This window comes from Schistocerca nitens, chromosome 6 (genome assembly GCF_023898315.1).
Source record: "Schistocerca nitens isolate TAMUIC-IGC-003100 chromosome 6, iqSchNite1.1, whole genome shotgun sequence".
Taxonomy (NCBI): Eukaryota; Metazoa; Arthropoda; class Insecta; order Orthoptera; family Acrididae; genus Schistocerca; species Schistocerca nitens.
This window is the reverse complement of record NC_064619.1, coordinates 344,733,241-344,877,419: the sequence shown is the minus strand read 5'-3', so window position 1 is coordinate 344,877,419 and position 144,179 is coordinate 344,733,241.

Here is a 144,179-nt window from a genome sequence, read left to right as displayed (position 1 = left end):
GTAGTAGAACTAAATAGACAGTGTTTTGAAAGGAGGCTATAAGATGAACATCAACAAAAGCAAAACGAGGATAATGGAATGTAGTCGAATTAAATCCGGTGATGCTGAGGGGATTAGATTAGGAAATGAGACGCTTAAAATAGTAAACGAGGTTTGCTATTTAGGGAGTAAAATAACTGATGATGGTCGAAGTAGAGAGGATATACAGTGTAGACTGGCAATGACAAGTAAAGCGTTTATGAAGAAGAGATATTTGTTAACATCGAATATAGATTTAAGTGTCAGGAAGCCTTTTCTCAAAGTATTTGTATGGAGTGTAGCCATGTATCGATGTGCAACGTGGACGATTAATAGTTTAGTCAAGAAGAGAATAGAAGCTTTCGAAATGTGGTGCTACAGAAGAATGCTGAAGATTAGATGGGTAGATCATTTAATTAATGAGGAGATATTGAATAGAATTGGGGAGAAGAGGAGTTTGTGGCACAAGTTAACTAGAAGAAGGGATCGGTTGGTAGGACATGTTCTGAGGCATCAAGGGATCACCAATATAGGATTGGAGGGCAACGTGGAGGGTAAAAATTGTAGAGGGGGACCAAGAGATGAATACACTAAGCAGATTCAGAAGGATGTAGGCTGCAGTAGGTACTGGAGATGAAGCAGTTTGCACGGGATAGAGTAGCATGGAGAGCTGCATCAAACCTGTCTCTGGACTGAGGCCCAGAACAACAACAACAACAAGGCACGCACGTCATCTCTACAGAGCTTAGTTGGTTTGTTGATTGGGTGTTCTCGCTACAGAGCAGCTGATTATGAATTGTCATTATCTTTGAAACTTGTCTATCAGTCTCGCTAGAAACAGAATAAAGATGTACTGAAGTGTGTTACTTTATTCTTCAATTGGTCTTAAAACTGCTTTCATAATCGTGATTGTTTGGTTCAAACTGTAACTTTGGTCAAATGTTTAAAATATTGTTTTATCTAATTGATGTTTGATTTAGAGTGTTTCGCTTAAATTGTATTAAATTAACTTGAATATATTTCTTCAAAGATTGCGCGATATTTCGTTTGTGTGACTTCTGAAAAATAAAATTTGTTATTGTGTTAAACCCTTACTCTACTGGCGCCCATTATCTATCGCTCTCCTGCTCCATGCAGTTGCTACCACGGTAAATATCCTTCACCATATCAATGCTAACAGAACAGTTGTGTCTAATAGGAAATACAAAGGAAATCTGACCAACTAAGGGTATTAGGTAACTTAAGTTTTATTGCTTGACACTGTTCCTAGTCTGGCCTTACAGATTATTCTTCTGTCAAGCATGGCTACGCGAAAAGTGATTGGCATCTCTCATTTAAAAAAAAAAAGAGTTCCTCCAATACGGACAACGAATAAGAGGAAAATCACTGAGGGAAGCTTGACGAAACTAGCACAGAAATTTCAGGATGTTTTTGGCTGCCCGTTATAGCTGAGTAAACGGGATGTAAATGAGGTAGGTGGAGCTGCCAACCTGCACTCCGAATACCTCTCTGTAGTACAAACCAATGTTGAGCTTTCATAGGTCAACTGCCCTCCCCTTAAGCAAGTACTTCATATTCAAGCTCAGTCAAACCACTTAGCTAATAGTGTACAAGATTTGTTTCATATTAATAGAGGTAGGGAACAAGTTCCAATTCTAGAAAAATTTCGGGGCAAACTGATGGAACTTCAGATGTAGATCGTAGGCTTGCATTTGCAGGGAAGGTTGGAAGACGATGTTAGTGTAAATGTAGAGCGCTGGGCTATGAGCGGATGCGAGCCGGAGGGGGGGGGGGGGGGGGGGGGAAGAACGTGGTGATGTGGGAGTGTGGTGGCGACGCTTTAATAAGTCTCTCAAGCCAATTGCTAGGTTACTACAGGCTAGGTTACTATAGGGAGTAGAAGTTTTATCAGTTGAGTCGAGTGTGGAAATGATGCACTTTTTGTGGTTAATGGTTAGTTCACAGCATCACCTTCTGATGTTTCAGGTGATTTCTCTTCTCGCCAGGGGTAGATTGAGTGGACATGTTGCTCAAAGTATCCGCGTGCAGGTTTCCCTGGAGGGACTGCGTAGGATAACTGTTCATCAAAACCTCTCAAGCAGGTGTAAGAATAGGTTCACAAATAAGTATTTTTGTAGCGTTGAAGGAAGGAACGGCAGTTTTTTTTTCCATTACATGGAGGACATACCAGCAGCTAGGCTTTAGCTATGTTTAGAAACTACAGATAATGACACAGTTAAAAATATTTGGAAGGCATGCGGCCTGAGAACCGCTCACGGTGATTTTCACGGGAAAGCCCAAGAGTATTGCGGAACTTGTTCAGTCGTAGCCATCCTGGAAAGCTGTCGTTTTAATGATGGAAATTCCAGCTAATTTGCTCTGCTACCATTCATGATTGGGTCTGTATAATTGGATTCAGGTGTGGTTGTTCCTTTAAGGATTATCATTGGTACCAAAAGTATTAGTCTATTTACATTTCGTTAGTCAAATATGTCATACTGAATGGGGAAAGTTGGCCGTTGCTAGCCAAGTTATCGGTTCAAGTAAAAATTCAGGATTTCTTTTGGACATTAGAGCTCCTGGTAGCGAGGGTTCCGTCTACAGTTGCTTTTGTCAGGCCTGATTTTATAGTCAATACGCAATGTGTTTTGGATTATGTTGGAAAAAAATTTATCGTTAAATTTTGGCCAGAGGAAATGTATAGGTTGTGCGAACATAAGCAGGTCAATAGTACTAACACAGTGGAAGACATTGGGAAAAAATTTCAGTTCCACTATCTTAAGCCACAGAAAGCTCAAGAAATATTAAATTGATTGGATCAGTTCTCTAATGTACTGACAGACCGGTTGGGCATCACTAACAAGAACGAATATGACATTCAGTTAATGGATCAGATGATAGTACGGCAGTCGCTGTACTCTCTGTTTCCGCCCAATATACCGGCTTTGAAGCGGATTATCAATCAGCTGCTAGAGGATGTTCGCTGACCTCGTTAAGAAGACACCAGGATCATCAGTGTGTGAAGAAGTGTTTAAGGGAAGCCGTGCGTGGTTCGACAAGCTTAAGAGAAGAACCGGCATTCACAGAGTTGTGAGGCACGGCGAAGCAGCCGGCTCCGACAGAAAGGCAGCAGAAAACTTCATTAGAAACTTCAAGCCGCTTCTAGTTTCTGAGGGTTATCTGCCGCAACAGGTTTCTAACTGTGACGAAACGTGTCTGTTCTGTAAAGAGATGCCGAAGCGTACCTTTATAACATCAGAGGGGAATGCGTTGCCGGTCACAAGCTATTCAGTGTCAGTGCAAGCGGCGATTAGGAAATTAAACCGCTGCCTGTTCACCATTCAGAAATTCCACGAGCCTTCAATAAGTGTAAAGTCCAGGAGAGCATTTTAAATGTGATGTGGAGGTCCAACAACAAGGCTTGGGTGATACGTGATCTTTTTGTGATTGGATCAATGAAGGTTTTGGTCCTTTGGTGAAAATTTTTCGCTTGAGATGAATCTGCCATTCCATGTCTTGCTTTTTAGGGACAACGCACCCGCCCATTCTCCAGGCCTACAAGACCACCTCCTTGAAGAATTTCAGTTCATCAAGATCCAATTTCTGCCTCCCAATAAAACTCCGTTATTCCAGCCATAGGATCAGCAGATTATTTCTAACTTTAAGAAACCCTACACTTAAGCACTCTTCGAGCATTGATTTGACTTGACTGAAGCTATCAATCTTACTCACAGAGAGTTTTGGAAATATCACTTCAACATCGTTGCCTGCGTGAAGATGATAGAAAAGGCGTGGAAAGGCGTTACCAAGAGAACTTTCACTTCGGCGTGGAAGAAGATTTGGCCGGAGTGCGTTGTCGAATGTGACTCTGAGGCATTTGAGTCAGCACCTGTGGAACCTCTAGCCAACGAGATCGTGTCTTCGGCCAAGAGGATGGAACTAGAAGTGGATAATAATGATATCGATAAGCCTGTGGAATATGACATCCAAGAAATGTGGAGTTGCAGTGCGTTTCACAGCAGGAAGCTGTGGAGAGGAGTTCTTCACATGATTAGGATGAGGAGGAGCAGGCGGTAACAGTAAAGCAGCGATATTCTGGCGCGATTAAGAGAAATGTTGAAAGCATGGGAATCGGTTGTATCGTACATTGAAAATCATCACCCAAATATACGGGCTACAAATTGGACAATAGTGCTGTATCGCATTTTCGCCAAGTGTTGAAGCGTCAGCAGTAACAAATGACTATACATAGCGTCCTACTAAGAAAGAATTTGTTATGTATCGTGAATACTGTAGGTACAATTTTGTTAGAATAAATGGCATGAATAAGATAAAACGTTTAGTACTTTTTCTGCATGGAATGCATTATCGTATTTTACACACATTTATATGGGAGAAATTGTTTCGCTTAGCGAGTGTTTCGTATTACGAGTAAGATTCGGAAACGAATTATGCTAACTATGCGATGTTCCGCTGTACTGGGAACTGGAGAAAAAGTTTTATTAAATGATATGATTCTAACGGAGATCCCCTCCTTGTTCGAAAATTTACAGGAAAAAGCAGGATGAGGATGAAATCTTAGGGGTATTAAGCTGGAGATGGTGGAAGGCAACTCAGTATGTGGATACCATCTCATAACAAGATTCTTGTGCTACTGTACCCACCATGAGGGGAAGGCAAAGATTCGTTCACTCAAACAACTGGTACTACCAGACTACCAGTATTCCCAACGGTCATTGCGTGGGGAACACCATGGGATGTACAAAATCATTCAAAAAATTATGGTGGATCTGGATATCGATATGAGAAAATTAGTTACTCAATGCTCAGAATGTATGGAGGCGAAGCCGAATCTGTATATCCAAAGAGGTTTGTTGAGTCCTAATCGAGAATATAAACCGTTATTCGTCGACTATTTGAGAAAGTTTCCCTGGAGCAGAAGCGGAAGTTGATTTATCTTGATCATGGTAGACGCTTTTAGCCACTTCTCTGGTTGTTCCCTAGCATTGGAATGACCTGCGGTATTACGATTAAACTCCTGCATCTATTTTCCTTTTTTGGCCCGCCGTAGGTGCTGGTGATTGATAACGGCACTACATTTACATCTGGGGAGTTTTGCAAGTTTTATTTTGGAAATATATCCCACGTCACCACAGTTCCATATTATCCACAACCCTTGTTTTTGGAGAGGATCAACCGTAAATTTAAAAACTGCACTGATCATGGCAAATCGCGAACTACGTGAGACAGATCTATGGGGTTGGACAACTTTGCCGTGAATTGGGCGGCCCATGAGGCGCATAAGAACAAGCCGGTAAGGTTAATGTTTAAGTATACTCTTAATTCATCCTTAGCAAATTCGTGGGATAACAATGATTTGTTGGCAGAGCAAATTTACGCCGATGTTAAAAACAATTGGTCCAGGGCACTCAGAACTATTCGGCATGCGCACCGGTGGGCCGCTCGGTGCTATAACCATGGAGGCGCCTTGCCTAGGTTAGGGCTATGGATTTATTTTTGGTAAAAAATTTCATGTTCGAAATAAGGCTGCCGAAAAAATTCTGGGAAACAATTGCCACATTTCGTGAGTCCCTGTGATGTTGTGGAATTTCTAGAGCCAGTCACCTTTCAGGTAGAAAGCACGGGCATGAGCAAGATAACAAGGGTTCATATAAGCCAGATTCAAGATAGAAGCAGCTGAGACTGAAAAGGAACCATTATTGATGTCCTCCCCAGCCATCAGATTAACTGGGAGTTTGAACCGTGCGCCGCCCGCTATCGATCGTGATGAGAGCGATGGCAGACAGTGTTGCTCCACTGCGTCGCGGTGCTCTTTGCCTTGACCCAATAGGAGGCGCGTAAAAGGAGAGAAAATGTAAGGATTTTACGCCGCAGACAGAGAGTTAGAGAGAGAGAGAAAGAGAGAGAGAGAGAGAGAGAGAGAGAGAGAGAGCCTCGCTCGCTGGATCTCGCGCTAACTCTTTCTTGTTTGGTACACTGCCTGGTGTGAAAGAGGGCAGAGGCAGTGGGCGGGTTGAACCAGCTTTTAAGCTGGTATGGTGTGGTGCACCGTGAGGCTACTGTGTTATCGAGCACTGTCGTCCAGCAGCGTGTTGCATCTTTTGCACTGAAGATTTTTTCCAGGCAAGGTTTAAATTTCGCTGCAGGTTTCTGGGGCCTGATCACCGGTGATTTTCAGCCATATCATTTGTTCAGTAACATTGTGTTGAATGTGGTGAGGATGCCGCGCGGGACAGCCGTGCGGTCTGAGGCGCCTGGCAACGGTTTGCGCGGCTCCCCCCGTCGGAGATTCGAGTCCTCCCTTGGTCATAGGCGTGTGTGTTGTTTTAGTGTAAGTTAGTTTAAGTTAGACTAAGTAGTGTGTAACCCTAGGGACCGATGACCTCTGCAATTTGGTCCCATAGAACTTACCACAAATTTCCAATGTGGTGAGGCTTTATTTATTAATCTGAGCCAGTGCGTCTTATTCTGTGGGAGACTCGTTTCAATTGTACTGCACCTGGCAGCGCTTCGGCAACGTTAGAAGTTTTTCTGTTGAACATTGTTTATTGTTTTAAGTGGCCTTTCTTGTGGTGAAACCAGTTTGTACTCTGTTTAGTTTTCAGAACCCTATTAACGTAAAGTACGAGTCAGCTAGGCACTGATGTATCATAAATTAATTAAATTTGTGCCTTCGGATTACTGAGTGCAGTGTACGCCAAGCACAACTTAACTAGTAATTACGCTTGCCACTCATTTCACGTTTTAATATCCATTGACTGCTTATATTTCTTACGAATTCAAGGTTATCATATGGGTGCTGTTGTCAAGTGGCCCACTGGTGCTAACGGTAATCGTAAATTCGTGGGGTACACACGCCACCTGTGCAGAACCAAGCTTCATCGATGTGTAGATTGGGTGACCTTGCTACAGAAGAGCTGATTATGACTTGTTATTGCTTTTGAAACCTGACTGTCCATCAGTCTTCTAATAACCAGTATTTGAAGCTGTAATTGAAGTGTGCTACGTCACTGCTTACCTAAAAATTGTAACCTTAATGGTCAAGATGTTTAATGTAGTTTTCGTAATTTCAGTTGATGTTTGCTCAATATGCGTGGTTTAAACTGTATAAAATTTGCTGGAATATGTATTTTAAAAGATTATGCCAAATTTCCTTTGTGGAGAGTTACTAAAAATAAAAACAATTGTTGTGTTAAAACTTCTTTCCGCTGCAGCGCAGTACATATCTCTTCACGAAGTTGCTATCACGGTAAATGTCCTTCACCATAGCAATATGGACACACCAGCAGCTTGCAGTATTCGCGTGTGCCCATTATGTTCATTTTGTTCTGCAATTTAATGTATCTCATGTCTAAGATCTTAATTTGATGAAGTGTAATATCTAGCATACACATACTTTGTACTTAGTTCAATATTTGTTACCGTAAAACGAAGTGCACCTAAATACTGTGGGTACTTACGTGCAAACTGGCTAAAATGTGCGTTATGGACATGAATTCATTTTCCAGGATGTAATGCATGTGAGTTTCCAAAAACCTATCTTTTCTTTTCGTACGCAATTTGTTAAGTTTAGCCTAAATTTCCACTGTTTTCACCAGCATCACTATCGTGGCGTCTAGCTGCACATGGGTCACGTTTTCTAAAGCCTGTTATTGTCTTCCACTGCTATAGTCAAAGGAACGTTCCTCTGTGGATGTCCGAAAGCCTAGCGCTCAGCAGTGCCAGCCTCGGGCTCGGCGATGCTTTAACCAGCAACACGAAAGAAAGGCCAGAACTCAGATATTCATACACCTACACCTACATCATACTCTGCAAGCCACCTAGTGGTGTGTGACGGAGGGTACCTTCGGTACCACTATCTGATCCCTCCAACCCAGTTCCACTCATTAATAGTGTGTGGGAAGAATGATTGTCAGTAAGCGTCTCTATTGACCCTAAATTCTCGAATTTTCCACTCGTGGTCAATACGCGAGATGTATGTGGGGGGAAGTAATATGTCTGACTCCTCCTGAAAAGTGCTGTCCCGAAATTTTAACAGTAAATCTCTCCGTGATGCACAACGCCTCTCTTGTAACGTCTGCCAGTGGAGTTTGTTTAGCATCTCCATAATGCTCTTTCGCCAGCAAACCATCCCGTAAAGAAACGCGCCGCTCTTCGTTGGATCTTCTCTATCAGTCCTACCTGATAGGGATCCCAGATAGATGAACAGTACTCAGCAATCGGGCGAACAAGCGCCTTATAAGCCACTTCTTTCGCAGATGAGTTACATTTCCTTAAGATTCTTCCGATGAATCTGAGTCTGGTTTCTGCTTTTCGCACTATCTGTTTTACATGGTCATTCCACTTAAGGTTGCTCTGGACAGTTACGGCAGTCGCTGTCTCCAGCTATTTGTCATCAGTAGTGTAGCTGTACTGTATTAGATTTCTTTCCATATGTATGCGCAATATGGTACATTTATTTACGTTCAGGGTCAACTACCAGAGACTGCATCACTCATCAATTGTCTGCAGGGCGTTCTGACAATTCTTACATGCTTCTGGCGTTGCTACTTTGATATAAACAACACCATCATCTGCGAATAGCCTTAAAGAGCATCCAATTCTTTCCACTAGATCATTTATGTATGTACTACCACACTTCCCTGTGGTGCTCCGGATATTACGTTTACATCTGTCGATCTAGTTCCGTTAAGAGCGACTTGCTGAGTTCTATCTGCAAGAAAGTCTTGAATGCAATCGTAGGTCTGCTCCGATACTCCGTAAACTCGTTTTTTTTTCATTAAACGGCAATGTGGGACGGTGGCAAACGCCTTACTGAAATCAAGGAACACGGCATCAACCTGAGCGCCGTTGTCCACTGCGCTTTGGATCTCATGGAGGAACAGGGCGAGCTGGGTTTCGCAGAATCTATGTTTGCAGAACCATGTTGATTTTTATAGAGGAGATGTTCAATTTCCAAGAACGTCGTAATTCTTGAGCATAAAGCATGTTCCATAATTCTACAACAGATTCACGTCAACGATATAGGTCTATAATTGTGAGAGGATCTGCCTTACGGCCTTTCTTAAAAACGAGAATGACCTGCGCTTTTTCCAAGACGTCAAGTACCTTTCGTTACTCAAGCGATCTACGATAAATTACTGCTAGAAGGAGAGCAAATTCTTCCGCATAATCCTTATAGAATCTTATAGGTATCTCATCCGGTCCTGACACCTTTCCACTACTAAGCGATTGTAGCTGCTTTTCATTTTTGCGATCGGTTATCTCAGTATCAGTCATTTCGACGTTCGCACGACGATTGAAACAAGGGACAGTGTTACGATCTTCCGCGGTGAAACAACTTCGGATGATCGCATTCAGTATATCGGCCGTCTCTCTGTTAACTTCCGTTTCGGTGCCGGTGTGGTCGCTGAATGAACGGATGATTTTGATCCACTTACTGATTTTACATGCGACCAAAATCTCTTAGGGTTTTTACTCAGGTCGGTTGACAACATCTTACTTTCAGAATCACTAAACGCTTCTCTCATTGCTCTCCTTACGCTCATTTTCGCTTCGTTCAGCTTTTGTTTGTCAGCTACGTTTTTATTTATTTTGAATCTGAGATGAAGTGCTCTTTGTTTACGGAGCGCTTTTCTAACGCGGCTATTAAACCTTGGTGGATCTTTCCCATCCACTAAAATCTTACTCGGAACATACTTGTCTAGGGCATATTGAACGATGTCTTTGAAATTTTTCCATTTGTTCTACACATCTTCGTCTTCATCACCGAATATTTGATGCTGTCTGCTAAGATATACTGAAATTTTGTATCATGGATATGTATATCCTGTATATGTTATCCTGTGGAAGAAATGTAAGGTGAAATAATTATGTCACACTTTTGTGACCGGAGAAAACTTTAATTTTTAAAAAAATTGTTCAAATGGCTCTGAGCACTATGGGACTTAACATCTGTGGTCATGAGTCCCCTGGAACTTAGAACTACTTAAACCTAACTAACCTAAGGACATCACACACATCCATAACCGAGGCAGGATTCGAACCTGCGACCGTAGCGGTCACGCGGTTCCAGACTGAAGCGCCTAGAACCGCACGGCCACATCGGCCAGCGCTTTAATTTTTTTTTTTTAATTCTTGCTTTTTTGACCATAATAAGAGTCCAGGCTCCATAGGCAAACAGCCAGCCGACATTAAGAAATAGTCCACCAGGACATAGGAAAAAGATAAGCAGCGGAAGCTGCCAAGTATGGCTTGTTGATCAAATAACTTAGTGTTTGACTTCCTGCCAGAGGAAGCAGCATGAATCAAACTTGCGCAATGGAAGACGCAAACACCAGGGCGATAATACAGCAAGGGAGAGTGTCAGTCACGTGCGGAAAAGACTCGTGTGGAACCAAATTTAGTTGTGTGCAGCTAGAAACGAAAGTGTCGTGTGGAACCGAAGGCATTCTTGCGCAAGCCGACCAATTAGAAACGAGAGTATCGTGTGGAACCATAGGCATTCTAGTGCAATCCGATCACTTAGAAATGAAAGGGTCGTGTGAAACAAATTAACTCGTGTGCATCCAACGACATGAGAAACGAAATAAAAGGCCAGGCAGCGGAATAGCTAGAAAAAGAGATTCAGATACAGATTCAGAACCTGTGGCGGCAGTTTGGAGGTTCCGCAGCGAGACGCCAGCGGGGCCGAGTAGGCCCATAGCAGCCGATACATCTGATAGACTTTAACGACCAGAAGACGGCGATAGACTTTGGTGGACACTCAGGAACTGCAGGTCAAGTAGGATTTTTAGAGTTTCATTGGAATAGTGTTGAACAGAGGCTGTCAGTCTTTGTCTCAATTACTTAGAGAGATTTCAGTTCTAACCAAGAACAAATGATTGCTTTGTACTTGTTTTTTATATGTACCGGCAATTAACTTTGAAGTAGCAAGTCCGAATAAATAGACTGAATCTTACTAAGGGGTTTATGGTGCAACACATAGGTATATGTGACAATAAACTTGTTAGAAACTAACCAATTTTTTCTGCCTATTGCAATTCTGTAATCTATGTTCAGGAAACTTATTTGCTTCAAACCAAGGAGATTCTCTCCCTCTCATCTCCGATATAAAGGTTGACAGCGCTTTATAACCAACCCATTGTCGTTAACGTCCCGATTGCGCTACGCAGTTCGCACTTACTTCATTCTGGTGTAGTGAGGCTGTGCCGGGACGCCACAACACTGGTACGAGATTTACGACAATTCTGCCCAAAGCCAGCGTGGACGTGTCACACGATGGGAAGGCCGTCACACCTGCGCTTACTCACACCTCACGCCTTCGGTTGACGCCTCTGCGATGGAAGTCAGAACCAGGTCGTGCAGCATTCAAATCGCCCCGTTTTCATATGGGTAACACAAGAAAACATTTCAGACACACCGCCACTTAGAATTGACACGAAAAGGCCTCAGGGGCGCACAAAAGGGGTCAATGAAACCAGTTCTTCCGTTGGTGCATTTATTCCCACACATATCGTAGTCATAAACAACATCACCATGCGATGAGCAAAAGGACGACATTGTCGACAACCGCTGGCACTGCTCACATCCTCCCGACCATTCAACTCTAAGTACACCGTGGGCCTGCACCCTCACTGAATGTGATCGCACTCTTTACGGGTGCTGAGCGACATCAATTCTTGCTCTAATGTACAGCTCGGAACCACTAGTAACCGTTCAAAAATCATTCCACGAAATTTGTACGTCATCCGAAGCATCAAATAATGTATGTGCCTTTCCAGCCGTCCTTTTTCGCGCCGTCCTTTGGTGTGATCACAGGGGAGAGGGAGGAGGATGCGACATTGACACACGTGTAAAGAAACGGCTAACGGTCCCTCTAAGACATCGTCCGTCCGCCCCCCCCCCCCCCCCCAATTCAGCAACACTCTCTGTGACATCCGGGCACCTTTGTTGAACACTTTAAAAAGATCCCTGAACAGAGACAGCCTGCAGGCACAAGCAGTGAATGACAGCCTCTGTGAAGGGACTTTTTAAAGTGGCCAACATAGATACACAGTTGATACAGAGGGTGTTGCCGAATTGGGGTGTCATAGAGGGAACCTTCGCCATCCTATTCACACACCTGTTAGTGTCCGACAGCGGTCCCCACTCCCCTCACACGGTGATCACACCTCAGGTGGGGGAAACAGGAGGGCTGAGAAAGGATAAACACGCTCTGCCGGCACGGATCACGTTCAAATTTCGTCGAATAGTTTTGAATGGTCTCTAGTGCTGGCACCCTGCAAACCAGAGCAAAAACTGCTATCGCACTACACTTCAAAGGGATGCGATCTTGTCAATGGGTCTGCAAGCGAACGATTTCCTTAGAGAAGGATTAATTCGTCCGGAGGGAGGCTGCGAGGGGGGGGGAAGGGGGGGGGGGGAGAGAAGGGTCAGCAATGTTCAAGGTATTTTTGTGGCTATCAACACCACAAGGGAAGAAATGGTGTCATTGACCCACTACGCCCCTCCTTCTGGCCTCTTCTTGCTGATTCTGAGCGGCGGTATATGTCAGATGTTTGCCTCTGAAACCCGTAAGAAAACAGAACGATATCAACGCTGGGCGACGCGGTTGTGTCTTCAATCGCTTAAGTGTTAACAGAAGGGAAGGAATGTGGTTAAAAGCGCGCGTGACGACCTTCCTAGAGCGTGTCACATCTACGTTGGCGTTAGACAAAATTGAGCAGGAATTTGGTGCCAACGTGCCGACATTAAACCACCTTACACCTCACATGAACTTCTGAGCTTTGGACCGTTTTTCTCGTGTGTCGACGACACGTTGCTGTTTGAAGCGTCAACGAGCCCTAGGGTGACATCGCAGTGCGCCACACTTTTAATTATCGTTACAGACGAAGGTTGTAGGCATATTTGAGCCAAATTTCAAACTTTTGCGCCGAAATCGGAGACAATTACTGGACCAAAAATTGACTCTTTAATTGTGTATCGCAATGTAGATCAACGCAAAGGGTACGGTACGAAGAAAGAATTACTGAACAATGATCATTTTTGCTTCCTCAAAGGGATAGGTACCACACAGAAGCTGTTGCAGTCCAGCGTTTAGTATAGAACTAAGGAGTAAGAGAAGCAGGTTAGCTCCATGGCATTTATGGAGCCAGAGAGTGTTTCTTACGGGATGAAGTGGTGTAATACGAAATCATCAGAAACATTCCTGAGAGGTTCAGAAAATTACAAGTTCACTACATTGTAGACCAGATACGCAAAACCACTACTACCGAAACAACTCAATATCATAGTGGGCACAAATTTTTAATTTGATCTTTCTATCGATGCGACTTGCCACCAGATATATTTTGGACAAAATGCCCTCCTCCAAGCCAACAAGCATGGATTTCGAAAACATGTGAAACCCAACTGGCTCTTGTTTCACCCAGAAAGCCACATGCCAAGAGAGTCAGATAAATGGAATATTTCTTAACCTCAAACAGCATGTGTCTCAGTTCGCACTTACGACGGTTGACTGAAAAGTAATGCCTCCACTTTCGTAACTTATCAACAGTTGGCAGCATTGGTATGCGGCAAGTACTCGCTTGTTCCGTAGCCTCTTCTCTACAGCTCCAGTTGCTGGGAAGCCTCAGCATTGAACGGTTGTGTTGTTACAGTGTAAAGTATGAAACCCTGCGCAGACGGTCGGTCAGTGCGATTTCAGCAATGTGCGGTCATTGAATTCCTAACAGCAGAAGGTGTCACCCCAAAGGAGATTCATCAGAGGATGAAAGCAGTTTATGGTGATTGTGTTGACGTGACTACTCTGCGTCGTTGGGCGAGTGAGTTTAAAGATGTTGAGGCTGGACCATCTGACCTACGGGACAGCAACAACCGAATTTCACAAGCAAAATGTTGATAGATTGATTCAGAATGATCGTCGTATCACTCAGAGAGAAATTTGCAACCACAATCGGCATTTCACAAGAACGTGTGTGTCACCTTATTGCTTTGCTTGGCTATCGGAAGATCTATGCACGATGGGTACCCCGGATGCTGACTCCTGAAATGAAAGTGCACGGACTTAAAATTTGTCAGGAAGTCCTCTCACATTACGAGAATGAAGGTGATGCCTTTCTCCATTCAATTGTGACAGGAGACGAAACGTCAGTCTATGGGCTATCGACACAAAGACTCGCAACAGAAAAAGAAATTCAAGACGCATCCCTCAGTTGGAAAAATCATGGCCACAGTGTACTGGGATGCAGATGGTGTTATCCATGTTGATTTCCTTGATCGTGAACAACATTAAATTCAGAGCGTTACATCGCAACGCTGCGAAATCTGAAACGACGGCTAACAAGGGTCAGAAAGGAAATGGAAATGTTTTCCTGCAACATGACAATGCCAAATCACACACTTCATGTGCCACCACAGCAGAACTTCAGAGACTGAATCTCACCATCTACGGCATCCTCCAAACAGTCCAGATTTAGCACCGTCTAACTTCCATCTGTTCACGATAATGAAAGACGCTCTGCAGGAATATCATTATGCTTCTGATAAAGACATTGAGAGAACTGTGAGATTGTGGTTGGGGAAACAGAGTGTCGAGTTCTTCCTGACAGCTTCAGAAAACTTGTTCATCGCTGGCAGCAATATATCCAAATGCCTGGTATTTATGTGGAAAAGTGAATATTGGTAATTAAAGATCTCATTCTAAGGATTATTTCTGCGTTTGATTTATTAAAATATTCTCATCCGTACTCAATTATCGAAGGTAGAGGCATTACTTTTCATTCAACCCTCATATTAACGAAATTAGATCTTATGTGGTGTCAAACGAAATTTCTGGCCAGATTGAGAATTTCTTGGTAGGGAGGATGCAGCATGATATGTTGGTTGGAGAGTCATCGAAAGATGTAGGCCGGCCGAAGTGGCCGCGCGGTTCTGGCGCTGCAGTCTGGAACCGCGAGACCGCTACGGTCGCAGGTTCGAATCCTGCCTCGGGCATGGATGTGTGTGATGTCCTTAGGTTAGTTAGGTTTAACTAGTTCTAAGTTCTAGGGGACTAATGACCTCAGCAGTTGAGTCCCATAGTGCTCAGAGCCATTTGAACCATTTGAAAGATGTAGAAATAGCTTCAGCTGTGGTCAGGGGAATTTTGTTGGAATGTTTGTTGCTCATGTAGCATGTCAATGACCTGGCACACAATATTAAGCGTAACCTCATACTTTTTGCAGATGATGCTGTTATCTATAATCACACACTATCTGATCCGAACGGCACCAAGATCCAATTAGTTTTTGATAATAGTTATAAGTGACGCAGACTCTGACAAATTGTTTATATGTTCGTAAAAGTATAATGGTGCACATTAGGAGAAGCAAAAATGTAGCATCCTGTGACTACAGTATTCGTGAATCACAACTTGAATCAGTCAACTCATAAAAATAAATAGGAGTAATACTTTATGGGGATATGAAATGGAATGATCACATAAGCCCAGTCGCAGGTCAAGCAGGTGTCAGCTTTGCTTCATTGGTAAGTCACTGAGTAAATTACTGTGTGTCTACAAAGGGCCTACTTACAGAAAAATCGTGTGACGGGTCTTAGAATATAACAGTTGGAACGTGTCAGTTTAACGAAAGGTTTCTTTACATGACATACTTCAGTTTGCTTTTAATTATTGTAAAATTACTAATTTATATCTATAAACTCATCTGTTGAGTGGAAGGAATTCTCATTCAGAAACCCTTTTAATCTGTTTTTAAATGCTGGTGGGCTACCCGTCAGAGTTTTGAGGCTTTGTTAAGTGATCAAAGACTTTTGTGGCAGCATATTTCACTCCTTTCTGCGGAAGAGTTAGATTTAACCCAGAATAGAGAAAATCAGCCTTTCTCCTAGTGTTGCTGCTATGCACATTGCTATTCGTTTGGGAACGGGATGGGTTATTAATAACAAATTTTAAAAGTGAATAATGTATATTATGGAAGTACTGTAAATATTCCTAATTCCTTACACAAATATCTGCAAGATTATCTTCGGTGGACTCCAGCTGTTATTCTGACGACTTGCTTTTGTGCAATGAAAGCTTTCATCCTTAACAATGAATTATCCAAAGATATGATGTCGTATCAAAGTGGTGAATGAAAATAGGTGCAGTAAGCTAACTTACTAATATGTTTGTCGCCAAAACTGACAATAGCCCAAATAACGTAAGTAGCTGAACTCAAACGATTCAGCAGATATTCAACGTGTTACAGTCTCTCATCGACGCACACACCCAAAAATTGTTACTATTCTTATGGTTTTGGCGCATACTGACAAAAGAACTAAACTAGCGAACGTCAACCATCGCACGAAAGCCTACATACCAAGCTTGAAGGAAGAATATTAAGGTTTGCAAGTGCTACTCTAAGATGAAGAGGTTGGCACGGAAAAGGAATTCGTGGCGGGCCGCATCAAACCAGTCAGGAGACCGATGAGTCAAAAAAGAAATAAATAAATAAATAAAAATAAACATTATGCTATAGTTTTCGCACTTGTTAGCTCTTGCAATCTCCAGGATTGCCTGGATGGTATTTTTCTGAATGTCTGATGGTATGTCACCATTTCATTAGTTCTACATACCAGTCTGAATAGTCGTTTCGTTGACTCTTCCCCCAATGAATTTGGAAAATCCGAAAGAATGTTATCTATCTCTTCTGCCTTATTTGATCACAGGTCTTCCAAAGCTCTGTTAAACTGTGACTCCAATATTAGATTCACTAAGTCTTCCGTATCGACTCATTTTTCCTTCTCTCACGACCCCAGACGGTTCCATACACTTTCTATTTATTTCAACCGTTAGTGGACTATACTGCTGAATTCCTGTCTCACTCTGAACATATGTGCACTTTCTTCTTCCGTCTATTCTGTTTGTCCGCCTAAAGTCCATGGTTGCATTTTTAGAGACTTTTATTCTTTTTTAGCTATAGCATCTACTGTGATATTCGATATTGCGGTATCTACACTCTTAGAAATCTTCAAATGTATCTCATCATTCCTCAGTAGTTTAGTATTCAATTTCTTTCCATATAGATCTCCAGGAGGCGTCTCTTAAACTTCAATCTACTCTTCATCGTTGCTGAAATGTGATCAGAGTATGTTCCTGGGGACGCCTTCCATCCCAATATCTGATTTCGGAATCTTTGACTGAACGTAATGTAGTCCACCGGGAACCTTCCCGTGTCTCCTGGTCCTTTACTCCTCCTGTGATGTTTAATCAGTGTATTCGCTATTACCATCTGAAATTTATTGCAGAACCCAACTCCTTTCATGTTCCTTCTGTCAAGCCCATATTATAGTGTAGTTCTGTTTTCTGTTCATTCACCTACTACTGCAGTCCACTTCCCCTTAAGTGTTAGTTCATCATCTCCCTTCACATACCGAATTACACTTTCAGGAACCCCACAGAGATTTCGTTCTACTGATCTTCCTCTGCTTGTGACATCGATATGTGTAGCTAAACTGTTGCTGTTGGTATCAATTCGCTGCAGATGCTATGAAAAGTAATCCATCACGGAACTCTTGACAGTAACTCACTCTCTGCCTCACCTTCCTATTCATGACGAATCCTTTTATAACCTTTTCTGCTGGTGTTGATATTGCCCTATATTCTGACCAGAAATTGTTGCCTTCTTTCCACTTCAATGACACCTCCCCTCCTCCCCCCACCGTCCCCATATCTAGACTGAGATTTTGAACTTCTCTGCCAGTTTTCTAGCTTCACTAAAGTGTTGAAATTTGTGACTTTCCATGCTCCAACTCGTAGAAGTAATCCAATCTTTGGTAAGTCAATTGTTTTCTCATGATTACCTCCCACAAGGCATTTCCTGGATATCCTGTAGATCCGAATAAGGGCTAGTCCAGAACCCTTTGCCAACAGAAAGATCATCATGAAACTTTTTTAATTACAAGCCACATGTACTGTGGATACACATTGTGTGTCTTAAATTTACTAATTTGGATTGTCTTCTTTATTCTCACGGCGTGATCACTGAGCAGTCTTCCACCTTTTAGTAGTAGTTTCTACCTCAGAGCAAGGTTGCCCCGAAACTCTGCCCCACTTTGACGAGGATATTGGCAAAACGAGACGGACTCTGTACATCGAACGTGTTCGGCCATGACTACTGATGAATTGTATCCGAAATTTAAGCATTTACCGGGTTCTGACCCAGAAACCACTACGTGTTGATTAATAGTCAAAGTTGCTGCCCATAGGTCGTGGGCCACTGTTACTGCTCAGTAACTAAAGATGTTTATTTCATACTTGTCTCAGTGCTGTGTATGCAACGGCACATTGATCTACGAGTTCTATCACAGTCTCGAAGTCCAAGATACATGGAACCAAATGAGACTTGGCAACAGGTTTAAAGACCCACTTGTAATCTTACCCTCAAACACATCACCTTTAAAATTCTCTGTCCCTAAAAGTTTCGAAATCTTCAAGAGGTGTAAGATATACAAAAGAAAACTTTCCACTTACCTTCATTTTCACTTCCTGCTGATGGCTCCAGTTTCTAAGTCTAGGGGTACATTCTTGCGGCTGAAATTTTGATTTAACATTGTGGGTTCCTGATGACCAAATAACTGATGATGATTTCCCTGTATATTTCTTTTATTTTATCCCATTCTTCTATATCACATTGACTTCACAATCTCCATTTTCATACAGCCATCAATTACATTGTTGTAGACAAAATTAAAAAAAAAAAAAAAAAGAAAAAAACACGTGCGTTTCCCTCAGAGGCATGCCCATTACTACTCACATTCTGCGGTACTCACAGTATTCCAAGGAGTTTACAAAGCGAAAGAGTTTAAATACTTTCTTGACAAAAGAAGAATCATCAAGCTATAACATTATTTTATAAATGAATCCAGGAATTAATTTAATAATTAACGTTAGATTGTGCAATTAATAATATGTATTTTAAGTATGCCAGATATTTCGTAATTTCAAATATTTCTACAAGAAGAATAATTTTAGCTATATCGATTGCAACAACTTAACTTCTTTTTATATGTTTTAGCCTGAAATATAATACATCGTACACAAAATCATGAAATTCTTTTAGTTAAATAACAGAGATAAAGTTCACCTATACAAGAATCGATGGTATAAATGGTATCGGTTATTTGTATAAAAAAATTTAATGTTAGAGGAGGGCGTCCCATTAGACATTCTCCGTATGGAAAGTAAGCTAGATGAAGTCGACAGGAGATGTAGGTGTGCCTTTTCTCTCTGAAACTTAATAATTTCGAAATAGCTTCAGCAATGTACACAAAGAAAGGGTCCGCTGGTAGCGTTAGAAGAGCGCTATCGAAAGATTATTACATTCCATATCCACAGTTTAAATTATGAGCAGGAATGTTGATTCTGTTGATTGAACAATAATAAGTATAGTGGCTGTATTCGAATAAATTTGGAATGGGCAAACATAACTAATCCCATGTGAGAGAAATGCGACTCTGACACTCATTGGAAGAATCTTCAGGAAGGTTAGTTCACCCATAATAGAGGTAGCTTAGCTGAATCTTGTTCGACCTATACTTGAATACTGCTCGTCAGTCTGGGATTTGTGCAAAAACCGATCATACTTTTTATGAAGCCCTTTCTAAGTGTAGAAAGAGAGAGAGAGGGTGAGGCTGCATGCTGGCGAGTTATTGGAGGGATAGTAATTACTTCCTTTCAAAAAAAAACTTAGAGAAGGTACGGTAGAAGGAGCAAAATACTGATAATTCTGCAGTTTGAGACACTACGTTTAACGAACTGTTAAGGTCAGGACGTATGAAAGAAACACTGTCTTTAATAAGAGAGCTCAATCAGTATCAACTATTGATACAAAATTAAGCAAGAATTTTCTGAAACTACGTTCGGTCTACAAAGTTTTCTGTATGAAACCATTGACACGTGAAAAGGCATACTATTTCGGCATCTACAATGCATTTGTAAATAGTTCATTTGGCAATGAATGGAGCAGCAAAAAACGTGAGAGTAGGGAAAGATGGGTGGGATGTATAGGATGCCGGATGTAATAATTACGTAGCTATGAGAAGATTATCAAACAGATATAGCTATAAGACAAGTCATTCTTTGACCGGAGAATAGGACAGAGCCAGGCGGCCCCACACTGGCGACAGCAGGTAATTGGCGGTGATCAGGCTATCTATGGAGCGGGGCAGCCACAAACCAGTGTCAGGGGACGGTTCCTCTACTGTCCGTCAAGCGACCGCCTTTTCAGGAGTCCGCGCCTGTCGCGCACAGCCGCTCGCCGTGAGCTACTTCGGCATTTCATTTAATGACACTCACACGAGCGCCACTCCCGTAATGGCCGCGGCAGAGAAATATCACTGCCTAAATGGCGTCGCGCTATGCGCAATGCACACCTGCAGTCCGAGGCCGACAGTATTTCATCCAGCTAAATATTCGCGAGCTGTTCACTAATAATGTTTTCAGCAGTCGGTAATTCGAGAAACACCGCGAAGCGGTGACAGTGGCCGTCGACATGGGCAGTAAACTAGTGAAGATAAATTTGTCTCCACACACGGAGAGACAGCAACAAGCCTGCCCCGTCAGAGATATCCCTCTTTATTTCACAACCTACTTGCGCTGGTGCATTTTTTGATAGCCTTACCGGGTTCCCGAACGGAACATTAAGTGAGCATTAAGGAAGAGGTGAGACACTTGTTTCTGGAACAGCGCGAAATAAATAATACTGATATGGAAACGAAAAGTAAGAAATGACGCATGTTCCAGTTAAAAGCAGATATAGTGGTACCTGTTCTGTCATTAGTCTGTGCCCACAAATAATTAACAAACTATAATTGAACCACAGACTTTCACGGTCTATACTAGAGGATGTACAATAGCTTTAATTTTCTAAAAATAACTTCGTTCTCCATGTTCTATAACGATTTTTATATGTCCAATACTCGATTTCCGGCTTCTTCTGCTCTTGTCAAGTAACAGTTGACGGTCACAGTCTCGTATCGAAAGAGATATTGCGAACTTCATTATTTTAAACATGGTTATGCATAAAAATAAATTGACATATTTATACAAATAAAATTGATGTTTCTATAGCGAATTTGCTCATAAGCTCATAAAAGAAATAGAATTAAATAGAGTGCAAAAGGAAACTATACATGTTATAACACTCGCTTACTGGGACACAAACCAGTGTCACCCTCTGCGACGATTTTTAATTTTGAGCGCGTGTTTGTCTAATGGATCGAACAGTAATTTTGAATACATTGTAATTAATAGAAAAACTAAACAGGCTTCAACTTTGGGGTTCCTTGAAAGTAGAAAAGTTCATTCGGATGAAACAATAAACGATCGCCAGCCTAATTAGGCACATTAATTTGAAATATTATGTTCCAGATAATTGAATACTAGTTGTTGTAGTGACTTCCATTAAGACTCCCTTTGAATAGCACACTGGATACACATGAAAACAGGGCAATCTAAGTTGTGGGTAGCAGTAGTTACCATTAATGCACAAACCAGTAATCATAGAAAGCAAAATTATACCCAACTCACAATAATAACAGTTACAATCTCGATTATTACGTGATTCAGTAATGTTACTGCAGGAAGCACCGAACTAAAGTTGGACATAGAGGGGCTTCTGACTTAACTGACATATAAATATCACAAATAAAATTAAATAATGCCACAATTATACTGTTTATACTCCCAATTCTAGAAATTTATTAGATTTCTATGGTATCAATAATATTCCAATTATCTTTCTAATATGAGAAAAATATGGTGGAGACTCATAAACATACTGTATCACTAGTCAAACTCTATGATTATTTCAGTAGTAAAATTCCATTCAACTAAATTTAATTCCTAGCCTCACTTGGAATAGTTTGTGTATTCATTCTTCAAAGCAAATTACTCAACACAGAGCTCCATTAACGCCCCAAAATTCGTTCATGATAGCAATCAAGGCTAAATTATGTTTCAAATAAGGTTAACTATGTGCCTTTTTCATCACCTGTGAAGCAGGTATTTTATACAGTAACATTTACACAGTCTGGCACTGAATTTTAGAACTTCTAATACACAGAGTTAAAGCACTAATCCGTTAGAAACAAGATACTCCCATTTCTGAACACTTAGGAGGGGATCCTGCATAGCTTCATGATTAGGATAAAAGTTATCGTTCTAAACACAGGTTTATAGCACTTAGATTATTACTGAAAACACTCGCAGAAATTAACTGGTCCATGCTGTGTCACATATCTGTGTTCATGTAGATGGTGGAACAGTGGCGACGTAGTGGTGGCAAACGACGTGGCGGCTAACTGTACTCACGGCTCTTGATGTTTGAATGCTCTTTACAACTTCTTCTTGGCGACGGATTTTTAACGTGTTGGAGCCATTCCTTATCGTCGAGAGTACCATGCAACAGCCAAATCCACATCCGAGGCAAAATTCCTTCCAAACGGCTTCGAATTGGCTCCCTTGGCACCCTCGAAGTGCACCGTGCAACGGCTAGCCGCTGACTGTGTACCGATCTCAACAAGGAGCCGCCCAGTTTGACCGCCAAAACCACCTTTTACATCTCTCCAAGCAACTTCCGCATGGTGGGACTTCCCTACATCTTTTACGTTATACAATACAAGTGTCCTAAACATGAACCAGCATCCAATATACCATGTTTTCTTTATAAACATACATGTATTATAAATTTCCTTATTTTAAACATTATTTAGTTTTTCCCATACAATCATTACAAACTTTAAATTTCCTGTCACAGGTCAATGACTTTAAGTAACAAAGAACAAACACTTCATTACCACAGATACACAGTTACAGAGTGTAAACCTACTTTTAATCGATATAAGTGGTACAATGTCCATCCGAGACTTGGCTTGATTCCTAAAATTTTGCTGTCATTCTGTGCTATTAGTTTCTTGTTTCTTGTATTCTAGTATTTCTTGTAGTTTCATCTTTCGTAGAAGTATAAAAACATCACACTGTATATCATACTAATGGCTTTCCATGGGAACAGGCTAGAAAAGATTTACAGTTTTTCAGTATTCTGCAGTTGCATATATGTATACCTACACATACGACAGTACTTTCAAATATAAGCAAACAAAACTAATTTGAATCTGTGCGGCACTGTATTCTAGGAATGGTTTCCAATTAGAAATTTGTGTTCCAATTTTGACGTTAGGTTTAGGTGCATTTTTGTGAGTCTTAAGGGTAGGCTATGCCCCACAGTAGATATCATTATTCCCTTCTTTACACTCATAACAACACGAGCACATAATTCCATTTCAAAAACCTGTTCGATTTAAGAACCAAATTAGATTGTACGACCATATTTCAAACCCTTCTTCCAGTATATGACCACAAATACCCAGATATTATTAAGGACATTTGCCATTTATGACTGCTTGAACTCGGCTGACGACACCTCCATTGAGATGTGTGAATGTCTGCGGAGGAATAATGACAGCTCATTCTTCCTCAAGAGCCGAACCAGAAAACTCGGGGATGCTGAGCGCTGGAATCTGGAGCGAAGTGGATTTCTACCTCATCTCGAAGGTGTTCCAATGGGATCAGGTCGGACTCTGGGCAGACCAATCCATTTCGGGAAAGTTATCATACACAAACCATAGCCTCACAGACACTTCGTTATTATAGGATGCATTGTCATACGGAAACAAATCATCGTCTCCAAACTGCTCTACTGTAAGCAGTATACTTTGCTGTAAAATATGTTGATATCCACGCGTCGTACTAAGCGCAAAGGGGACCATACCCTAACCACGAAAAACACCCCCATACTGTAACGCCACCTTCTCCGCACTACACTGATGGCAGTACACATGACAGCAGGTAATGTCTTCCAGCCGGCCGAAGTGGCCGCGCGGTTCTGGCGCTGCAGTCTGGAACCGCGAGACCACTACGGTCACAGGTTCGAATCCTGCCTCGGGCATGGATGTGTGTGATGTCCTTAGGTTAGTTAGGTTTAAGTAGTTCTAAGTTCTAGGGGACTGATGACCATAGATGTTAAGTCCCATAGTGCTCAGAGCCATTTGAACCATAATGTCTTCCAGGCATTCGCCAAACTCATACCCGTCCATATGACTGTGACAGAGTACAGCGTCATTCATCACTCCAAATCATTTGTCTCCAATTATTCACTGCCCAGCGCCGTCGCTGTTTAGATTACCCCAAGGATAGCTTGGCACTGACTATACAATTGTACAGCTCAGTACGAGCTGCTCTGCCACTGTACCGCAACTCCCCAAACATGGTCAGGGTGCTCAATGAATTGCCGGTAACAGGGGTGATTCCTTCCGTTAATTTCATACGATTATTTACAACAACACTGCGCAATCTTCGACGGACCCTGTTCGTCAGTACATGAGCTTCGCCTGTAGCTGGTTTAGCTACGGTTGTTCTTTTGCGTTTCTACTGCACAATCGCAACAGTCGACTTGAGCAGCTTTAAAGGGTTGAAATATCCCTAACCGATTTCTCACGTGACGTTCGAAGTCGCGCAGCTCTCATGACCGACTACTCTGCTGTTACTGGTTCTCTGATGACAACACAATACTACCCGTCTCCCGACTTGCTGGTTTCTTAGTGAAATTGTTGTTGAAAATTCTGGTTGTTGCTCTCAAACTGTTGGTACTGTTGTTGGTTTTGTGATTATTGGTTATTAAAATTTTGACGCCTGTGAAAATCATTCTGAAACTTGTTGCCACACCTAAATCTCGTATTACTTCTCTCATTAAAATTCCCTCCTTAGTGTTGATGTCCACACGTGTTATTATTGTTGGTGTTTTGGGAGAAATTTTTATTGACAAGGGAATAGGGAGAACGTTGTACTTCCAAAAGTTGTAAAACATCGCGAAATGCAGGAATGCTTTCCTGTTATTGCCCCGTTAACATGGAGATTCGTAATGATCGCGGTAATTTAGAGATGCGTAGCTGTATTAATGCAGATTCACTATCTGGCTCGGTAAGGTACTGATTTTGTGTATTAGTTGGGAAGTCAGAATTTTCAAAGGACGGTAAGCTGATTAACTGATCTTTAATTCCTCGTTGTTTCCGACCAATAAGCTGACAAATATGCGTTTTGAAATTTTTCTAATGAATAGCATTGTCTTGTGCTGGGGTGCATCCTGGTGACGGACTCTCACTCCAAAAAACTGCAAATGAATTCCAATTTATGGGTAATAGGCCAGTTAGGTGGTAATGAGAATGAAAACTGTTGTATCCAATGTAAAGGATGGGGTTCTGCTTTGTTATTGCGGAATACTTTGTACTTATATCCTGACAAGAAATGCTTTTAATCGAAACCATCGTATGCGGAATTCTGTGTCGGTTCATTACTGTTAAAAAATGTCTTTTGCGGACGTTGCTCTGCAGCTAATTCTCTCACACGTCGTAATCTGACAAGCCTGTGCTCTGGCGGTTAGTGTGAAATTGTGCTGCCTGATTGTATTGGAGGTTACTACGTACTTGATTGTATGATATCTGATCTTTTAACTTGGCAGTTTCATGGTGCAAACTCTTAACTTTACGATTCAGTGTATTGTTATGTGAGTTCAGCTCATTAATAGCACGGATCATAGACTGAAATTGTTCAGGCTGAATGAAAGGGCAATGCAAAGTGTCATCAGATTCAGTATCGGTATCACTTTCTAAAATTTCTATTCTGTTCTAAAAGACATCAAGTTTTTCTGTAAGTTATGAAATTTGAACAGTATTGGGAACTTTACAGCAAACATAAACATAGCCAAAGCCTTGCAGACAAACAAAAATTACGCGAAGCGAAATGTAGTGTGATCAGAGCTATGCGAGAGGCGTTCAGTGAATTCGAAAGTAAAGTTCTATGTACTGACTTGGCAGAAAATCCTAAGAAATTTTGGTCTTATGTCAAAGCGGTAGGTGGATCAAAACAAAATCTCCAGACACTCTGTGACGAAAATGGTACTGAAACAGAGGATGACAGACTACAGGCCGAAATACTAAATGTCTTTTTCCAAAGCTGTTTCACAGAGGAAGACTGCACTGTAGTTCCTTCTCTAGATTGTCGTACATATGACAAAATGGTAGATATCGAAATAGACGACAGAGGGATAGAGAAACAATTAAAATCGCTCAAAAGAGGAAAGGCCGCTGGACCTGATGGGATACCAGTTCGATTTTACACAGAGTACGAGAAGGAACTTGCCCCCCTTCTTGCAGCGGTGTACCGTAGGCCTCTAGAAGAGCGTAGCGTTCCAAAGGAAAAGGGCACAGGTCATCCTCGTTTTCAAGACTGGACGTCGAACAGATGTGCAGAACTATAGACCTATATCTCTAACGTAGATCAGTTGTAGAATTTTGGAACACGTATTATGTTCGAGTATAATGACTTTATTGGAGACTAGAAATCTACACTGTAGGAATCAGCATGGGCTTCGAAAAAGACGGTCGTGTGAAATCCAGCTCGCGCTATTCGTCCACGAGACTCAGAGGGCCATAGACACGGGTTCACAGGTAGATACCGTGTTTCTTGACTTCCGCAAGGCATTCGATACAGTTCCCCACAGTCGTTCAATGAACAAAGTAAGAGCATATGGACTATCAGACAAATTGTGTGATTGGATTGAAGAGTTCCTAGATAACAGAACGCAGCATGTCTTTCTCAATGGAGAGAAGTCTTCCGAAGTAAGAGTGATTTCAGGTGTGCCGCAGGGGAGTGACATAGGACCGTTGATATTCACAATATACATAAATGACCTTGTGGATGACATCGGAAGTTCACTGAGGCTTTTTGCAGATGATGCTGTGGTGTATCGAGAAGTTGTAACAATTGAAAATTGTACTGAAATGCAGGAGGATCTGCAGCGAATTGACACATGGTGCAGGGAATGGCAATTGAATCTCAATGTAGACAAGTGTAATGTGCTGCGAATACATAGAAAGATAGATCCCTTATCACTTAGCTACAAAATAGCAGGTCAGCAACTGGAAGCAGTTAATTTCATAAATTATCTGGGAGTACGCATTAGGAGTGATTTAAAATGGAATGATCATATAAAGTTGATCGTTGGTAAAGCAGATACCAGACTGAGATTCAGTGGAAGAATAATAAGGAAATGCAATCCTAAAACATAGGAAGTAGGTTACAATACGCTTGTTCGCCCACTGCTTGAATACTGCTCAGCAGTGTGGGATCCGTACCAGATAGGGTTGATAGAAGAGATAGAGAAGGTCCAACGGAGAGCAGCGCGCTTCGTTGCAGGATCATTTGGTAATCGCGAAAGCGTTACAGAGATGATGGATAAAATCTGCAGGAGAGACGCTCAGTAGCTCGGTACGGGCTTTTGTTAAAGTTTCGAGAACATACCTTCACCGAAGAGTCAAGCAGTATATTGCTCCCTCCTACGTATATCTCGCGAAGAGACCAAGAGGATAAAATCGAGAGATTAGGGCCCACACAGAAGCATACCGACAATCATTCTTTCCCCGAACAATACGAGACTGGAATAGAAGGGAGAACCGATAGAGGTACTAAAAAGTACCCTCCGCCACACACCGTCAGGTGTCTTGCGGAGTATGGATGTAGATGTAGATGTAGATTGTTGGTGTTATTTTCGTCGATCTATTTCTGCAGTTTCTTTGTACACTTGTTAAGCGTGCGTATATCAGATTTGACCTCGGTACAATCAGTTGTTGTTGTTGTGGTCTTCAGTCCTGAGACTGGTTTGATGCAGCTCTCCATGCTACCCTATCCTGTGCAAGCTTCTTCATCTCCCAGTACTTACTGCAACCCACATCCTTCTGAATCTGCTTAGTGTATTCATCTCTTGGTCTCCCTCTACGATTTTTACCCTCCACGCTGCCCTCCAATGCTAAAGTTGTGATCCCTTGATGCCTCAGAACAGTCCTACTAACCGGTCCCTTCTTTTTGTCAAGTTGTGCCACATACTCCTCTTCTCCCCAATTCTATTCAATACTTCATCATTAGTTATGTGATCTACCCATCTAATTTTCAGCATTCTTCTGTAGCAACACATTTCGAAAGCTTCGATTCTCTTCTTGTCCAAACTATTTATCGTCCATGTTTCACTTCCATACATGGCTACACTCCATACAAATACATTCAGAAACGACTTCCTGACACTTAAATCTATACTCGGGTACAATCGGTATCAAGGTCTAATTGTTCAAGTCTACTGGTGACAATTTGTATGTCGTCTTGGTTATTTCGTGTTGTTGACTCAAATGAGTTTCTACTTGTGTTTTATGCTCTGTGAAATCGCTTTAAAGCTGTGTGTTCGTGTTTTATACGGTTTTAAGATAACCGAAAACTTATGCTGTAGCGATTTTCTATGTATTTTTATAAGTAAGCTATTATATTTCGAGAACGAGGGTTTGCGTATCTGTTCAATCTCTTTGTTTTGTTGGTGACTGGTCTCACTTTGCGCTCACTAACTAAGCAACAAAGAGCAGAGCGTATGCTGACTGTATTATTTCAAAAGATTCAAAAACAGTTTCGATCTGCACAAGATTGTCGCCAAGTGAAACATGTACGTTTAAAATGTGTAAAACAGAAACTTTTGAAATATGGTTGAAATTACGTAACTGACAGTAGTCTCAAACACAAGTGTTAGAAAGGGAATGGCATGTGAACGTGTAATTTTCCACGTCGCTTATGCCACTTGCCCTGTATTTAACTTTTCTGACTGCGAGAGTTTAAATTTAATTTAGCTGCGTGAATGTAAACTGTCAATAACTTTAAACTAAATGAAAACTGCATGAATTTACGTAACACAAAAACTGAATATGATGCTACACTATTGATTTGAAATTGGCCCTGGTAATAAAACAAAACTCAGTCAATTTGAAAATAATAGTCCCTGTTGTTAATGAATGCTATACCTGAAATAATAAAATTTCTTATCTTTATCTGCGCAATGGGAACGCTCTTCGCATTGCTCTCTGTTAATACTTCAAATTGTATAGTTAGCAAACAGCTATTGTGCAATGCTGTGCTTAGCGTACATTTCAATTAAACCGAATATGACTGAGAAAATAACTTCTTGAGAAAAATAGTTAATGCAAAATGATATGAATCTGGGAATTGGTAATGACTTGGGATAAGTAACAATATGGAACTCACTTTAAAACTTGTATTTTGTCTCTCTGAAAAATAATAATGCTCTCTATTAACGCACTCAATAAACTGATTATACATGAACAATTAGCTTTACAAAATCATTGTATGTGAGTGCTAGACAGTGTCTCAATCAGCAATTATGATTAAACGCCTTGCTTTAGTAACAAAACAGTTTTCTTTACCTTAATTATTTCTAACTTCTGTTGAGATTCCTTTTACAGATAACAAGCATTGCAGTATCTTGCAAATAAAAAAATCATTACTGCCCATAGCGAGTAAGTATATATTCAGCACACATCAGATACAACACATCTTTACGCTCTAGAGTCTTCCATACATCTCTCGATCTAATGTTACTCTAGCACATTACCCATAACACCATGAATCAGCGTTCGCTGTTGAACAGCGACGCTACTACACAACAAATACTACATTTTATCATCTCTGGTTCAATAGAATAGTTTCTTACAAAACTTGAATTAATTTACCCTGTGTATATACGTTTCAAGGGGTTTCCGGGTGTTTTGATCAGGTAGTGTGTATTTAACTCGAAAACTGGAGAGGCCAGCTATGTCTGTTAGGACATTGTGTAAGAGGTTCAAATGGTTCAAATGGCTCTGAGCACTATGGGACTTAACATCTTAGGTCATCAGTCCCCTAGAACTTAGAACTACTTAAACCTAACTAACCTAAGGACATCACACACATCCATGCCCGAGGCAGGATTCGAACCTGCGACTGTAGCAGTCGCGCGGTTCCGGACTGAGCGCCTAGAACCGCGAGACCACCGCGGCCGGCTTGTGTAAGAGTATTGCAGGCGTTGCCATATGGTTACCAGATTCAGTACTCGACTATATGGATTATTTTTTGAAGACAAACAACAACATAGAAGTAACTACAGAGAAGGTCTCTGACTTTTCTGTCAAAGAATGTTCCGCTGGGAGCCATACTAGTTGAAATTTAAGTGTTAAATGAAGGGGAGGTAGTTTAAAGACCCACAAGAAAGCAAGTCCGAATGGTTTTAGCTCTCCTGCATACGGACAAATTTGATTACTTCTTGGAATGACGTGGATACATCATCTCTCAAGAAAATTGTGGAACAACGAAATTACATTGGGAATTAATTACCGTTTTCCGGCTTCAGCTTCTGTCCGCAAGTGGCATAAAATAAAATGTTTGTCTACGTTGCCATCTTCTGCAGCAGCTGTTAAACTCAGTTATTACTGGTTTCTCATTCTTAAGCCACCTGCAGATTACTTAAAGAGAATTTTTACAACAGACGCTTTCCGCTTCTGTTTATAAAGCATCTTCTGTGATCATCGGCGTTTCTGCCTCTTGTTTACACATTCTCCAAAACACTGATAATCATTCACCAGAAGAGTAGTCTATGACAGTTTTATGCACAAAGCCTGGGCAATAAAAGAACAATGCATATGTAAGAAGTGGACCTCCACGCAGTCTTGAAGAAGTAGTGTTATCTTCCCAACGGAAACCCAGCGCTGACTCTTGACATGAGGATTGGTAATGGGCCACAACAGAGCAAAGCCACAGCAGAGTCAGTCGAAGACATGCAGAATATTGGTAGAATTGGTAGGTCACCAGAGAGCATACCCACAGTATTTCCTGTAGAGATTATGGTAGCAATGGGCCACCAAAGGTCAAACCCACTGTAGTCCTTGTGGAGATTATGGTAGTAGTGGGCCGCGTGCAGACCCACTGTACATTTTTTAGAGATGGCCAGTAGCCATCTGTTGCGACTGTGCGGGTGTACAATCACAAATGAAGAGTCTGGACGACATTATACCAAGTCAATAAACCAACACTTGTGCATTCACTAATGTCACTTTTTTTTGCACTATCCTTAGAAAAAGAAATGCTGTTAACCAGTTCTTCGCTGAATTATCAACACACGTGCAAGCACTAACACAGTCATATAATCTCTGACATTTTATACATATAGTATGACCAACAGAAGTGTTCAGTGAAATGAATCCCTACTATTAACTTAACTTGAAAAACTGGTGTCTATACAATTACAATTTTACAGCAAAAGAATAAAATTACAAAGGTACAGAAAACATCATTACAGTAAAGAACATGATAATAAAGATAACATTTTTAGTAATACAGCCGGCCTTTATGGCCGAGGGGTTCTAGGCGCTACAGTCTGGAACCGCGCGACCGCTACGGTCGCAGGTTCGCATCCTGCCTCGGGCATGGATATGTGTGATGTTCTTAGGTTAGTTAGGTTTAAGTAGTTCTAAGTTCTAGGGGACTGATGACCTCAGCAGTTAAGTCCCATAGTTCTCAGAGCCATTTGAACCATTTGTAGTAATACAGGATTTACAAAAGAATAGAAATAAGTATATACATCAGTATTACAGGAATTGTGATATAAGTAAATAAATAATTGAAAAATGAGAATATCAACTGAAACGTTAACTTGACACATGAGCATTAAAAGAAAACAGAATAGAATAAATAATGTCTGGACATCTTTCCAAAGTAAGGAATATATTGCAAAACAAAATTAGATTTGAGGATAACAGTATTCCTCATTATACTGAATGCAGCTTAGTGTTAGAATAAAAAAATCTACCAAATTTATCTGATCAGGTCAATAGACAGAGACAGGAAGAACACAAACACACAGGTTACACATAAACGCTTAGCGGAATAACACGAAAGAAACGGACAGGGTCTGTTTTCAGTATGACATTTGATGATAATAATATGCCTCTATAACTTTCAGCCAAAACTACTTCATTTTCAACCAAAAATTCAGTCATCTCTCTTACTTCAACGTTTGTTCCAAAAAAAAATCCTATTTATCTGTGTCTATACATTCGTATCTTTCTTACCTCATTAGTTGTTTCCAAGAAAATCATACCTTTCTTAATTACGTTTTTACTTACTTGGACTGAAATACCTGGGAAAGTGAAACTTCTAAATTTAATTCTGAAACTGCTGACTGAAACTGAACTTGCTGAACCTACTTTCTCTTTACTTTTTTTTATTTTATTATTATTGTTCCGTGGGACCACATTTAGGAGAAGTCTCCATGGTCATGGAACGAGTCAATACATGAAATTATAACACGATTGTAGAAACAGATAAAATGAAATATAAGAAACATATTCAGGCGACAAGTCGTTAGTTTAAATAAAGAAAATCAAGAATGTAACACTGGAATTTGCTTAATTTTTTAGCTCTTCCAGGAGCTCCTCGACAGAATAGGAGTGAGCCATGAGGAAACTCTTCAGTTTGGACTTAAAAGTGTTTGGGCTACTGCTAAGATTCTTGAGTTCTTGTGGTAGCTTATTGAAAATGGATGCAGCAGAATACTGCACTCCTTTCTGCACAAGAGTCAAGGAAGTGCATTCCACATGCAGATTTGATTTCTGCCTAGTATTAACTGAGTGAAAGCTGCTAACTCTTGGGAATAAGCTAATGTTGCTAACAACAAACGACATTAAAGAAAATACATACTGTGAGGGCAATGTCAAAATTCCCAGACTATTGAATAGGGGTCGACAAGAGGTTTCCGAACTTACACCATACATAGCTCGAACAGCCCGTTTTTGAGCCAAAAATACCCTTTTTGAATCAGAAGAATTACCCCAAAAAATAATACCATATGACATAAGCGTATGAAAATATGCGAAGTATACTACTTTTCGTGTTGAAATGTCACTTATTTCAGATACTGTTCCAATGGTAAATAAAGCGGCATTTAGTTTCTGAACAAGATCCTGAACATGGGCTTTCCACAACAGCTTACTATCTATCCGTACGCCTAGGAACTTGAACTGTTCCGTCTCGCTTATAACATGCCCATTCTGTCTGATTAAAATGTCAGTTCTTGTTGAATTGTGAGTTATAAACTGTAAAAACTGAGTCTTACTGTGATTTAGCAGTTTATTCTTATCATCTCAAAACTGACCCACAGTATCCTGGCGCAAAGAAATTGACTGCTCAAAAATGCTAACCTGACTTCAAATAATTAATCCAAAAGAATGGCCCTGAATTAGAAGAAATCCTAACAATAACCCATACACTTTATAAGTCACTTATTTCACAGAAAATCTTCATTACACGAGCTACAGCAATGCAGCGAGCACCAATACTGCCATGTGACTTCGTAGGCTTTCCTGGCGTAATAAGTCTTGAAAGTCTCTTCGGGTTTGCTGCCTGAGTTATCAGCGGGACTCATCAGCAGAAGCAGCAGTCTCATTGAAGATGGCGACCAGCCGGATCGCCGAAACATCGAGTCAAGTTGATTTTATGATCCGTCAGCAAACTCGAAGAGACTTTCAAGACCAATACTGCCAGCTAAATAAAAGATTCTAACTACTGAAGGCTCTAACTACTAATAAGCTTGTGGTTAGCAAAGGAAATATTTTATTGCAGAGCAAACAATGTATTTACCATATTTTACCTTAATCAAGTGACAACCAGTTCAAAAAAATTATGTAATCATCAGTAATAAATCTCCATGACGGAAACACATTCAGACCGTCCACTCGCGCTAATACTGCAAAGCTCCAACACTGCTAATCATTAACTTCTAACCTCCATCACTGCTGACTACTCACTCCCAACTTCCATCACCTCCAAGTGCTAGTCCGACCAGCCACAGAGTCTCCTACAGAGTGCTCACAGCGCTGTCAGATTTATTAATGCAGAGCACTACATAGCGCTGTCAACATACAAACACATAAACAGGCTACTTTCAGTATTCACCATGCCAGAGACAAAGGCCAACTGTTGAAAAGTACGAGCTTAAGCGATAAGGAAAAACTGGGATACATGCGCCTAAGCACTGTGTCTCGCCGTTTTAAGCAACAAAATTTTACATTAAAGCAAAATCAAAATCTTTTATGAAGGTCAGTAATAAATGCAATAATTTTAGCTCTATACATTAAATATAAAATTATCTGTAAACCATGTATGTAGCATTTGGATACTGCACGTAAATTAAGCGTGCAGAAGATTACAAAAATTACTTCAGTTAAAAAGAGGTGGAGGAAAGCGTGAAATGGATAAAGTTGTATGACAACATAAAAAATGAAAACCTTCTGCTTAACTGTACAGATGCTTCAGAAAATCTCTTTTTAGAAAATACAATATTTTTGGACTACCAACTGTAGGAACACAGGTGGGAAGTGGAACCGAAATGTTCTGGATGGACTATACCAGCCGCCGCCAGAGGCTGGGAAATGCATTGGAGGATTGAAGATGACAGGACCTTCGTCATGATATTTAAAATGCTAATGGTCCTGTTGTTGATATCGTGAAACTGGCGAAGCTCTTGTCTCAGGGGATAGAATCTGATTGGCTGGATTACGTCATGGTGACACCACGGAAATTGTGCTTACTGAGGTGGTGCCCTCTACGTCCATAGATTATGTTAGCGCTCTCTGCCCGGCGTCACTTGCAACGCCACCACTGTCATTTGAAGATAAGTTACGAGAAGCCTCCCTATGAGCCCCTTTTTTTTATCAGATGCACGCTTTTATGCACTGCGAAGTTCATGGCCAGAGTATCTATTAAAGCTGTTTTTGTGCAGTCTAATCAAAACTGCATCCTTGATCACAGAGTCCTAATGGTTCGGTGGTTCAGCAAGAACTGTCGTTTCTTCAAACAAAATCTTGTGTTTAACTGTCTCTCCTTGGCTATCGCTTAGTCCTCGAGGTCCCTGTCTTGAAGGTGTCACCGGTGCTCGATACAGTGACAGGTAACCGTGTGCAAACAGTGACTTGACACACACGGAGGAATTACCATAAACTACAAGGACGTTTCATTTGTGGATACTTCATTTGAGTCAAATCATACGTATCGTCACATGAGGACTGCAGTATTAAAAACTTTGGATATGTTTAACAGAAAATCGTGAATAATTACATACTGAAATGCGAAAACGCTTGAGTACCTTATATGCAAACATAGATTTAGAACGAAACTATAGACCATTTTTCAAAATGACATTGTTTAGCATCTCGAAATATAGAAATAAGTCATTATGAAGGCAGAGGAACATCTCATTTTCAGATGAGTCGGGTGCGTGTTGTAACTGTTCATCCTGCGATAATAGAAATAAGACTGATGTAACTAAATTCAGGTCAGCAAGACGAGAGCATATAAAATCTATAGCATCGTAAATGCAGCAGCGGGGATAGTTTATGTACTTACAGAAGCTAAATACAGTTATAAATTTTAGGCGTATATATGCAAAGAAATTGCACGCCTTATTGTACCTTCACCTTTGGGAGTAGCAGTAAAAGTCTGGCGTGTGTTTTTGACGGCATAGCGGGTTCCTGCAGTGGTTTTCTGTGCCATAGCATCTAGTCACGGATATCTTGTCTCGATTATAGTTATTCACTGCCTCTTGCAGGCCATAATTCAGTCATTTAAGGACCGCAAAACGCTTCTTGTGGCTCTGGTTTTGCACGAACGTGGTAGGTTAACTCACCGCGAATACCGCAGCAGCGATGAGGAGCGAGAACTGGCTACCGGGTACTCGTGTCCCACAACTCACGACAACCACCACGATTCCTCCTCCGGGTTTTCCTTAGTGAGGTAGTAACAGGACAGTGTCGCAGGATGGGATAATCTTCAAAACGGAATACCACTGCACAATGTCGTCCTGTAGCTCTAAGAGCAGTGAATGTGGTTGCGCAGGCAGAGAGTTGAAGTTCTTCACCTCTGATACTGAATGATACGTAAAGAATGATTCTGTATAGTTATTCGGGACGTTATTCACAATGATCGCCAGCCTAATGTCAGAAACACTCCATTACGTGTAAAAAAAAGGTTGAAATATGAAATAAGGGTACTGCTTCAACGCAAGAAATGTTGTTCAGAGTAGTATTGTGGCCGCTTAAGCTGTTCTAAGCCTAAAGGATACCAGTGATCCATTGATGGATCATCTTCCTCCATTCATTTCCGCTAGGTAACCTATCAAACGTAATTTAATATCCCAGCCGGAAAGAGAGGGTGAAAACATGGAATTATTTCCAGAACTGGTTGACAACAACAGAAGCCTTACAGATGAACTACTGTCACGAGATACTACCACTGCCGGATGGCCACGACACGCGAGGATCACGTCGCCCGTGACTTATGCACTATACAGGATGCCTCCGTCACTTTTCCTAGAAAACCGTGTGTATGGTGTTTATCGGTTGAAATGCATTCTAGGTAAACCGCTAAGGGGGCATAGAATGCACAACATTTCTTTTGCAGGAAGCAGCTAGAAAATGAAGAAAACGAGCTCAACTTGAATTTCAGATTGTAATATGGGAAAAAAACTGTAACGTAGGGTAGAATTTCAAGTACTGATTTATTTGTGTAAAATGTTTATTTCGGTGCTTCGTTCCTCTTTCGTAATATCAAATTACTCTTCCTGATAACGCACCGTACCACTCAACGGAAGCAAATCTGAACTATTGACGCTAGATGGTGTAACTTGCACTTCCGAGTTACAGTACCACTATTCGCGTCTAGCAAGACGGGTTTTAGCGGCACATTTTGAGAGATTGCTGCGGGGTTCTTCAGTTTATGTTGTTCATCCAGTAACTGCACGTTCTCACGAAAAATCACTTTATTTGCTTACAGTGCCCGGTGAATCGCCCCTGAGTTAGCTGTTAATAGAATAAGCTTATACGGGGAGACATCAAGGAGCTCCATGCTGATCACGACATGCCTTTCTAGATTGGAGGCACGCGGGTTCGCCGTAATGGTAAGGTACAATAGACCATCAGCTGTAACAAATAAGCCAGAAAAAGTATTAGAAGTTATGTAAGTGCAGATATTCTTGCTTTAAAAAACTTTGTACTGCATCTTTCTACACAAAAAATAGAACTGAATTTTGGTAAGCGGAACTACTGTTTGGAGAATTACGCATGATAGTAGTCTACGTCCGTATTATACCTACGTTTCACGAAATATTTGAAAACGATTTCCAACTAAGAATCACCTTCTGCACTTGGTTTTTAAATAAAATTCAAAACTGCATGAGTGTTGCACTGTTGACTTTTAAATATAATGGCAACACAGAAATTTACAATGCTCACTGCTGGTCAGAAGAAACCTATCGTTGGTTACATCAGCAAGACAACCACCATGTCTTGTTATGAGACAAGGAGTAGTGTAGCTACCTTCGTTTCAACGCATTTTGTTAGTGTTGGTTGCCTAAATCAGGGGCAGGGATGCACTCAAGGGCAAACCTATTGTTCTCCTTTGATTCACAGGTACTTAGCCTATAGTTCTGCTAAAGGGATCCTTCCTTTTCATCGATAGGCACTTACCCTAATGCTCTCCTGTACCCTGCCACTCCTCTCTCCCCTCAGGAAACCTCCCCCTCGTTGCTACAGGTACAATTTCACGTCTGAGTTATTGGGCAGCCCCTCACACTCTTATCAATTTTATCGACTACTTAATTAAATTGATCAATTAATTAACCTCTCCCTCTCTGGTAAAACCCCACCCCCTCCCACCTTCCCTCCCAGAAATTGCTGAGAAAAAAGACTCAGTTGATAGTTCATTTGGAGAGAAATCGATTGCTGTGTATGGAACATTGTTTAAGCAATCTAGACAATGTAAGGAATATTGTTTATTTCAACAATTATTTCAAGGCAACGAATGGAATATATGGAAATTTTTGGCTCTTTGTTGGAGAAGATGGCTCTCAAAACAGGAAATTCAAGGGTATATTGTTTATTTATAAAAAATCCAGTTTGTGGGGGTTGGATTTCTCTTGCTCATCATTCTCTGCTGTTTGGAAATATGTAGGTCTTTACATGGGACAAACATGTTGCATAACCTATTGTTTAGCACTGTACACTCGGTGTCTTCGCCTAACGTTCAGCCCGTTGTCGATAATTAACCTATTGTTCTGTTAAGTGGTTCTCCATGTCACCCACATTTGCTTAAACTATTGTACCGCCTTTGATAGAAAATTAAGTAATTAGTTATGTCCTCCCAATATTTTCTGGCACACTTTTCGAATTTCACGTGCTTTTAAAGGTCATTTCTGGCTCATTTTTCTTTGTCATCAACCCCCTTAAACTATTGTACTACGTTTTACAAACTAACCTATTGTAACTCTTCAGGCTTTCCCGGCGATCTAATGACATCTTGGGTTGTCGGGTGTTCTGCCGGATATCAGCGTCGTACTTGCACGATATTTCGGTCACGTAGCTCGTAACCTTCATCAGGTGCGACCTGATGAAGGTTACGAGCTACGTGACCGAAATATCGTGCAACTACGACGCTGATATCCGGCAGAACACCCGACAACCCAAGATGTCAACTAACCTATTGTTCTGCACATAACCTGCTGTTCTGCTCAATGTCACCCACTCACGCACACCCTCCCCCTATCTATTGCACTGCTAACAGAACGTTGATATAAAAAAATTGTGCAAATTAATTAAATCGATCTTCTTCACATGTATGGGGTAATTCTTTTTAATTTGCAACATCCTATTGGTCTGTGAAATCGATGGAATATAGTTTAAACAAAAGGTCGCTAATAGAAAACACACCCTGCCACCTGATGCCTGGCGCCAACGATGGGGTTGGGGTGAAACGGAAGCCCCCGCGATGTGACGACGCGGTCGTCAGCTGCCAAGCAATGCACAGGTGTCTGTTCAGGTCCCGTAAGCATGAGGTGGCGGCATCCCTTTCATACGTGACACCAGAGAAATTCCTGTCGAAATACATGTTCACCAAGGCACCGTTGCTGGCGCGATACCTCTCCACTTGTGGATACGGACGTCACAGATTGCGCTCTAGAAATCTGTTTGACCACTTTCTCTCCAACGCGATCCTAACGAGACATGCGAGACGCTTCAGCCGCGCGCTTGTTTACCTGCCCAGCAAGGCTGATACGTTGTCACGAGATATGTGCGTAGTGTGGCTGGAACTTTTGGGGTCCTACTTGGCTGATTTTGGTTTGGAGAAACATCAGGTCAGTGTCCTACCTGACAGCGTGGAAAAATACGTTTCATTCTCTTAACAAATGACTCCAAGAATTACGCTCCGCTTCTTTGAAACGCTACTTTTTATGCAGGCGCCACTCCAGAAACTCGCTGAAACTTTTCCTCGTCAGGAAATGCAGCTCGTGTGATATTCATTTCCCCCATTCACTCAAGGGATGGGAGAGAGAACTGCCACTAGCCATAGGATCTTCTCTATTACTAATACTATAACTGCAACTAGTCGATGGAGTTGGCCAGGGGGACGCGGTTATGTGCTGTACCTCATATGATCGGCGAGGACGTGACGGCGGTGGAGGAGGAAGAGAAGCTGCGGAATCGGCAGTTGGTTGCTGCATCCGTGATCTGCTAGCCTGTGGGAGGACGGTCCATGGACGCCAGAGCGATCCTGTGGCGGCGGCGGCGGCGGCGGGGCAGCGACGGCGGCGGCGGTGACGGGAGCGGTGGCGGTGGCAGGGCGTTGCGGGGGTGGTGGTGGTTGCTTCCCGCGCAGTGATTAGTGGCGATCTTCTAGCGAAGCACGCCTTACAGGACCTCACTTAGATGTTATAGCCCCCCCCCCCCCCCCCAGTACCCGAGCCACAGTGTATGACGGGGATTGCTCCCCTGATGCAATCGCTGCAGAATAATGGAAAAAAATTAAGTACAACGTTTTAGACATCGCCTGCTGTCACTGCTACTGCAAGAAAAGAAAGGATACTGATTATTTGTCAGCATAGTGGGTATAAATATTACCTATTTCGCTCTGCCACCTTGATATCTCCCTTATCTCCTCACGACAATGAAGGGCTGTCTTCATCTCCTCCAACCACTGTGGGATTTCGCCCTCACCTGAATTGGGGAGAGCCCATCGATTCATTTCCCCTACATCACCTGCAACATAATGATCTAATAATAACAAAACATACACGCACAGAAACTATGGTACACAATATATATATATATATATATATATATATATATATATATATATATATATATATATATATATGAGATCTGCGATGGTTCCTGGATATCTCCAGCACATACCCCTTCCTGTCCCCCTTCTTCATATATCAGGAAATCATCTACAACAACAAACAATATCCACCATATTACGTATATAATGCAGTTTAATTACCTATACACAGTACTATACGAAATTCCTAGTGAAAAGAAAAGAAGAACGTTTTATGGTTTTTGATGCTCGAAATCATCTACAACAACAACAACAACAGCTACAACATATTACGTAAATGATGAATTTTTTTTTGAAAGAAACTACATATACACTGCATATAGTGATCGAATACGAAATTATTAGTGAAAAAGTAATATTTATCGATTTTGGTGCCTCTAAATCATTTACAACAATCTCAGACTCCTTGGTCACAATACATTACACTTATAACGAAATACATATATACTGCTTACGATGATATTTCTGCTGCTGCTGCACTGTTGCTGTCGTTGCAATTGTTGCTGTTGCTGCTGGCGCAGCTGAGGCCACTGATGTGCTGCTACTGCAGCCACTGTTGTTGTTGCAATTGCTGCTGCTGCAGCTGAAACCACTGTTGTTGCTGCCATTGCTGTTGCTGTTGCCTCTCAGCTTCTTCAATTACCCGCTTGATATATGCTGAAACAATAAGACAAGTATTCAATACGAAATTCTTGGTGACAAAAAAGGTTACCGTTATCGTATTTGATCTCTCTCGAAATCATCTATGGACTCGCTGGTCACACCAGTTGTGTAAAGATGAAATATATAATGCTGCCGATGTTGCTGCTGCTGATGGAACAGATGGTGTCACTGTGTCTGCTGTTGCACGATAAGGTTCATATCATCGACGCTTTGGTGTTGGTGAATATGCACTGAAACAATAAGACGAAGAAATGGATCCAATACTATGTAATTCTTAGTGGAAGAGAAAAGACACAGTTACCGATTTGAATCTATACTTACCAGGTAATTTCCCATCACGCTCTAACGATCTCTGCCGTTTTCGGCCACTGGCTCTACCGATGGTACTTGATTCTGCTGCTGAACGTCTCATTTTTTGTACCTATACTGGTAACACGCACGCAAAAAAGGAGCAAATCGACGCTCACGGGCGAGAACTAGACGATCGACTTAACACTATGGTGGTTGACGAAAGAATGAGGACGACTGGGAGGAAGAATGGTCTTTATATGCCCTCTGCCCCATCAACCCAGCACTTCCCTCAGGGAGCCAATAGGAATGCAGCATTCTACCCAACCAGCACGCGAGTGCTTGTCTGAGTGCTCTGGAGAGCTCGGTGCCAGTCTGACCACGCTGGACAAGTCTGTGCCGGTCTGCGAGCACTGCCTGTGTCCAGCTGGTTGTGGAATTTTTCATGTTCGACAAAACCGAACGTAAGATTTCGCGATAACTTTACGTTCAGCTTCCTATGTTTCTAGAGTTGGCGCAATTGCTGTCTGGCAAACCGGAACATTTCTCTCAAGTTGAAAATCGTGGAAAGCGGCCGACTTCTTGTTGTGTACACAGTTCCTCGTAGTCTGCGCGTACACAACTTTCCCATTAGAGCGCGCCCCGCTAAGCACAACAGCGCAGGCGCAGCGCTCGTCCGTCTCCGCACTACGAGATGGTGCTGCCATAGAGACGGACCAAATACTGCTTTCGCCGATCCGCGTATTAACATGTAACGCAGCCAATGAGATTGCTGCTAACGTCGAAACTTTTCTCCTCGCAGATCACACTCGCGCAGTGATACATGAATGTGCGAAATACACCCCTGGAAATGGAAAAAAGAACACATTGACACCGGTGTGTCAGACCCACCATACTTGCTCCGGACACTGCGAGAGGGCTGTACAAGCAATGATCACACGCACGGCACAGCGGACACACCAGGAACCGCGGTGTTGGCCGTCGAATGGCGCTAGCTGCGCAGCATTTATGCACCGCCGCCGTCAGTGTCAGCCAGTTTGCCGTGGCATACGGAGCTCCATCGCAGTCTTTAACACGGGTAGCATGCCGCGACAGCGTGGACGTGAACCGTATGTGCAGTTGACGGACTTTAAGCGAGGGCGTATAGTGGGCATGCGGGAGGCCGGGTGGACGTACCGCCGAATTGCTCAACACGTGGGGCGTGAGGTCTCCACAGTACATCGATGTTGTCGCCAGTGGTCGGCGGAAAGTGAACGTGCCCGTCGACCTGGGACCGGACCGCAGCGACGCACGGATGCACGCCAAGACCGTAGGATCCTACGCAGTGCCGTAGGGGACCGCACCGCCACTTCCCAGCAAATTAGGGACACTGTTGCTCCTGGGGTATCGGCGAGGACCATTCGCAACCGTCTCCATGAAGCTGGGCTACGGTCCCGCACATCGTTAGGCCGTCTTCTGCTCACGCCCCAACATCGTGCAGCCCGCCTCCAGTGGTGTCGTGACAGGCGTGAATGGAGGGACGAATGGAGACGTGTCGTCTTCAGCGATGAGAGTCGCTTCTGCCTTGGTGCCAATGATGGTCGTATGCGTGTTTGGCGCCGTGCAGGTGAGCGCCACAATCAGGACTGCATACGACCGAGGCACACAGGGCCAACACCCGGCATCATGGTGTGGGGAGCGATCTCCTACACTGGCCGTACACCACTGGTGATCGTCCAGGGGACACTGAATAGTGCACGGTACATCCAAACCGTCATCGGACCCATCGTTCTACCATTCCTAGACCGGCAAGGGAACTTGCTGTTCCAACAGGACAATGCACGTCCGCATGTATCCCGTGCCACCCAACGTGCTCTAGAAGGTGTAAGTCAACTACCCTGGCCAGCAAGATCTCCGGATCTGTCCCCCATTGAGCATGTTTGGGACTGGATGAAGCGTCGTCTCACGCGGTCTGCACGTCCAGCACGAACGCTGGTCCAACTGAGGCGCCAGGTGGAAATGGCATGGCAAGCCGTTCCACAGGACTACATCCCGCATCTCTACGATCGTCTCCATGGGAGAATAGCTGCCTGCATTGCTGCGAAAGGTGGATATACACTGTACTAGTGCCGACATTGTGCATGCTCTGTTGCCTGTGCCTATGTGCCTGTGGTTCTGTCAGTGTGGTCATGTGATGTATCTGACCCCAGGAATGTGTCAATAAAGTTTCCCCTTCCTGGGACAATGAATTCACGGTGTTCTTATTTCAATTTCCAGGAGTGTACTATAACGAGTGTACAGACCTCCGATTTGTCAGTCTGCACCAGTCTGTTTGAGTTCTACATTTGTCTGTACCAGTCTATAGTCGAGTTTCAGTCTGCGCCTAATAAGATTACCATATCCTGTACATAGCCATGAAGATAAATGTATAGGCACTTTTGTCAAGTATCAGAGATATACGAGGGCTATTCCGAAAGTAAGGTCCGATAGGTCGCGAAATGGAAACCACGGTAAAAATCAAAAATGCTTTATTTGCAACAGTTAGATACACCTTGCAGCTACTTATCTCCATAGTCGCCGACCCGACTTAGACGTGTATCGTAGCGTTGTACCCTCGCTATAGAAGGCAGCCGCCAGTGCTCTCCGCCAATTCTCTACGCTGGCCTACGGCTCGTTGTCTTGTGCCGAAATGTTGTCTTCATAACCAGCGGTTCATGTGACCAGAGCTGAAACTCAGAGGGAGACAATTACGGGCTGTATTGTGGGTACTCTCACATTTCCATTTGAAAACGATGCAGGAGCATCTTCATTGCCCCTGCAGAATGCGGCTGAGAATTGTCTTGAAGACGAAACAGCACGACAGTTATGTAATGTTAGCTGCATAGCTTCAGGGGAAATTGCTCACCAGGCCCCCGTACTTGGCGGCAGACACTATTTTCTAGACATCTTTACGCACTCACTGCGAGCTCAGAAATGAGAAGAGCGACGTGATGCTAACTGGGGTTATACTAGAGACACTACCCAACACATCTGTGCAAAGCTTTATCGGATTTTCATAGTCGTTTCCATTTCGTGACCGATCGGACCTTACTTTCGGAATAGCCCTCGTATGTGAGAATAAGATTAACGTACCTACACCAAAGGAACTTCAGATTGTCAATTGTAAATAGCATCCAGAACCAAGTTAAGTAATTTTTATGCTTGTTATTATTTTAATAAATGTGTGTGAAAATTAATCAAGTTCTGTTTAAAGTTGGTCACTGTCAATCTGCTACTCTAAGCGTGCAAGTGGCATTTCTATCGTCTGACCTAACGGCAGAAGATAAACACGCCACGATAAGACCACGAGACATATTTCTGACGCTCGCCTACTTCGTTAGAGCGACAGGTCAAATAATCTGATGGTGTGTGTACTGAAGATCTTACAGTACGCACACCACACTTCTCTTAAGCTTAAAAAGGTTGGAAGAAGTGCTGCATTTGTTTGACAAATCGGGCGTTAAGAATTATTTGACAATTGCTGTCGATTTTGTTATGCGTAACGTCACTCTTTTTTGTGGCTTCGCAAACATAAAACAGTTTGGAGCTTAGTGTGGAAGTATAGTTCACTGATTTCAAGGATATGATGATGTTAAACGGTATGACAGCACATTGCTAATAATGAATTCTAAACAAAGTAACTGTCCAATTCTTTAAGTGCTTTCAGAGTGAATGTTTGATTTGTGCCTTACGTCAGCTAAATGATCCTTAATATCTGATCTTCCACCATCCACAATATAATCTCGTAACACTTTAAAATTAGACTTTGTGCTTCATAGTCACACCTCCCTCGTTTTACGAAGAACCACACATCTGAATATTTTTCTTGGAATGAACACTTCCTCTTCGGCACTTTGAGATCACTTGGAGCACAAAACACCTTGTTAACAAATTAACCGGTACACTTCTCATACAGACAGAGAATCATGTTGCTCTAAAACTTAAACTAGAGTGACACAGGGGACAGAGGTAGTGGTACATCAGTGTGACATCGCGCTTTCGAGTCATAGAGCTTTAAGCGGGGCTCATACTTTGAAAATACGTCAGGTGGCAAATAAAAAATGTATCACATAGTAGTGGTACCAGTTGTGTAGGAAACATGTTGGTAATAATCAAAAGCGTTCACCTGGCGACGACTCTTTATCAGTTTCATATAAATATCCAAGAGCACATTACACACATTTCTTGATTTCACCCGCTCAAACACGCTGTACGTAGTAACATTCTCTTTTCCCTTGAATCCGTAGTCCTCAAGGTTAATTGTCGTAACATATTAAGGAAGTAAGCGCTACGGAATATTTTTTCTAATGTGTGGCTACAGCTCTGTAGTTTAACAAGCAGAGTCGCGCAGTCACTATCCCCCTTTAATAGCGATATCTAAAGCATGACCATACTTTGCACTCTACACTCGCTACCACACCTCAGAACTACAGCATTACCTTATTCACAGACATCAGCACACTCTTGAAGTTGAATAACTGAATGACAATGGATTCATAGTGATTATTCAGTTACATAAAGCTGATGCGCTGAAAGAGACAAACAAAAGTCTATTGCACGCTTGTAATAAAGCAGTCTTTGCATTCAGGCCTATAGGAGGTTTCTACATAACATGATATTCTTTTTTGAAAATTTAGCTCCCGCAAACACACATGTTATACGATCTAAACAGGGCTGTATCACTCAGTCACCGTTTCTCACACATGAAACAAACAAAATCTTTGTATGACGCTCTAACAGCCTCTTTTGTTTTTTCGTAACAAACTCAATTTTGCCACCTGCTCCAAACTGTTAAACGGGTACGTTGCTTAGCAACATGGACTTAAAAATGCGCTTAGACTACAACAGTTTTGCGGTTTCTCCACCCACCTGCTCCGCCGTGAAAATTAACTCCGAATGAACGTACTCGAATATCTTTTGCACTCACAATGATTTCTTAGTTAGGGGAAAATTGTATGAGCTGGGTGGTGGGAGGTATACATGGAATGCACTGACACAAACCCCGACTTGGTGGTCTGAATATATATATATATATATATATATATATATATATATATATATATATATATATATATATATATATATATAAAAGACGCCACTGTGTATTGGCTGGATTTACAAGTATCGAAAATACCAAAAGGTTTCGTGGAAGTGGTGAAATCGATAAAACGAAAAGATTCTAGGGCTTTTTTAAATTGTAATTACAACCTTTATTTATCGAGAAATACGTAATGGCGGGAGGCTCTTTCGCAGTGCGAAAACGACACCCCAGCTGGCTCAAGTGTGGACTTATCCTAATCTTTTTTGTACACCTATAATTGATAGAAATGTTATGCTGCTGCTTGAACGTAAAGGTACCGTGGTTTATGTTACGACATACGTTTGTGGGAAGTAATCAAACTACTTTTCACGTAAAAACAAGAAAATTACGTATGTCTAGTCGTAATGGAAGGATAGATTGGACATGGTGAATTGTGATTTGAACGCACTGAGGAGTATATCCTAACGTAAGTGGTGATAGATTCATTTCATATAAAGCTGCATAATATAGGAAGGCAAGTGTTCAACTGGACCTGCTATAGTGTACAAACGGGACGGGCGATACGGCTGTAACAATACGTCCCCTCATCGGCACCCCTAAGCGTACCTTACGCATTTTCCTTGTTGTTATATCAATAGTGATGTTGAGTGCACTACATCAATCCATGTGTCTTTCCAAGCATTACGTCCGCGGATGCGGTATTTATCATCACATAGTACCGACACCTGTTCTTCATAGCACTTATTTGAGAGAATCTTGGCAGGATGCAGCACCTTCCAGAAGCGTTGATTCGAAGACTTTGTCAGATAGTGTCCTAGGACTGAGGATAAACGAGACATATAGCCAGTGTAAGTGTGTAGGCATACCATGAATTTTTCGGGCGCTGTACAGTTATGAAAGATAACTACACTGCTTCTGTAAAATGTGCATATATTGCTATGTAATGTTACTGTGGCTTATGTTGTGGCATGACCAGAGAAAATGAGTGTGTGCCCTATCGCGAGGGAAGTATAGATTCAGCGCATTGATTACTACGAGGGTATGAGAGAGATTTTTAAGTGGAAAATTATGTGTGCTATAGATACTGAGATTCGTTCCAGAACCACAGCCGTCAAGAGGAGACATTACCTGTTCATCGATCTGTGGGGACTGCAGCAGCAATCGTAATGTCTAATTGTAGTTACACTGATAAATATGTTCCTTTTTCCCAATATTATTGTGAGTCTTGTATGTATTTGATGATCTGTAGACAACTTTTGCGGGGTTTATCTGTGGAAACTTCTGAGTCTAAGGTGATGTATTCTTTGTTCATGTGTTCAAAGATAAGTTGAAGCAGACCATCCATCTGTGGCGTGATGCTGTCTCATCCTACATTGTGGTATTAGGACCTATCCAGACCAGTACCTGTAGGACACCGAAAATTCCAGCCATGCTACGCACACATCTCTTGGCGATGCGTCAGCCTCTCTGGGTAGGTAAACACATGCAAGCGGCCGACGCATCTCACGTGTCTGTTAGGATTGCGATGGAGAGAAAGTAGTCGAACAGATTTCTACAGCGCGATCTGTGACGTCCGTATCCACAGGTGAGAGGCGTCACATGTGAAAGGGGTGCCGCCGCCTCATGATTGCGGGACCCAGACACCTGTGCTTCGCTTGGCAGCTGACGGCCGCGTCGTCACTTTGCGGGGGCCGTCGGTGCACCCCGACCCCGGCGTTGGCGTCGGGTGGCGGATAAGTTTTCTATTAGGGATCTTTGGTTTAAACTATATTCCATCGATTTCACCGACCAATAGGATGCTGCAAATAAAAAAAAAAAATTACCCCATACATGTGAAGAATATCGATTTAATTAATTTGCGTAATTTTTTATATAAATGTGGTTTTATCGATACAAGAGTTAAGGGGAGAGTTTCCGTGAGTGGGTGACATGGAGCAGAACAGCAGGTTAAATGCAGAACAATAGGTGAAGTTGAATAATTTTTATGTAAAACGTAGTAGAATAGTTTAAGGGGGAGGGTGACAAAGAAGAATGCGCCCGAAATGGCGTTCGGAAGCATGTGAAATTCGAAAAGTGTACCAGAAAATGGTGGTAGGACATAACCAATTACTTAATTTGCTATCATAGGCGGTACAATAGTTTAAGGAAATGTAGGGGATATAGAAAACTACTTAACAGAACAATAAGTTATGTGCCAACCAAGGGCTGAACATTAAGTTAAGACACCCAGAGTACAGTGCTGAACATTAGGTTCTGCAACATTTTTGTCCCATGTAATTACTTTTTTACAAGTCTGACATATTTCCAAACAGCAAAGAATGAAGAGCAAGAGAGATAGAACCCACACAAACTGAATTTTTTATAAATAAACAATATACCCTTGAATTTCCTGTTATGAGATCCATCCTCTCCACCAAAGAGCCACAGATTTCCATACATTCCATACACTGTCTTGAAATAATAGTTGAAATAAACAATTCTCTACACATTGTCTAAATTGCTTAAACAATATTCTTTACACAGCAATCGATTTCTCTCCAAATGACTGATCAGCGGAGTCTTTTTCCCGCCATTTTCTGGGAGGGAGGGTGGGAGGGGAGGGGGGTTTACTGGAAGGGAGACGTTAATTAATTGATGAATTCAATTAAGTAGTTAATCAAATTGATAAGAGTGTGAGGGGCTATCCAGTAACTCAGACCTGAAATTGTACCTGTATCAGTGAGGGTGAGGTTTCCTGAGCGGGAAGGGGAGGGGCAGGGTGCAGGGGTGCAGGGGAGCAATAAGTAAAGTGCCTGTCAATCAAATGGAAGGATCTATAAAGGCACATTTGCATGCCGAGCGTGAGTTTCCGCGGAAACGCGAAATATTAATTAAATAAATAATCAGTGACTAATAAATAAAGCCTATGGCACACAACTGCAGCGCTGTGTCGCTGATAAAGACAAAAGAATAATTACGTTACTCTTATGTTTGATTAAGAGAAGGGAGAGCTCAGGTAGAAGTGGTGCGAGAAGCACGTATTTTATTTTATTGTCTGGCACACCGCCATATTTTCATGTTATAGAAGAATACTGCGAGTTGCAACCACACTAGGCACTCGATTCTGTAATGAATTTATATTTATAAAAGTAAGCAGGATTATGAACTGTAGGCTATTTCATTGAATATATCTGATTTAACTAACTGTGTAACTTTTTTATGTTTAGTAGACAATCACCTCTGTACGACGTATTGGCATGGCTGGCAAATCATTGTAATATTGAGATTAGATCATGAGTCCGTACCTACCGCAGCAGTCTTTGGAAACGATTTAATTACGAAGTCCGATTATTTCAGTTTTCTTTCACGGTCAACTATGAGTTACATTGCCTTTTCCAAATAGCCATTGTCAAGCGTCTGATACCGAATAATTAAACGTCCACGTTCCAGATAAGCAAATACCAATTACAACCAATCATCATACATACAGAATAATTAATCATTAATATTTTATTCCATTTTATTTTTATTTATTTTATATTGGCGACTGCGTGTCGGACTTGTTATTTTGTCATTTGTTACATTGTTCTTTTTGTTTCATGTCAAAAATCAACTTTCTGGACCTGGACGTGAATGTATGAGAGATAATGAAAATCTGAAGATATTTTCCAATTCTAAAGTTTTGCCGGAAGACGCAATGAAGCTTCCAGCAAAATAAGGTAAGACGCAGCATCTTTGCATTAGCAGGCTTGACCAGACGTATAATTCAGTGTATTAGCTTTTCAGTAAATTCTGTAGTGTTTCTTTCGCGCATAACAGTTTTCAGTAACAAATTTCATTCTTAGCACTTTTCCCTAAACAATAACGTATCCAACAATACCAATACACGAGTGTACAATATGGCCGACTTCTGTACGATATGATGTAACATGGCCAGCAGCCATTACCAATAATCTCAAATTCAGTTTATATTTTTAAATTAACGGGACAGCCATTGTTGCTACGAGCGATTCATGCTCAACTGCATTTCATTTTAAAATCAGTGTCAAATATTTTCTTGAAACATAAATCACGTGTGGCATGGTAATGACTAGAAATCAATACGCAAAAATGGAACAGCAAAGACGTACTATTCAGACACAATCCGACTCGGACGAGAGACAAATGTTAGAAAATGACTTTACGACAGCAACCGGTAGTGACGATTTATCAAACATTGACGCAAGTGTTGACGGAAATTTTGACAATAGGCCGTCCACCACAAAAATTTCAAAGTCTCAGTCAGAGCCCATGTTAATGCATGACGTCACGTCTAATGACGCGGCGGGGGCACAGACGTTGCAAACGGTAAACATTGCCGACATGTTACAAATGATAATGAAACAGAACGCCGAAAACATGGCAACCTTACAGACACAAAATGACGAAATTAAATCTGACCTCATAGCACTCAAGACGAGTAATGACACTTTATGTAAACGTGTGGAACTTATAGACGCCACACTGACCAAACAGATGACTGAACTCAGTACTAAATTTTCCCAGCTTAATACGACACAAGAAAAGACTACAACTGACGTAGCACTTTTACAGACACAAGTAAAAAATCTTAATGTCACGTGTGAAGTTCTTACTGAACAAATTCAAACATATCCTTCAGTACACGACAACCTTGAAAAACGAATTACTGACGTACAGAATAAATTTGACAATGTTGAACAACACCTGACTGACATCTTACAATCTGATGCTACAGCTCATTTTCAAAACATTAATAAAGAATTTCATGATTGGGTAGTGAACAAAGACAAACATTTTGATAGATGCCTACGTGAAAATTTACCAACAATTGTGCACGACTCCGTAGCGCAATACATTACTAATAACAAACAGCTGATCAGTGACGCAGTACAATCCGTCACTGGACCAATGACACAATTCACCGATCGACCACAGTCTGAATGTAACGAAAATATCAGTCAAAATGTACAGTTCAGGAACCAATATACATTCGAGTATGACACACACATACCGCACACGACAAACACACAAGAACAAAACACACCACGACTACAACACATACCACGATGTACAAACACAAACACAAGCTATTATCATGGTAAACCACAGCAACATTATTGTAATTACTCGCCAGCTGAACGTTGCAGTAATTACAGTGGAACAAATCCATATCACAATGCAAAGGAAGAAGAAAGCTTAATGAAACACAGGCAATTTCAGATTTTTATCCCAGAAAAACGAACCATTCATCCGGTGATTTTTCTTAAATCTTTTAGTAACGCATTTCCGCGCACTTGGAGTGACCGGAAAAAGATTTCATATATTGTCGGTTACATCCAAGGCGATGCAGCTGTCTGGGCATACAGTCAAGCTGACGTATGTACCACGTACAGTGAGTTTGAGCGTGCTTTTCTGAACAAATTCTGGTCGCAATCCGTCCAGGAGCGACTCAGAAGACAAATTCTAGAACCTGAAACTTTTAACAGTAAAAATGGCAACTTACGCCGATATTTTGAAAAATACTTGAACATGGGACACTTTTTAGACGAACCAGTCGCAACACGCGATATACTCCGTGCGTTGAAGGCCAAATTGCCTTTCAACATTAAAGAAAAACTCCTACATATCCCGGATGACGATTCAGATTATTTTCTAACAGCTTTAGATTCGGTTGACATGTTACTTGAAGATCAGCGCTTCGCGCGGCAAAACAGCAGCCACAATGTTTACACTAGTGGAATGCAAAACATGCAGGCTTGCCAACTCAATTCTGGCGCGCCCACAGTTGGATACGCGGTACAACAAAAACAGCAAACTCACATGCCGTCTCAATACGGAAATCAAAATCAACACGCGTATTCCAATACAAACAATAGTTACAACAGTAATAACACTTCATGCGGCAATCCATACAAAAGGCACCGCGGTAATAACTACAACGGTAACAACGGATACGCCGGCCGCGGTGGCCGTGCGGTTCTGGCGCTGCAGTCCGGAACCGCGGGACTGCTACGGTCGCAGGTTCGAATCCTGCCTCGGGCATGGGTGTGTGTGATGTCCTTAGGTTAGTTAGGTTTAAGTAGTTCTAAGTTCTAGGGGACTTATGACCTAAGATGTTGAGTCCCATAGTGCTCAGAGCCATTTTTGAACAACGGATACATAGGCAACAACAAAAACACAAACAGAAATAATAATAACTACGAGCCAAGACAGCGTCAAGGCTGGACTCGTAACGATCAGTACTTTCATTCAAACACTGCTTTACCACAGCAGCCACCAGGACAAAATTGGAGCATACCTTACGACCGACAGGTAAGTTATAATGCGCAACAGCAACAACAACCGCAAAAGTTTGGAGATCACAATAGGCAATATCCGAATGTGAATATAATAGAAATGACACCTGATACACAACCTCAATCTGTGTCAGTACCTAGTACAAATGCTAATCCGACAAACTAGAAACAGTCACTTCTATGCCCCAGGTCGTGGCTGAAGAATTCTTGGGGGGCGACTTCAATGTTAATCAGTTATTTGACACCACACTTGAACAACAGAATAATGATATGCCGAATAACTCTAAACAAAAATTACCTGTTTTATTTATAAGATACAACCACAATAACAATATATCAGATGAACTTTTGCAAGACAGTACACAATGTCGTTCAAACACAAATGAAATTGTTTTAGCATCTACTACTGGTGTAGTAGGTGGGATTCCAACTACTATTATTCTAGATACAGGTGCAGCTGTGAGCGTTTTGTCTTTTAATTTCTATAAAAAGATGTGTGAATTGGAACCTGTGCCTGAGTTTCCTGCCCAAAACTGTAAAATAACTACTGCACTAGGTAATAAGTCATGTAGGGTTACGAAGCAAGTTTTTGTAAACATTAAAATAGGTAATGGAACCGTACAATGGCCATTCCTGGTTGTACAAAACCTTGTGACAAGTTGCATATTAGGAATAGATATTATGAGCGAGAAGGACTGCATTATAGACTTCTCCAAAGGTAAATGTATTTTAAATGATAGAGGCAGTGTAATTATTATTGATTTGGACAGGAGAACTCTAAAGCATGACAAACACTGTACAGGGTACAAGGTTCAGTTAGTACTTGACAATGACATTCAAGACACGCACACACACTCATTTGACACAGAGCTAATGGACTTGAAAACATTGCTTGATCATAAGATAAATGAAGCTACAGCTCTCAGTGCACATGAACGTATAAAACTACAGGAAGTGTTATCCAAATATTTACAAGTTTTTGCCAAACGAATAGGTGTTATCAACACGTATGCGTACAAGATTGAAGTTAAGCCTCACAAGATCTTCTACCACAAGACATATAACGTACCGTTATCTCAACGACCTGCTGTGTGGCAAGAATTAAAACAAATGTTAGACTGGAAGGTCATTGAACCATCCACCTCACCTTACTGTAGTCCTCTACTTGTTGTCAAGAAAATCAAATGGAAGCATCAGGTTAGTGTTAGACGCACGAGCAATTAATGAAATAATTTTACCAGTTCACACAAAACCCGAAAATTTAGAAGAGCAATTACAGAAATTTTTAGATGCAAAGTATTTTTCCACAATAGATCTCGCTAATTCATTTTGGCAGGTGAGTATCACTCCTGATTCTCGGAAATATACTGCATTTATGTTCGGGGGGCGAACCTATCAGTTTTGTGTTCTACCTTTCGGACTGAATGTCAGTTCTGGGGTATTCATTACAGCCCTGGATACCGTGCTTGGCGATGATTTAGTTGAGACAGTCACACACTATGTTGATGATATACTGATAGCTACACAGTCTTGGAATGAACACGTTGACACACTTCAAGGAATTTTAGAAAAATTTGCACAAGCTGGAGTCACAGCCAATCTTAGAAAATCAAAGTTTGGTTGCAGTGAGATAAAATATTTAGGACATATCATTAATTCACAGGGCATACGTCCTGATCCCAGTAAATTAGATGCTATCAGAAACTTTCCTAGTCCTCGAACTAAAAAGCAGTTAAAATCATTCCTTGGGCTATGTTCATTTTTCAGACGTTTTTTGCCACAACCACTTTTGAACAGTAAACATCTGCTAAATCTACTCAGAAAGAATCAAGTTTGGATCTGGTCGGAACAGTGCCAGAATGACTTTAATACAATTAAACATGCTTTAGTGAATGCAAACTTATTGAGCCATCCAGATTTCAATTTAGATTTTTGTATGACTTGTGACGCTTCACGTACTGGTTTGGGATGTTGCTTATTTCAAGTTGTAAAGAATAAAGATAAGGAACAGATAAGAATTATTGGGTTTGCGAGTCGTACTCTATCTGAATGTGAGCGTACATACTCCACCACTGAGTTAGAAACACTTTCCATAGTATGGGCATTCAAGAAATTCAATTATTATTTATTTGGAAAACATACAGTAATTTATACCGACCACCAGGTCCTGACATTTTTGTTAACTTGTAAACTTGTACATCCTAGACTATCACGATGGGCAGTTACACTTCAGAACTACTCTTTTGAAATTAAGTACATAAAAGGTAAAGACAACACCATTGCCGACGCTTTGTCTAGACTTCCACAAGGTATGAATGAAACCAACAGTGACTTAGAAAATATAAATGACTACAGGATTCTCTTAATGCAAGACAAGCAGTATCACCAATATTATATTGATATGTGCAGAAACATGGCTAAATTACAAAAATCTGATCCTCACTGGTATAAGATAATAACATTACTGGTAGAAAAACACAATCATCCTTTGACTAAGTATTACAAGTTACACAATGATGTGTTATTTTATCACCGACATCCAAATGCTACTAACTGGTGTGTATGCATTCCCAAAGAGTCTGAACGTAATCTAATTTGGCACACACACTTAGTTTGGGGTCATTATGGGACGAAGAAGTGTTTAGCAAAGCTCAGCACATACTGTTATTTTAGCAATATGAGAAGGAAAATTTACAGGGAACTGAAAACATGTGTCATATGTCAAAAATCAAAACCTCAGAATTTATCCACAAAGACAGATTTACATTCTATTTTACCCAGTAAACCCCTGGAAATTCTGTGTACTGACATCAGTGGACCGCATCCAGCAAGCTCTGGAGGCGTCAAATATATCTTGGCTTTTTACGATATATTTTCTAAACATGTAAAACTTTATGCTTTAAAATCCGCCACCGCAAGTGCTATAATACGAAGATTCTCAAGTGATTACCTGACGCACGTGGGAAAACCTAAAGCAATTCTGTCAGATAATGCAGCATACTACTCTGGGTACAAATGGAGAAATTTCTTGAAGGACAATAACATTAGAAGTATATCTATTTCAAAGTTTAGTCCACAATGTAACGCGACTGAGAGACTTTTCCGAGAATTAAACCGATTCATGAGGACCTATATTTCATCAAAACATACTAATTGGGTGTCCTACCTACGTCTTTTCGAAGACGTACACAATAACTTAAATATTTACGATACAAATTACACACCTAACGAGATCATGTTCAATTGCAAACAGAACGATCAGTGGATAGAACCATTACCTAAGTTGTCAGACAAGGAAATCACACCTGAACAGAAAATAAAAGAAGTTTTGACTACGCTGACACATCACGCACAGATACGAAACAAACATCACAGAAACATAATAAAAAGAAAACAAAAATTCGAGGTAGGAATGCTTGTACTACTTCGTACTCATCATAAATCTGTAGCACTCAAACGACGCAACGCTAAGTGGCGTCTGCTATATGAAGGACCTTATATAATTGTTAACATACCGCATCCTGGTGCGTATTTGTTACAACATCGTAGAACTAACAAAATTATTGGGCTATACGCACACCGAGATCTTAGAGCATTTCATGCGGAATAATGTCAAAGTCACATCCATCAAAACATTGCTAAGCAACTCCAAAAAACTCTGTTGCCACAACACAGATAGTAAGTAGTATAGAAATTTTCATTTCAGCGGTTCCAGTGACGCAGTTGAAGGCAGAAGAACTCTTCTTTCAGCGCGCGCCACCACCTGGAAGACGGAATATTAAAATAAAATTTATGTTTACGTAGCAGTGAATGATATATTAATTTTTTCACGGAACATTTGTGACTGTAGGTATCACTGACTTGGTGTGACACCTGACGAACCGACAGACGTCATCTGTGAAGCGAACTTTTACTTTGAGAAATAGATTAGACGCACATCTCTCAACACGAAAAGCATCTATCAGTAGTCAAGGCCACACAGACACTATACACACACGCACAAAACGCGAGGAATCAAACATTTTCTCTCTTACTATTTTGAATATTTATTGAGTAGTGAAAATGCCTGGTCTTGCCTACTGATGTAATGAATGTTGTGTCTAGCCTATCTTAATTTCAGATGACATCACAAAATAAAAATCGATAAAATCCCAGCAAAACCCTTAAAGAGGACGTAATTATCTGCAATTCATGTAATCAAATGTGACACAATGTAATAACCCATAGCTATGTAATAATGATGTAAACATGTTTATGTGCAACTGTATTATGTTTATGCTAAGAAAATATGTGACGTGTGTATGTATGATTACTTATATTTTTTTTTCTTCTCTTTCAGTGATGTATAATGTAACTGTTACTATGTAAAAGAAATTTGAACAAAACGAGTGCCAAAAGGACATTGCATAGTGAACCATTGTTCACGGACATTAATGAACATTACTAACTCTGCAACTACGCAGAAACCTATGTGAAAGAAACTGTTAATGACATTCATTATGCATCGTACCTATGTAAACGCGATGAACCATTTCTTTGATTAATAACTACGAACATTTAGGTGAGCTATATTCAGCAAAAAACTGAAAATGTGAAGTGCATAATTGGTGCACCGTCTAGTGACAATACTACAGTACCTAACTTCAAGATGTTAACTGGATTAAACGGACACAAAGTGCCTGTCCAGAAAACAACACGACGGGTGGAAGAATTTTGGTTGGAACTTCAGGGAATGAAATGTTCTCGAAATGTGACGGACACTCTTACCTGGACTGTCCAAGGATCCATGACAGCTATGTACCGTCCGAGGTTCTGCAACCAAGCTTCCACGGAATGTAAAAAACGAACTGCTCGTGGACCAATTACTAACGGGTCACGTCAGATCTGTAATAAACAATGCCTTTTTGTCACAACGAACTGCATCACAACGACTATAATGGAAATGAAAATGGACATGCTTATGTTTTAATCATGATGATATACAACGATGATACTAACCTGTGAAAAAATTATTGTGCAGCAGATGAATAGGAACTGTAATAACGACACGATGTGAATAGGTCGACGCACCTGAAACATACGGACATTTTTCTTTGAAGTATTTCAAAACAATACTATGTAACTAAGAACATTCAACAATCTGAGTTGTATTGTGATATAACAAATATTGTAAATTTAAAACTAAGTTACCTGTTATAGAATGTAGTCTTCATATGTAATCTTGGTTGAATATTTTCTTTGTGCAACGACTAAGATACGCGCGCACACGAACAATATGAACTGCATTACTGTGCCGCGTGATCTAACTGTATGATATAACGGCACTGCCGGAATCACACAGACGCTTCTGCGGATGCGCGCACTCTATCTGCCAACATAAGAACTTTTACGGCGCACCCGCGTCATTCAAATTTTGTATATAATGTGTATAATGTGTGTAATGTAAGTCATGTGAATAGTTGTAGATAACTTAGATTTTCTTGTGCCTTTAGGTGAATTGCTCGCCTGCAGGTGTGTCCTTTCGCCTCGCAATTCAGGGGGCAATATAAAGGCACATTTGCATGCCGAGCGTGAGTTTCCGCGGAAACGCGAAATATTAATTAAATAAATAATCAGTGACTAATAAATAAAGCCTATGGCACACAACTGCAGCGCTGTGTCGCTGATAAAGACAAAAGAATAATTACGTTACTCTTATGTTTGATTAAGAGAAGGGAGAGCTCAGGTAGAAGTGGTGCGAGAAGCACGTATTTTATTTTATTGTCTGGCACACCGCCATATTTTCATGTTATAGAAGAATACTGCGAGTTGCAACCACACTAGGCACTCGATTCTGTAATGAATTTATATTTATAAAAGTAAGCAGGATTATGAACTGTAGGCTATTTCATTGAATATATCTGATTTAACTAACTGTGTAACTTTTTTATGTTTAGTAGACAATCACCTCTGTACGACGTATTGGCATGGCTGGCAAATCATTGTAATATTGAGATTAGATCATGAGTCCGTACCTACCGCAGCAGTCTTTGGAAACGATTTAATTACGAAGTCCGATTATTCAGTTTTCTTTCACGGTCAACTATGAGTTACATTGCCTTTTCCAAATAGCCATTGTCAAGCGTCTGATACCGAATAATTAAACGTCCACGTTCCAGATAAGCAAATACCAATTACAACCAATCATCATACATACAGAATAATTAATCATTAATATTTTATTCCATTTTATTTTTATTTATTTTATAGATCGTTCTAGCAGAACAATAGATTATGTACCTGTCAATCAAAGTAGAACAATAGGTTTGCCCCTGAGTGCATCCCTGCCCCTGATTTAGGCAACCCACTCTTATAAAGGCACTGAAACAAAGGTAGCTATACTACCATGCAGCACGTATCTGAGGAGGATACAGGAGTGGACAGTCGCCCTGGCAAGCTGTTCGAGTGTTTCAGGCGAGGCAACAGCTTGTTGTGATAGGACAGGCAGAACGTAGTCTGACAGATGTTGCCGCTGCTGCGAGGCTCCTGTGTTGATGACACAGAGGTGGACAACAACGCGTTAAAAGATACAGGAGTCTCTCAAAAACTGGGACAACGAATCAAAACCATTTTTTATGTTCTATAAAACCTGCTTCTTAATTTCAAGTCGTATTGGAAAAGAGAGGGCTTCAGGGAGAGGATTAGCGAACGATTGACAGGAATGGGGGAAAGAAATACACTAGAAGAAGAATGGGTAGCTTTGAGAGATGAAGTAGTGAAGGTAGCAGAGGATCAAGTAGGTAACAAAGACGAGGACTACTAGAAATCCTTGGGTAACAGAAGAAATATTGAATTTAATTGATGAAAGGAGAAAATATAAAAATGCAGTAAATGAAGCAGGCAAAAAGGAATACAAACGTCTCAACAATGAGATCGGCAGGAAGTGCAAAATGGCTAAGCAGGGATGGCTAGAGGACAAATATAAGGATGTAGAGGCGAATATCACTAGGGGTAAGATAGATACTGCCTACAGGAAAATTAAAGAGACCTTTGGAGAAAAGTGAACCACTTAGATGAGTATCAAGAGCTCAGACGGAAACCCAGTCCTAAGCAAAGAAGGGAAAGCAGAGTGGTGGAAGGAGTATATAGAGGGTCTATACAAGTGCGATGTTCTTGAGGACAATATTATAGAAACAGAAGACAATGTAGATGAAGATGAAATGGGAGATATGATACTGCGTGAAGAGTTTGACAGAGCACTGAAAGACCTAAGACGAAAAAAGGCCCCAGGAGTAGACAACATTCCATTAGAACTACTGACAGCCTTGGGAAAGCCAGGCCTAACAAAACTCTACTATCTAGTGAGCAAGATGTGTGAGACAGGCGAAATACCCTCAGACTTCAAGAAGAACATAACAATTCCAATTCCAAAGAAAGCAGGTGTTGGCAGAAGTGAAAATTACCGAACTATCAGTTTAATAAGCCATGGCTGCAAAATAGTAACACAAATTCTTTACAGACGAATGGAAAAACTGGTAGAAGCCGACCTCGGGGAAGATCAGTTTGGATTCCGTAGAAATGTTGGAACACGTGAAGCAATACTGACCCTATGACTTACCTTAGAAAATAGATTAAGGAAAGGCAGACCTACGTTTATAGCGTTTGTAGACTTAGAGAAAGCTTTTGACAATATTGACTGGAATACTCTCTTTCAAATTCTGAAGGTGGCAGTGGTAAAATACAGGGAGCAAAAGGCTATTTAATTCGTACAGAAAGCAGATGGCAGTTATAAGAGTCGAGGGGCATGAAAGGGAAGCAGTGGTTGGGAAGGGAGTGAGACAGGGTTGTAGCCTATCCCCGATGTTGTTCAATCTGTATATTGAGCAAGCAGTAAAAGAAACAAAAGAAAAATTCGGAGTAGGAATTAAAATACATGGAGAAGAAATAAAAACTTTGAGGTTCACCGATGACATTGTAATTCTGTCAGAGACAGCAGAGGACCTGGAAGAGCAGTTGAACGGAATGGACAGTGTCTTGAAAGGAGGCTTTAAGATGAACATCAACCAAAGCCAAACGACGATAATGGAATGTAGTCTAATTAAATCAGGTGATGCTGAGGAGATTAGATTAGGCAATGAGACACTTAAAGTAGTAGATGAGTTCTGCTATTTGGGGAGCAAAATAACTGATGATGGTTGAAGTAGGCAGGATATAAAATGTAGAATGATGATGGGAAGAAAAGCGTTCTCAAGTAGAGAAATTTGTTAAAATCGAGTATGGATTTAAGTGTCAGGAAGTCTTTTCTCAAAGTAGTTGTATGGAGTGTAGCTATGTATGGATGTGAAACGTGGACGATAAATAGTTTAGACAAGAAGAGAATAGAAGCTTTAGAAATATGGTGCTATAGAAGAATGCTGAAGATTAGATGGGTAGATCACATAACTGATGAGGAGGTATTGAATAGAATGGGAGTGGAGAGAAATTTGTGGCACAACTTGACTAGAAGAAGGGATCGGTTGGTAGAGCATATTCTGAGGTATCAAGGGATCACCAATTTAGTATTTGAGGGCAGCGTGGAGAGTAAAAATCGTAGAGGGAGACCAAGGGATTAATACACTCAACTGTTTCAGAAGGATGTAGGCTGCAGTAGCTACTGGGAGATGAAGAAGCTTGCACAGGATAGAGTAGCATGGAGAGCTGAATCAAACCAGTCTCTGACTGAAGACCACGAAACAACAGGCAAAGTGAGTCCGTCTCCCAGTAAGTGGTATGGGAACATTAATTCGTTTCCAAAGGCTACAGTTAATATAAAAATCAAAACCTAAAGTAGTGTGGAAGGAGGTAGCTGCTCCTTATTTGATGACGCGAAAATTCGTTGCGCTATTCAGTCAGAAAACAATACTGAGCAACAGAAACACTCTGTGCAGGTCACTCACGAGCAGCAGTTGTGCAAAGCTTCTTCCTCGGCACAAGTGAGCTGGCGAACAGGTCTGATTGTAGTTAGTGACATGTGGATCAAATACCTCACAATGTTAGTGACATGTGGATCAAATACCTCGCTCCATAAGCGTTGGTTTTCCCTGGCGAGGAAGAATTCAGCATCTAGCCGTTTTAACGCATATCATTAGCATGAGACATAAATGATGAATTCGAAAAGTTAACTAAAATGTGCTGTCGACTGACTGTGGCAACTGTACTAAAAATGGTCTTATCCTGAATATCTCCTACTTATGGTCGTCCATGTGTGCTAGTCCTTCTGGTTAATGTAGTCACTTCGGCTAGTTTGTGGAAACAGGAGGATGAGGATTTTTGTTTGGCCTGAAGATGATGGACCCGTATTTCTCTAGTCCTGCTAAATGCTTTGTGGTCGGATGCAACTCTGCTGATTTTAAAGGAAAGTAGTTTCCATCTTATGGGTACTTCCTCCAACATTTGTGGCAGGGATACACGTAAAGGTCCTGCCAGAGAGCAGAACATTGCACAAGCACTATAAGCGTGTGCAGGAAATGGCCAGGGAAAAGGCCCACATTTTGCTCCCGGTTCGGACTGGTTGGAAGTCTTCAGTGTTGATTAACTTCGAGGCATGTGTTGGTAGCGACCGAAATCCAACGATCGGTCGGTAGCCCTCGTATGCCCTCTGGGGCGGCGTTGGTGACTCCGTAAAGTTCAACAAAACCCGAGAGCCGAGAGAAGGTGAGCCTAAGTGATCAACCAAGTTATTTCTTCCCGCACGGACAGCTGAGAGAACCCAAGTACGTTTGCTGCACGTGGGGACGAGGGGGGGGGGGGGCATTTCAGTTTGGATCATTTCCAGGTCTTGTAGGCGATTGCTACCTGAAGAGGAAGGTGCAAGTGGTCGATGAGTAGAAGCACATCGCATCAGGTTGTAGAGGCAATTAGTTAGCGGGACGACGGTGTTTTAGTGAAAGAGACAGAAAGACTGAAATAAAAAATTGCATTAGTTTTAGTTGAAATACGATTGTTGTGTTCTTGTAAAACTTTTTTCCTTTATTGACACTGAAATGTATCGATGTTTTATTGTGTGGATATAATGAGTGGAAGTGCCAAAGGGGCGGTGTGTGAACTGTTAGTGAATTCCTGTCCAGTTGTCGAATTTGCCTTTAAATGTTTATGACCTAAAGACTGTATATTCATAAGTATTAAAAAGACAGAAAATTTGCAGGCAACATATTCCACAACAGCGCCACCTATTGACTATAACTTGCATGTTTGTACAATTTTTGAGCCAGGCTCTTAGGTGACGTCCCGAAGCGGCGCAGTCAATAAGAACACTTTATTAAGCGATCTAGAACTTTACTTTTCTCACGAAACACGTTTACTTATTTGGGATGATTCACCCTTACCTCTCGCCGATTTGAGATAGACTCTTCGTAGTTACAGTAAGGACGCGAACAATTTAATACGGCAGCCGAATCAAGCTGTAACAGATCTTTTCATAAACACACCAAATATTGCCACACACAAAAGGCACACTGATTGTCATAAATCTTTCAAGGTTGAAGGGGACTCAATTTCTGAGTCTTTGCAGTTCAAAATAAATGTTGGTACTTGAATACAAGAGTCGTCACGCTCAAAACGTGTCGATGGACACGGATACCTTCCTCTCTTACACTGTATGGCAACGACCATTTCCAAGTCAACACACATTTAATGCCTGTTCTAAAAATTCCAATCAATAAACGTCGTATTGCATGGTACTTGCGTCCTTAGCACTTTGCTAGTCAGCATGGTAGCTGATGGAGACTCTCCTCAACTCAGGAAACGGTGCCTTAATCTCTCGAGGCCGATAAGCAGCCGCCAAAGATCACATAAAAACTGCAAATCACTGTCATACCAAAGAACTTAGAGCGTCAATACAGCAATAATCTAGTTGCCACACATTTAGGGGTAGAAATTCATCGAGCTTCATTTCATTGATAGAAGATTGTGAGAGGTGATGAGGGTAACAAACAAAAAATCGACTCATTTCAGGCTACGGTGAATATGCGTGACGACAACCTCAGAGACAGTAAAAAAGACGAATCGTTTCTTCAACACCGAAAGGAGTGACGCTGTGATAAGACACTGGACTTACAATGGAGATGATTGGAGTTTAAATGCCCGTCCAGCCGTCCAGACTAGGGTTTCTGTAATTTCCCTAAAACATCTACAACGAATACCTAAATGGCTCCATTGAAAGAACACGGCCGGTGTCCTTCCCCATACTACACTACTGGCCATTAATATTGCTACACCACGAAGATGACGTGCTACAGACGCGAAATTTAACCGATGGGAGGAAGATGTTGTGGTATGCAAATGATTAGCTTTTCAGAGCATTCACACAAGGTTGGTGCCGGTGGCGACACCTATAACGTGCTGACAAGAGGAAAGTTTCCAACCGATTACTCATACACAAATAGCAGTTGACCAACGTTGCCTGGTGAAACGTTGTTGTGATGCCTTCTGTAAGGAGGAGAAATGCGTACAATCACGTTTCCGACTTTGATAAAGGTCGGATTGTAGCCTATCGCAATTGCGGTTTATCGTATCACGACATTGCTGCTCGCGTTGGTCGATATCCAATGACTATTAGCAGAATATGGAATTGGTGGGTTCAGGGGGGTAATACGGAACGCCGTGCTGGATCCCAACGGCCTCGTATCACTAGCAGTCGAGATGACAGGCATCTTATCTGCATGGTTGTAACGGATCGTGCAGCCACGTCTCGATCCCTGAGTCAACATATGGGAACGTTTACAAGCCAACAACCATCTGCACGGTCAGTTCGACGACGTTTGCAGCAGCATGGACTATCAGCTCACAGACCATGGCTGTGGTTACCCTTGACGCTGCTTCACAGACAGGAGCGCCCTTCGATGGTGTACTCAACGACGAACCTGGGTGCACGAATGGCAAAACATCATTTTTTCGGATGAATCCAGGTTCTGTCTACAGTATCATGATGCTCGCATCCGTGTTTGGCGACATCGCGGTGAACGCACATTGGAAGCGTGTATTCGTCATCCCCATACTGGCGTATCACCCGGCGTGATGGTATGGGGTGCCATTGGTTACACTTCTCGGTCACCTCTCGATCGAATTGATGGCACGTTGAACAGTGGACGTTACATTTCAGATGTGTTACTACCCGTGGCTCTACCCTTCATTCGATTCCTGCGAAACCCCAAATTTCAGCAGGATAATGCACGACCGCATGTTGCAGGTCCTGTACGGGCCTTTCTGGACACAGAAAATGTTCGACAGCTGCTCTGACCAGCACATTCTTCAGATCTCTCACCAACTGAAAACGTCTGGTCAATAGTGGCCGAGCAACTGGCTCGTCACAATACGCCAGTCACTACACTTGATGAACTGTGGAATCGTGTTGAAGCTGCATGGGCAGCTGTACCTGTACACGCCATCCAACCTCTGCTTGACTCAATGCCCAGGCGTATCAAGGCCGTTATTACGGCCAGATGTGGTTGTTCTGGGTACTGATTTCTCAGGATCTATGCACCAAAATTGCGTGAAAATGTAATCACATGTCAGTTCTAGTACGATATATTTGTCCAATGAGTACCCGTTTATCATCTACATTTCATCTTGGTGTAGCAATTCTAGTGGCCAGTAGTGTATTTCATACCGAGGATGAGATCCGACCTTGATGACCGTATTTTAAAGTGCGTTATATCCTAAGCTTTCTGCTTCCATTCTGCAGAAAACTAACAGACTTATAAAGCAACTGCGAAGTGTGCAATTGTAATACAGTAAGAACGTTAGGGTTTTCCCACTGAACATTGCAAATCAGCTGTTGGATCGTACATTTAACAAACGGTTCCCAAGTTTCATAACTGTGACATAAGATCACTTCGCAGTTAACTAGTCAGCGGGAAATAGAAACTAAAACCACTAACATGTAGACTCAACTCGAAGAAGTCTGGCAGAAAGCATTCTGCAAACGTGTAAATCCTCTTCTTGATCCGACACTTTGACCTACAAACATTATTTCATAAAACAATGTCCCAATGCAAGTGATATGAGAGCTCAAAACTATTTAGTTATATATTCTCGTTGTGAGCTACGGTCGCAGGTTCGAATCCTGCCTCGGGCATGGGTGTGTGTGATGTCCTTAGGTTAGTTAGGTTTAAGTAGTTCTAAGTTCTAGGGGACTTATGACCTAAGATGTTGAGTCCCATAGTGCTCAGAGCCATTTGAACCATTTCTCGCTGTGAATTCTTCAGATCGATACAATATTTTTTTCCATTGAACATCGGTTAAAAGTTTTACCTGACGTACAGGTTGATTGAACTGTCCTAACTGTAGGTCTTATGCAACCCGCAGTGGCTTTAAAAACTCCACGCGAGAATTTCATATTCTCTCGCTCGTTAAGTGCAAACTATTAGCCATACAGAAAGATGAACGAGACCTTTTTCTAGGAACTTTAAGGTAGTTAAATTTTGTAGCAGGATACATTTCCACTGGATATCACAGTTTTCGAATGATTCAAGGAAAATGCGTCTGAAGGTCATTTTTGTATGTTTTTCTTCAATAAAACCAAAACTACGGCCTCTAGAGAAAACGTATCCCAGTGTAGAATTTAACTATACTAAATTTGCTACAAAACGGCTGTGCTCATTTTTTCTATATGACTAATAGTTCATGCATATCGAGAGAAGGAATATAAATATCTTGTGTGTTGTATACGAAGGCTTTTCGGGTTGCATAAAACCTTCAAGTAGGGTCGCTTGAACCACTCTGAATGTCTAACACCCACTGACAAATAACACATGTTTTCAGGAAGGAAAATGTCATCCATAGACGATAATTTATCTGCATTGTCTACTTTGTGGTCCTTTTTTTCTTCCCATTTTTTTTAGCTTCAGCAAAATAGATGCAAATTATTTAAGCGTAGCCTGCATAGAAATATTCTCTGATGATCCCATCGACTGCTTGTAGCATTTCCTGAAAATTTACCTTTTTCGCAAAATTGATATACGTCGCGTTATTTTACTTTTGTTCATTCACAAAAAAAACTGTTATATCGGTAACAAAATGATACAGTTGTATTTCGTGGTAGTGTATATTCCGATTAACGTAAGATTTACAAGAACTTTGTTCCTAATACATAGACGTTGCTCTTCTTCTACTTCTTCTTTGCGTATGGATCACTTAGGAACAGCCCGCATCTCGTGGTCGTGCGGTAGCGTTCTCGCTTCCCACGCCCGGGTTCCCGGGTTCGATTCCCGGCGGGGTCAGGGATTTTCTCTGCCTCGTGATGGCTGGGTGTTGTGTGCCGTCCTTAGGTTAGTTAGGTTTAAGTAGTTCTACGTTCTAGGGGACTGATGACCATAGATGTTAAGTCCCATAGTGCTCACAGCCATTTGAACCATTTTTGAACTTAGGAACACGCGTAATCAACATTTGATGGCCTTCCTTTTCGCCCAGTATTCCTTCATAAGCACGAATGGGCTAGCTTTCGTCGCGTAGACCACTTATGTCGGTTAGTTTTTCTCTCTTATTCCTCAAAACCCAATGTGTTTGTGATTTTTCTGATTTCATTTCTGTCATGTAAATTTGGAGACCCTAATTCTGTCAGTTCTTTTCCCGTCTGTTTGTACCAGTTCGGTCTTGTAGTTTTGTTCTTTAAAAATGTATGGATTTTTTGCGTTAACCTGTTTGAGTCCATTCTTTCTAAATGTCCCATGCATTGGATTCTTCTCATGCGCAATTTATTTCTGATAAATAAAAGCGATTACTGATTTGAAAATTCTGGGTTCACCTTGAAAAGGTAGTACGTGATTTACATCGTTTCACAAAAATGATATTTGCAAGATGAGCTATTGAGGTTTGAAATAAAAGGCCCCGTTTACGTGAAAGTAGTGTGGTAGATACGTTTTGTTGGTTGCTGTCAGGTGGGACACGATTGATTAGTCAAAAAAGTTTCTTACTTAAAGTTCGAATTCGATAAGACAGACGTCTCGGTGCTACATACTTGTTACTGCTACGTCAGAAGTGTGTGACTGAAAATAATGTAAATAAATGTACACGAGAGAGAATTCTTTATCACAATTACAAAGTAAAGGTAGTACAGAACAATTTGTAGTTCTGATATACGATTGATGAACGACAGTCACAGCGACGCAAAACACATCGCATCCAGCACTCGGGAGTTCACTCGCTCTCAGAAACAGAATGTCACGCTCTGCGTCCTGACAGCACATCATTCATCTTCCACATCGGTCTTCCGCTATTCCTGCTGGACAATTTGTCTCTCTTACCGACAGAAAGGCGGGCTGGGGACGACAGCGCTCTCGGAAGCGTTCTTGGACACCTAAGGCCACGCCTTGACCACCAGAACTGTTACTTCATGTTACCTGCTGCCCTTTCACACATACGACTTCAAGATCACAACAGTTTTTTACGCGAGTGCGGCAGCCCTTAAACACTTTCTCAGTGTCCTGCGCCCTTAGCAATGTGTACCGGGACTGCAGACATGTACCCGACATCAACAAAAATTATTAAGTACCTTTACTTTTTCAAGTTGATAATTAAAGCTTTATGACTACCTCTCGCGTTGTTTGAATCAATCATATCAGTGAATATGTTCCGTATGATCGTATCGCGGTCAGAAGTCGAAGATGTGGTACACTGTACGCCTACCGGAATTATAGGCACAGAATATTTACCTTTACGTCTGAACGTATAGCCTTCAATACGCCATGCATGAATAAAGCAAGCATTTCACCATGCGAGTGGTTTTTCATGAGTCACTAACGACTTTTTGAGAGCCACTAAAGTATGCTCCATGGATTTCAAATTGGCTACTAAGGTCGCCACGAATTGTTGGACGAAGATATTGGGGCATGTAACAAGCATAGGTCGAACGAGTGTTCTGTAAGCCACCTCACCTGTTCTCATCCTGCAAAATGAAAGTACTTATTACCCAGCTGAAATACGTAAAATACTCATAAGGACCTCAGTATAAATCTGCACAGTCCCTGTTCCAGGCAGAAAGAAGTGAATGTCAGTTGATTCATTTACAAATAAATCATTTTTCAAACTGTTTGTCTTCCAAGAGCATCATTTTTCGTACATCAAAGTCTTAAACGTGGCTGCGATTCAACAACTGTATAAATTTGAAAAGGTTGAAAAAATCAGCCAACCAGTTGCAAACCAAAAATTTATTTTTCCCTTGACATGGGTTTCGCTACTAATAAAAATATCTTCTTCACAAGGAGTGGGTCCTAAAAAGGTATATAAATGGTTACAAACTATAACTACATAAAAAATTAAAATATTAATAACAGAAAGGTATTTGTGAGGTAAGAGTACTCACTTGTTATGTCACATGATGGTAAATTACTCTAACCATACATAAAATTGATATAAAAACAAGAAACACCACTTGCAGGGACACAAGACGGTACCCAGATTACTGTCGGCGTACGTCAGTATAAATGAACAAATGTATTCGCCCACTGGTAAAGGATCTTGTCTACATAAAAATATAACAGGAGTCTGAAGAATAAAATATTTGCATAACATAAGTAATCACTACGCCAGGGACAAAGGCCAACTGTTCAAAGGTACAGACTCAAGCGATATGGAGAAATTGGGATGCAGTGGGCGTTAAATACATGCGCGTAAGAACTAGCCATGCTTCTGTTAAGTAACAGCATTTTATATTAAAGTAAGAATGAAAAATTCCTCTGGAAGTCTACTAATAATGGAATAAATTTAAAGGTAAATATTACATATAAAAGCTCTAATACATTTGCTGACAGAGTAATATTGTACATAAATTCAGCGCAGATGCTAGAGGACCACTGTTATAAATACATGGGGAAAAGAAGAGCACTTATGAGCTAAAACGACGCCACTATAAAGAGAAACTTCTGCTTAACATTACGAAAGCTTAAGCGATAAGGAAAAATTGGAATTCAGTGGGCGCTATATACATGCGTCTGGCCGGTGTTAAGCAACGTGATTTTACATTAAAGCAAAATGACAATCTTCTATAGAAGTCCAGTAATAAATGTAAAAGTTTTAGATGTATACATTAAATATAAAATTACCTGTAAACCGTTTATGTAGCAGAGTGATACTTCACGTAAATTTAGCGTGCAGAAGGTAACAATTGTATTACAAAAAGGAGGAGAAAAGCGTAAAATGGAAACAATTGAATCACAACAGAAAAATGAGAACCTTCGGTTGAACTTAACGGAGGCTTAAACAGAAAAACTTTTTTTTTTACAAAGTACAATTAAAGCCAGATATAAGGAGCACCTGTTGGGTAAGAAAGGGGGAAATGTTCATAATTGTTGTTTTGCTGAACAATTATTTATTTCAGACCACTGTCCCAGGGAATTAGAAGAAACCATAATTTAACGTAAGGAAATAAAAGGCTGAAAATTGAATTCATTAGAAGAACTTGAAATGTGTAAACATCTTGCTAATAGAGACGGTAACATTTTGAACGATCAGTTGCACCTCGCGAGTAAGCACTTCCTTGACGATTTAAACCGCTACTCATTGTCACATAATACTTGTTTATCGATCTCCGCTAACATTGGCGAATGTGCTGATTTCTCTACTGTTACGCCACTTATACCTCATATCACTGGGTTTTATTTTTCGTGGCGTTTCAGCAGATGTTCCTACAGTTGGTATTCCAAAAAAACTGCATTTTGTAAGAAAACCTTTCTGTGTACGCCTCCGTACAATTAAACACAAGGTTCTCATTTTTCATGTTGTGATGTAACTTTGACCATTTCACATTAATAATTAGACACATATAGATTAATAATTAGGTATCCAATTTCACCGACAGGCTTAATAATTTATACGACAAACACGCTCCTCTAAAAACTGTAAGAGTAAGGAGAAAACCTGCAACATGGGTTACAGACCACCCAGTACTCCTTATGAAGATCAGAGACGCAGAACACAGAATATAAAAACGGCATCAGACCTCAGTTAACCGTCTCACTCTACAAGCAACTACGCAACCGAGTTAGTCAATCCGTGAGAAACAGAAAACTCAGGTATCCCCACTCGCAAGCTGAGGACTTTCGCGGACCCCCGTCCAGTGGAAAATTCTAGCGGTGTAAGAATAGCCAAACCTAAATCTGCATCTCATCCCCTAGTTCTTATTGAGGATCTATGTAAATGACTATTTCACCGCGCCAACATCTTTACTTGACGGAAGCACAAGGGTGTAAACCATCGACTCCCGTACAGTATCAGTGTTTGGTACAAACGAAAAACTTTGACTGCATTGGTAGGCCATAACATGAACTCCGTTGGGAGTATTCGTTCAGCAGCTGCTGGACGTGACACTATGATCAATTTTCTCGTCGTTCCACTACTGCCAAAAATAACGGATATTTTCAACCATTCTCTGACTTCCAGCATCTTCCCAACATGCTGGAAGCAGGGACTCATAGAACCGTTACCCAAGGAGGAATCTGTCAAATAATCTTCCGACTATATTCCGATTTGCATTTTACTAGCTGTATGCAAGGCTTCGGAATACATAATCCATGAACAGCTTAGAAATTATTTAACATCAGATAAGCTTCAATATGAATACTATTCGAGGTTCAGGAAAAGTCTCAGCACGACAGCTCTTATAAAAGTGACTAACGAACTGTAAAAAGCTATGGAGAAACAACAGGCTTTTTTTTTTGTATTTCAGTGAAGCTTTCGACACTGTTGGGTTTGACATTATACTGGCTAACCACAGAACTCAAATTATTTCGTCATTTGCTGTACAATGGTTCCACTCATATCTTATATCCCGCCAAAGGTGTGCAATGACTGGATTTAAAAGGTCACAAATCAGGGGTCCCATACGGAGCAGTATTGGGCCTATCACTTTTCTCATTATATGTTAATAACTGTCAACTATTCTCTCTCACTGAAAATATCACCTATACGCTAACAACTCTCAGTTGTGTCGAAGTCCAACGAACTTGTGCGCAGCTATCCGGCATTATCTGAGTAGGCGCAGAACAGGTTTGAAACTAAATCCATCGAAAACGCAATCAGTTCTATAGTGCTTTTAAAATTAGTTGCGACTTTTGACGTTTGACTAACCGGCGGGGACGTGACCCCGTTGCCCAGGCAACAGCAATGGTGCGCTGCTTTCCCTACCACGCCGCCAGGGGTTCGGCTGGTAAAGCGCCCCTGCTGCTACGCCGTGGATAAACGATAACATGCGGTGTTAGTAGGCATCAAATGCATCTACGTTTGTCGGCTCTCGTGGTATTTTCTGCCGTTGCTCCCCATCCTCCACCGAGGATGACACGGCGGTAGGATGGTCCCGGTAGGCCACTCGTGGCCTGAAGACGGAATGCTAAAAGTGAAGTGTTCTGCAGTTGTCCAGTATTGTGGACAAGTATTTTGTGTTGGCGTAGCATTAATAATAACAGTGCAGGATGTCTGAACACGAGATCGCAAGAAAAGTGATCATCAAAGAACTGGTTCACAGCTGTGAAGATCTGCTGCAAAATATTCCTCCGCATTCGACTATAGTGATGGACAATGCGTCATGCCACTCTGTTGTGACAGATAAAGGAAAGGAGGAAATTAGGGTTTAACGTCCCGTCGACAACGAGGTCATTAGAGACGGGATGGATAAAACTCCAACAAGGCCGTGGAGGGAAGCGGATATTTTGCTCTTGATTCAAAGAAATGGTCCACTGGGTAAAGTTGGACATCTATAAGGCGGAATTGATGGAACTTCTAGTTCTGTACAAGTCAGGAAGACAAACCGGCTGACGATAAAGGTTCCTCCAGATCATGCTCACTTAAATCCGACTGACATGGGCTTTGGTGAACGGAATGTGGCAAAAAACAAAAAGTTTACCCTCAGTGAGTTTGAATTGCTGAGAAAAGTAGCAACTGAAAATGTTGCACCACAGAACTGACCTCGAATTGCCAGCCTTATCAAGAAGATAACTGAGGAGAGATGGATTCATGAAGGACTACGACTTATGAGTAACAGGTAACTTCACTTGTCGCTAAGTTAAAACCTTCTTCTTTTGCCAAAACACAGCAGAGTTTGGAAATATTGCTCTCACTAACATTCTAATGCTGTTGAAATTGCGACAAATTTCTGAAACAGCGTATTATTAAACTAGCACTTCAGGGCAAGCAGGTCAAGAGTTTACGAAAAACCCAATTTTCATAACAAAAATAAACGTGAATTTTCCTCACTTATTTGGCTTCTAGAGGTTGGAGGCACGAAACGATATCCTTCTAGATTTAAAGAATAAATCAATGTGTTTATATGCAGCAACATGTGACTTAACTCACGTCAAACGTAGATTCATAACGACCCCTGTTTTCACTGCCAACTTAAAGAATTTCTAACAGTAGTTTACCTAGTATCGAAATATTGCAATAACTATGACTATTAACGAATGATAGGTAGCTCTTCATGAAGCGGACGAATAAATCCATGCGAGATTCTATGTTTGTTACTGAATAGTTTCTTTAAAATCGCCTGAAAAAAACTGCAGATCGGCCGCCTTGCGCAACTTTTTAGTTCAAGCAGTCAAGTGAGCGTGCCAGGTCTCATGGAACACGCTCAGCGCACGCTGGTAACTGCGCGTCCCTCTACTCGCTCCGTACTGAACTGTCAAAAGTCGCAACTAAATTTAAACGCACTATATCGCTCACCAAAGAATTACTATAGCATAATTCTCCTAAACGACACAGAAATAACCTTTTCCACTTCTGCAAAGAACTGGAGGTTAATTCTGGACCATCACGTAGACTGGATTGAACACACAACTGTAGTATGCAAGAAGATGTGAGCGCCACTTCGTGCACTACAGAAATATAAAAAAGTATTTCTTTCCAGCATAAAAACAAGCTCATAGAGTCACTAATACTCCCCCTACTTGACTATGACGATGTTATTCCCCAAGAACTTTCGTACTAAAGCTCAAGCCGTTCTAAACTCGCGATGAATGATTGTGTGCAATACATTGGTGACGTCCGCTGTTTCGACCGCATCACTTCCTGACTACGAACAGTTATCATGGTTGCGTGCTGATAAGCATAGAGAATACCATATTCATGTTTGCTGTGTCGTCTTCTCAACCATTGCACTCGCTTTTATGTATCTTTAACTCTCACATTACTATCTGAAGAACACAGCTGGAATATTCGTTCTCAACTAAGTAAAATCCGAGCTGTACCATTATACAGGGTGTTACAAAAAGGTACGGCCAAACATTCAGGAAACATTCCTCACACACAAAGAAAGAAAATATGTTATGTGGACATGTGTCCGGAAACGCTTACTTTCCATGTTAGAGCTCATTTTATTACTACTCTTCAAATCACATTAATCATGGAATGGAAACAGCAACAGAACGTACCAGCGTGACTTCAAACACTTTGTTACAGGAAATGTTCAAAATGTCCTCCGTTAGCGAGGATACATGCATCCACCCTCCGTCGCATGGAATCCCTGATGCGCTGATGCAGCCCTGGAGAATGGCGCATTGTGTCACAGCCGTCCACAATACGAGCACGAAGAGACTCTACATTTGGTACCGGGGTTAAGTAGACAAGAGCTTTCAAATGCCCCCATAAATGAAAGTCAAGAGGGTTGAGGTCAGGAGAGCGTGGAGCCCATGGAATTGGTCCGGCTCTACCAATCCATCCGTCACCGAATCTGTTGTTGAGAAGCGTACGAACACTTCGACTGAAAAGTGCAGGAGCTCCATCGTGCATGAACCACATGTTGTGTCGTACTTGAAAAGGCACATGTTCTAGCAGCACAGGTAGAGTATCCCGTATGAAATCATGATAACGTGCTCCATTAAGCGTAGGTGGAAGAACATGGGGCCCAATCAAGACATCACCAACAATGCCTGCGCAAACGTTCACAGAAAATCCGTGTTGATGACGTGATTGCACAACTGCGTGCGGATTCTCGTCAGCCTACACATGTTGATTGTGAAAATTTACAATTTGATCACGTTGGAATGAAGCCTCATCCGTAAAGAGAACATTTTCACTGAAATGAGGATTCACACATTGTTGGATGAACCATTCGCAGAAGTGTACCCGTGGAGGCCAATCAGCTGCTGATAGTGTCTGCACACGCTGTACATTGTACGGAAACAACTGGTTCTCCCGTAGCACTCTCCATACAGTGACGTGGTCAACGTTACCTTGAACAGCAGCAACTTCTCTGACGCTGACATTAGGGTTATCGTCAACTGCACGAAGAATTGCCTCGTCCATTGCAGGTGTCCTCGTCGTTCTAGGTCTTCCCCAGTCGCGAGTCATAGGCTGGAATGTTCCGTGCTCCCTAAGGCGCCGATCAATGGCTTCGAACGTCTTCCTGTTGGGACACTTTCGTTCTGGAAATCTGTCTCGATACAAACATACCGCGCCACGGCTATTGCCCCGTGCTAATCCATACATCAAATGGGCATCTGCCAACTCCGCATTTGTAAACATTGCACTGACTGCAAAACCACGTTCGTGATTAACACTAACCTGTTGATGCTACGTACCGTTGTGCTTGATGCTAGTACTGTAGAGCAACGAGTCGCATTTCAACACAAGCACCGAATTCAACATTACCTTCCTTCAATTGGGCCAACTGGCGGTGAATCGAGGAAGTACAGTACATACTGACGAAACTAAAATGAGCTCTAACATGGAAATTAAGAGTTTCCGGACGCACGTCCACATAACATCTTTTCTTTATTTGTGTGTGAGGAATGTTTCCTGAAAGTTTGGCCCTACCTTTTTGTAACACCCTGTATAACACTGACATGTTCTCTGGACTATTTCCTGTATCATGAACCAGACTGGAACAACTTCCTCAAAAAATCAGACACATTAAATTTCTTCCAAACTTCAAAAGACATTTAATGACCCACATTCTATTACAATAGGCATGTAAGACGTAAGAGACAGCTTCAAGGCCCTAATCTGGTCTAACTAAATAAGCAGTAAATAAATAAAATTCCAACATTTGCTGATAGCTGTTTTTATTTATTATACGGGAGGTTTCTTCTCAAAATGACAAACATCCAATGTGATTTCCAGTGGCATTTCTCCTAACTACTCTGGTTGGTTGCGCTGGCATGCGAATCACTTTGCATATCTAATCAAGCATGCTGTACATTTCCTAAGGATATGACGTTTGTTAAAAGCAGCCTTCATGGTGTTGCTATTTTAATTCCTTGCACTGTATGTCTCAACACATTTTGTACGCTTTATGGTAATATTAGAGGTAGAATTTTTATAACAGGGCATATTTTTTCGGTAAGACTGACATATTATTTAAATACATAGAAATACTGTAATCTCATAAGCCATATTTCTGCATGTATGGCCATTTCTGTCTGACAGAGCATATTTTAGTAAGTAAACGATGGTTTTCGTTATATTTTCACTCCTTCAAGAAGAAAAAACTTTTTCTCTTGCAATTTCTTTCTTCGGTGTTACTTTCCTCAAATTAGGCATCTCAGTTTGTTTCCTTGAAGCATGTGTCTACATTCCAGCCCCCGTTTCGTTTCAATTAACTACATGCAATCAACCTAAGACAGCTGTGAGTTTGTGAAGCTTAACATTACTCTGTGAGCTGATACAGTAGTTGCTTCATCCATTCTGGGCCCTGGTCTGCAGACAAGTGTCTCATTGAGTTATTCATCCTTGTTGAAGTCGGAAGTGCGTGCAGTATAGTTGAGAAAAAATACCTCAAGTTAAACAAAGCATTCAAGCAAAATTACAACAGTTCGTGTCTCAATATGATGGAAAACTATTTTAGACTAATGGTAAAATACTGGAAGAATACTACAGCAAATGTGTCTATCTAGAGGAATGACGCCAGTTTTATTCACCATTCTGTAAAGAACTTCACGCATCTTCTCTTTGTACTAACATTCCCTTAAGTAAACCGAACCACACAAAATTTTGGGAATTCTTATAAAAATATACAAATATTTTCCAGATTTTTCAACATTAAGAAGGAACTACGTCAGCCGAACCACAAAACAAGCAACGGGTTGTAAATTCAAAAATATGGGTATCAACTGGTGAAACCACAGACTCCATGGGAAGATTTATTGCAAAAGTCTTAAGGGAACTGTGAAAGAAGATAGTCCAGGCCGAAAGTTTCTAATAAACTGAACATTTAGGAAAAGAAATTTTTTCCCACCATTAATAAATTGCACGAAGGGTCTACGGGTACCGTACTGCACGCAGGTGATAAGCATGAGGACGTCCTGCCCTTCTTAAACGGACCCTGCGCCGTATATCGTGAAAGTCGCCAATTCAGTAGAAGCGTTATACAGTAAAATAGTGCATGAGATTTGTTTAGCCCACGCCTTACACAGAGTTACAGGAGATATTCGTAGTAAATTCAGTGATGTTAACAAATTTGCTGGGTGTGTCAAAAATATATTTTCGAAAGTCCCTTCAGGCATTGCATCATTTAAGTTTCTAGCTCCAGAAATTTCCTTACCACTATCTCCCATTTTGACAAAATGGGTGTCTGGGTTGATTCCTGCAACCATTACTGCCGAAATTTCAACTGTGTCAAAATCATCATCATTGATTCATCCGATAACAGCGAAGCCGCTTCATATGGTCTCGTCCAAGCATTAATGTCTAATGCTGAAAATTAAGGCAAACTTTCGTATATAAAATGAAATTTTGGATTTATTGCTGCTGCCATAGCTGCTTTGGAGCACTAGTGAAGCAGATAAAGCAAGTGAAAAAACTGTGAATAAATTAGAAGCTGTTTTTGGTGAAGTGCAAAAAGAATTGCCAAAGAAAATAGGAAACGTGTTTCAGTGATTTTGATGGGCCAAAAATGCTCTCTTAATCATTTAGATTTAGATTCAAATGATATTTTTAATTTCTAATATGCTACTTTTCTGTTACATGAAGTAGAGAGAAGTTTTTCGAAGTACAAGGCTTTGGTGCTGAATGACAGGAAATCTTTTACTTTTAAATGTGCGCAATGTATTCGTTTTATATTGACTATCAGAGCTCATACACTGAAGTAAAAACGACGTTTTACAAAAGCGCACATCATAGGCTAACTAGTTCTGATCCCATTAACAAATAGCGTAATACAACATAAAATTCCATACTTTAGCTGGATTCTCATGTGAGTTTCATTCTTTAATAAATAGTTCAGTATCATAAATTTTGACTTACTAAATGATTTTACAACACAAATTTTTATTTCAATTTATTGTCGTCAGGTCATATTTTTTATGTTATTGTGCATTGTTCAGAAAAGTGTTGGTCACAACAGCATATTTTTTTGTGCCTCTTATGACGACTTTTAGGTCTCAAAAACCCTAGAGCTAAAAATTACATTCGCTCACGTCGATAAGAAGTTCGAAAGGACATCAGTCTACCGGGCTGCATTTTAAAATTTTACTTTATTTAACACATCCAGTTTCGGACGTAGCTCATTTTCAAGTGCGTCACCATCAGAAGTGCTTATACCATTCTCGTGTCGTTCGTAATCGTGCATAGCATTGTCGTCAAAATGGATGGTTTCTTGATGCGTAACACGCGATATTTACACTGCGAAGGGAGGACGATGTGCCAATTCTGCTACAGATGTACTTGTAAATGCGCCCTGCACAAAAGTTCTAGTGCTTAATAAAATAGAGTCCTCTCTTTCCTGAAACGTATCGAGCTGCCGTACACACCTACATAAAAATGATTGATAGTAAGTCTGAGATCACAGGTGAATTATTAAGTTCTTGGTTAATTAGACTCTTCGTTCTACCACTAAAACAATAACGGAAGTTATTTACGTAACTGATACTTCGAAATGTGTTGACAAAGACTCACTTTATTAAGCAGTACAAGAAAATACTTGCACTATCACTATAAGGAGTTTTATTACAGCACTTCAGAGTTAAAGATTCAGTCTGGTAAAGGGAAATTTGCCTTACACGTACACACTAGACTTTTGTCTAGGAACTATATATTACTGAAAAATCTGATTGGCCCATTGGAAGACGAATATCGAGAAATCAGTGACTATAGTTTGTAGGACAAAATGTTTCATCGCTTCGAAAGCTGCGTTACATTGGCTGCAGGTCTTATAATCAATCTGTGTATACGAATAGATGCTAACAATAATTATCTGTTGGAAATGTTTGCTTTCAGGAAAGGTATCTTATGAGGGAAAATGATACAATTTCAGTTGGCAGTAATTTCTAATAGAATTTTTTTCCAAGTCAAGTTGTAACTCTTATATCGATTAGGATTACGTTTATTTTAAGTAACTGTGTATCTACAATTTATGAAGTGTGCATTCTGTATTGTTTGAAATCCTTGATGTATGGCAAGAAAATTAGAGTTTTGTAATGTATATATGAAAAAAGCAAAAGAATATGTTGAAATTTTAAATTATTGTAATATGAATAATTTAATGAAAAAGTATGTTGGTGAAGAGCTGGTTCATGCTTAGGGCACTTGTATTTGTAACATGTAAGCGCTGTAGGGAAGTCCCTTCGCAACGAAAGTGGCATGGCGGGTTGTAAAAGGTGGGTTTGGCGGTCGAACTCAGCGGCTCCTTTGTGTGAACGGCACGCAGTGTATGGCTAGCTTTAGCAGGACGGAGCTAAGAGAGGCAACTGGAAGCTGCATTAGAAGGGATTTGCCTCGAATGTGGAACTGGCTGTTACTTGGTATTCACGGAATTATAGAATGGCTCTAATATGTTTAAAATCAGACGACAAGAAAAGATTTTATAGAGCATTTGAACATCAAGAGCCGTGAATACAGTTATCCGCCATTTAGCCTGTCACTAATATTCGCCACTGCTTCACAGACTTCATACATTCAGTTACGTAATGTATATTGGCATGGACCAGTTAATTTGTGCGTTATTTCGATAATAATCACATATTAACGTCAATTCGCTTCGAAACCATAACTTTAATCCTGATCACGAACCTACGCAGGGTCCTTACCTAAATGCTACTAAAACCGAGTTTCTTGATTTAAGTGAACAATTCTGGCATTCGTGTGTTTGAAAGTGTTTTTTTGTGTAAATCAAAAGGAGTAGCAAAAGTTAAAGTAATATTAAAGTTTGGATGCTTTGTTTGTGGACTACTCCAAGTAAAATTGTTAAGGTAGGAAGTTTAAGTATAAAAAATTTAAAAGATCAATCAATAGGAAAGTTGAAACCTTAATTATTTAAAAGCGAAAACCATAAAAGTGAAGTTGGATGGGCCTTTGCTAATATATCCTTAGTTTATTATAAAATAGGTTTTTGTAGGACTACAGTGAAAGATTTTGTAAATTCTATTCCCAAGAATATCTGCCTCACAGGTGATTTAAGTACAAGTACACATAAATCTTTAATGAACCGATTCGCGGTAGTACTATCAGAAGCGAAGTTCTGCACATTTTCAAAGATAGCGTAGTTTTGGTACCCATCATGAATGGTTCATTTTGAAGTTATTTAAGCTCAGTGTTGAATTTTATTACGTTGCAAAGTAAGTTAAGTGACTGATTAGCTTTTAGAGATAGTTTTTACTTTCGCAATAATCAAAGGACCTTGGCTAGTGAAACTATACCAGTTTATGGATCCCCATCATATTCCCCTCTTATTAAGAAAAAAATGAACTATTACTGTTACTAAGGAAAACCCGCATAAGCAGAGGAGCTTAATCAGTGTATTTAAGATATTATTCATCTTCATTTGTGTTATTCATGTCAGTCAAGACAGAAGCCCATCATGTCCAAAATTAGTACTGCACTTCATGCAGTGACGTTTTAGTATTTTGATTGAGTAATGGTATTAATTATTATGAGCTCGATGCAATTTTGCTCCCCATAATTTACTGGTGTGTGTGTTATTGGTAACTGCTGCTACACACAGTACAGAGTACGCTGTGTCAGTTTGTATCTTGTTTGCTATTCAAAGGAAAACCACAACAAAAGTAACTTTAATAACCAATATCCAATTTTCTCAAGTATAAATTTCCAAACTAATGTGCCTAATTAGGCTGGCAACCGTTCATTTTTTTCATTCACTTATAGTTTTACCACTTCTGTTAACACCCAAGGTTAAGGCGCGCTTGTTTTTACTGTCAACTTCACAAAATTCGAAATTATATTCCGATACCGTTTTCCATTAGACTCACGCACGGCCGAGCTTTGAAATCCTCTCAGAGGGAAACATTAGCGTGTTTAACGGCACGTTAGTTTTATAAACTGTACGTAAATAAATCCTGAATGTGAGCGGGAACCCAATCTAAATGCTCTTAATCTAGTTGTATTTTCAGTGAAAACCACCGAAACATGAATTCTTGTATCACTTCCAATATATATTTTGTACTAATTTTCTGTATATCTTAGAACGGGGTACAAGTTTCTGTATGGAGGAAAACGACTTTAGTCCTTGCTTTCACAAGGGGAACTTTGAGAACCCAGGAGAATTTCGTCAAGAGACTCCTTAGAAAACCTCAAATTGAGCTGAAATTCCCCTCAGCCGTGCCACAGCGATTGCGATGCAATCTCATCTCGGCATCAAAAGGCGTGAATAATCATTTAAGTGCCGAGTAATGACAGTCGTTTAATGTACTCCAACTTGGACAGCCAACTATCACTTTACACTCAACAAAGAAAGTACAAACAGAATTTAGAAAAAAGAAAACCAAGCTAACATCGCTATGTAACGGACTCTGGACAAATAACACAGTATAATGAATGCGTTAGTGAATCCAAAAGAAGCCAAATAGCAGAGTATGAGAAGGTATTCATCCACAGCCATTACCAACCGAGCCTTCTCATTCAAAGACATTCAAAAGACTAGCAAGAGCGCGTGTGCTTCACGGTGAATAAATGCTGTGACAAGATGGTGTTATTCGTCAATTCCTGGAAAACCCGAATTTAAAGCTATTATCTCCGTAAATCGCTGCTGACAGAAGATTAGGCAGAAATCTGTTGGAGGGGATGACATCATCAGAACGGAATGAAATAATTATCAGAATCAAAGGCACTTTAGTGAGCCACTTCAGCTAGACAGAACACCTTACCCTCTGATCTACGAACACTGTTCTTGTAATCAGCGACAGTCCTTCGATTACCCACGTGGAGCAAAGTCTACACTGCAGGGAAAACGTCTTATGCTATTCAGAAACGATTTATGTTCACGGGGTTTAAGACCAATTCTTCATGTTACTCTAGACGTTAGAGGAGGATATAGTCATTCCAAATATAACAGAAACGTTAAACCTTACGACAGCCACACAGCGAGTGGGTGAAAATCCTTATCCTACCAAAAATGTAACAAAATAAACACTTCTGAAGGTACAAACAAAAGTAGTGGCTAAAGTTGTACTGGTAATTACTACACTATCTGATCAGAAGCATCAAGACATGTACAGTGAAGCGCAAAGAAACTGCAGTAGGCATGCGTATTCAATTACAGAGATATGTAAAGAGGCAGAATACGGCGCTGCGGGCGCAACGCCTATATAAGACGACAATGTCTGGCGCATTTGTTAGATCGGTTACTGCTGCTACTATGGCAGGTTATCAAGATTTAAGTGAGTTTGAACGTCGTGTTACAGTCGGTGCACGAACGATGGGACGCAGCATCTCCGAGGTAGCGATGAAGTGGGGATTTTCCCGTACGACAATTTCACGAGTGTACAGTGAATATCAGGAATTAGGTAAAACATCAAATCTCAGACATCACTGCGGCCGGGAAAAGATCCTGCACGAACGGGACCATCGACGACTGAAGAGAATCGTTCAATGTGACAGAACAGCAACCCTTACTCAAATTGCTGCAGGTTTCATTGCTGGGACATCAACAAGTGTCAGCGTGCAAAGCATTCGAAAAAGCATAATCGATATGGCTTTCGGAGTCCAAGGCGCTCTCGTGTACGCTTGTCGACTACAAGACACAAAGCTTTACGCGTCGCCTGGGCCCGTCAGCACCGACACTGGACTATTGATGACTGGAAACATGTTGCCTGGTAGTATGAGTCTCGGTTCAAATTGTATCGAGCGGATGGACGTGTACAGGTATGGAGACAGCCTCATGAATCCATGGACACTGCTTGTCACCTGGGGACTGTTCAAGCTGGTGGAGGTTCTGCAATGGTGTAGGGGTGTGCAGTTGGAGTGACATGGGACCCCTGATACGTCTAGATTATACTCTGACAGTGATACGTACGTAAGCATCCTGTCTGATCTCCTTTATCCATTCATGTCCATTGTGCATTCCGACGAACTTGGGAAATTCCAGCAAGAGAATGCGACACCCCACACGTCCAGAATTGCTATAGCTGTCTCCAGGAACGCTCTTCTGAGTTTAAACACTTCCGCTGGCCACCAAGCTCCCCAGATATCAACATTATTAAGCATATGTGGGATGCCTTTGAACATGCTGTTCAGAAGAGATCTCCACCCCCTCATACTCTTACGGATTTATGGACAGCCCTGGAGAATTCATGGTGTCAATTCCCTCCAGCACTACTTCATAGTCGAATCCATGCAAGGTCGTGTTGTGGTACTTCTGCATGCTCGCGGGTGCCCTACACGATATTAGGCACGTGTACCAGTTTCTTTGGTTCTTCAGTGAATTTGTGGACATTAAAAAGAGTCGTATCCACTCTTCGCATGTATAACGGATTGAACGCTGCTGGGGATACTTTTAACCAGTTGTTTGAATGTCCCTAGAGGACTGGCAGCCTATTGTTTCTCAACATCCGAAACCAGAGACAGTAGTGATGTTGAACACTGGGGTCTCTAGCGGAGTAAACGTTCTCACTCATCTCATAGGCGTAAAATTTTGTTCGGGCCGGAACCCTCGGCAGACCAGTCCATTTTATGAATGTTCTTGTTTACAAATCATCTCCTTACATATGCCGCTTTATGACAGGCTGGATTGTCTTGCAGAAACAAACAATCGTCGTCTGCAAATCGTTCGTGTATTGTACTCAGTACGCAATGCTGTATGATGAGTTGATAACCTTTCGAATTTGATAACGTGACCACACTCAAATCTCTCCTATACCGTTCTTCACTCTTGACACTACAGAATATATTGGCAGATATTCGTCAAACTCAGACCCTTCCATCGGATAACTACAGAGTAAAGCGCGTTCCATCATTCCATATCACTCGTGACCTGTCATTCACCCTCCAGCGGCGTCGCTCTTTTCAGCACTCAAGCGCAGCTTTCCCTGACTATAGAAATGTGTGGCTTATGAGGGGCTGCTCGATCTCTGTACCCCATTGTTTTTAAACCCCTACGCCCAGTCATTCTGATCGCTGCACTACTGGTAGCATTTTGAAATACACAAGTAGCTCATTTTCTTCAGTTTAATCGTGAATTTTATGAGCAGATTTATGGTGTTCCCATGGGAAACCCTCTCTCCCCACTGGTAGCTAATTTATTCATGGAAGACTTCGAGGACAAGGCACTGGACTCAGCAAGTTTCAAACCAACGGTCTTCTGGAGGTACGTGGACGACGCATTTGTGGTATGGCCGCATGGGATGGATAAATTAATCGACTTCTAGAGCTTTTGAATTCCATCAAATTTACTATGGACATAGAAAAAGACGGCTGCCTCCAGTTTTTGGATATTGTCGTTCGCCGTAAAGTTGATGGCACATTAGGACATGCCGTATATCGGAAACGAACACACACAAATCTATATCTTCGTGCCAGTAGCTGCCATCACCCTTCACAGACCATAGGTGTCCTTAAGACCTTAGTGCATAGGGCGCACTGTAAATCCGATAAAGACAATTTGCTAGAAGAGCTCACATATCTCAAGAACATTTTTAAATCGAATGGATTTTCTCCGCAACAAATTCGTAGAACATTCAATGCAAAACCTAGAATGCAGGTATGTGATAGGGAAGAAGATAGTAATTCCTTCAGATCTAGGGCCTTTTTGCCTTATGTGGGTGCTCTTTCCTCGAAGCTAAGCCGTATTCTTGAGAAACACTGGGTTACAGTGATCTTCCGAATCTCCACAAAGATTGTAGCTTTACTCGGCTCTGTGAAGGACGATTTACAGCTTCGTAAAGCGGGTGTGTATCAGATTCCTTGCGAAAATTGTGAGAAGTCGTACATAGGTCAAACAATAGGAACCGTTGATGAGAGATGTGTGGACCATCGAAGATAAACACGCTTATTACAGCCAGACAAGTCAGCTGTGGCCGAGGGCTGTATTGATAGAGGGCATTCCATGAATTACCGGGATGTGAAGATTTTAACATCCACTTCTTCCTTTTGGAAATTTGTCTTCAAGGAAGCTATAGAGATTAGATTAGCTAATACACAACTGGCCTTTAAAATTTTTACACCAAGAAGAAATGCAGATGATTAACAGGTATTCATTGGACAAATACATTATACTAGAACTGACATGTGATTACATTTTCGCGCAATTCGTATGCACAGATCTTGAGAAATCAGTACCCAGAACAACCACCTCTGGCCGTAATAACGGCCTTGATATGCCTGGGCATTGAGTCAAACAGAGCTTGGATGGCTTGTACTGGTACAGCTGCCCATGCAGCTCCAACACGATACCACAGCTCATCATGAGTAGTGACTGGCGTATTGTGACGAGCTAGTTGCTCGGCCACCATTGACCAGACCTTTCTAGTTAGTGAGAGATCTGGAGAATGTGCTGGCCAGGGCAGCAGTCGAACATTTTCTCTATCCAGAAAGGCCCGTACAGGACCTCCAACATGCGGTCGTGCATTATCCTGCTGAAATTTAGGGTTTCGCAGGGATCGAATGAAGGGTAGAGCCAAGGGTCGTAACACATCTGAAATGTAACGTCCACTGTTCAAAGCGCCGTCAATGCGAATAAGAGGTGACCGAGACGTGTAACCAATGGCACCCCATACCATCATGCCAGATGATACGCCAGTATGGCGATGACGAATACACGCTTCCAATGTGCGTTCACCGCGATGTCGGCAACCACGGATGCGACCATCATGATGCTGCAAACAGAACCTGTATTCATCCGAAAAAATTACGTTTTGCCATTCGTGCACCCAGGTTCATCGTTGAGTACACCATCGAAGGGCGCTCCTGTCTGTGATGCAGCGTCAAGGGTAACCGCAGCTATGGTCTCCGAGCTGATAGTCCATGCTGCTGCAAACGTCGTCGAACTGTTCCTGAAGATGGTTGTTGTCTTGCAAACGTCCCCATCTATTGACTCAGGGATCGAGACGTGGCTGTACGATCCGTTAGAGGCATGCGGATAAAATGCCTGTCATCTCGACTGGTAGTGATACGAGACCGTTGGGATCCAGCACGGCGTTCTGTATTACCCTCCTGAACCCAGCGATTCCATATTCTGCTGACAGTCATTGGATCTCGACCAACGCGAGCAGCAATGTCGCGATACGATAAACCGCAATCGCGATGGGCATACAATCCGACCTTTATCAAAGTCGGAAACGAGATGGTACGCATTTCTCCTCCTTAGAGGAGGCATCACAACAACGTTTCACCAGGCAACGCCGGTCAGCCGCTGTTTGTGTATGAGAAATCGGTTGGAAACTTTCCGCATGTCAGCACGTTGTAGGTGTCGCCACTGAGGCCAACCTTGTGTGAATGCTCTGCAATGCTAATCATTTGCGTATCACAGCATCTTCTTCCTGTTGGTTAAATTTCGTGTCTGTAGCACGTCATCTTCGTGGTGTAGCAATTTTAATGGCCAGTAGTGTAATTTAATAGATATAGTGGTTTTAATTTGGACAGTGCATGGAATCCGGGTCTTGGAGTAATTAAACTGCAGAGAATTCGTCATTGTGTCACTGCCGCCGATCATACATCGATAAGCGAATCGAATGTCTGTACACCTTCGCCACAGGCGGCGCGTGTTTAAGCGTATTTCTGTGCCGCCGACCAGCATCTGTGACCCCCATGCGCATTACCGCCACGGTGGAGCATATAAGGCCGCGCTTGGCGTCTTGTCGTCAGTCTTGTGACTCACTCTGAGGATGTCCGGACGATACGCGGCCGAAATATCAGTGGAGAAAATTTTATTTGCGTGGCTCACGCCCGAAATTTAATGGACACAAGTAGTTCTTTCCGATGATATCATGAGAGTATATACAACCATCCTCCGCAGTGCTCGACAGTTCCTGATCTTGTGTATTCCTTCGAGTTTCTTCAGCAGCAGGCCTTTGTGGCCGAGTGGTTCTAGGCGCTATAGTCTGCAACCGCGCGACCGCTACTGTCGCAGGTTCGAATCCTGCCTCGGGCGTGGATGTGTGTGATGTCCTTAGGTTAGTTAGGTTTAAGTAGTTCTGAGTTCTCGGGGACTGATGACCTCAGAAGTTAAGTCCCATAGTGCTCAGAGCAACCGTAGAAGGGTTGAAAGTTCCCAAACGGATTTGTTACTCAGGTGTATCCGATGACTAGTCCAAATTCCAAATCTCTGAGTTCCCCTGGCCGACACATTCTGCTGTTACTGGTTATCTACCGACAATACTCCGTTGCCCCCACCCCGTCCTTTTACTCCAATGGGTCCTCCTCTCGTGACATCTAGTGGTCGATTCATAACTACAGAGGGGTGTCCGGATGCTTTTAATCACATAGTGTACAATTTTACGTTCATTTGCTGTAAAGGATTGAGCAATATGTAAAATCACAAAAAATAATAGTACAAGCTATAATAGAAAATAGTGCAGTATCGAGATTCCCCTACTAAAACAAAGAGAAGTGTTCATCTTAATTAGTTAATAGCAGCAAGTTAATTACATTAATGTAGGAAGATCTCAAAGAGAATGACTGAAGTAATACCGTCTAAAAGAGCGAATAGATGGTATAAGGTGACAGTGTTAACATCAATCTCCAAGAAAACGGAGAGAGCTGAGATCAATAAATATGATCTACAGGTGAAAAAAAAATTACTAAATAGAAAAATCACAATAATTTCATCCGAATGTTTTAAACGTGTCAATGTCGTTGATAAAGCTTTAGCAAAAGTTTTTCTCAGTTCTCTATCTGAAAACACATCCTGAGCGATGTTATTAAAAATCGCTCACAGGAGGTGCTTTAAAGCTCTAAATATTCTCAAGAACATCGTTTAAAAGCTGCCTTGCCTAAGCGATATGTTGTTGAAGACTTTTCCAATGTTTAGGTTCTCACTATATGGGACTGCAGGTGATCAGAGTTGAGTGGCTTGATGTATAAAGCCGTTTCAGTCAAGATATTTCCCAAGAACAGAAAAGGAAAGGAAGTAACTCATATTAGTGGGTGTGTGTGAAATCTTATGGGACTTAACTACTAAGGTCATCAGTCCCTAAGCTTACACACTACTTAACCTAAATTATCCTAAGGACAAACACACACACACCCATGCCCGAGGGAGGACTCGAACCTCCGCAGGGACCAGCCGCACAGTCCATGACCGCAGCGCCGTAGACCGCTCGGCTAATCCCGCGCGGCAACTCATATTAGTGTACGAGCTATCTCTCTTCCCCCCAGCCCTTTTCATCACAGTATTGTGTAAAACTCTGAAGTAAATCGGACAAGAACATTTCGATATTTTCGGTAGCAGTTTTTTACCTTTACATATTACATATTTATCAATATGTTACACATATTTAAATCACGTATATAAAAATGCGCGTTTTCGATTACAACGACGCGTCAAAATTTTGAAGCAATTGGTGAAGAACTTTCGAAGATTTAAGTTTTGTACTACATACAGTTTTCCCCTATGATTATTATTTCTATAATACATACGGCGCTCAAATATATATGTAAAAACACGCGCACATTCGATTTGCAACGTTATGTCAAAATCTGAAAGTAACTGGTGAAGAACTTTCGAAGATATAGGATTTTGAACACCCGATGATGGAAACTATCACTCTGAAATATCTCCATCTACAGCTACATCTACATACACATTCCGCCAGCCACCGTATAGTGCATGGTGGAGTGTGCCTTGTACGACTACTAATCATTCCCTTTCTTGTGGCACTCTCAAATAGAGCGAGGGTAAAACGACTGAGTATATGCGATCTGCAGTCGGCCCTAAATGCCCGTTCTCTCAACTTTTTCAGTAGTGTTTTGCGGAAAGTACGTCGTCTTCCTTCTAGAGGATGTTGATCGAACCTACTGGTAACAAATCTAGAAGCACGCCAATTGTTTACTTCGATGTCTTTGTTCGATTCGACCTAGCGGAGATCCCATACACTCGAACAGTACTCAAAAATGGTTCGCACCAGTGTTCTATACGCCGTCTCCATCATAGATGAACTGCACTTCTCTAGATTTCTCTCAATAAATCGAAGTCGACCATTCGCCTTCCGTACGGTCTACGTCTACATCTACATCTGCATCTGTAGCTACATACATATTCCGCAGACCGCTACGGTCGCAGGTTCGAATCCTGCCTCGGGCATGGATGTGTGTGATGTCCTTAGGATAGTTAGGTTTAAGTAGTTCTAAGTTCTAGGGGACTTATGACCACAGCAGTTGAGTCCCATAGTGCTCAGAGCCATTTGAACCATTTGAATCATATTCCGCAAGCAATAGTATGGGGCATGGCTGAAGGTGTCACGTACCACTGCTAGCTCCTTTCCTGTCCCACATGCAAACGGAGTGAGGGAAAAAGAAGACTGTCTGTAAGCCTCCGTACGATCCCTAATTTTTATAATGTTATTTTCCTGGTCCTTAAGCAAAATGTACCTCGGCGGCAGTAGAACCAATCTGCAATTGGTCTCAAATGTCGGCACTCGTAAATTTCCGCAATAGTGCCTCGCGAAAAAAGCGTTGACTTCCTTCCAGGGATTCCCATTTGAGTTCACGAAACATTTCCGTATTACCTGCGCGCTTACGTGCTCGTTCCATTTCATATCGCTTTCAAACGTTATGCCTAAATATTTAACTGACTTGACTACGTCGAGCAGCACACTACTAATGCTGTATTCGAACATTACGGGATTGTATTCCATACTTGTCTGCATTTTTCTACATTTACATCAAGCTGCCATGCATCACACCAACAAGAAAATTTGTCCAAGTCAGCTTGTATCCTCCTACAGACACTCGCCTTTCCGTGCACCACAGCGTCACCAGCAGACACCTGCAGATTGTTGCTCACCCCGTCCGTCAGATTATGGTGTCACAGCAGGAGTTAAAGAATTTTCAGCCGTATCACGAGTAATATTTATTAAATTACAGCATCTAGTACGTTTGATTGAAATACTGTCTAATTTTATTATTTGTAAGGATCTATATTAAACAGCATGAACTCCGTGACCATTCATAAGATAACAATCTGGCAAAGATCTTATTGTTAAACTATTACACGTACACGTATAAACGTGGAAAAACTTCACTTCTTCTTTGTCTCTTTGACTCTGACTCTCACTCTGTCTTCACAGATGTAACTTTGTATGGCAACTGATTCACATTAAAAAAGCTAGAAAATATTTTCTGTGTAGGACTACGTTGTTCAATTACCCCTTCAGTGAAAACTATAGGAAAAGTGCTCCGCTGAATCAAAGTGAGATATTTTAATACGAAGGCCTCTCATTTTGTTCGCGATATTTTTAAGCGGCATTTTGTGCGTAATTGCAATTTAATCTTTATATCCGTTACAACCTGTATTCCCATTTATTTCACAAAGTCCGACAGCATTACTGGATAATATTTTCCGAAGGCAACATAACACCTTTCTTCGTAGTCAATTGAAAAGTATTACCTAACGAATCGCTCTCCAAGCTAACTTTAGGCCATGATTCGATGTGATCAATCTCGTAGTGTTCTACGGCCTTCCGTGAACCATTCTGCACAAATCCGTTCCGCTGCCAGAACACTAGGTCCCATACGAGCAGCAGTTTCCCGGATGGATGCATCACATTCTCTCATGCCAATAATGTGGCCGCTTTAAAACTCACCGATGTGACGGTAAGGTTCGCGCATACGTCTGCGAGGCGTGCTGCACATCTGCTTAAGTCACACTGATCCATACCGTTGGTTTATAGCGATGAGAGCCGCAGGCACATTTACCAGTAGATGGTATTGTGCCGCGATATCAATGTTGGCCTCGAACCCGCTGGTCAACGTGGTTCAAATGCTAATCATTTCTGCAGGACACACTATATGTATACGTCCTGTGAATATGAACACCCTATATTTAGTTGTTCAAGATGTTCTGTTTTTTCTGAACGTGAGTGTACTTCAGATTATATGGGTAGGGCGCTGCCATTCAAGATACGAGACGACAGTGAACAATAGTTTTCCTGCTCTTTGTTTCTACAGATGATACGCGTGACCGTGCTAGTCAGGACTCCATCCATACGAGATGTATTCGAGAGCTAACCTACTTTCTTTTCCGTGGAAACACGTGACAGCATGATCGCGAAGGATACATGAAAAATCTTTCGAAGAAACGTCTCTCGCATCCTTCAGGAAGGTCAGCTTCGGGAGCAAGCTGTGTTCGCGAAATGTGGAGCGTGAGAAGCAACGGCACTAGATCAAACCTTTCGTGCCGCTGCGTAATGAAAGTGAGAACTACTCGCACAGATCAGGGAGCTGCGAGGGGACATCAGAAGGAACGTTACACATATCGCCCCACACTAAGACCATCGCGCAACAAGAGTGGCTCAGTGTTTGAAGAGAGAACACGTTCCGAGTTTCCTGCAGACACAGTTCTGCTGCATTACGGTGTGGGATAAAAATTTTACAGCAATCGGAACAGTACTCTAAACCTGAAATACGCATGATAGTACGATTATTCTGAGAAAAACGTCTAAATTGTACACTGATTGACCGTGGAATTCAGGCGGTATGTACACCAAATCCAATGTCACGTCCAGCCGTAATGTAATGGTGACACCGGTTACCACGGCCGCTCATAGGTTTGTCATACTGATCAGGAAGAAAAGACTTCTTGCACGATAAAAATTTTCATCTCTTAGGCAAACTGAAGGAACATCTAGGGGAATGGGGTCGTTCATACAGTGGTTCTTGAAAGGATCCGACACCGAGAAGTGGATTCCTGTCGAGAAATATAACGATTGAAAGAACGTTACGACCGTTGTTTATAGAGAGTTTGTGACTATGTTCAAATATAGTCTCAAGTATCTTCGTCATTTTGAAGTGCAGTGTAGCATTCAACAAATTTTACTTGGCCTGTTATCATACATGGTACCTTACTTTTTGAAGCCACCTCGTAAATATGCTCCGGTTATACCAACTGAGTCATTTTTAATGTAGCGATACAAAAAATAAAATAAAAAAATGAATGGCCAGGTGCTAGTAGGACTCGGCCACTGAGGTTTCATTATGTACATACACAGTTTATCCATTCGGTGACTCGAGAATCTCGACCGTTTTTGCCTGTTACCGACATTGATACTAACAAGACATCGGTCCCATGTATTCCAAGGTTTTCTAGAATGTCGGCCGGGGTGGCCGAGCGGTTCTACACGCTACAGTCTGGAACCGCGTGACCGCTACGGTCACAGGTTCGAATCCTGCCTCGGGCTTGGATGGGTGTGATGTCCTTAGGTTAGTTAGGTTTAAGTAGTTCTAAGTTCTAGGGTACTGATGACCTAAGAAGTTAAGTCCCATAGTGCTCAGAGCCATTTGAACCATTTTTTCGAGAATGTTTTAATTTCAATAACATAGAAGTGACGTAAAGTCATGTAGGAGATACGCGACCATTCAGGCTGACTGGGTTGCCATGGTAAATGACAAACATCAGGCAATGAATGGCTTTATTGCTCATGTGACGCAGTTAGGAATTTATCCGTCATTATATATGCAAGGGCGGATGTTTGTTTCACATACAACTTGAAACGCCATGTATACGTGTAATAATCGCTCCTGGATATCTGATGAAGAACAAATTCTTGGACCTGTCACATATATAATGTAGTCAATCCTAGCCTGATACTTGGTTTTTACTATTGTGATCCAGTCAGTTTGAATGCAGAACTATTGATTGTTTTAATTACAAGTTTGACGATGGATAACAAACGATGAAAGAATATTTTTTCGAACTACAAATTAACAATTTTCGGATTTTTTCCTCTACTTTTGCTGTGAAACCTTGCTCCTTGACAAATTTCATGATTCTGCGGAAAGTACCCTATAGCATTTGATGAACGAGTTTGCGAGTGTCAAACTATGTGACATAAATGGCCCTATCCTTTGGCTATATTGACTTAGAAGCTTCATTTTCTTACACCGCCGAAGTTCCACAGGCCTTACTAAGTGACATAAATTTCAACTTGATAGTCTACACGTTCGTTAGGAAAAGGGATCTTCACAGATAGAAGCACAGATAGACAGACAGATAACAAATGACAAAAATATATTCATGTGGTATAATTACAAAGCTACAGCTGTTACATAAAAACACGGGAGAACTGCCGGATATTAGTAACGTCTTGCCACGATACTTCGGCGCAGAGTCTTCCGGCCATCTTCAGGTGAGTGCCACTGAAGTAGTACTGGCGAGTACGCGATGAGTTCCAGTGCGGCTCTCGCAGCCGAGCGAAGCAGACGTGCGGTGTGTGCTCTCCGCTGTCAGAGAGGGCCCGCGCGCCTTGTTTACTTTCTTCGGCCGACACTAACGTGACGCCGTAGCGCTACAAGACCATGGCAAACCAATACAGAAGATCAACCTTGAAATTCACATTTCGGAACGACTTTACCCGACCAAAGGCGCTCGAAGTCGAACGCTTTTTAAAAGAGGAAGCCAAGATCCCGGCTGCCGACATTGTCGGCATTCACTTTTCGATCGTCAGTAGCACGGTCTATGTAAAGCTCATAAACGAAACTACATGCGACAAGGTGCTTCGTGAGATGAAACAAGAACTACGCTTCTGCCACGCAGATGGCAATGTTGGCAACGTCGAGGTCGGCCACGCCGCAATGGGACTGCGGACTATACGCATATTCGAACTTCCATTTGAACTCCCGGCGGCAGAAGTTGTAGCGGCGCTCCGCCCCTACGGCACGGTACACGAACACGTGGCTGAAAAATGGACCCAGTTTAAGACGTATCCAGTACTCAATGGAGTACGCCAAGTGCGCATAGATCTCCAACGACACGTGCCATCCTATCTACAGATAGGAGGATGCCGGGCCATAGTTATTTATGACGGCCAGCCGAAGACGTGTTCCGGATGCGGCAAGGAAGGTCACCTTCGTTCCGAGTGCCTCCAGCGTCGGATCACACAACTCCCACCGAAGGACGTTGCACCACCAGCGACGAAGACTATTCTACCCGTGACTTACGCGGCGGCGCTCACGACGTTCTCCGCACAACAGACACAGCCGACCGTTTCAGCGGTACAGGAATCACTTTCCACGGACAAAAACCTAGATGATCCGCCGACCTGGCCAGTGGTGGAAAATAGTACTACGACTCTGGAGCTACCGACCGCGACAGACATTGACGGCAGTAAGATGGCAAGTGATTCCCTTATTGTACTGACCGAAGCGTTTGTTCCGGCGGAGCGTGAGTCAGTGCCGTCTTCTGACAATGAAGGCCATGTACGGAAACAGCGATCACCGAAACGCCGAAAGCGCCGTCGTCGGACCGTGTCGGAACACAGTGGTTCGCATTCAGCCGGGGAAGAACAACTGACCACTCAAGAAGCCAGCCGCGAAGCTGAGGCTGTTTCCACTGACTCCAACCTTGCAGAACAGACAGAAAAACATGTAGCTTTCGACCATCAGCCCATTGACAGAAACAGTGAGCAGCGGGAAGGTACCAGTGCAGGCAGCGAAGTCGCCCGGTCCCTTACTATCAAACATTCCGAGGCTATGGAACATGAACAGACACCCGCGCCCGCTTCGTGGGCCGAGGACGTCGAGACACAAGATCCCGATCCGCGGCCAGCTGAAGCGTCGCCGGATCATGCCGCATAAGCAGCACAAGGAGGACCGCGTTTGGCGGGGGGTAACATCACTTCCGATGTTCGCTTCTCTCCAACTTCAACATGGATAACCTCGCCCAAACAACGCGTTGCCAGGCTTACCGCCTGGCGACTATGAATATCAATATGATCAGTTCTCCTGTCAAGATCCAACTTTTGAAAGAAACCATACGAGCCATGGGAGTAGACTTTGCTTTCCTACAAGAAGTGAAAACGACTGCACTCCCGCACTTTTACGGTTACGTCACACATGTGACGCCCGGTAGCCCTGCGGACACCGGAGTGGCAATATTAGTGCGTGAAGGTATTGAAGTTACCGACGTCACTTTTCTTCCCTCCGCGCGAGGAATAGCATTTACGGCACTCAACACCCGATTCATTAATGTTTACGCGCCGTCGGGTACCACAAGACGTCACGACCGCGCCAGATTCTACTCCACAGATGTCGCTCCCCTTTTCCTTGGGCGATACGACCACAGCGTCTTCGCCGGCGATTTTAATTGCGTACTTCACCCCAAGGACCAAACCCCACATTACATGCCTTGTCCGGAACTGGGTGCGATGATCCAAGAACTTCACTTGAGCGACACGTGGGAAAAAGTCCACGGTAACCGCTCTGGCCACACTCACCTTACCAGTCATTATATGTGTCACAAGATCTCACACAAGGTGTGGTGGACGCCGAACTATGGCCTCAAGCCTATTCCGATCACAGTGCCTATATCTGCACTATACACCTACGCACCCAACAAGTCTGGCGCAGCAGTGGCTTTTGGAAGCTCAACATAACTCATCTCCAGGACCTGGATTGCCGTCGGCAAGTTGCAGCAACGTGGACTGACTGTGAACGCCGCCACCCACGGTACACCTCGACCCTGGAGTGGTGGCTCCTCTGTGCCAAACCAGCAATCCGTAGGACACTTATGCAATATGGCAAGGACGTGACTGCGTGGCATCGACAGACCCTCGATTTTTACTACGCGGCACTCAGGGACCTCGACGCCTTACCCCCTTCCCCGGAGAGACAACATGACCAAAGCAGAATCAAGGCTCACATCCTATCATTGACGAAGCGCCGACTGGAAGGTGCAGTAGTCCGCTCGCGACGGCACGACCGAACGGTTGCAGAGGAACCCACTATGCATCACGTTGTGGCGGATAAGCGCCGACAACGCCAACATTTAATCACACAACTCAGGACACACGACGGTCGCTTATGTACGACCCAGGCAACCATAGTAAAGGCGGTGGGGGATCATTTTCGTCATCTTTACAAGGAAAGAACCGTCGATGACGAGGCCACTACTGAAGTGTTACAGCAGGTAACACGTACTATCGACGAGGCTACCGTGAATGCACTAACAGAGGAAATCTCACTCGAAGAAGTCGAAGACGCTGTGGACAAAGGTGCGGCCAATAAGTCTCCTGGCCCTGATGGATTGCCCATCGAATTCTACCGGACTTTCCGTGACATCATGATGCCTCGCTGGGTTATAATGTTCCGTGAACTTATGTCACCAGACTGTGTTGTGCCGCCAGCGTTTGTAGAAGGTCTTCTCATACCGGTACACAAGCCAGGTGGAGGGCTATCGATTAACGACTATCGGCCGCTTACAATGCTGAACGCCGATTACAAGATTTTCACCAGGATTATGGCGAGCCGTATTAAGACGACTTTGCCGATGATCCTCGCTCCAGAACAGACGTCGCAGGGGGGAGAAGCCAACATACAAATGGCCACCGGTGACTGCAGGGACTTAATAGCGATCGCTTCTGCGTGCCGTCTGAGAGCGGCGATCGTCTCCGTCGATTTCAACCGCGCCTTTGATAGAGTGCACCACAACTTTCTCCTACGAGTGATGGGCTGTATGGGATTCCCCCCGGGCCTCATCGACACCCTACGGCGTCTTTGGACCGCAGCCAGCTCACACGTCCAGGTCAATGGAAGGACGGTAGGACCAGTACCCATTAAGAGGTCTCTAAGACAGGGTTGTCCCCTTTCTACCTACCTTTATGCAATCGCACTCGAGCCACTCCTAGGGGGCCTTAACCACCGCCTATCTGGCATCACGCTGCGGGACGTCACCTTTCGCTATAGGACATACGCTGACGACCTGCTACTGCTGGTTCGTTCCAATGACGAAGTTCGAAGCGTACTAACCTGGATTGAGCGATACGGACAGGCCGCAGGCAGTCTTCTGAACATCAACAAGTCGGCGGCGTTGGATATTGGGCGTGGTCTCGGACCGGAAGCCCTCGCTCCCCTCCCACCAGTTTCTGATCTGAGATATTTGGGAATCACGTTCAAGAAAGACGTACGTAAAACAGCTGCAGCAAACTACCGACGGTTATTACAGATCATACGCGCAATGGTGCGACAGAACCTGCTCCGGGACTTGAATCAGCTACAACGTGTTGAATACCTGAACCTCTACGTGGCATCAAAACTCAACCACGTGGCACAGGTCCTCCCACTACCGCTGCAGATAGGTCGTCGGCTTCAGGCGGCCTTCAGTTACTACGTTTCCGCAGGTCATATCTTTAAAGTACGATACGACACTCTTACCCTCCCAGTGCACAAAGGAGGACTGGGATTGGTAAACGTCAGGGCGAGAGCAGCTGCCCTTTACATGAGCAACATGAGGAAACGATGGAAAAGTCAATATACCTCTCTCACGGGTCGTTTACTACAGGTCCTGATGCCAGTCTCTAACGTCCCGCCGGTGTCGGTAGCGCACGTCGCACCACAGCTCTCCCATATGTCGACCTTCATTCTTGATTACAGCTATGTCAGCTCGAACTTCTCCGCCACACGTCCACTAAAGGCGAAAGATTTTTATACCAACCTTATGCGGGCTGTTCCCCATAACGTGGTGGAAAACAAGTACCCTACGGTTCACTGGCCAAGAGTGTGGAAAACGATACACCACAACTTTCTGTCATCCACGGTGCGTTCGAAGTGGTATCAGATCGCCAACAAAAAATATGCCACACGACAGCGACTTCACACAATTGGACTGGCAGACTCCCCTTATTGCCCAGATTGTCACCATTTGGATACCGATGAACACCGTTTTACTTGCGCATCATCGGCCGGAGTTTGGCGACTAACACAGAAGATATTGGCTTGTTACCTCCGGGTCACACCTGAAATGATTGACCCTCAGACCCTACTCTGTCCCGATGAAACTTACTTTCCGGCTGCAAAATATCATGCGCTTACATGGTTCAAAGGACTTACCGTCGCCTACATCTTTAGCGACGGAGAGAAAGAGCAGCTTGATTACTGGTGGTTCCTACAAAATGCTCACAATGCCCTCGAACGCACACCGAAATACCGTACGCTGTTCGCAAATTATTTACGCAGCGTTTTCGTTAACCCCCCACTCAGCTGGGGAGTGCCAAGCTGCGGCTAATGTTATGTGCCGCATCACACTAACGGGTGAACGTTCTGCCTTGTCAGCCATGAGCGAAGGAAGAGACAAGCTGCTGCAAGGATGCAGTTCTCCTTGAGGCACTAGCGAAGCAGAATGCCCTTCAAAGCAGATGCCCTTCGAAGGCGCTATTGGAGATATCAGATAACGATGGCGAGGCTCCAAGTGGAACCAGTTACATTATTGAAGAACCTTTTAGTTGGAATTACATCAGTGATTTATATTTTTATTTTTTTGATTACTCTTTTATACCACCTTTGTTGTTAACACTTACTTGTAACACTTAGTTACTAGAATTCTCATTTGTACAAGTTACCTAAATGTAATCATGTAAAAAAAAAAAAAAAAAAAAAGTGCCAAGGATAGCCCTAACCTTGATTTTCTATATTTCCCCTGGTATATAGGCAGCTCTCTGGGGTGGGTTTACTCAGGAGCCAACGCCTGAAGTGGATCAGATTTTTTTGTTATAGGCTGAAAAGTGGCGGTGGCACTAAAAAAAAAAAATAAATATAAAAAAATAGAAAAAAAAGAATAAAACAAAAAAAAGATGGTAGAGCACTTGCCCTAAAAAAAAAAAAGTTCGTAATCCGAAGGTCGCCGGATCGAATCTCACGCCATGCAACATTTTTTTATTATTATTTTTTTTTGTAATTCAAATATATATATATATATATATATATATATATATATATATATATATATATATATATATATATATATATAAAAACTATTAATGAATTGCTTATGCATGTTGGTGAAGGCGGATCGCTCTCCAATTAAAAAAAAAAACAAAAAAAAAACAAAAAAAAAAGGGGGTAGCGTCTTTGATTCATAATGAAAAACGTCTTTGGTTCCGGGTTCGATCCCCGCCACTGCCTAAATTTTGATAAATAATCAGCATTGGCGGCCGAAGACTTCCGCCATAAGAAGTCAGCCTCATTCTGCCAACGGCCTTGGCAAAGAGGGCGGAGGAGCGAATAGAGGTTCAGGGCACTCTCTTGTCCTAGGGGTGGGAAATTGCCCCTAAAGGCGGAAGAATCAGCAATGATCAACGACATGAGGTTGAAGAAGGCAATGGAAACCATTGAATTAAAGACACGTAACGTGTATCCACAGGACATATGGCTTGTAATTGAAGAAGTGTCATGATGATCTCTCCATTGGCAAAAGATTCCGGAATAGTCCCCCATTCGGATCTCCGGGAGGGGACTGCCAAGGGGGAGGTTACCATGAGAAAAAGATTGAATAATCAACGAAAGGATAACGTTCTACGGGTCGGGGCGTGGAATGTCAAAAGCTTGAACGTGGTAGGGAAACTAGAAAATCTGAAAAGGGAAATGCAAAGGCTCAATCTAGATATAGTAGGGGTCAGTGAAGTGAAGTGGAAGGAAGACAAGGATTTCTGGTCAGATGAGTATCGGGTAATATCAACAGCAGCAGAAAATGGTATAACAGGTTTAGGATTCGTTATGAATAGGAAGGTAGGGCAGAGGGTGTGTTACTGTGAACAGTTCAGTGACCGGGTTGTTCTAATCAGAATCGGCAGCAGACCAACACCGACAACGATAGTTCAGGTATACATGCCGACGTCGCAAGCTGAAGATGAACAGATAGAGAAAGTGTATGAGGATATTGAAAGGGTAATGCAGTATGTAAAGGGGGACGAAAATCTAATAGTCATGGGCGACTGGAATGCAGTTGAAGGGGAAGGAGTAGAAGAAAAGGTTACAGGAGAATATGGGCTTGGGACGAGGAATGAAAGAGGAGAAAGACTAATTGAGTTCTGTAACAAGTTTCAGCTAGTAATATCGAATAACCTGTTCAAGAATCACAAGAGGAGGAGGTATACTTGGAAAAGGCCGGGAGATACGGGGAGATTTCAATTAGATTACATCATGGTCAGACAGAGATTCCGAAATCAGATACTGGGCTGTAAGGCGTACCCAGGAGCAGATATAGACTCAGATCACAATATAGTAGTGGTGAAGAGTAAGCTGAAGTTCAAGACATTAGTCAGGAAGAATCAATACGCAAAGAAGTGGGATACGGAAGTACTAAGGAATGACGAGATACGTTTGAAGTTCTCTAACGCTATAGATACAGCAATAAGGAATAGCGGAGTAGGCAGTCCAGTTGAAGAGGAATGGACATCTCTAAAAAGGGCCATCACAGAAGCTGGGAAGGAAAACATAAGTACAAAGAAGGTGGCTGCGAAGAAACCATGGGTAACAGAAGAAATACTTCAGTTGATTGATGAAAGGAGGAAGTACAAACATGTTCCGGGAAAATCAGGAATACAGAAATACAAGTATCTGAGGAATGAAATAAATAGGAAGTGCAGGGAAGCTAAGACGGAATGGCTGCAGGAAAAATGTGAAGACATCGAAAAAGATATAATTGTCGGAAGGACAGACTCAGCATACAGGAAAGTCAAAACAACCTTTGGTGACATTAAAAGCAACGGTGGTAACATTAAGAGTGCAACGGGAATTCCACTGTTAAATGCAGAGGAGAGAGCAGATAGGTGGAAAGAATACATTGAAAGCCTCTATGAGGGTGAAGATTTGTCTGATGTGATAGAAGAAGAATCAGGAGTCCATTTAGAAGAGATAGGGGATCCAGTATTAGAATCGGAATTTAAAAGAGCTTTGGAGGACTTACGGTCAAATAAGGCAGAAGGGATAGATAACATTCCATCAGAATTCCTAAAATCATTGGGGGAAGTGGCAACAAAACGACTATTCACGTTAGTGTGTAGAATATATGAGTCTGGCGACATACCATCTGACTTTCGGAAAAGCATCATCCACACAATTCCGAAGACGGCAAGAGCTGACAAGTGCGAGAATTATCGCACAATCAGCTTAACAGCCCATGCATCGAAGCTGGTTACAAGAATAATATACAGAAGAATGGAAAAGAAAATTGAGAATGCACTAGGTGACGATCAGTTTGGCTTTAGAAAAAGTAAAGGGACGAGAGAGGCAATTCTGACGTTACGGCTAATAATGGAAGCAAGGCTAAAGAAAACTCAAGACACTTTCATAGGATTTTTCGACCTGGAAAAAGCGTTCGACAATATAAAATGGTGCAAGCTGTTCGAGATTCTGAAAAAAGTAGGGGTAAGCTATAGGGAGAGACGGGTCATATACAATATGTACAACAACCAAGAGGGAATAATAAGAGTGGACGATCAAGAACGAAGTGTTCGTATTAAGAAGGGTGTAAGACAAGGCTGTAGCCTTTCGCCCCTATTCTTCAATCTGTACATCGAGGAAGCAATGATGGAGTATAAAAGAAAGGTTCAGGAGTGGAATTAAAATACAAGGTGAAAGGATATCAATGATACGATTCGCTGATGACATTGCTATCCTGAGTGAAAGTGAAGAAGAATTAAATGATCTGCTGAACGGAATGAACAGTCTAATGAGTACACAATATGGTTTGAGAGTAAATCGGAGAAAGACGAAGGTAATGAGAAGTAGTAGAAATGAGAACAGCGAGAAACTTAACATCAGGATTGATGGTCACGAAGTCAATGAAGTTAAGGAATTCTGCTACCTAGGCAGTAAAATAACCAATGACGGACGGAGCAAGGAGGACATCAAAAGCAGACTCGCTATGGCAAAAAAGGCATTTCTGGACAAGAGAAGTCTACTAATATCAAATACCGGCCTTAATTTGAGGAAGAAATTTCTGAGGATGTACGTCTGGAGTACAGCATTGTATGGTAGTGAAACATGGACTGTGGGAAAACCGGAACAGAAGAGAATCGAAGCATTGAGATGTGGTGCTATAGACGAATGTTGAAAATTAGGTGGACTGATAAGGTAAGGAATGAGGAGATTCTATGCAGAATCGGAGAGGAAAGGAATATGTGGAAAACTGTGATAAGGAGAAGGGACAGGATGATAGGACATCTGCTAAGACATGAGGGAATGACTTTCATGGTACTAGAGGGCAAAAACTGTAGAGGAAGACAGAGATTGGAATACGTCAAGCAAATAATTGAGGACGTAGGTTACAAGTGCTACTCTGAGATTAGGAGGTTAGCACAGGAAAGGAATTCGTGGCGGGCCGCATCAAACCAGCCTGTAGACTGACGACAAAAAAAAAAAAAAAAAAAAAAAAAAAAAAAAAAAAAAAGAGGTGACATTGCGCATGCGCTGCTCAGCGTGCGCGTTCATAACGGCTCCGTGCACTGCGCCTCGCGCCCTCCACTGTGAAAGCCTGGTATCAGGTCGATTTCCATCTTTATGCAGATAAATACGTCGGCTACGAAATTTCTCTATAACAGTATTCCAAGCAGAGTTTAGCTGATAACCGCTATCTCGATTGATGAGAGTCTCGTTGTCAGACAATCTTATTTCCACAGATTCATTGATAATCGAACTCCAAAAGTTTGATGTATGGGCCAAAAATTTTGTGTCGTTGTAATTCATGGAATGGTCTGTAGAAATACAATGTTCGGCGATTGCGGACTTGGGTTGGCGAAGGCGAGTATGCCGTTGGTGTTCCACAATGCGTTCCTGCGCGGTTCGTGTTGTTTGCCTTATATATGATTTGCCGCATTCACGCGGAATTTTGTAAACACCTGGTTTACGCAGGCCCAGGTCGTCTTTAACGGATCCCACCAGTGATGAAATTTTGGAAGGAAGGCGAAAGATGACTCTCACTTGATACTTTCTCAATATTCTGCCTATCTGTGAAGAAATATTCCCAATAAACGGTAGATAAACAGTCGACCTGAAGGCCTCTTCCTCTTCCTTGTTCCGTCGTTTGTAGGTCTTCATCACGCTGTTCACTTGCCTAGGTGAAAAGCCATTCTTCAATAATACGTTTTGCAGGTGTTCCAGTTCCGCTTGAAGACTGTCAGCGTCAGAGATAGTATGGGCACGGTGAATCAAGGTTTTGAGAACGCCCATTGTTTGTGCTACAAGCTTTCGAATTTTTTCCTTTAGTTGTACTGTGATACTTTACTTCTTTCCAAATTTCATGATCCTAGTCCAGCGGAAAGTACACAATAGTTTTTGATGAGTGAGTTTGTATCAAAATATGTGACATAAAAGGCCATATCTTTTGATTGAATGGACTCAGAATCTAAAATTTTCCTTTAGAACTTAATACGTGACACAAATGTGAACTTAATACGTACACCCGTTCCGGAGAAAAATGGCTCTTAACAGACGGACAGACAACCGGAAGGACAACAAACCGATCCTATAAGGGTTCCGTTCCTACAGAATGAGACACGAAACCTTAAAAATAGAGGTAGATTGCTTTAATCTCGAAACTGACGGAAATGCGTAAGGAACGAAATGGAGCAAAGGTTATTTACAATACATACAAAATCAGATGGCAGTTACAAGACTTAAAGCACGATAAAAGGAAGGCAGTAGTTGAAAATGGAGTGAGACGGTTCTGTAGCCTATCCCCATTTCAGTCAGTCTGTACATTGGGCAAACAGTAAAGCAGACCGAGAACATATTTGGAAAACGAATTAAAGGTGGTGGAGAAAAGTTGAAGGCTGCCGGGTCAGGCTATCTGAACGGGTTTTATCTTTACCATGAATATCAACTAAAGTGAAACAATGGTAATGGAAAATAGTCGAATTAAAACAGGTGATTCTGAAAGAATTCGATTAGGAAATGAAACAATGAAGGATGCAGACGAGTTTTGACATTTGAGAAGCAAAATGACTGTGGAGGGGCGAACCAGAAAACATATAAAATGCAGATTGGAAACAGCGCTTCTGAAAAGAGAAGTATTGTAACATCTATAATACTATCTAAGGACAAGTCGTCATTTGACGTTGTTACCAAAAGTCTCAAAAAGTGCTTGACCGATTTACTTCAGTTCATTACGCGATATTCTAATAAACCTTCGTACGGACGTAGGTTACATAACGGCAAACGATGTTAGCAAAACTCTCGACCAATTCTTGAACGATTTACTTCTGTTATTAGACCATATTCTAATAAAAGAGGCTACATATTTTTTTAAATAACATTCCACAGTTTTTGCGTTGAAACCGACTGCAAGAAAGAAACTGCTGTGCTGCGAAAATGTGCAGTTTCTTTCTTCTCACAGTCAGTTTTAAATACGATAGTAGGGCATTTAAACTATTAGACAACTCGTTTCCCCAATAATATTCTTCCTCCTTATATAGAATTTCAAACAAAAATCGTTTACGTAATAAATGTGCTATTTTTTTCCTTCATAACTGTCGGTTTCAGTAGAAAACACGAGAGTTGTATGGATGCTTAACGCCTTATGATTAAAATACTACCAAGGAAACTTCGTAATCCTACCCGTTTGCAGAATATAACCAACCGAAATACTAAAGTTGGAGCTACTATCCTCGCACATTCAGTGGCAGGAGAGGTATCTGATACTCGACACACCAATTATGGCAATCGATTTACCATTTATTTTAAGCGATTTTAATTCCCGATCAAGTTCTCTTTGGTTATAACAATAAACAAGGCTAGAACTCGGCGAGAGGGGGAAAAAATGGTTCAAATGGCTCTGAGCACTATGGGACTCAACTGCTGTGGTCATAAGTCCCCTAGAACTTAGAACTACTTAAACCTAACTAACCTAAGGACAGCACACAACACCCAGCCATCACGAGGCAGAGAAAATCCCTGACCCCGCCGGGAATCGAACCCGGGAACCCGGGCATGGGAAGCGAGAACGCTACCGCAGGACCACGAGATGCGGGCAGAGGGGGAAAGCGGTGATGCAGTGAGGGGGGGGGGGGATGAGGTAGGAGGAAATGGACACAGAGGAGGATATGAACATAGTGAAGAGGGAGGAGGAGGAGTTGGAGAGAGAGATAGGGGGAGGAAGAGTTGGACAGAGAGAGGGGGCGGGATGGGTGATGGACAGAGATCAGGACGTGTATCCACCTCCCACAGATATTTAGCAATTGCGGAGCATTGCTGGGATCAATAGCAGGTTAAAAACACCCAATGAATTTAATATCTAACGATGCTCCAAGATATTAATTCAATTTTCCTAACGAAAGGCAGAACACATTTGCTAAGGTGATCTGCCGACCCAATATGACTCTGTGCAACTGGAACAAGTTTCCAACTAGTCTCCTTCTTAGCAGGCAACGGAAAATTATAGCAGCACGACCCAGCGATGACATTTGTGATCGAGGACTTGAGAGATAGGTGACGCTGTAGTCATTGTGGAACTAACCAATAAATTGGAGAGTGTTCGATTGTAGCACATGAACACTACCATAAACTCAGTAAAAGACCTGTTTCTACAAGCCAAGCGCTTAACAAACAGTGCGCTGGAACATGAATCGAACTACGTATTTGGCTCAAAATGGCTCTGAGCACTATGGGACTCAACTGCTGAGGTCATTAGTCCCCTAGAACTTAGAACTAGTTAAACCTAACTAACCTAAGGACAGCACAAACATCCATGCCCGAGGCAGGATTCGAACCTGCGACCGTAGCGGTCTTGCGGTTCCAGACTGCAGCGCCTTTAACCGCACGGCCACTTCGGCCGGCTACGTATTTTTCTGTTCACATTTAATTCTATTGGTCATTGGTTGTTGCGAAAACAGATCACTCTCTGTGTAAAGCTTCTCTTTGCCAGTACTTAACCACTACGCACAGTCATTTAAAAGCTTAGATGATTCTGAATGGTTAATAAATAGGTGACAGTTAAGTCAGTGGCTCATACCCCTTTCTGGAATGATGCACCTCTCCTAAACAGCTGGGTATTCGCTCCGTTCAAATTCCTTAAAGCTTGCCAAGAAATTTAAAAAGTTTCGTTAGTTGTATTCGAAACACAAATCTAACACTACAATACTTGAATCAAAACTGAAGCTCCTCTATTCAATAATATAGAGAACTACTCGTATCGATAGTTCAAGTATTCGAGAGAACGAAAGTAATTGCTACGCAACTGAGCAGGAGATTTTGGAGACACATGTTGTTGTTATTTTGGCCTCAGATCGACGTTCAACAACAGCGCTAGTAATGACAGAATCCTTCAATAATTAAATGTATTTAGGACGAAATAACCATTTTTTTTCAACTTAAAGGTATCCAGCAACGTCTAAACGAGGAAAACACTGGAATAGCTAACAAACCCCCAATGGATTTAACAGCGAACGATACGCTAAGACATTAATAGAATTTCCTCTAGAAACAGAAATGGAAAATTCTTTTACTGCGGTGCCAGATCGATTCAAAATGATTCTACGTAATTGGGACCAACTTACAGAGTGTCCTTTTCTTCACTGACAGCAGAAAATTCCTGCGGCACGACCATGAAATGATAGCATGCAGTACGTGTAATCGACTGCTGTTATTGTGAAACTAAGCAATGAATTTGAGACTACGTAATGAAAGCACAAGAATATCGTCGCAATGTAAGAAAAGAGTTTTTCCTTTACAAGTCAAGCATCTAATCTTTGAAGCTGCACGATAAAGGACAACAATGCGCTTTTTCACATTGTATACTGTTACTCTTCCCCCATGAACCATGGACCTTGCCGTTGGTGGGGAGGCTTGCGTGCCTCAGCGATACAGATGGCCGTACCGTAGGTGCAACCACAACGGAGGGGTATCTGCTGAGAGGCCAGACAAACATGTGGTTCCTGAAGAGGGGCAGCAGCATTTTCAGTAGTTGCAGGGGCAACAGTCTGGATGATTGACTGATCTGGCCTTGTAACATTAACCAAAACGGCCTTGCCGTGCTGGTACTGCGAACGGCTGAAAGCAAGGGGAAACTACAGCCGTAATTTTTCCCGAGGACATGCAGCTTTACTGTATGATTAAATGATGATGGCGTCCTCTTGGGTAAAATATTCCGGAGGTAAAATAGTCCCCCATTCGGATCTCCGGGCGGGGACTACTCAAGAGGACGTCGTTATCAGGAGAAAGAAAACTGGCATTCTACGGATCGGAGCGCGGAATGTCAGATCCCTTAATCGGGCAGGTAGGTTAGAAAATTTAAAAAGGGAAATGGATAGGTTAAAGTTAGATATAGTGGGAATTAGTGAAGTTCGGTGGCAGGAGGAACAAGACTTTTGGTCAGGTGATTACAGGGTTATAAATACAAAATCAAATAGGGGTAATGCAGGAGTAGGCTTAATAATGAATAAAAAAATAGGAGTGCGGGTTAGCTACTACAAACAGCATAGTGAACGCATTATTGTGGCCAAGATAGACACAAAGCCCATGCCTACTACAGTAGTACAAGTTTATATGCCAACTAGCTCTGCAGATGATGAAGAAATTGATGAAATGTATGACGAGATAAAAGAAATTATTCAGGTAGTGAAGGGAGACGAAAATTTAATAGTCATGGGTGACTGGAATTCGTCAGTAGGAAAAGGGAGAGAAGGAAACGTAGTAGGTGAATATGGATTGGGGGGGGGGGGGGAAGAAATGAAAGAGGAAGCCGCCTTGTAGAATTTTGCACAGAGCATAACCTAATCATAGCTAACACTTGGTTCAAGAATCATAAAAGAAGGTTGTATACCTGGAAGAATCCTGGAGATACTAATAGGTATCAGATAGATTATATAATGGTAAGACAGAGATTTAGGAACCAGGTTTTAAATTGTAAGACATTTCCAGGGGCAGATGTGGATTCTGACCACAATCTATTGGTTATGAACTGCAGATTGAAACTGAAGAAACTGCAAAAAGGTGGGAATTTAAGGAGATGGGACCTGGATAAACTGAAAGAACCAGAGGTTGTAGAGAGTTTCAGGGAGAGCATAAGGGAACAATTGACAGGAATGGGGGAGAGAAATACAGTAGAAGAAGAATGGGTAGCTCTGAGGGATGAAGTAGTGAAGGCAGCAGAGGATCAAGTAGGTAAAAAGACGAGGGCTAATAGAAATCCTTGGGTAACAGAAGAAATATTGAATTTAATTGATGAAAGGAGAAAATATAAAAATGCAGTAAATGAAGCAGGCAAAAGGGAATACAAACGTCTCAAAAATGAGATCGACAGAAAGTGCAAAATGGCTAAGCAGGGATGGCTAGAGGACAAATGTAAGGATGTAGAGGTTTGTCTCACTAGGGGTAAGATAGATACTGCCTACAGGAAAATTAAAGAGACCTTTGGAGAGAAAAGAACCACTTGTATGAATATCAAGAGCTCAGATGGCAACCCAGTTCTAAGCAAAGAAGGGAAGGCAGAAAGGTGGAAGGAGTATATAGAGGGTCTATACAAGGGCGATGTACTTGAGGACAATATTATGGAAATGGAAGAGGATGTAGATGAAGATGAAATGGGAGATAAGATACTGCGTGAAGAGTTTGACAGAGCACTGAAAGACCTGAGTCGAAACAAGGCCCCGGGAGTAGACAACATTCCATTAGAACTACTGATGGCCTTGGGAGAGCCAGTCATGACAAAACTCTACCATCTGGTGAGCAAGATGTATGAGACAGGCGAAATACCCACAGACTTCAAGAAGAATATAATAATTCCAATACCAAACAAAGCGGGTGTTGACAGATGTGAAATTTACCGAACTATCAGTTTAATAAGTCACAGCTGCAAAATACTAACGCGAATTCTTTACAGACGAATGGAAAGACTGGTAGAAGCGGACCTCGGGGAAGATCAGTTTGGATTCCGTAGAAATGTTGGAACACGTGAGGCAATACTAACCTTACGACTTATCTTAGAAGAAAGATTAAGAAAAGGCAAACCTACGTTTCTAGCATTTGTAGACTTAGAGAAAGCTTCTGACAATGTTAACTGGAATACTCTCTTTCAAATTCTGCAGATGGCAGGGGTAAAATACAGGGAGCGAAAGGCTATTTACAATTTGTACCGAAACCATATGGCAGTTATAAGAGTCGAGGGGCATGAAAGGGAAGCAGTGGTTGGGAAAGGAGTGAGACAGGGTTGTAGCCTATCCCCGATGTTATTCAATCTGTATATTGAGCAAGCAGTAAAGGAAACAAAAGAAAAATTCGGAGTAGGTATTAAAATTCATGGAGAAGAAGTAAAAACTTTGAGGTTCGCCGATGACATTGTAATTCTGTCAGAGACAGCAAAGGACTTGGAAGAGCAGTTGAACGGAATGGACAGTGTCTTGAAACGAGGATATAAGATGAACATCAACAAAATCAAAACGAGGATAATGGAATGTAGTCAAATTAAATCGGGTGATGCTGAGGGGATTAGATTAGGAAATGAGACACTTAAAGTAGTAAAGGAGTTTTGCTATTTAGGGAGTAAAATAACTGATGATGGTCGAAGTAGAGAGGATATAAAATGTAGACTGGCAATGGCAAGGAATTCGTTTCTGAAGAAGAGAAATTTGTTAACATCGAGTATAGATTTAAGTGTCAGGAAGTCGTTTCTGAAAGTATTTGTATGGAGTGTAGCCATGTATGGAAGTGAAACATGGACGATAACCAGTTTGGACAAGAAGAGAATAGAAGCTTTCGAAATGTGGTGCTACAGAAGAATGCTGAGGATAAGGTGGGTAGATCACATAACTAATGAGGAAGTATTGAATAGGATTGGGGAGAAGAGAAGTTTGTGGCACAACTTGACCAGAAGAAGGGATCGGTTGGTAGGACATGTTCTGAGGCATCAAGGGATCACCAATTTAGTATTGGAGGGCAGCGTGGAGGGTAAAAATCGTAGAGGGAGACCAAGAGATGAATACACTAAGCAGATTCAGAAGGATGTAGGTTGCAGTAGGTACTGGGAGATGAAGAAGCTTGCACAGGATAGAGTAGCATGGAGAGCTGCATCAAACCAGTCTCAGGACTGAAGACCACAACAACAACAACATATTGTTAATAACTTCATGTTCTAAAGTCACGTCGTACTTCACTGCACACATCAATTTGGAAATGCTTTCCCACTAAATACATAGTCATTTATAATCTTATATGATATTGCAACTGCAGGTGATTCTATACGGTTAATAAATAGGTGACAGTTAAGTCAATGGTTCATACCCCTTTGGAGCTGGGTGTTCGCTTCCTTCAAAGCTTTTAATGCTCCACAAGAACTTTGAAATGGTTCCACAGTTGTTCTCGAAACACAAAATTCGAGACTACAATAACTTAATCAAAACTGAAATTACCTTTAGTCAAACACAGATAATGTATTCGTATAGATACTTCAAGTACTTGGGAGAATACGCAAGTAATTACTAGGCAACGGAGAACAGCGCTTCAGGCGACATAGCATTGTTGTAAGCACTGTCTGAGATCGACATATCCATCCGCAACACCAGTAGTTACAGAGCTGCGTAGTTTCTGTACCACCTTGTTATGTCGGAGCCATTCTCTCCCGCAAAATCTTTTGGTACTTGTTCGCCTCCACTTGAATGAGATTACAGGCAGGTGTTCAATACTGTGTAGAAAGTAAAGTAAGCTCAAGAAAGAATACAGTATGAGCGACCGTGCACACACCAGAAGCTGGAACGAAGCAAGCAGTCGGGCAGGAAGTCTCTGTGACATGGTGTCCTGCCTGCTCTGACGCCGTCCAGGGCCACCAGTTTCGAATGTGGCGAGAGCTAATCCCAGCTAGAGGCTGTCGCAGCAGCTTACGTCGTACTAAGGGCAGAAACAGTGCAGTTTTGCTCTTATATTCCTCACATATCATGATTTCCGTAGCAGCTTGATAACTGAGATGCTGATGTGAAGTGTTCTGAAACATACGTTTAAGGTCGTGCACTCTGGCCAAGGCTAGACGCGTAGGCTAGCCGGCTCTTCTATCCTCCGAGTAGGCTTTTCTCCGTTGTCGTCCGGTCATTGACGGATTGTGCTCGGGTCGGAAATTGGCCGAGGCGAAGTTCCGTAGTGCTTAGAGCCATTTGAACCATTGTTTTGACCCGTGCCGCTGGTGCAATTCGCCAAGTGGGAGTCTCTTTGGCACTGGCACCAGCTCGCATCTTTGCGACTGCGGTGTTTTTGCCCTAGCTGTGTCTTGTTCGGACGACTCAGCATTCTCCGCAAATAAGAACGACTCTTTTCTGTAGGCATAAATTAAAAGAATAATGCTTCCTCTGCTCCACTGAGGTGACACTTGCGGTAACTAGGTGGGATGTGACATCAGACACCAACAGATTGCTGATTACCTAGCGGAGCTAGCATTTCGAAAGAAGGAAGGAAGATCATTCTTCAGCGTCCCGTCGGGAAAAAGGTCATCAGAGACGGTGCAAGAGCTAGATTTAGTGAAGGGTGGGGGCGAAATACGCCATGCCCTTTCGAAGTAACCGTCCCGGCAATTGCCTTAAGCGAATTAAGAAAATTACAGATGTTCTAAATTTGGTTGGCCAGATTGGGATTTGAACCGTAGTCCTACCGACTGCGAGTCCAGTGAGGTAGCATTCAGAAAACTTAGCAACCGAAAGAGCATCAAAGCTATCACGCGAAAATTTGCAGAGCTTCAAGCGGGAAAGCAGGACTTTACACAAGTGGGAGTGTTAAGAAGTGGCAATGCTGTGTAAATGGACTGATACCGATGCAGTACTGTGTCAGGGAAATAAGAGTTACGAACGTTTTGACTTCGATTGTTATGAGATGTGCAACGTCTGGTCAACTGTTCCCATAGACATTTAAAGACAGCTTATCCCTCTGTAAAGACGACTTTTCTTAGTAGTTTATTATTACAGAAAGAGTAGTTGAAGAGAACTTGAGACTGTGAAGCCCCAGAATAAACCGCAGAGACTTATCATATTAGTGTTTATAGGAAATATGTATCATTAGTAAGTAATTAACGCTTTTCAGTTGCCAGACAAATACTCTTCCTGGACGGACAAATAGTTACCGTTACATCAGCGAGAAGATTTACACAAAGTACCCCGGCTCCCAACAAATTCATACATGCACAGAACTGTTCCGAGAAAAGGCTGCACAAATTCCAAGGGATCTGTGGTTCATGTGAAGCAATTTCAAGAAGATGACATACTGAAATTGATACATTTTTAAGATTTGCAACGAATAGGTACCTACGAGCTCGAACAGAATTGTGTGAAGTTACGATTCCAAGAAGTTTCTCCAGTCTTCCACATTATTTAAGTCGATGAACTAAGTCTGAGTCTGGGAAGACTGAAGTAAGAGGAAGATCTTCGTACGAGAAATGAAGAGTGGCTTCCAACAAATGTAATTAGTAATGCTACAGACGTGTGTGAAAATGCAGTTAGGATCGTAGGAAGTGGCAAGTGGTACCACACTGCAGTGTCATAAACGATTCGTTATGTCTCTACAATTTACTACCAGTGGAAGGATTCCTACAAATTCAAAGTAGTGTAAAGATTGACAACTATAAATCTGTTGCTTTCTCTCATGTTTCAATTGAAAGTAGATCAAATAAAGCTATATTCAACTAATATCGTACTCCTTACCTTTTGATTCTACTGATTAAGAAACTGTGATTATAAAACAGCGCAAAGTAAATGATATGCCAGTTTCCAACAGCATCACGCAAAACCATGAAACTTTTAAGACATTTATTGATATTGCATATTTTTGTTCCTCAACCTTGGGATTGTCCCTTCCATATTTGCTTCAGGATATACACACGCTAGGAACTCATCTGTGTAAACAGCACATCAAAAAATGTTTTGTGTGAAACAAAACTTCTCATACGCCTAAGTGTTGACACTGAGGAAACAATGAAATTCATTTGAATTAAGCGACTGAATAATATCATTTCAAACCATGTGGCGTTTTTTACTTTTAATGCATGATAGCAGCTGGACACCATCAATCATGATAAGATGCGTTCCGTCCTGCACTTGACAGCTGCGCAATCTTTTATTTAACAGAGTTTTATGTATCTGAGTTTTTATCATTTGTTAAAATACCACACCTGGCCGTTTCTGATTGATTCTTGCTCACAGGTATTGATCATAGCATTGCGCTCAAGAATTTGCGTAAGACACGTCCTGCCACCTTCTGGAATTCAGGACATCGTTCCGTTTACGTGTTCCAAAATTTTCGACGCCTGTTAAAATTCCATTTTTCACAATTTAAAATTCCGTTTATGGCTATTTAAATGTCAAGACTTCAATGAGTCGTTGTATGCGTATGTTAAAAGCACAATAATTACACATATTAGAAGGTGAAACATATTTCTTCCAACGTACTATGAGACGGCTGTTCCTGTTCTGGAATCTTGACAGTAGCACGATGTGTCGTATTCAGGGCTCTGGCTTGCGTAGAGCAGGCTACGGAAGCAGCGTAGTCGTTGTGGGATCCTGCTTGGCAGTCGTCACGTGAGTCAGCAAGTAAGCTTACAGCCAGTTTTACTCCGTGTGAGACGGGCTTTAGGCACTCACTTGTATTACGATCGTATCGCCAGCGCGTCTTTTTTATTAGTAGCCACTGGGCAGTTCTTGTCCACGGATGTGCCACCGCACGCACGTTAAAGAAGCGGAGGATTGGCGTCTGTTTTTTGTTGGGTCTGCTGGGATTCTGAGGAAGACCTCGGCCGCGCCCGCGGAGCGCGGACACGCGGCAGAAGCGCGCGCCACGCAGCGAGGCGGGCAGCGACCACGTTACGGCTCGTCGCCGGGAAGGCCGGCGCGCTCTGTTAATTTGTTTGAGCCGCTGTTGCGGCTGTTTTGCGCGGAAAAGCCGTGTAGGCGAGGCAGCACGGCCAGGGCGGCGGCCATTCTGTGCAAATGCGCGCCCCTACGTCTCCGTGAGCGATGCGCGACAGCCGCGTGCGGTACGTGCCGCTCCTCCCAACGACCGCGCTGCAGCGCCACCAGCGCCGGCCGGTAAGTGTTCGGGCAGGCTCCACTCCGCTGCTAAACGTCGAGAATGTCGTCGATTCTACTCCTGAAAATTTAACGTCCAAAACATTTACAGGAGAGTTCTCTGCCGATTCCGTCGCGTGGATCGATGTAAACATCACTGACAGCGTTTGAAGTGGGTAGACTGCGCAACGTCTCCACGGAAATGCACGTCTGGAAAGCAATAGATGGCGCAATCCTGAAATCGTGGAAGTGCTAGCCATTCTCGGTGTACAAGTATAAAGAGCCTTATTGCATCCAGATCACTATTGCGGTAGCAACTGCAACTGCAGTCTGTCCAGGGGCATGCTGGCGATCCGCCTATGAAATCCTGCCGCCGGATGCCAGAATACTTCTGGTTCAGAGTGTTGCAATACCGCAATCCATCATACTGTCCCACTGGATTTCTACATGTCATGACAACGCTGTGTTTCGGTTGTCATAAAGGGAAGCAGGCTCCATTCACAACATACGACACTATACTGGAAGGTAATGCACACATGCTTGTAGGACGCGAGTGAAATGCCCTTGAGAAACTCCCCAGGTGGTATGTGGAAGGTAACTTCGCCCTGTATACTCATGCTCAGTCCGGTGTAGTTTGAGTATCGGAAGCATGGAGACGCGTTCTAGTGCTACGTCAACGCGGTTACACAGCGTGCTGTTATCGGATTTTTAACCGCTGAAGAAGTGACTCCTACGGACATTCGTCGTCGTTTAAAGGCTTCTTATGGTGATGATACTACTGATACGTCTACTGTTGATCGATGGGTAGTAAGATTTCGTGGTTGCGAGCCTGGGAAAGGCGTAATTGTTGATTAAGCACACAGCTGACGTCCGATCACTGCCACACACGATAGACATCGGAAACTCGTCAATTTGGTTCAAAATGTTTAGCGAATCACTAAAAAGCATATTGCAAACCACACTGGAATATTCAAGGAACGTGTGGGCTTCATTATTGACAATACTGTTCTTACTTAACAACACTCATGCACACACCTCGCACTCAACTGAAGATGATCTGCGAAACCTGAAGTCTGAACCCATTCCACACCCTTCCTACTCCCTCGATCTTGCACCTTGCAGTTTTCATTCTTCACTCTACTGAAGAGATGCGTCTAATCATTCCACCTCAAATAATGAGGTGAAGGCAGCTGTAAAGTCCAGGATTCGAGAAAAGCGACGGAATTAAGAAACTTGTTATACGTTAGGAGAAATGTGTTAGTCTTAATAGTGGCTTTGTTGAAAAGTAAATATAGATTTTGAAGCTTAAGAATTGTACTTTAGTGTACTTTTTGCCCGATCTTTCAAATTCTTTTTGATCGCGTTCTACGAGCTGTGTGTATTACTTTTCAGCCTTTCCTCATGGCTGGTCGGATTGACTATAAATGCTCGCCACTCAGCACTAGTAGTACTTGTATTTGTACTTCAACTGGTAGCAGCAGTCCTGACTACAGCAGACACCCAAGCAGTCTCCATGTCAGCTGTCAGTCCAATGTGGGGTCTAGCAGTTTCAAACTTGTCTAGCAGCATCATTAACAACCCACTTATCTACAAACCTGCACTAGACTCCATGGTTCCGGGTGTCAAGCCCGTGTCTTCAAGGGTGGCGATATGTAAGGTGTCAGGCAAATCCAACACCTTCCATGAAAACCCTGACATGATAAGCAAATCCAGTAGTATGTCACATAGCTCCGAATAAATCGTGACATTAAATTAACCAAAGTAATACGAGTAATGAATGAGCAAATGGAATACCACAGACTAGCACAAGAATGCCTAAATGCATGTCACACCTTCCCACCGTGAGACAGACGCAGTTCCGAGGGGAGAAACGAGAACAGAAGCCGAGAGCAGAACCGTGTTATGCTGGAAGGCCCTACGATAAGGGACGGACACCCACGTCGCCAGCTAACCGCTAGGACCACCCCCCAGCCCATGTTAAAAGCTAGAGCCCTCCAGAAGAACAGTATAGATCTTACAATAACACAAAAAGGGCCACCCCAACCGCAAGTTTTAGCGTGAGACTTTTTCGCGTCTCTGTTACGTCAGGAGCACCCCCCCAACTAATGTTAAAAGATAGAGCCCTCCAGAAGAACAGTATAGATCTTACGATAGCACTAAAAGGACCACACCAGCTGCCAGTTTAATGTGAGACATTTTCGCGTCTCTGTTACGTTGCAAACTTTAAAAACAATGCCCCAACATGAAAAGTATTACGTTTCTCATTGGATAGACAGAATTTTTGTAGGCGGATCTTAAGGTTAACATTGAGACCCTGATTGGTCAGATGAAAACACAGCCAGATAGTTTTTTAAAACAAACTTCGGTAAATTGTAGTAAGGAGAAGTTAGGTGAGAGTTGCTTCTGAGACAGCGAGGTGAGTGGAGCTGTGCTGCCCGCCGCCCCCTGACAAACACCGACAAGATAATGAACGCACGCGATGCTGCATAACAGCGCATAAAGCTTCACTCAGAACCGCAGAAGTCTCATCTGTTACACCCTCTTTTTGCGTAATACTAGTGTCGATCGTCAATTAAAGCTCATGGTGTTCACATTTGCCACTTGAAATAAAAATCTGAAACGCGATGATTTTTCTGTTATATAGTTATTGAGAAGCCACATCAGCCACTGTAATTTACGACAAGTTAGATAAGTAATTAAACATAATTGAGGGTCACTGTAGACCATTTTGATAGTTTTCTCTTTTGTGAAACTTAATTTAAACCTAGATTATAGATGCGATATGGCATGGGTCATCCTTCGATCCATTGTAGAACTTGGAAACCCATATATTCACATTTTTGTTGAACGCAGTTGGTTTTTACCATCCTGTATTAAAACATTTCCTTTTATCAATAGTGCAATTTATAAACAATGTTTTGTGAGTAGAATAAAATTTCCAATGGTAAACTTAATTGCTTTTTCGACGTTATTTTACCAGCTAACTAAAAATAGGAAATCCTTGAACCCCTTCCACTAAATTTAGTTAGTATTAAGATTCTTTTACAGGGAGTGCAGTGGAGCTGACGCTGAAATCATAAAGTATTTGGTTATATCATCGCTAGTCTCACTGAACTCTTCTGAAGTCTACATGTCATGTGTGGTCTGGCGTCTCCTTACCAGCAACAGGTCCCAGGTTCAAAAAAAATTCAAATGGCTCTGAGCACTATGGGACTCAACTGCTGAGGTCATTAGTCCCCGAGAACTTAGAACTAGTTAAACCTAACTAACCTAAGGACATCACAAACATCCATGCCCGAGGCAGGATTCGAACCTGCGACCGTAGCGGTCTTGCGGTTCCAGACTGCAGCGCCTTTAACCGCACGGCCACTTCGGCCGGCTCAGGTTCAAACTAGTCAATTCCGTAAGAAACACGCTCAGAGCGTCGTTGCGCGAAAGTGGTAGGGAGACACGATATAGGACAAACAGACACCATGCAGAATGTTAGAAAATGGCGACCCTGCCAGGATGGTAAAATACCATGATTGAAGGTCGACCACAAGCCTAACTAGGTCAGAAAAATATCCTGTTGAAAAATTTTCGCAGTAAAAAATTTTTTCTTAAAGTCATACATAGTCGAAAACAGTAGCTGCAGCGATAGATACTAAGAAAGTATTCAATAAAAAGTGAGACATTATAGCAGAGACAATAGCATAATTAAGTTATGAATTTTAAAAATTGTTAGAATTATGTTTTCTCCTCAATGCAAGCGCACAGGTGGCGGATACATCGTTGACAAGTTTGTTCTGGCCCAACAAGTAAGTGAATGGATTGTCAAGTCGTGTGAACAAAAAGTTTATGAAACGCGTGAGATTGTATGAGCGCATTCTGACGCGAAGTAGGGCGCGTGAATTGCTTTTAAAACAGAAAATAAGGAATTCTGAAAGATTAGCAATGGCAGATCGAGATCTTGACCGAATTGAGGTAGAGACCCAGCATAAAAATGGACAGAGAATAGAGGACAGTACAACAGACAATGCAGTATCGAGAGAAATGGGACATACAACACACCATAACGAGGATAATGTACGTCAAGGCACAGAAAACCTAGGTCAGCATACGACAGAGGAGCAGGAAAGTAGAGAGACAGTCGATGAGGATTCTAACTTCCGTCTTGAATACGTAGAACCCATAGTACAAGTAATCAGAGCTCCCTCACCACAGAGTACAAGGAATGCGAGCAGAAACGTGTCACAGCACAGTTCAATGCAATCGGTTGCGAACCAACACTTGGGCGAAAACACAGAGCGTAGGACGTCGGAAGAAAACGCAATAGGACCCACCAATCTGGCAGAATTATTACAACAAATTACAGAAACCATGACAAGGCAAAATAAAGACAAAGCGAACCAAATTCAAATTCAGAATGCAGAAACCACGAGACAAATGCGTGAGATTAAAGAACAAAAGAAAAAATTCAGTTACACCTAAGTCATATTGAAGACGAGGCAAACGAATTTCGAGAAGTGATAGGAAACTTAATAACAGGTCACAATCAATTGAGAATAGACATTGACAAGGTGCAAGAGGACGTACAAACATTGCGTAATGACATTCAGGACGAGATCAAAACATTACCTAACAACACCCAGGGAGAAGTCAAGAAACTAGAGAAACAGATAAACGTAATTACTAGACAAGCAGCAGGTACAGCGCGTGAAATTGTTGAAAACACTGTGTTACACAAACGTATCACAAAAGCAGCGCTGAAAAGATATGATAACCGCATAGTCAAAATAGAAGCGCAAACGAAGCGACGATTTCAGAAATTGCGAACAGAGTTGTTGCAAACCATTGAAGAGCGTAGTGAACAGGATCGAACAAGCACAGAGTCTGCAACAACATCCGTATCTGTAACAACACCGGAAAAACAAGCAATTAACGAAGATATTACGCATTTGCGATTCCAATCACAGGCGAAAAGTAACATACGTGAAATCAGACAGCCTGCACAGCAACAAACACGTTTCGAAATTCTTGATGAACAGACGTCATCACAAACACATAAAGAACCACAAATGTATGTTTCAAGACAGTTTGGATCGTGCAATGAAGCAGAAAGGTTAGCCAGACAAGATACCGAACCAATACCTGACAATGGAAAGCCAGGTCGCGAAGAGTACAGTGCAATGCATTCAGCTACACGTTCACAACCGATGGAAGAAAATTATTGCGTACCACTCCAACGATACTACGCAAGGGCAGGCGAAAGTTACAATGGACAATATCCAATTGATCTACCACAACCGGAAAGAACGACGGGAGAAATGATCAGAAACTAAAGTGGCGAAGAATCGCGAATTTCATATGGAACTATGACGAAATACGACAATGATCATTTCCTCACAGTCAGAAAATTTCAACACCTTCGAGAAGGAAACTCATTACATCCACGAACTTTTATTGATCAATTCCGAGTAGGATTACCAGAACAATGGACGCTAGCACACAAATTAGACTTTATATGTGCACACATGTCAGGAACAGTCGCAGAAACCATGCAAAATGTTGCAGCGACATGCCGATCGTACGAAGATTTCAAGGCGAAGTTTCTCTCGCGATATTGGTCCAGCGAAGCACAGAACAGAGTGAAGTACGAATTATTACAGAACCCATATTTTGAAAATTCAGGAGAGAAGAGACCCGTGAAATTTTTCGAATTAATGGCAAAGAAAAATCAATGCTTAGATGTACCATACAGTGACGGAGAGTTGATTAAATTATGCGCGATGAAGCTACCATTGAAATACCAGCAATCATTAGTAGGTCGAGGAGGCAATGACGTCGAAGCATTTAAAGGTATTCTAAGGGAACTAGAGTTCATATTTTCGGAAGATTATGCAAGAAAAAGACGAAGCGCACGTGAAAACGAAAGCAAAAAGCTGTGGAATCCACAAGACACAGTACGAAGAAACAATAATTACGAACCATGTGATAACTTCGCACCAAGAAACGACAGTAGATTTCAACAAAGAACCGGTTATGGATTTACAAGAGAATATGGCAATAACTATAATTCACCCAGGAACGGCAACAACTATTACAGAGGGAATAACGACAACTGGAACGGGTAATGGAGAACCAATAGACCGAAAAATTATCAACAAAGAAACCACTGTCAACAAGCTGAACAATAAAAGAGAATACAGATAGAAGAGGTGGAGGTAAGATCACCAAACCCCGATAAACGTTCGAATTGACAGCTAAGCGCCCATGCCAAAGAGAATGACGCACCGACCCAGGACAATTGCAGCACCTTGAACAGAGAAGTAAAAATCTTATCACGAGAAGAGAAGAAGGAAGAAACAAATCCGCAGGGACCAGATGAAAACGAAGACAGGAAAATAACAATATCGTGTTGGGACGAAATTAATTGGAAGAATACTGACGAGGAAGATGAATTACCAGAGGCATGCACAACGAATGTAGGAGGAAAGGACGAAGTAATGAGTATTGCAGAGCTATTTGAGATGGAAACCAGCTAAAGCGAATTCAATGAGGATAATGCGCAGTCGACAGAAGTTGAAAATAAGTTACGAGTTGGCACACAACCCAACGTATATAATGAAGGAAGTTATGAGGTGATAATTAGAGCATTTAGATGCGATTATGTGGAAGTAGCGACGAAGAAGGAGAAGATAGACGAGGATGAGGAAAAAGCAGAGGATGTTGAAGAAAGCGTAAATGAAGGAAGAAATAGAGAAGAGGAAATAAAAGAGAGAGAAGTAGCAGTTGAAGCTTGTCCTACAGAAAGTTCGAATTCACAAGGGAAATTCCCAAAAAGACTCATGTATGATTCAGTGGAGGATTCGTTGATGCAAGAAGAAGAAGAACAGAACCAACCCTTTCAAATTCAACCAATTGTGAAGGCCATGGTAAAGCATATCCCAGTCAATATTGTAATTGCTACTGGAAGTGAACTGACTGCGATCTCAGAAAATGTATTCATGCAGTGTAAGGCCAATGAGGAATTGCCAGTTATGAAAACACGTAAGATTAGAGTAAGAGGTCCTATTAGAAACAATGCTGAGGAAGTTACGAGACAAACAAGGTTAACTCTTTCGTGTCAAGGTCAAAAGATCGAAGCCAACTTTGTGATTATACCTAAAGTAACTGTAGATTTGATTATAGGTGCAGATTTTTTAAATGAGATACGAGCGATAATAGATATGGGGAAAGGTAGCGTAACATTCGGGAATGTTACACTTCTCTTTGAGCAAAAGCTAAAATTAGAAGAAATACCAGTAATAAAAAACAATTAAGAATGACGTGAGATAAAGAGAATGAAGAATTAGAATGGTATGCACAAAAGGGGGAATCGCCTCAACTCATGTTAGAAGTCCATAAAGAAAAGCGACGAAAAATTGCAAGAAGTTCAAGGTATTTTGGAACACAGTAAAAGAGAATTAGAGGGTATTTTACGAGATAAAGCAGAGGTATTTTTACCTAAGACTGGCAGTATTAAACACTTTCAGAACAAGTTTGAAGATTAATTTTATTGCTGGTAAATAATGAGCACAATATTTCAAGATTATGTTGCAGATAAGATCGTCAGGAGAAAGAAGAATGAAGAGAGAGGAAGATGGGAAAAAGAAAGTAGTTTCAATACAAACAAAAACAAAAATAACATCAATAGTACCATAGATTAAGGTGAAGGGATAAAGCATAGATAGTCTATCAGCATGAAATACTAAAATGCTATACACCACGACACTACACAAAAAATAAAAAAAACAATTTGAGGATTTTTGTAGAAGTTAAGACACAAAATATCTTAGAATTGTAACATGGAAAGGGCGCCGAAATTTGTAAAGCTTTTTAAGAAGGCGTAAAACAATGTAGGTACTAGACATATGTTAGATGATTATAACTAAAACTTTTTGTAAGAACCATTGTAAAAACTCCAACAAAGACCATATGCAATGACCCATAAGTTGCAATGCGAGAAGTATCAAGAAAGAAAAGGATGTAATTAGCAAGACACGATTCCTACAAGGCAGAAGCGTCGAATGAAGGGAAAGTACAGTGAGACCAACAGAGGGTAGCTGAAGTGGGCAGTAAATCTGCTGAACCACAGGGTGGCGGAACCCTGCTGGGACAGAAGACGGAACCACAAAGTGGCGGAACATGGAAGGGACTGGTGCAGGGACTGACAAGCAAACACCGGACTTTCACCGCTCATAAACCCCGGGACGCCCCAACTCAGCGGAGCGAGCAAAACACGGCCCGAGGAGAAGACGGCTTGGGCAAGCCACCACTGGCAAAAAATATGTGTAAAAGACACACTACCGCTGATGCACGAAACTGAAGAAATCGTCCACAAAGTAGAAATGACATGCCCAAACAATTTATCAAACTGTTACTAGGAGGAGAACTTCAAAGGAACTAGTTATCAATAAATATTTCCATATCCTGCCCAGAGAAGAGCAAAGAATCAAGTAAGAAGCAGAGAAAAAGCAGGAAGAACAGAAGTTGAAGTTTCGCAAGATTGAGACCAAGAAAGAAGATGGGTGAAGAATGCATGACATACCTTCCCAAATCCCTATCCTATTGCAAACCAGTCATCTGCGAAGTATTACAACGAATAACGACCGCTTTCAGCCACACATAACGATGACTTTCACGCATACAAAGCCAGAAAACCACGAGATTCTGCACTCGCAGCTCCATTCCATTATGGGACTTCCACAACAGCAACACACTTGCAAAGCCAATAAGGGATGACGAACGAAGCTGTACATCAAATACTTGCCCACATCTGTCTCGCTCAAGGCCATCACCTTCGTGCAAAAACATTCGCCAACCTCATGGTTCAAAATGGTTCAAATGGCTCTGAGCACTATGGGACTTAACTTCTAAGGTCATCAGTCCCCTAGAACTTAGAACTACTTAAACCTAACTAACCTAAGGACATCACACACGTCCATGCCCGAGGCAGGATTCGAACCTGCGACCATAGCGGTCGTGCGGTTCCAGACTGTAGCGCCTTTAACCGCTTGGCCACCACGGCCGGCGCCAACCTCATGCTTAAACATTCATAGGATTGTGTGAACGTGTGAAATCAAATTATGTGATGTAGGAATTGTGCAAAAGAAACGTGTGAAAAATTAAACAGGTTAAGCCCACCAGACAGCTAATAAACTGCCGGCCGCAGTGGTCTCGCGGTTCTAGGCGCGCAGTCCGGAACCGCGCGACTGCTACGGTTGCAGGTTCGAATCCTGCCTCGGGCATGGATGTGTGTGATGTCCTTAGGTTAGTTAGGTTTAAGTAGTTCTAAGTTCTAGGGGACTGATGACCTAAGATGTTAAGTCCCATAGTGCTCAGAGCCATTTGAACCATTTGAACCAGCTAATAAACTACAAAATAACAGTCATTGACTATGGAGTTAAGTAACAAATAGACTATCGATAAAAGTAAGTAATTAGTTCTGAAATGGGCAGTATATAAGAACAAAAGTAAAGCATAATAAACACTTAAACTATATGCCACTTATTTTCTTCTCATAAAAATAAAAGAATAACTATATTTTACTTATTTTCTCCTTATAAAAACAAAGAATAAAAAATTATCTTGTTGGATGTTTTCCCTTATTTTTAACATTTGTACCATTTGTTAGGATAATATCTCAATACTTGTGTATGTATGTTTCTTTGTCAAAGCAATTCTTGGAAATAATTCTTATTTGTTAGTGTAACAATGTTGAAATGAGTGTCTAGAAACAAAAACATTTTACTTGTACATGATATTTAGAAAATGTGTTAGGAATAGATTTTACTTAATCACTACATTTATAAAAAACAATATTTCTAAGAAAATCGATGTGAAAGACTCCTCAATTTCGATAACAAACTTCTTAAAAAACAAACTTCACACTTAAATAAAGAAAGAAATTAATTAAAAATAAATAATAATAGTAATAGCATAAAAATATTCTTATCTTGTCAATATAAACATATTTTTGAGAATAATGTGGAAGAATATAAACATATAAATTAGTAATACAAACCAGTATGGAACCAGAATAACGTGGCTGAACAGTAGGCAACAAAATTTAGATAAAGGAATAATTTTTGACTGACTTAGGCAACGATTCAATCACTGCCTAACTTCAGTGCAAAAATTAAGTTCGAAGGGTGGCGATATGTAAGGTGTCAGGCAAATCCAACACCTTCCATGAAAACCCTGACATGATAAGCAAATCCAGTAGTATGTCACATAGCTCCGAATAAATCGTGACATTAAATTAACCAAAGTAATACGAGTAATGAATGAGCAAATGGAATACCACAGACTAGCACAAGAATGCCTAAATGCATGTCACACCTTCCCACCGTGAGACAGACGCAGTTCCGAGGGGAGAAACGAGAACAGAAGCCGAGAGCAGAACCGTGTTATGCTGGAAGGCCCTACGATAAGGGATGGACACCCACGTCGCCAGCTAACCGCTAGGACCACCCCCCAGCCCATGTTAAAAGCTAGAGCCCTCCAGAAGAACAGTATAGATCTTACAATAACACAAAAAGGGCCACCCCAACCGCAAGTTTTAGCGTGAGACTTTTTCGCGTCTCTGTTACGTCAGGAGCACCCCCCCAACTAATGTTAAAAGATAGAGCCCTCCAGAAGAACAGTATAGATCTTACGATAGCACTAAAAGGACCACACCAGCTGCCAGTTTAATGTGAGACATTTTCGCGTCTCTGTTACGTTGCAAACTTTAAAAACAATGCCCCAACATGAAAAGTATTACGTTTCTCATTGGATAGACAGAATTTTTGTAGGCGGATCTTAAGGTTAACATTGAGACCCTGATTGGTCAGATGAAAACACAGCCAGATAGTTTTTTAAAACAAACTTCGGTAAATTGTAGTAAGGAGAAGTTAGGTGAGAGTTGCTTCTGAGACAGCGAGGTGAGTGGAGCTGTGCTGCCCGCCGCCCCCTGACAAACACCGACAAGATAATGAACGCACGCGATGCTGCATAACAGCGCATAAAGCTTCACTCAGAACTGCAGAAGTCTCATCTGTTACACCCTCTTTTTGCGTAATACTAGTGTCGATCGTCAATTAAAGCTCATGGTGTTCACATTTGCCACTTGAAATAAAAATCTGAAACGCGATGATTTTTCTGTTATATAGTTATTGAGAAGCCTCATCAGCCACTGTAATTTACGACAAGTTAGATAAGTAATTAAAGATAATTGAGGGTCACTGTAAACCATTTTGATAGTTTTCTCTTTTGTGAAACTTAATTTAAACCTAGATTATAGATGTGATATGGCATGGGTCATCCTTCGATCCATTGTAGAGCTTGGAAACCCATTCAGGGAATATTCGTTCACATTTTTGTTGAACGCAGTTGGTTTTTACCATCCTGTATTAAAACATTTCCTTTTATCAATAGTGCAATTTATAAACAATGTTTTGTGAGTAGAATAAAATTTCCAATGGTAAACTTAACTGCTTTTTCGACGTTATTTTACCGGCTAACTAAAAATAGGAAATCCTTGAACCCCTTCCACTAAATTTAGTTAGTATTAAGATTCTTTTACAGGGAGTGCAGTGGAGCTGACGCTGAAATCATTAAGTATTTGGTTATATCATCGCTAGTCTCACTGAACTCTTCTGAAGTCTACATGTCATGTGTGGTCTGGCGTCTCCTTACCAGCAACAGGTCCCAGGTTCAAACTAGTCAATTCCCTAAAAAACACGCTCAGAGCGTCGTTGCGCGAAAGATGTAGGGAGACACGATATATAACAGATACCACGCAGAATGTTAGAGGTGGGAGAACTGGTACTGGGTGCACTCAGCCTCTTGGCAACAACTGAGGAGATACTCGACCGACTGGTGGCGTTAACAAGGTCAAGAAACTCGAAGACTTCCAAGAGAGCAGTGTGCTGACCACATGCCCCTCCATACCGCGTCTGATGACGACATTGGCAGAGAATGACATGGCGGTCAGTCAGGCCCGATTGTCACGTCAAAAACTATACCACCGAACTTTATATTGAATGACCTCTCCTGATTCCGCACTCGCAGTGGTACTGGTAGAACACAACACACAGTCCCACAAACACCATTCTGGCGTAGAAGCACACCCGCTCGCTAGTAGTGCTGTCTGGATTGCCAGTACCTTTAAAGAGTGGCTTCCATGGAAGCGCTACAAAACAATCGTACGCCAGTATCCCAAATAGCTTAGTCTGTTTCGTAAATGCGTGTTTGTGTGTGTTATGTCATGCTAAGAGCGAAGTAGAGTGCAACAAAGCCGGCCGCGGTGGTCGAGCGGTTCTAGGCGCTTCAGTCCGGAACCGCGCTACTGCTACGGTCGCTGGTTCGAATCGTGCCTTGGGCATGGACGTGTGTGATGTCGTTAGGCTAGTTAGGTTTCAATTGGTTCAAATGGCTCTGAGCACTATGGGACTTACCATCTGAGGTCATCAGTCCCCTAGAACGTAGAACTACTTAAACCTAACTAACCTAAGGCCATCACACGCATCCATGCCTGAGGTAGGATTCGAACCTGCGACCGTAGCAGTCTCGCGGTTCCGGACTGCAGCGCCTAGAACCGCGTGGCCATCACGGTCGGCTTGGTTAGGTTTAAGTAGTTCTAAGTTCTGGGGGACTGATGACCTCAGATGTTCAGTCCCATAGTGTTCGGAGCCATTTGAACCATTTTGAACTGCAACAAAACTGCAATACGTGTTTCCCGTAAGAGAAATCAGGCGCATTTTTTGTGGTGTTTCGGTAGCTTTTTCAGTTTCTTTTAGGCATTGTGTAGAAGGAATATCTCGTGTCGTGTGTTTTACGTGATAGTCAGTGTCAATGGAAAAGACGTATTTATTTCTTGTTAAATTGCGTATGAGGAATTTTTGTTACTATTGGGTAGAGTAGTCCAAAATTTGTCAAACGCATTATCTGCTTTAATGTTAACACTGGCAACAAAACACTAAGGATAAACGGTGATGCAGTAGCGACTGATTAACGCTTCTGCACGGCATTGGCTGGTGGAAAGCGCTGTGTGGGCGGGTGTACAAGTCGGGCACGTTCAACACGCCTTCACTGAGCCTCTTGAAGGTATTAGGACAGTTGCTACGTAGCTTGCTCTCGGTCATTAATAACAACAAGAGACACCGAAAAATTGGAAAAATATTTGTCCGCAATGTCTTCCCTTAAGTCTTCACTCTGTATCGTGCGCCATTCCGCTTGTCTGCTGCCACCAACACAAATCACTTGCAGAAATTATAGTGGTAATTCTTCGGGTGTTTCCTGACCTCGTAATACATATAACTAAATCTAATATCGCATTGGACTCCTCAACCCTCTGTCCACATAAAAAGGAAAGAGATACATCTGAGACATATTTCGTAATATTTAATACATTTATTAATTTAAAGTGACATCGCAATCCGGGTAATCTACCTAGAAACCTTCAAATGTTAAGTAAATGTTCTACATAAACCATGAAATAAAATGCTAAGTGAACATCTGTGAGAAAGAAAAGAATGCATAGCATTGATAGGAGGCTTACTATTACGACATTTTATAACAAGTCAAGTCTCTGTAGTTAAAGATTCAACATCCAGCATCTTGCGTGAATGTATTCAATTCGTCAGACAATTTATGCTGTGTCTAAGTACAAAAAACAATGCTTTTCGATACTCTAATATGACTTGTAATTTCTCTGCCGCCCACAAAATGATTATATGGGCAGCTTAGGAAACACAGTGCACGAAGTACTAAAAGTATCAGGAAGATACTGCCGAAAGAGTTTAGATCTTCCACTGAAAACACAAAGGGTAATAGAGAAACTGTATCTACAAAATAACCAATAATAAAAAGTCGTGATTACGAAGTAGAAGATCTAAGGAAGACAGGCATGATAGTAAATACGTTGTGTAGAATGTTGTAGTGTCAGCATTTTCCAATAATTCTGAAAAAAGTGATGACTGGAGCCCTAGAGTACGCATCTGACTGTATGAATACGTACCCCCGATCTGGTCGTGTCTGAACTCCAGAGAATACTAACTGTTAAAATGTAATGTTGATACAATAAGTGGTTCTGAAAGCGGTGCTGATATTCAAGACAATAAAAGCGGGTTAAAAGCTGTGAGCTATCTGGGGAAGATAACCTTGCATTACTGAGCAACTGTTTCACCAGGTATCCGGTGTAGCTTACCAAATTCCCAACCAGGCTAACATTAATTATAATCTTTTAATAGTCATCTTACGACAAATGGTGATATATATATATATATATATATATATATATATATATATATATATATATATATAAAGAGAATTTAAATAAAAAGAAATAAATCAGTTTATATTTGGACATTTATTTTAACATTGATCATTGTTCCGTTAAAATTTCAGCATGTTAAACTTGATTCATAACTAAACTGGTGCCTTATTTAGGATTGTGAAAATGTCACTTTGTAATCTTACGGAACACATCAAATATGGAACCAAGACTGGGAGACTGCATACAACACTGCATTCATAAAATAACACACGAAGAACATTGAAACATATGCAAGAGGAAATTAACCACAACCAACCGATTCAATTTTCAGCCAAAGAAGTTACGTTCGTAGCGCAATCCTGTCCGTCATGAAATTACCACACACTGGTATACTAAATTCATACTAACTCTCTGTGAAATCTTCCCGAAAAGAATAGCTGAGGGCTACTTTGATGATTACACCACATACTTCACGTGGTCAACTTGGTTTACACAAAGAGTGTAACTCCACAATAATTTTGATAATTAAAATAAATTACATCGAAACGCAATTTGCAAAAGAATAACCTCGAACTGGTTACTATCGTCTTACTATTAACCTGATGGGTCAAACAATTGTAGAAGCACGTAGTACTGGTCTCACAAAGTACACCCCACCTGGGTTGAACATAAAGAAAAGTTGCTATATTGAAATATATTGTCAAGACAAGACGTTATAATGTCACGCACATTCACATTTAAGATTGATGGTAAAAAATGGCTCTGAGCACTATGGGACTAAACATCTGAGGTCATCAGTCCCCTAGAACTTAGAACTACTTAAACCTAACTAACCTAAGGACATCACACACATCCATGCCCAAGGCAGGATTCGAACCTGCGACCGTAGCGGTCGCGCGGTTCCAGACTGAAGTGCCTAGAACCGATCGGCCACACCGGCCGGCTTTAAGACTGATGATCTTAGTTAGAGTTACGGATCATCACGTGGTTCCACTTTACTCACAAAGTAGTGACAAAGCAACTACTGGAAGATATTCTGAACTTCACACTCGAATTACACTGCATTGCAATTTAAGATAACATTAGATATTTTAGATCTAATCCTGAAATAAAGGTGATTAAATTTTCAGTTAGGCTCAACTTAAGAAATTCATTGTCCTACAGACTTAGCAGAGACGCGCTTAGCCGGAGATCTTACCACTTCAGACGCTCGCCACAGACAGACTGGCGTGGGTCCCTACCGAGGGTGCTTCACAGATACAGACGGAAGTGACCAGAGAGGCAGCTTCCTATACCAACATGACAAGGGACGGACAGGACCGTACTAAGAATAGGAACCTCTTTGCTTTTAGAAAGTATAGCTACCTGTTCCGACGTTGGTCCTACTGTTCTCTAGCAGACAGGCTTGTCTGCTACCATCAAGCATGCAACTAGAAATACATTTGCTCATTCATTCTTTCACACAGAAGGGAATGGGGATGACAGTATCTCATCGTATACAGTATATAAAAGAAAGCGGATGTAGGTTCCGTATGAGAGTGTGTGACATAAATTACATATAAACTGTGTTTTAAAGTGTAGTAGTGTGACACATCGTTCTTGATTATGTGTAAAAGTAACATGTTCCACTGCTCAGTCTCCTCCCAGATAGAGTCAGAAACACCACAGTAAATTTAGAAGTGCAATGTATGCTGTAAATGACAACAGGTTTAAGAAATTAACATGAAAGGAATCCAACAGAGACCTTTCAATATATATATATATATATATATATATATATATATATATATATATATATATATATATATATATATATATATATATTGATAATTGCTATGTCGATATATATATATCGACATAGCAATTATCAATGAAAACTGCATTTAACACTTAAATAATTGGCGTTTTACTTTAAACGACTAGAGATAGGACAGGTACTTTAGTAACTTCTGCAAAAATGATTAGCATTTGAACCATTTCAGCCCGCGGGTTCAAGGTCATCATCGAGAACAGGGCTGAACACAACCTACGGGTAAAATGTGCCTGCAGCTCTCGTTGTCATTGTGATCCGAAGGTAATGGATCAGTGTGACTTGGGCAGACGTGCAGGACGCCTCGCAGACGTATGCGCGAGACGTACCGTCAAATCAGTGACTTTCAAACAGGGCGCATTATTGTCATGAGAGAACGTGATGCATCCATCCGGGTAATTGCTGCTCGTGTGGGACGAAGTGTTTCGACAGTGCAACGGGTGCGTGCCGAATGGTTAACGGAAGGCCGCTGAACACGTCGAGATGGGTCAGATCACACCACCCAGACTACTCACCGAGATGACCGACACTTCATCCGAATGGCAATGCAGGACAGATCTACGTCCTCCTCGGCTCTGGCGCATCAGTGGAACAGTGTAACACATCGTGCACTATCAGGGGTGGCAGTCCGTCGCCATTTATTACGTCATGGGTAATGTGGCGTCGTCTACTTCTCCGCCTACCTTTGACGAATGTGCAGAAACATGCAAGACGGCAATAGTGTATGGAGCAACGTCATTGGGGAGAGGAATGACATCAGATAGTTTTTTCGGAAGAATCCAGGCCCCATTTGTCTGAAAGTGATGGCCGCATTTTGGTTAGCTGCAGACAGAGGGAGCTGCAGTGACACAAGACAAATAGCGCCAACTCAAGGCTTTAAGGTGCGGGGTGCCGTTGTGTACAACCACAAATCACAGTCGGTGTCCACGACACTGTGACCAGTGTGACGTACGTGAATGACGTCCTGCGACCCGTAGCCATACCCTTTCTCTAGAACACCCCAGACACCACTTTTTAGCGAGACAGTGCACGACGGCATGGTGCTGCACGAACACGTGACTTCTTGGTGTCACAGGACATCAGTCTTTTGCCATGCCCCATCACATTACCAAACCTGCCACCAATCGAAAATATATGTGGTGTGGTGGAAGGACAGGTGCAGCGCTATGACGCAATGACGATCACCACAGATGAACTTTGGAAGCAAGTGAATGCAACATGGATGGCTGTACCATAGGACGCCACTTGCGCCTTATCCTTGTAGATGTCATCAAGCATGGAACAAGTTGTCAGGCCCCCTGGCGACCCCTGTGCCTAGGGTGCAACAGGACACACACTGAACCGAGATGACTGAAATGCTAATCACTTCTGCAGAATATACTAATGTACATGTCCTGTGAATATGCACGTCCTATCTCTAGTCATTCAAGACGTTCTGTTTCTTTTGAATGTGACTGTCGTTCAATTTGTAACAGAAAACAACAACTACTGAGAACAAATAAAAATTATATTCTTTAAAGAAAATTATAGGCAATGCGCCTCGTAGTTTATCCTCAAACATAATTACACATAGTTCTGGTACGTATGGAAGTTACTTTAATTTCCGAAAGAAGGAGATACAAAGGCGGTAGATAAAAGTAAACTTAAAATGAAAAGTATGAAACTTCTATAAAGAGGCAAAAATGACAACACAAAACATGTCTCAGAGTTGACGCATACCATTACACATAAACGTATCACTACCGCATATTAACTGCTGACTGACTTTTAAAAATCAATATCAAGTGCAATAATCCTAGCTTGCCGTAACGATAAATACAACTCAAAACGGATACAAATCTACGACTGACGAGTACATGACTTTTTGTGACAATGTTGCCTCTGGGTCCGTGCAGTGCTGCTCCTTAGGTGATAGCTCCGCATCTCCGCCACCTCGCTCCGTCATCGGGCTGTTGCCTTCTATAGAACTCCAAACTGGCTGACGACGTGAAAGCTCTTTTCTTAGAAATATTAACAAAAAGATTCTTCGCCCTTCTCTCTTCACTCAGCAGCAATTTGAAATTAATGTTGTTCCTCACTTATAGTTGAAACTACTATTTTGCCGGGAATAATAGAAACACATGTAACCTGACTATCACAAGGTACGGCACCATCATAAGCCACTAATGGGCCCATTACAGACAGCCTCTATGCAAAACACACGGCGATCCTATCGTCACGCAAGATGGAATACTCCGATGTGTCACGTGATTGGTAATTGAACAGACATTGTACTGGACGTAGGCGTTACAGTCGAACGCGGGATGGAAAAGTCACGCGACATCAGAGCATTAACTCTCAACTGAACCGTGGGTTTGACGCACTTAGTATTTCATCTCCTAGATCCCACAGGCAACGGAATTTTCATGTCCAAACTCTTCACACGGACTTGTGACCCCCTCTGTTGTGACAAAACCAACACCACCACCAGGGTCAGAGGCTGTGGGAAACAGTGTTGATCATAGAAATCGCTGTCGACTAACGGGAACTGGCAGACTGCCTTAAAAACGAGAACCAACTCTCATTATGAGGTACAGAAGCCACCGCCCCATAAAGTGTGCTTCTATTCGCCTGAAGTCAGCGGCCATAGAGACAACATTGACTGCACGCACAAATCACGTTTGCAGCGAGGTGAAAGATCGCTCCGACTCTTGAGTGAGAGTAGACGTTGATACAAGAGAGCTGCAAGGTACAAGTTCGTCGAGTAATCGCTGAGGCGAAGAACCCTTTTCAATCCTAAATGGACCTACATAGGAAAAAAGACTGTGATCGCTTACACAGATGGTGACAAGAAGACCGGTGAAACGGGCAGCCAGTTCGGAGCGGCTGGTAACTACAGAGTAGATCGCGCGAACAGCTGACCAGAAGTGAAGTCCAGGATGCTGAGTTGATGGTCATAAGGCGCGATAAATCCGTGCAGAGAGTACAGAAAAAATTGAGCTCATAATAATCTTATGGCTCGTCGACAAAGGCTTCATGGACTAAACGAGAGAGTGACAAACAAGCGGCCGACCACTGGATTTATCAGTGGCGTTCGTACAGTGTCAGTGGCCAAGCCCACCACACATGACGGCAGTGCCCTCCATGTGATCGTGTGCCAGCTCCATGATTTAATTACACGAAGAGAGTCATCTTTTTTTTAAATATAAAAATAATTCAATCTGTTTTTCTTGCGCGAATGTGTGATCTTTTTTTAGGAAATTTTTCATCTTGCCTGTGAAAGATGTAACAAAACGTGTTGTTGTTGTTGTTGTTGTTGTTGTTGTTGATGTGTTCTGCAGTCCAAAGACTGGTTTGATGCAGCTCTCCATGCTACTCTATCCTACGCAAGCCCCTTCATCTCCGAGTAACTACTGCGACCTACATCCTTCTGAATCTGCTTAGTGTATTCATCTCTTGGTCTCTCTCTACGATTTCTGCCCTCCACGCCTCTCTCTGATGCTGCTCTATCCTATGCAAGCCCCTTCAACTCCGAGTAACTAATGCAACCTTCATCCTTCTGAATCTGCTTAGTGTATTCATCTCTTGGTCTCTCTCTACGATTTCTGCCCTCCACGCCTCTCTCTAATATTAAATTGGTGATCCCTTGATGCCTCAGAACGTGTCCTACTAACCGATCCCTTCTTCTAGTCAAGTTGTTTCAGAAATTCTTCTTCTCCCCCATTATATTCAGTACCTCCTCATTATTTACGTGATCTACCCATCTAATCTTAAGCATTCTTCTGTAGCACCACATTTCAAAAGCTTCTATTTGTTTCTCGTCTAAACTGCTTATCGTCCATGTTTTACTTCCATAAATGACTACACTGCATACAAATATTTTCAAAAAAGACCTCCTAACATTTGCCGGACGGTGTGGCCGAGCGGTTCTAGGCGCTTCAGTCTGGAACAGCGCTGCTGCTACGGTCGCAGGTTCAAATCCTGCCTCGGGCATGGATGTGTGTGATGTCCTTAGGATTGTTAGGTTTAAGTAGTTCTAAGTTCTAGAGGTCTGATGACCTCAGATGTTAAGTCCCATAGTGCTCAGAGCCATTTGAACCAGTTTTGAACTTCCTGACATTTAAATATATATTTGATGTTAACAAATTTCTCTTCTTCAGAAACGCTTTCCTTGCCATCGCCGGTCTACATTTTATATCCTCTCTGCTTCGTCCATCATCAGTTATTTTAATCCCCAAATAGCAAAACTCCTCTACTGCTTTAAGTGTCTCACTCCTAATCTGATTCCGTCAACGTCGCCTGATTTAATTCGATTACATTCCATTACCTTCGTTTTGCTTTTGTTAATGTCCATCTTATAATCTCCTTTCAAGACACTATCCATTCCGTTTAACTGCTCTTCCAACTCCTTTGCTGTTTGTGACAGAATTACAATGTCGTCGACAAACATCAAGATTTAATTGCTACTCCAAAATTTTTCTTTTGTTTCCTTTACTGCTTGCTCGATATACAGATTGAATAACATAGATGATAGGTTACAGCCTACTCACTCCCCTCTCAACCAGTACTGCCCTTTCGTGCCCCTCGATTCTAATATCTGCCATCTGGTTTCTGCACAAATTGTAAATAGCCTTTCGCTGCCTGTATTTAACCCCTGCCATCTTCAAAATTTGAAAGAGAGTATACCAATCTACATTGTCAAAAGCTTTCTCTAAGTCTACAAATGAACGTCTAGAAACGTAGGTTGCCTTTCCTTAACCTCTCTTCTAAGAAAATGTCGTTGGGTCACTATTGCCTCGCATGTTCCTGCATTTCTCCGGAATCCAAACTGATATTCCCCGAGGTTGGCTTCTATCAGATTTCCATTCGTCTGTACAGAATACGTGTTAGTATTTTGCAGCCGTGACTTATTAAACTGATAGTTCGCTTATTTTCACATCTGTCATTACCCTCTTTCTTTGAGTATGGAATTATTATACTCTTCTTGGAGTCTGAGGGTATTTCGAGTGTCTAATACATCTGGCTCACCAGATGAAAGAGTATGTACAGTGAATTTACGTGAAAGACGTCAGAGAAATCAGCCTGTGACTCAGATGAATCGGAGGTATTAAATGTCATATGTTTATATAAAAGAAAATTCAAGTAATACACTGCATTTTTTTCTCAGTCGAAAACAACGCTACCAATGCGAAACGTTACGTATGTATTATTTGAAGCCTTCTGAGTGATCGTGGTAAGTTTGCGCCACTTCCGACAGATAGCATAGCTCCAAGATAGTTTGAAAATGGAGGAGCGCACCATTCAGCGCGTATTGTTGAACATTGGGCCCCGCAGCAGACGACCGCCACGTGTTTCCATATTGCCCCATCGACAAGGGTCAATCACGACTGCAGTGGGCACAGGATCAACTGGATTGGACCGCGGATTAGTGGGCACTTTTCACGTCGGCAGATAAATCACATATATTGTTACACCAGATCGATATTCATCTTCATAAACGCCGTCATCGAGGTGAACGGCAGCTCAAGAAATGCACCACGCCACGTACGCGGGCTGATGGGAGCAGTAAGCGCTATGATAGACATTCTCTTGCGTTTTCATGGGGTCTGTAGTAGTAATCGAAGACACGGTGACGGCCGTGGACGACCTACACCCCTTTACCCTTGATGCCTTCCCCGCGGCGTTAGTATAATTGTCCGGGTCTTAAAGCCAGAATCGTGCTACAGTGCTCTGAGGAGCATGATAGTGAACTCATGTTGATGTATTGGCCACCAAATCTGCATGAAGTGAATTCTTCTTTGGATCACTATAAGCAGCCATCACCGCGTACACAAATCATCGGCCTGTTATTTGCGGGAATTACATGACTTGTGCTTAGATATCCGCTGCCAAGTACACCACAAGTCTGCCAACGAAGTGTAGAATACATGATACATACACTCGATTATGTACTGCGTTCCAAAGATGGCCCAACAAGCTATTAAGCAGGTGTTTATAATGTTTTGGTTCGTCGGTGTATAATCTATACTGAGATCAAATTTTTCCATTATTATACATTGAATTCTTGTCATGAAATGTGACTGTGTTTGAAAGGTAGTTCGAAGTAAATTGGGTAATTTACGCAGTATTTACCGCCAATAAAGCAAAGAATGACAATGTTGCCTTGATTATTCCTTTGGTACCTAGTGAAGATGTTTCGTAATGTTATGTTTCGTGCAGTTTATCTGATAGAAGCCGACCTCGGGGAAGATCAGTTAAGATTCCGTAGAAATGTTGGAACACGTGAGGCAATACTGACCCTGCGACTTATCTTAGAAGCTAGATTAAGGAAGGGCAAACCTACGTTTCTAGCATTTGTAGACTTAGAGAAAGCTTTTGACAATGTTGACTGGAATATTCTCTTTCAAATTCTGAAGGTGGCAGTGGTAAAATACAGGGAGCGAAAGGCTATTTACAATTTGTATAGAAACAAGATGGCAGTTATAAGAGTAGAGGGACATGAAAGGGAAGCAGTGGTTGGGAAGGGAGTGAGACAGGGTTGTAGCCTATCCCCGATGTTATTCAATCTGTATATTGAGCAAGCAGTAAAGGAAACAAAAGAAAAATTCGGATTAGGAATTAAAATCCATGGAGAAGAAATAAAAACTTTGAGGTTCGCCGATGACATTGTAATTATGTCAGAGACAGCAAAGGACTTGGAAGACCTGTTGAACGGAATGAATAATGTCTTGAATGGAGCTTATTAGATGAACATCAACAAAAGCAAAACGAGAATAATGGAATGTAGTCGAATAAAGTCGGGTGATGCTGAGGGAATTAGATTAGGAAATGAGACACTTAAAGTAGTAAAAGAGTTTTGCTATTTGGGGAGCAAAATAACTGATGATGGTCGAAGTAGAGAGGATATAAAATGTAGACTGGCAATGGCAAGGAAAGCGTTTCTGAAGAAGAGAAAGTTGTTAACATCAAGTATAGATTTAAGTGTCAGAAAGTCGTTTCTGAAAGTATTTGTGTGGCGTGTAGCCATGTTTGGAGGTGAAACATGGACGATAAATAATTTGGACAAGAAGAGAATAGAAGCTTGTGAAATGTGGTTCTACAGAAGAATGCTCAAATTAGATGGGTAGATCACATAACTAATGAGGAAGTATTGAATAGGATTGGGGAGAAGAGAAGTTTGTGGCACAACGTGACTAGAAGAAGGGATCGGTTGATAGGACATGTTCTGAGGCATCAAGGGATCACCAGTTTAGTATTGGAGGGCAGCGTGGATGGTAAAAGTCGTAGAGGGAGACCAAGAGATGAATACACTAAGCATATTCAGAAGGATGTAGGTTGCGGTAGGTCCTGGGGGATGAAGAAGCTTGCACAGGATAGTGTAGCATGGAGAGCTGCATCAGACCAGTCTCAGGACTGAAGACCACAACAACAACAACATACTGAAGTTCATGAGCTATGATGACATGTCTACAGTTTCTCAATTGATTTTGTTTCTCCTTCCTTCCATAAGGCGCTGCCCACATAACTGCTGGTCTTTTGATATCAGTCGAAAGACACCGACCAATGACACTGTTTTAAGAAGAAAACGAAACGTATGAAATTTTAGGCTTTAAAGTTAGATCGACATTGAGGTTACTAAAAGCAAAACTAATTGGCTCTAACAATGAATGAAATTTTCAACGATTCTATCGCAGGAACTACCCTAGCATTCACTTTAAGTGATTCCGTGGAACCGCAAGACAGCTTCAGAGTTTGTCCCGTAGAATATGGCTATAAATTTGTACACATTGTCGCCAGTAAATAATACTTAACGATAGTCTGTTAGCAACCGCCTGCATACGGTCATAGGGATGACGTAAAGCACGTCCGTGGGAAGCCTCTTGTATTGTTCATCTGAAGGTCAGTCGTGTTTAATTTTGCCACGTTGTTGACGAGGAAATGCCGACTGGGTCTCCTTGACATTTACGGACGCTCTTGGCTTCTGGTTCTTCCATGACACGAGATTCCGGAATTACAATGCGAGTCAAACAAATGAACTCAAAAATGGCTGCACTCCCTGCTCCGTAAACTCAGTACGAATTAACTACATGTAATATAGAGGTGGATACTCGATACTTCCCTCATTAGATCGCTGAATTTCTCATGAATTTTGAGGTTATCACTGCTGTAGCCTTCCGTGCGTACACTCTGCCGGTTTTCTCTTGTGACGGTTTCTAAAAGAAGCTGTTTCTACGCCACGTCTTCTAACAATATTGCACGAACTAAAAGGATGCATCTCAACAAAGGTGACGGCAACTATGCAGAAATGTTTCATGAGCTGTGAGATGGGTTAATCTATCATTCGGATACTATCCGTGAAGCAGAACATCTATAAACTTAGGCGGCCGGTGTTGCTGTGCGGTTCTAGGCGCTTCAGTCTGGAACCGCGTGACCGCTACGGTCGCAGGTTCGAATCCTGCCTCCGGCATGGACGTGAGTGATGTCCTTAGGTTAGTTAGTATTAAGTAGTTCTAAGTTCTAGGGAACTGATGACCTCAGATGTTAAGTCCCATAGTGCTCAGAGCCATTTGAACCATCTATAATACGTCAGTGTAGTTAAACGCAAGGTTGATAATTCTCACACGAAGTATATAAAAAGATATGAATTTATGAAACTGAGTCCAGGATTTTGCATCATACTACGTTATTAATCAACCGATCTGCACCTACGTTGCCTCAGGTAAGCACCCAGCGTTTCCACTCGATTTGGCAGCAGTCTGCCATGAATGGTAGTGAACATGTAACAGTTATTAGAGGACTGAAGACGTGTTAGCGCTAAACTAAAATATTCCTTACGTACAATCACATGGATAAGCGACCATTTTAAGCAGCTTTGGAAAAAGCCGTCACTCGAGGAAAGTGGTGATTGAAGAAAGACATTTTGTACCAACCGCACATCGTCGTGGTTCTAAGAACTAAGTTGTTTCCAAAATGTTTGTGCAGGCGTTCCTGATTGTTTAACGAAGCTGCAGTGTACACGACCAGTATAATGTTTCATCTTATAGGCAGCGCATTAATTCTGAATTTGGCCTACAATGCATTTGCGATTTGCACGAATCGTATTCACTAGGTCTCTCGGAGAGAGAATCTGGAAAGTATAAAGAATTTAGTGGTCGTTTCATTTAAATGTGATACAACAGAATGACAAATATATGAACACCACAGTGCTTAAATGTTAATGACAATCGCGTTCTAATCAAATATCAGTTATAAAACTGACTGTGAAGACACTCTTCAGTGAAATACCTAAGGAAAGCTTTTGCCTCCTTACAATCCACTGTGTTACAAACAGGACATAGAGTATGCTGTAACAGATTTTGACTAAAAGTGTAGGGGAGGCCGGGACACGGTTTTCGCAGGGGGCACGTTTACGCAGAGCGCTTTCCTCGGGACCCATTTCTGCTAGAGCATTACCGACGAGTGACACATGGCGAGGAATGACTGCTAGTCAAGCACACGCATGGCGCATGTAGTATCAATGAGCGTGCTGTGCGTGTGTAGAATAGGGAAGGCGAGCGATCTACCTGAGTTTGACCGAGGGCAGATAGTGATGGCTCGGCACGAGCATTACGGAAACTTCAGGACTTGTCGGGTGTTCGGTTGAAATGGCTCTGAGCACTATGGGACTCAACTGCTGTGGTCATTAGTCCCCTAGAACTTAGAACTACTTAAACCTAACTAACCTAAGGACATCACACACACCCATGCCCGAGGCAGGATTCGAACCTGCGACCGTAGCAGCAGCGCGGCTCCGGACTGGAGCGCCGAGAACCGCACGGCCACCGCGGCCGGCGTCGCGTGTTCGAAGAGGCTGTGGTGAGAGTCTTCAACACGCGGCGAAACCGAGGTGAAACCACGTCCAGATGTCGTGGGGTTGGCCGGCCACCCCTCATTATAGTTGTCCGACGTCGTACGCTCGGTAGACTGGTGAAACAGGACAGGTGACGAACTGCAGCGGAACTAACATCAGACTGGGCGCAGTGCACACGGTGCACCGAACACTCCTAATGACGGGTCTCCGCACCCGACGACCCATGCACGTGCCAATGTTAACACCACGATATCTGCAACTATGACTAAAATGGGTACGTGACCATCGGCACTTGACGTTGGCGCAGTCGCAGAGCGATGCATTGTCTGATGAACCCCGATACCTTCATCATCTTGCCGATGGGAGGGCATGAATCCATCGACTTCCAGAGGAATAGCTCCTTAATATCTGTACTGCGGGACGGAGGGAAGCTGCCAGTGGCTCAATCATGCTATGGGGAACATGGGTATCCGTGGGTCCAGATATGCTGATGCACGGTATCGTGATAGATCACGTATACTACTTCGTGACGGCCGTGTTTCCCCACGGCAGTGTCATTTTTCAACAATATTGTGTGCCAGGTCGCAAGACCAGGAGTGTGATGGTGTGGTTCAAGTAACGCAATGGAAAGTTCCAGTCGATGTGCTGGTTCCTCAACTCCGCAAGTCTTCTGCACAGAAAATGATGACGGTGTCTCATTGGTGTGCGTGTCACCCAGGCACTAGATAACGTTTGCTGTATGCTCGGCTTGCGGCACTGGGTGTGTTCGCAAGGCGATCGTGCTTGCCTCCGCGTGCAAAATGTGTACGGGTCCGCAGCTCGTGGTCTAGCGACTATCGTTGCTACCTCTGCGTAGCGGAGTCCTGGGTTCGATTCCCGGCCGGGTTGGGAATTTTACTGCCCGGGGACTGGGTGTTTGTGTTCTCCTCACTATTTCATCATCATCATTCAGGATAGTTGCTAGATTGGATTGAGTTAAAAATTGGACTGTGTAAAAATTGGGAGTTTGTACGGGCGCTGATGACCGCACAGTTGAGCTCCCCAAAAACCCAACATCATCAAAATGTGTAGGCTGCTGTGGCTGTGGCTGTGCAAGTGATACGAACTTCCGGAGTACGCCACAGTGACCGTGATCGGCAGGCCTGGAGCGGCGCGCATATGCTGTGTCGAACCAGAGACGCTTGGAGAGACGGACGGAGGACTGGATGAAGGTATTGAATCCTACCTAGTCGTGGCATATACGGTGTCTAGGAAATCTGCTTTCTCCAACAGCTAGACAACATTCAAACAAATCGTATTAATAAGTTTTTATTCTAATAAGGTAAATGACAGTACTTAACTTTGATAATTACGTAGACGTATCGCAAGCAAAGGGCGACAAACAAAATAAGAAATCTCTTCAATATATACAATTCCTAAGTCACTGCTATACCGGTGCCTAATCTTGACGCTGCTATAGAACTGGATCGCGACTAGTGAGGCGCGGCGCTTGTGTCCCGTTCGCATAGAGGCCGCTGCTGCTTGTCGTCCTGGAGAGGGTTCGGTCAGCGTGCAACTGGCTGACGTCTTGTCACAGCCCTCTCTGCTCTCTCGTTTCGGACTGGCGTGCCGGCACTTGACAGAAAGCACACTGGAGAAAGCCTTCCCTTGAACTCGAAATCATCGGTTCTACCGGATGGTTGCAACACAGAGGCTAGCTAGTGGCGCTGCGAAACGAAGTTGAAGGTGCTAAGCCCCAGACTTTAGCGGCAGCTGGCATGGAGACGGCGGTGGCTGTATTCAAACGACCCGGAAGCAGCCACAGTACGAATACAACTGCCGCTAGGCGCTGAGAGGCGAGTACTTGAATTCGCACTGCCCGACTTTGTTGTGACAGGGCTCCACCTGTGACCACGTAAGTGACCGGGGAAGCACGGCCACGGTCAGTATAGATTCAGCCTATCACTGTGGCGGACTGTAGTCTTGCAGCGTGCTGTGCCAGTAAGGTTCTAGCACCTGCCAGTAGGATTTCAAAGCAGTTCGCTTCTACGCTCAACAGATTGCGAAGTCTGGGCCGTGACTGTTGCCACAACGAAACTGTTGATCTCTTATCACTCGTAATTTCGGCTTAAAATTCTCTATTTAAGTTGTATATGGATTTTCTATAGGTACTGAACGTGTAAACTTCATGTTAATACATACATGGGTCGGATAAAAACTAGTGGCAACACCAGACATTACTGACAGACGTTCAAGTCCTCAGTATAATCGCCCGTATCTCGATCACCTTTCCCCACACTGATGGGTGGCTTTGTACACCGGCAGAGCATTAAACTGTCTCGATGCCTCGCAAGGACCGCCCTATGGCAAGGATGATGCGTCCTCTCGCGTTCGGTGCCGCATCCGATGACAGAGGTTCAAATGGCTCTGAGCATTATGGGACTCAACTGCTGAGGTCATAAGTCCCCTAGAACTTAGAACTACTTAAACCTAACTAACCTAAGAACAACACACACATCCATGCCCGAGGCAGGATTCGAACCTGCGACCGTAACGGTCGCGCGGTTCCAGACTGTAGCGCCTAGAACCGCTCGGCCACCAAGCGGCCGGCCCGATGACAGAGGAGCAACAGTGGCATCGTAATGAAGTTGTACAGCACTTGCTCAATGGCTGCCACGATGAGTGTTAAGACTTCCTTGGAAGGATCGTCGCTGTGGACGAAACCTGGGCTCAGTCGTACGAACTACGATTAAAGCGGCAACCCAACCAATGGAAACGCCCTGGTTCTCCTCACCCATAGAGCATAAGTCGTGTAACAGCTGGTACCAAAGTGCTGGTTATTGTGGCTTACGATATCCATGGGTTAATACTGATCACGTTGTACTGCAGGGGCAGACGGCCACCGCAATCTACTACTACAATTCCTTGCGACATCACCTTCGTCCCGCACTGAGATGAAAAGTGGCGGCACCTTCTGACGCTGCATCCCTTCACCCTTCATGAAAACGCAGAATGCCACAAGGCGAACCCCGTGCAAGAGCTCCTCCTCCGTGGGGGTGGTATTCGTCAGATAGGAAATATATGCGATTAAGATCTTTTCACCAAAATGAAGGAACCTCTTTGTGGTATGTGCTACAACACGAGAAAAAATGGTTCGAATGGCTCTGAGCACTATGGGAGTCAACATCTGAGGTCATCAGTCCCCTAGAACCTATAACTACTTAAACCTAGCGAAAGAAGGAATGGTAACTGGTTATAACTCTGGTACCCCTAACAATTGTATTAAATGTAATGTATGAAATCTCTTGTAACCTACCGGCTCTCTGTAGGAGTCGCACTCTCAGGCACGCACAACGTATACAGGGTGTTCAGAAATTTCCGTTAAAAACCTGTAGCACGTACAGAAGGGAGTTAGTAGATAGTACTTTGAGCCGGAGCCCTTGTCCGGGAACGTACCGTTTTAGTGCTACAGCCATTTGAAAATATGCCGGCAACGAGACCACTTTTACAAGTACAAATGAAATAACACAGCGACTTTACTGGTCCCATACGGATATGATCTTATGTATATAAACTGAAGCGACGAGTGAAAACTTGTACCAATGCCGCGAATGAAACCCGGGTATCCTGCATACTAGGCAGGTGCGCTACCCATAAGACACCTTGACACAGCGGTTCACACAACTGCACGGTTTACCCAGGCACGCCTCTCTCCTCGATCCAAATTCTCACTGCCGCCCGAGCATACTTTAAATTCCCCCTTACTCTTACAAGTAATTGGTTAGGCGTGACCCAGTATTCACTTGTTTCACAATTCCATTCATTAATAGCCAAAGAAATCGGTCGTACACTCATTGACGGGTACTATTCAACGTGATCCAGTATGGCCCTTCCAGTTCCTGTGTGCGGCATCTCCTTGGAACACACAGTGACGCTTGCTGACAGTGAAGGTACCCTTTCTCGAAGCAGGTGCGTAATTCTGACAAAAAGTGTATGCGATGGAGTAGATCGTTGTGGAGAACGATCTTGATAAAGGCATCGAGCAGCTCTTCCATCACCGTGAGCCTTGTCTTTCAGAAGGATCATATCGATGTATTCTGCAAACGTGTACGCAGCCATGTTTCTCTGACACTCACAGGCACTTGAATGAGGCTCGAACCAGGCTAGAGAGGTAGAATAGACGCCAGATGACATCAGCTGATCCGACGTAACCACCGCTCATTATGACTACCCTGTTGCGTACCTAACTAGCAAACAAGTTTTCAAAAGACACTAGCACAGAAATAGTACTTTTCTGGGCATTTGTTACTATTTAGAAAATTGTGACCTCCCGTTTAGAAGTCCTAGAAGTTTGTAATGAGAGTTTCCGAACACCCTGAATTTATAGTCAGCTGAAATAACAACCATGTTGAAATGACATACATAAGGTAAACAGTTTAATGCATTAGGTATCATTTCGCTCTCCTCACATCGTATGCCATTACGGTAAGTTGTCTGAACTTTTTTTGGAATACAACAGCGGTGTCTGACCGCCTCGGTCACTTTAATTTCCTATGAGTGGTGTGCAGTTTTTACTGTTCGACATATAACTTTATAGTCTGAAATGATAATTAAATCGACACCCTAGCCCCAAACAGGCGTTGATATACATCATTGGGGACATTTTGAAAATGTGTGCTTCGACCGGGACTCGAACCCTGGATCGCCTGCTTACATGGCAGACGCTCTGTTCATCAGAG